Genomic DNA, 121,896 nt, shown 5'->3' with positions numbered 1-121,896 from the left:
TTTGAGCAGAGACCTGAAGAAGGCGAGGCAATGCGTCAGGTGATATCGGGGGAAGACTATTCAAACAGAGGGAACAGGGACCGGTTTACAAAGGCCTTGAGGTCAGATGTGCTTGGAGTGCCCAAGGAACAGTGCTCCTCCCAAGATGCCCATTCAGGAGGCCGGGGGTCGGATGGACATTTTAAAAACATCCTAGTGAAGGACTCACACAGCCTTCTGACGCTCATTTTGGAAACTTGGGCTTCCAGATCTGGTTTTCAGCTCAGCCTCACCCTTTATTAGCTGGGCTTCATTTTGCTCTTCTGTAAAGTTTTGGGGTGGCATAACAGCACCCTATTTGACAGACGTTTGTTCGGTTCAGTAAGGGAGCTCTCAGCATCCCTCACCCATTCCACAACAACCTTTTGCTTGTCTGCTTGCTTTTCCTTCCCCCTTTCTCGTTTTTCTTTTCTCTCTATTCCTCTTCCCCCAACCCCCTCCTCACTCCTTTGTTTTTCTCCTTCTCTCTAATTCTCTTGTTTATTTTCCCCTTTAATCAAGCGTTGTCCAGAGCTGCCTTCAACGCGAGCATCGGGGTTTCCGCGTCGGTGAATCCCCCGCGAGGTCTGGAAGGGGCTCCGCCTAAGCAAACCTAAGAGCAGTGTGCGTGCGTATTCGGAAGCACAGGTACCTTCCCGGCCGCTTGCGGAGGGGAACCGCGGGGGATCAGCGTCTGCTGGGGAGCTTGCCCTGAGGCCGGACAGGGGGATGGTTTCCAGCTTCTCCAAGGAGCCTCGTAGGATGGGCTGTCGAGTCTTTCAGCGCCTCGGAGACAGCGCCTGCCGGGTCTGCCTCCCGCAGACGAGCTCGGGAACTGCCGGGCGCGGATCGCCGGGCGCGAGGCTCGGGTTGGAGGAGCCGAGCGAGCGGAGGGCGTTTGGCCTCCCGGGGCCGCCGTAGCGAGGGGGCGGGGCCCGGAAGGGAGCAGCATGGCGGCTTTGGGTAGTGACAGCGACGAGGACTTGGTCAGCTATGGGACAGGCTTGGAGCCGCTGGAAGAAGGTGTGTGCCTTTGGAAAACGGGCCAGGGGCCTAGGGTTCGGGGCGAAACGCATAGCCCCGTGCCGGGCCTGGGCCGGCCCCGGGCCGAGACCCCTCAGCACGGGCGCTGGAAACAGCCTGAGAAAGGCGTGCGCCGAGCTTTCTTTCGGGCGCTCGCGTTCCGGAGGGACGAGGGGAGACTCTGGGGCCTGGGAAGTGGGAAGATGACGAAGCCAGCTTGTGGGAGAGCGTTGTTCGGAATGGTCAGGCAATGGCTTTACTGGGAGAGCACGTTTGAGCTCGGGCTTGAAGCAGGAAGAACCAGCCGTAGGAAGATCTGGAAAGAAGCGCATTTCGGGCAGAGAGAACAGCGAGTGCGAAGGCTCTGAAGTCGGAGCCAGGTTGGCACACGGCGGGGCAGGCAGGACTGCTGTCGGCTAAAAAGACCGGCGCAGAGAGTTTGGGTTTGTATACGAAGTGCAGGAGTCATTGCGGAGTTCACGCAAGTGAGACACGCACATTCTGAAGATCTCTCTGTAGATTTTGAGAACAGGCCTCGGGGTGGGGGTGGGCAGGAGCGAAGCAGGGCGGTCCGCGAAGAGGTCTGGTGACGAGGGGGTCTGGGACTGGAGAGTAGCGGCGGCCGTGGTCAGTGTGGCCTGGGCCGCGAGACACTTTGAAAGCAGAGCTGACGACACTTGCTCGTGGAAGGTGGGGGAGGGCAAGATGGAGCAAGGTTCTCTACCCCGTTTCTGGTGCGATCCACTTGATGATGTGATTGGTTCAGCGAAATCCGTACCGAATGCCCGGTGAGCGCCGACGGCAGTGCCGCCCGCGGGAGGGATGGGGAAGCGTGGTGGGCGGAGTTTCCTGCGGAGCCCCTGGCGGGCCCCTGCGGTTCAGGGCTTTTCCTACCCTCGCCGCGTCCCGCCAGGTTGCTTGTCCGTCTGGGACACTTCCACCTGTGACCCCTTTATTCCCTAAGAGCAGTTCTAATCATTAGAAACTTCAGCTGGACACTGGCCCTGCTCCTACTCTCTGCTTACAAAAAACAGGGTAGTGCTAGTCTCCTGAAAGCTTTTAATGTGTCTGAAGACAGCCTTTGAATTTCTTTTAACACATCTCTGTACCACTCTTAACATCTTCACTTCTCTGTTACATTCATTTTAAAGTCCTCTACCCAAATTTGTTAAAGCCTCCCTCCAAATGTGGGACCAGAACGTGGGTAGAGAGGGCTGTCACCAGTGTGTCTTCCATTCTAGACTGTATTTCTTTAATACAGCCTAAGATTACGTTATTGGCAAATACATCACCCCATGATGTCAAAGAAAATTGTTGACAAAGATCCCTTTTTCGAGGAGTCCCAAATCTATTTGAGAGCTGTCAATTTATTTAGAAATGTCCAAGCCTGTAGAGATATTTTAAAGAGTTTGAGTTTTTTTGAGCCAAACAGAAGACTTGCCTGGAAGCAGGATCTCAGCAGTCTAAGAAAAATGCCCCGCAAAAGACAGCTTGTAGGGTTTAAAAAAAAAAAATGCACTTGGAATTAAGGAGGGGGCCCAAGGAAATTAAATGAAAGTGGAAGAAAGCAAGGTGGGGATTGAATTACAGGGAAGCTAACAAATGGTGTGCTCCCTTGAGGGAGGATATACGTCTGACAGGTCTGAAAAGGATTACTTTGGTATTTCGAAGGCGCTTTAACGTAGATGCACAAGAACAATGAACAGAACTTGCTTAAGGCAAAGATAAATTATTTTCTTTTCATTAAAGATTTTATTTACTTATTTTTCTAGAGAGAAGTGAAGGAAGGAGAAATGGAGAGAAACATTGATTGGTTGCCTCACACGCCCCCAGCTGGGGACCTGGCCCACAACCCAGGCATATGCTCTGATGGGGAATCGAATTGGTGACCTTTTGGTCTGTGGAATGATGCCCAACCCACTGAACTACACCAGTCAGGGTGGCAAAGACAAATCTTTTTCTAAAAATGTTACATGCCTGGGGTGTGTCTGCCCACCATGACCCGCCTGTTAGGAATCTACGATTAGATCACCCTGTGAGGTCACTGGACTTGTCAGATTTATTGCAGAACCCCCTTTCACCCACAAAACAAAAGTACAAGGTTCACAAGTGCAAAAGTATGCGATGGTAGACGTAAATAACCTATGCAAGCTAACAGGGAAACTTGAGAAGGCAGCATGGGATCCTCTGAGAGCTGGTTAGGGCTTAGCTATGCAGGAAGAGGACAAGGGCCACACATGCAAGGTGAGTGCTTCTTACAACCACGTTAGGCAGCTGTTTACATCCATTCTATATTTCTGGCCTCACAGTTGTTCCCTCGTGAGTGACGTACGTGAGACATCATCTACTTGACCTATATTTTTCTAATTGTTCATGTTTTGATTTGCACAAAATCTGAAATGAAGCCTAATGACCTCACCTTCCTTTCAAAGTGGAAGAAAGGGGCATTTAATTTCTTGCCTAAAATCATCCTTTAACTTCTCACTATTAGAAATTTTTAAGGATTGATTCATTGTTTCCTAAGCACTTTGAAGTTTAAATGCACCCTGAGTACATTTTACATTATAACATACTAGACCAATAATCATTTTTATGTCCTGCTTTGAAGTTGTAGCGACAGGTTAGACAAACATTGTTGGAGGAAGGGCTCCACTCCTCTGAGTTACTGACCCTGACAGGACGGTTTGTTGGCTGTGCTGTCCCGGAGACCCACAGATACGTAGGCCCTCTGGCCTGGAAGGAAGGGGGCACCCGTCCTCATCTGCTCTTTCCTTAGACACTTTGACTTGGCTCTAGAATCTTCATCTCCAGCTCATTGGGTATGCAGATTAATTTTAGGACAATTTTCCTCCTCCTTGAAGCTGTGACCCTCCCACTTAAAACTGTCTGTGGCTCCCATCCCCCACAAGGCACACCACAGACCCTGCAATACCACATTCAAGGCCCTCTGCCTGCACTTCCCTTCTGGTTTCATCTTCCATGCCTTTATTTTTCTAGTCCTTTCCTGCCATCCAGTCAGACTAGACTACTTTCTCAAAATATCTGACACGACCTTTTAAACCTGCTGTGGGACTGTGTCCCCATCTGCAGCTATCAAATTCTGCCCCTGCCTAGGGCGACTGTGATGTGGTGGTCCTTACACGTTGTCAGAAGAGTTCCTGTACGTGCAGGCCTCCTCTGCGGGGCCCTGGGCACCCTGGGAGCAGGGATGGAGTTGTGCTTAGTTTTCCCTACCCAGCGTCTAGAACAGGGCTGCTTCTATGGTAAGGCCCTCAGTAAACTTTTGGCTGGGGATGGGTGGCAACCCAGGTTTGGAGACAGAGTTGAGATCTGATTTCAGCTTTGTGCTTATTAGCTGTGGCCCTCAGGGCAGTTACTTAATCAAAGCACCCTTATCAGGGTGTGATAAATGAGATAATATGTATGACAAGAAGGAATTAGTTGTTATCGGTAGCAATAATTATAATAGGGCCTGGCTGAAATGCCTCCTTGCCCCTGGAGTTTTCCATGCTGTGGTTAGAGGAGGCGCCTCCTCAGGAACCCTGTGGTTGCCCTTACTGTCTGCTGCTACGGGTTCCCAGTAGCTGTCTTCAGATCTTAGATCCTTTTCAGGTCAGAAGCACCTGGAAAACTGAGCAAGAACAGCACCTAGCATTGGCAGGACTTACCCTCTCTGACCTTAACCCGGGAGCTCCCAATCGGGGACGATTTTGCCCCCTTGGGGACATTTGGCAGTGTCTGCAGACACTTTTGGTTGTCATGCCCGGGGAGGGGGCGTTGCCACTGTCAGTTGGTGTTACAGGCCAGGGATGCTGCTACGCATCCTGCGGTGCACACGACGTTCCTCACAACAAAGAAAGACCAGCACAGACTGGCACTGCGCACTGAGGTTGAGAAGCTCTGCCGTAGCCGAGAATCATGCCAGGTGCACATGCAGTAATGGCGTGTGTGTACTGCGTTTCTAATAAATGGTGGAAATTGTGGGTCCTAAGTTGTAATTCAGTTTTTTAGACTGAAGTAAAATTGTAGCTGATACTAACTGAGCTTTGCAAAGACCAGGCACTGTGCTTAGCTCTCTGCCTGTGGTATTAAGTCCTCAGCACCACTCTACAAGGCAGGCTCCGTTATTGTCCTAATTTTGTAGTTTTGGTGCCTGAGCCTTATGGAGATCAAGTAACTTGCGCAAGTTCACAGAGCTAGTAAGTCATAGCGTAAAGGGATTTGATCCCAGATCTCCAGGTCTTCAGAGCCTGGGCTCTTCACTACTATACTGTGGATTATACTCCAGAAATGACCTAGAGACCTCATAAGCCAGAAGGAAGATATTTTTTTTTTACAAGTAATCATTTAAGACAATGAGACTGGAAGTTTCTTTACTTTTGTTCCATCTTCCAGAAGTAGTAACTGGCTTAATTATTGAAGTAACAGGTACACATGGATTTTAGGACACATCTTACCTAGTGTACATAATAATAATAATGGTAATAGCTAGTACTTAAAAAATATTTATTTATTTTTAGGGAGAGGGAAAGGGAGAGAGAAAGAGAGGGAGAGAAACATTAATGTGTGAGAGAAACATCAGTCAGTTGCCTCTCACATGCCCGCACCTGGGGCCCTGGGCCGCAACCCAGGCATGTACCCGGACCGGCAACCCTTCGGTTTGCAGGCCGGCACTCAGTCCACCAGCCAGGGTAATAGGTAGTACTTTAGAAGTATTTATTTTGTGCCCCTTTTCTTGCTAAGCACTTCACAGGCATTATTTTATTTAATTTGTGTAACAGTTCTGTGAAATCGTTATTACTATTAGTGTCGTCCCCGTTTTACAGATTAGGAAATTGAGGCACTGGGAGGTTAAGATGACTAAAGTCCTAGTTGCTAGTAAAGGTGGAGCAGGCTTTAAATCCAGAGTGCTGTGACTCTCAACCCTGTGCCTTTAACTACCGTAAAACTTGTTTTCTGTACTGAATGTTTGAAAGTAACTTGATGGTTACTTTTCATTTTAAATGGATTCAGAATTTTGAATTGGCATTTGGTAAAATTAGGTAGTAATTGGTATCATAGTACCTGAAACTTTAAACCTAAGGAATTTTTAGACGAGGCTACAATGTATTAATTTCTTTTCTGCTTGTGTGATGTAGCAACCCAGCCCCTATCAGCAAAATCAGAAAAGGAATAAGTTTAAAGAAGAGTAACTATAGAATCAGAAGATTCCCAGAAATAGGAAACTCTTGAACTTTGGGGAAAATGGGCAGTACCAAAGGGAAAATTCTGGTGCCAGGGCTGCTATGAAGTTTTAGAGAGATGTAGAAGTGTTTCTTCTGTTGCAGCTTCTGCCTGCCAGGTACTGCCCCGGCAGCTTGACTCCTTCACTTTCAGCAGGTTTCACTTCCATCTGTTTGAACTGTCCTCCTTGATCACTGTAATTCAGTTTTCATGATGGAATTTAGTGGGACAAGCAGGCCATTTTTTACTAAAACATTTCTCATATAAAAAGGGATATCTATAATTTTCTTAGAACTGTAAAGAAGCTTGGTAAAATTTATGCTTCCTAAGGTATATAAATTAGTGAAGTCTAGGAATGGCAACTTAATTAAAATTATTTTATTTGAGCCCTGGCTGGTGTGGCTCAGTGGATGGAGCCACACCAGCCTGTGAACCACAGGGTTGCTGGATCGATTCCCAGTCAGGGCACATGCCTAGGTTGTGGGCCAGGTCCTCAGTAGGGAGCACGTGAGAGGCAACTACACATTGATGTTTTTCTCTCTCTCTCTTCCTCCTTTCCCCTCTCTCTAAAAATAAATAAATAAATCTTTAAAAAATTTATTGTATTTGAAGTTACAGGAAGTGAACAATTTATTATATTTAAGAGATAACATTTTCCTTAATTTTTTTTTCTAATCCACCATTCCCTTTTCTCTTTCTCATTCAAAATATTTTTCTTTTAGGTGAAAGACCAAAGAAACCAATTCCTCTTCAGGATCAGACTGTCAGAGATGAAAAAGGAAGGTATAAACGGTTTCATGGAGCCTTCAGTGGAGGGTTCTCTGCTGGATACTTCAACACTGTTGGCTCAAAAGAAGGTATGCTTTTCCTATTTATAGCTACTATGTTGCTAACGTAAGTGATTGAAATATCACAAGATTCTCACTTCCCCACCTTTCCCTTTTTAAAAAATTTCTTGTAACATTTAAGTACTGTGCATACATTGTACAGTTTTGCGTTTCCTGAGCGTTGAGAATGTTTCCGAAGTCGGTGTGCACGCTGTTCACTGATTGCAGTCTGAAGGTCAAAGAGGTTTTGTTTCCACTTAAAAAAACAACAGCCCATAACTGAATGATTAAATGATGATGACGACTTCCATTTTACATTGCCTCTAGCCACGCACAAAATACTCTCACCCGATTCCCTCAGGTAACATCATCTCACATGGCTCAGTCACTAAGGAGGACAGGTGTCACAGCTGTTTTGTAGATGAAGCCACTGAGGATCAGAGCTGCTTTCTCCTGACGTGGGACCAAGCCTCCCTTGTCAGCACATGCTCTTGACCTGGAGAAAAATCCGTTACACTTTTCACACAGGGCAATATAGTATGTTCCGCACTGATTAAAGTAATATACTTTTTTTAGAAACTAGAAGAAAAATGGCTTAAATATCTCAGATATGAATGGAAGATGAACTTATTAACTCATGCAGGAATTATTAAAAACAAGATAGGACAGATTTTTAAATATATATTTTAAAAATAACTTGTAATGTGGTAACACTGTAATAACTGTGTATAGTGTCAGATGGGTACCAGAGTTATCTGGGGATCACTTCATAAATGTCTAGCCACTGTGCTGTCCACCTGAAACTATATAATACTGTATGTCAACTGTAATTGGAAAATAAATTAATTAAAGGTAGCATGTACACAACAATGGTAAAATAAAAATGGAAAGTAATGCAAGAAAGAGAGAAAATACTTGGGGTAAATAAGACGGTTAAAGTTCAATATCCAGAATGTATCAACATCAGTTCAGGCCCTGTGTGGTGTGGCTCAGTTTGTTGGGCGTCATCCCGCAGGAAGAGGGGTCACGGGTTCTATTTCAGGTCAGGGCACGTGCCTGGGTTGCGGATTCAGTCCCTGGTCGGATGGGTGCAGGAAGCAACCTATAGATGTTTCTCACATCTATGTTTCTCTCCCTCACTTTCTCTCTCCCTCCTTCTCTCTCTAAAAATAAATAAATAAAATTAAAAAAAAATAAAAAGTTCAGCTCAATGGCCTGGCCTGGTAGCTCAGTTGGTTAAAGCATCATCCTGTTATACCAAGGTTGCTAGTTTGATCCCCAGTCAGGGCACCTACAAGAACCAACCAATGAATGCATAAGTAAGTGGAACAACAAACCATTGTTTCTCTCACTCCCTTCCTCTCTAAAAAAAAAAAGAAAGAAAGAACCAATGAATGCATGAATCAGTGGAATGACAAATTGATGTTTCTGTCTATCTCTCTCCTCACCACCACTCCTCTTTCTCTAAAAATTCAATTAAAAAAAAAATAAGATCAGTTCAGTGGGCAAAGATAGAAATGCTATTTGGAATATTTAGCCTTATATTAACATAAGCAAATTAAGATAACTAAGGCACTATTAAAATAGCACATTCATTAAAATGTTTAAAATGACAGTAGTGTTTGTGAAGAAAGAAGCTCACTAATACATTGCTGATTATTATAATTATGGCTGTGCTGTAGGTTATAATTAAAAATTAGGACCAGCCCAAATGATTAGTCAGGTAGACTGTGCTATGTTAATATACTGGAGTGTCTCTTTACCATTAGGAGTGACAGATTCAAGGACTATGCAGGAATAGGGCAAAGGCTATAGAAATCCAAAGGGAGGGAAGGTGTTGGGCCCGAGAGAGCAGATCCTCGCTCTTCTGGGGAATCAGTCTCCCAGGTTGGCCCAGAAACCTGCTTCACCCATCTGCCAAGAGTAAATCTACCCTCACCCCGCAGCAAGACTCTTGTAGGATATCAGAAAGCGGGTACGTCACTATGAGAGAAATCTAGAGAAGTTTGTCTGCAGAGGGCTACAGATACATTTGACTGCCAGAGCATTCTCTTGCTTTAGGCATGGCACATGCTTGCTGACTGTGGATGGACAACAAGGGCGTTAGTTATAGGACTCCGGTGTTCGATGGAACTGAGGGCTGGTATGGCCACGGCCTGCCCTGAGACCAGCCAGGCTGAGTCCTTGGGCCAGGACATCCCAAATGTTGTTTGCATTGCTTCGCTAACTCTCTCGTTAGCCATCCTTTCTTGGCTGACTAATGCACCTTGACATATTCTTTCTTAAATTATGTATTTATCTAATTCTCACCACCCAAAGATTTGTTTTTATTGATTTTAGAAAGAATGGAAGGAGAGAGAGAGAAACAGTGATGTGAGAAAGAAACATTTATTGGTTGCCTCTCATACATGCCCTGACCGGGGATCAAACCCACAACCTAGGTGTGTGTCCTGACCAAGGATCGAACCCACAGTCTTTTGTTGGATGGGACGATGCTCCAACAAACTGAGCCACCCAGCTAGGGCTATTGTTTTTTTTTTTTAATTTTAAATTTTTAATTTTTTATTGAACTTATTGGGGTGACGTTGGTTAATAAAATTACGTAGGTTGCAGGTGTGCAGTTCTATAACACATCATCTGTATATTGTACTGTGTGTTCGCCAGACACACTGTTTCTTGATGTGTCAGTTTGTTAGCATCGGTTGCTGTTCTGCCGGTCTCAGAGTGGTCCTGCCTTTTCAGATGACCTCGCATCTTTCTGCTCAGATCTACTTGTCTTCCTGTCATAGATTAACTTTTGATGTGTAATCTGATTTCACTTGGTTCCAGATTTGTATGGGGAAACCTCGCTGTATCCACCAAGTTCTGGTAACAAGGGATGGATGTGGAGATTAGTAAGTTTATGTGGAATAATTAGGTCTACATGAGCAGTGGGATGGAAAGTAGCTAGGAGTTTGTAGTTATCGGGGCTTTCAAGTCCATGGGTGTTTTTTAATTATTTAGTTATAAACCAAAATGCTACCTAGGATTGTAACGTGCTAAACTCTTTTCTTTTAAGGATGGACGCCGTCTTCCTTTGTGTCTTCACGACAGAACAGAGCTGACAAGTCTGTTCTGGGCCCTGAGGATTTTATGGATGAAGAGGTGGGTATGCAGAACTTTAATTGCCAGTTAGCTTGTAGTGGTTGTTGTAGCACCTTGTCCTTCCCCAGAGAGTTCAATGTATGATTTCCTCTGTGTATGTGAGGCTTTATCTTTTAAGTATTTGGACTGTAGTACCCTGTACATCAATGGATTCTTGTTCACCGGAGTAGTGTCGTATGCTGGGGGTAATTTCTGAAGTCAAGAGTGCAGGGGAAAGTCAAGTACAGGCATATCTCGGAGATGTCACCTGTGGGTTTGGTTCCAGACCACTGCAATAAAATGAATATGGGGATAAAGCATGCCATGTGAATATTTTGGTTTCCCAGTACTTATAAAAGTTGTGATTATATTCAACTATGGTCTATTAAGTATGCAATAGCATTATTTCTTTTAAAAAAGAACATACTGTAATGTAAAAAATACTTTATTGCTAAAAAATGTTAACCATTATCCGAAGCTGTTGGAAAAATGGCACCAATAGACTGGCTCGGTGCAGGGTTGCCGCAAAGCTTCAATTTGTAAAAAAAAGAAATATATGCAAAGGACAGTAAAGCAAAGTGCAGTGAAACAAGTTATGCCTGTACAGGCAAATGTACTTGAAAAAGCCTCAATTGCCTCAAAAATGCAGTATTCATTGAGCCAAGTCCACAGCCTTTCACAACAATTCATGTGCACTGCGCTTTAAGGAACAGTGAGTGACTAGAGAACGGAGCGAAAGGAAGTCACGTGCAGGCGCCGGGGCACACTGTTAAATCAACAATGATGGAAAACTTAGGGGTGAATAGGGGCTAGTGGGAAGGTTCTAAAGTGGTCCTGCCAGCTGCAGGGTGTGCTCCATTTTGTTTTAAAATTAAACTCCTCTTAACTTACAACCTAGTTGTGGATCCATTTGTGATAAAGATGAAATAAAATAGTTATATCAGCATGCTTTAGGCTGCAGGTAAGAGGCAAGGGGAGATACCCTTCCTATATGACTAGCATAATCCATAAGGAATTATATTTCATTTAACAATCAGCCCCAAACTCTCTCCTGTCATCTTCTGCATGTCAGCTTTTCCTTACACTAGATCTCCTCATGGTTGCAAGGTGGCTTCAGTAGTCCCCTAGAGCACTCAGGATGACCTCATTATTCAGTGGAAGGAAGATTTTCTTCTTGGTGTCTTCTTTAGATTAAGGAGATGGAATTTTCCCTCCTCTCCAAGCTCCCATCTGCTTGGACATGCTCATTCTTTTTTTTTTTTTTTTTAAAGATTTAAAAATTTTAAATTTATTTTTAGAGAAGAGAAGGGAGGGGAAAAGACAGGGAGAGAAACATCAATGTGTGGTTGCCTCTCGAGCGCCCCCTACTGGAGACCAGGCCTGCAACCCAGACATGTGCCCTGACTGGGAATTGAACTGATGGCCTTTCAGTTCACAGGCTGGCACTCAGTCCACTAAGCCACACCAGCCTGGGCTACATGCTCATTCTGAAAGCAAGGGAAATGGGATCAAAATGACTGGCTTAGATAAGACATGAGCCCCCATTCCCTAATCCTCCCTGGCCCCAGCCCACGCACACCAGGGACACCACTCCTGAAGTGCATGGTGGTGCAGAGGAAGGCAGGTTCCTGGACAGTCTCAGGACTCTGTGAGGAAAGAGGAAGGGGCAATGGCTTTTGGACAGGCAGCCAACAGTAAATGCAAAAGCACTTAACTCAGGGCCTGGCACAGAGTTGCTCATGAATGGTTTTTGGCTGTGACTCTTAAGATTTGCCTGCTTCACACTGACCTTTGAAATATTGCTTGAGAAGGATGAGGTCCTTCCTGTTTTCCTAGCTTGATAGTGCCCCTTGTGGTTCCACCGAGTGGCCACTGTAATGCTCCCGTCCATGGTCTCTGGCCTTAACTTACGTGAGGGTTCCAAAGTCAGTGTATAAAGTCAGCCACTCTTCTGCTCTCAAAGTCAACATTGTAGTTTTAACTTAAAAAAAAAAAATTAAAACTGCATGATATATCATGTTTAACAACTTTCCAAATAATTAAATAATTTTGTTTGAATTTTTTTTTAAGGATCTTAGTGAATTTGGGATAGCACCTAAAGCGATTGTTACCACAGATGATTTTGCTTCCAAAACCAAAGATAGAATACGAGAAAAGGCCAGGCAGTTAGCAGCTGCTACTGCCCCTATTCCTGGAGCCACTCTGCTTGATGACCTCATAACACCAGCAAAGTGAGAAGAATTAAACTTTCACTTTCTGATCTTGAAATCACTGCTTTGCGTATGTATGACAACCTTAGGGAAAGCTCGGTTGCAAGTAGGTCAAGCCTTCTTAGCCTAGCTTGAGTGCAAAGGGGGGTTTTGCCAAAAGGGTCTTGCACTGTTATTACACGGATTGCTCTAGAGCTCCAGCCTCATTCTACGCTCTCGTTCTGCATACCTCCTTGTCCTGGTCCTGGACATGTGGCTTGATGTGGCAGGCTTGGACCATTATGGTTTCCCAGGATACATGCTTGACGAGGACCATCTAGAGTCGCCATGTGCCCATTCTAAAGGCCCAGGAGAAGAGACGTGTGATAGACTTCCCCAGGTCAGACAAGCACCCCAAGCCCAGCCACCCAGTGCACACCCAGAGGGGCTGGGCCGTGCAGTTCTCACACGGATGGGGGAGTGGGCTCAGGCATGACAAGTACATGGGCCGGGCAGGAACTCAAAGGCTGCTTACTTCCTACTCTCCTCTGGTGTTACAAAAATGAGTTCATTTTCAACGCCTTAATATCCTAGATTATCTGTTGGTTTTGAATTGCTAAGAAAAATGGGATGGAAGGAAGGACAAGGAATTGGCCCTCGAGTAAAGAGAAGACCACGCCGACAAAAACCTGGTATGTTTGTGGATTGTCATTAACCCTAACCCTAATACTTCCTAATGGCTACATGTTTCTAGAAATAAAATTGCTGGGTCATGTGCATGTATTTTAAGGCTTTTGTGTAGGATGTGGAATAACTGTTCTGGAAGAGTTGTATTAGTCTACATTCCCATCAGGAGTGTATGAAACTGTTGCCTATTTCTGCCAAAACTGTCACAATTTAACATGGTTATTTTCTATTTATTTCTTGCCGTTGGTCTGTGAACTCTTGGAAGCAGTAATAATTTTGGGGTGTTCTTCCTGGTGCTAGAGCAGTAGTAGTTACTCATTTAGCACATTGTTGCCAGAGTGTGGGTGGGGCAGGCGCTGGCGGAAAAGCATTCCTGAGTGAGCAGTCTCCCGCCTGAAAGCTGTAGCAACTTTTACAAGCACAACCGTGCACCTCTGAAGAGTGTCAACAAGTCAGTTTTTGTGCTTTTAGTTGCTCACGACTGATGCATTTGAAATCTCTTACAGACCCTGGAGTAAAAATCTATGGCTGCGCATTGCCTCCCGGGGGCTCTGAAGGATCCGAGGTACCGTGTGGGAGGACTGAGCTGCAGTGTGTGCAGCAGCTCTTGCTCCTTTATGAATGTGGAGTTTTATGATTGGAAACAGTTTGTAAAATTAATCATATCCCATTATAGTGAAATACCCATGCCCTAAAACCATCCTCATAATACCAGATACGGTATTCAGCGATATGCCAGCGCCATAGATACCCTGGCTGTTTAAATTCTTAAAATGGAGTTGTTTTTGTTAGTGTCGTTTGTTCAGGGACTTGATTTAGTGATTTGTAATAGTGGAAATGGAAGTTTGGTGATAGTTCTGCTTGGAATTAATCACTACATTTGAAAATAGTATTTTATAGGCTTCTGTGCACCAGGCAGTGACTCACCTTCATTCCCCTTTTGAAATAGGATGACGATGATGACTACCTGCCAGAAAATGTGACCTTTGCACCCAAAGATGTCATGCCCGTGGACTTCACACCTAAAGATAATGTGCATGGACTGGCTTACAAGGGCCTAGATCCCCACCAAGCGTTGTTTGGAACTTCAGAAGAACATTTTAATCTTTTCAGTGGAAGACTTGAGGGGACCAGCAATCTTCTTGGAGATACTGGAGTGAATAAAGGACGAAAATTGGGGATTTCGGGCCAGGTAGAAGTGTTTCTGCTCTATAAACACAGAACCATTGACAGATGAGAATACTTTCCTTATGTTTGCCCCATGGTAGGCACTTACATTGATCAACTACACAAAGACTTTGAAGCAGTTATGTTTTCTAAGACATGTAAAGTACACCTTCCTGATTTTAAAATGTTTACTCCTGAGGTCCTGTGACCTATGTTCTTGGTGGAGTTGGTGTGGTCCCAGGAGTGAGGACTGCTCTTTTACACCCTGTGGGGCTGAGCAGAAAAGGACACTTCCCCTTTGGTTTGGTCAGTAGTTATATTTCGGCGCTCTCCCTCCCTTGAGCACACCCACGCCTTTCTTCCTTCTGAGGTGAGCATCTCCTAAACTCTCAGGGTCCCCACGAGACTGGCAACCAGGGGAGCAATGGGCAGCAACCGCTCATCCGGGGCTGACCCCCCTGAACCCATCTGCACAGCCCCCTTTCCCTGACTTCCCAGTGAGCCAAAGCCGCTCTGCCTTGGCTCTCCTGCTGCTTCTTCTTTCGTAAGCCTTCCTTTGTTTCACTGTCCCCCTTTGTTTATTAGCTTTAATAAACGTGATTTCAAAAAAAAAGAAAAGTTGAATTTCAATCTGCCAAGTTCAGGTCCAAGTTTGACTCCCTCTAGGACTTATTTCTAGTGCTGCTAACCCTAAGTTGTTGGGAGTGCAGGTGTAAGTTTCCCTTGCCCCGTGGGAGACTCGCTTTGTGTCTCTGAGGAGGTGGAGAGCTTTTCCTGATAGCTTGTCCTTTCATTGATTCAGAGGTTCTTTCCTAAATTGCATTTAGGAAATGCCATTATTACCTTTTCTTCTAAATTATATTTAGAAAATGTCATTATTGTTTTTTAAATTCTTTTAACAAAAAGGAATACTGTTTGGAGATCATTTCCCACAAAGATTAGGAGTTCTCTTTTTTAAAGATTTTATTTATTTATTTTTAGAGAGAGGGGAAGGAGGAAGAAAGAAAGGGAGAGAGACATCAATGTGTGGCTGCCTCTCCCGTGGCCCCCACTGGGGACCTGGCCTGAAACCTAGGCATGTGCCCTGACTGGGAATTGAACCAGCGACCCTTTAGTTTGCAGCCCATGCTCAATCCAGTGAGCTACACCAGCCAGGACAAGATTAGGAGTTCTTATAGCAGCTAGCAGAGTAGTGATGGTCTTCAGACTCTGGTCACCAGCTCTGCCTCCAGGCCATTTGACCAGCAGATGAACACTCTTCCTTTCTCCTTTTGGAGGCCTCATGTCTCCTGCTGCACTGCTGCCTGTGTGTGTTCTTTATTCCTCGGCTTGCACTAGACCCCAGACCCAGAGCTGCTGCGGGGCCTTCACTTCTGGTCGTTGTGATCCGAAGGGCTAGAGGCGGGGCTGTGGTCTGGGCCTCGCATTCGTTTCTCTCCTGGTGATCTTGCAGTGCTAATGTGGCCTGTTCAATTAAATCCTTAAAGTAGCTTTATCCTTCAATGCAGACATACCCTAAAACCTATAACTGCTGTTCGAAACCTTGTTTTTGAAGGCTTTTGGTGTTGGTGCCCTGGAAGAGGAAGATGATGATATCTATGCCACAGAAACTCTCTCCAAGTATGACACCATTTTGAAGGACGAGGAGCCTGGAGATGGACTGTGTGGATGGACAGCGCCCAAGCAGTATCAAAGTCAGAAAGGTGATCCCATAGACTCGCGGCTGGTGGTAGGACCAGTGTCGGGTCATCAGGAAGAAGGGACTGCCAGATGGGTGCTGCAGCGGCAGCCTCAGTGGAGCAGGGGTATTGGTCAGACATGCAGACTGAGAAACGAAGTGGGAAGGGGAGAGGCCCAACATGGGGAGTAAGGTAGATGTGGGATTTGGAACGGGTCAAAGCCAAAGCCGGTTGTCAAGACAGGGCCAAGGAGGGGGGGAAGAAGAGGTGTGGAGTCTGGGAGGAGCAAGTGTGTGGGCACGTGCTCACGCTGCGGAGCAGAGCTGGCACTGGGTGAGAGGGAAGCACTCCCAGCTGGAGGAGCCAGGTGGTCAAAGTAGGGCAGCGCACGCCGGAGGTCCGAAGGCCCGTGTGGTGACGGGGTGGTGGGAATACTGAGAGCCTGTACCAAGATGGAGCTTGGAAGCCGCTCTATCTTCTACATGTGTCCCTGGCTCCTAGGGGGATCTTATTGGGCTAAGAGGTGGACATCTCTCAACACAAGCTGAATTTCAAGTTGGAATCTATGGTGGTTCAGATCCTAGGTAGTATTTCAATTTTTCAATCCAGGGAGAAGACTGGAATAGGTATTAGTATAGCATGTGATTTGGAATCAGTCAGACCTAGGTTTGGATTGCTGCTTTCTCCTGCCCAGCTGTGTGGCCTTGGGCAAGGCTTGTAACCTCTCTGGGCATCATTTGTAAAGTGAGCATTTGTAAAGAGTAGTCTGGCGGTTATTGTGAGGATTACATGGCGTAACAGCTGCCTCAGAGACTGAATAAATGGCACCTCTGTTCTCTGGTTACAATAACAACAACTACCTAAACAAAGTAAGGAGGAGAGAGCTGAGCTTAAAACAATCTTCAGACACATAGCTGGAGTCAGATGAAATTTGATCTAACTCTTAAAGAAAGTATCTGAAACCTACATGTTGAAATAATCTAAGCATCACTCTCCAAACTGATGCCTATATCACATTTCTAGAGAAAAGGCAGGTGTGAAACAATGTTTAAGAGGTAGTTTGCTTAATGGTTGTGAACACAAACACTGAAGAGAGAGTGCCTGGGTCTCAGTCCTGGCTCTCCTCATTTATCAGCTATGACCTTGGACAAGCTACTTAACCTCTCTGTGCCTCGGTCTCCTTGTTTGGGCAACAGGCATGACAATGGCATGACTGTCCTGTGGAGAGTTTAATGTACGTAAAGGGCGTAGAACGTGCCTGGCCCACAGCAAGCACTCGGTAAGTGTGAGCGACCTGTCATCGTCACCACAAAAGGCACCAAGGGTTTTACGCAAGATGCTGGAGGTGTGCACCCGAATGTTACTTGGTGTTACCCCTGGGGATAATAAGCCTGCTTTTACTATCTCCATTTTCCTTCCCTTTATATTTTTTGCATTACCTTTACATTTGTATTTTAAAAAATTTCTACTAAGACTGTATATCATTTTTATAACTTAAAAGAAGTTACACAAAAAGAGCAGTGGTCCCTTCCACCGAGAATGTGCTTTTTTCTGAGGAGCCGCAGTTGTGTGGATTCAGGGAGACTTTTCACACAGGGACAAGTTCTTCCAGCATTTTTACCTGCACGTTCGGAGACAGTCGGTTGCATCGGTCCTTTCAGCAGAACCTGCCTTAGGCACTTAACCTTTCGTGGCTCAGGCACCCAAAGACAAAAAAAAAAAAAAAAAAAAAAAGGCCCAAATGAAAGAACAGATCAAAGCTCCAGAAAAAATACAACTAAGCGATGAAGAGATAGCCAACCTATCAGCTGCACAGTTCAAAACACTGGTAATCAGGATGCTCACAGAATTGGTTGAGTATGCTTGCAAAATAGGGGAAAAAGTGAAGGCTATGAAAAGTGAAATGAAGGAAAATGTACAGGGAACCAACAGTGACGGGAAGGAAACTGGGTCTCAGATCAACGGTGTGGACCAGAAGGAAGAAAGAAACATTCAACCAGAAAAGAAGGAAGAAACAAGAATTCAAAAAAATGAGAAGAGGCTTAGGAACCTCCAGGACATCTTTAAACATTCCAACATCCTAATCATAGGGGTACCAGAAGGAGAAGAAGAGCAAGAAATTGAAAACTTATTTGAACAAATAATGAAGGAGAACTTCATTCATCTGGCAAAGGAAATAGACTTCCAAGAAGTCCAGGAAGCTCAGAGACTACCAAAGAAGTCGGACCCAAGGAGGAACACACCAAGGCACATCATAATTACATTAGCCAAGGAGAGAATCTTAAAAGCCACAAGAGAAAAGGGGACAGTTACCTACAAAGGAGTTCCCATAGGACTGTCAGCTGCTTTCTTAAAAGAAACTTTGCAGGCAAGAAGGGGCTGGCAAGAAGTATTCCAAGTCATGAAAGGCAAGGACCTACATCCAAGATTGCTCTATCCAGCAAAGCTTTCATTTAGAATGAAAGGAAGATAAAGTGCTTCCCAGATAAGGTCAAGTTCAAGGAGTTCATCATCACCAAGCCCTTATTATATGAAATGTTGAAGGGATTTATCTAAGAAAAAGAAGATAAAAAAATATGAACAGTAAAAATGACAGCAAACTCACAGTTATTAAGGACCACACCTAAAACAAAAACAAAAGCAAACTAAGCAAACAACTAGAACAGGAAAGAATCACAGAAATGGAGATCACATGGAGGGTTATCAATAGGGGAGTAGCGGGGGAGAGAAGGGGAAAAGGTACAGAGAAAAAGTAGCGTAAATGGCAGGTAGAAAATAGACAGGGGGAGGGTAAGAATAGTGTAGGAAATGTAGAAGCCAAAGAACTTATCTGTATGTATGACCCATGGACATGAACTAAAGGGGGGGGGTAATGTGGGTGGGAGGGGATGTGCAGGGCGGAGGGGAGTAGAGGGGGGAAAATGGGACAACTAATAGCATAATCAATAAAATATATTATTTAAAAAATCAAAAGAAGTTACATACTCATATTAATATGTTATGATATGTTAATAGAGATTATGTGAAATATGCTAATTCTAATTTTTAATATTACATCAATACATCAACACAATGCTATATTACTAATATTAACACATCAGTTGTATAATAATTGCTAATCTGTAGTAAGTTCACATACTTGAATCTGCCCTCCAAACCACATCTTTGGTTTTCCCTTTCTGTAACGCTTTAGCCCGACTGATTGACCGCCACCCCTTCTCCCCTCAGGCCTGAGCAACTGTCTGTCCCTGAGCTTCCCAGCCTCCCCTGTGCCCTCTCTGCTGTTGTCCCCTCTCCAACAACGGCCTCTTCTCTCCCACCCCTCAGGCCTCAACATCTGTAGTTTTGACCTTTTGGTCTTTCACTGAGTGAATCTATAGTTAGCTGGTCATAATGGTTGATTTTTGAATTGTTCTTTTTTTTTCTTGGTCCATAAGGCTATAATAAATGTCCTTATGGCTCTTTATGTACATTAGCTGGATATTTCTTCAGAATAAATGCATGGAAGTAAAATTGCAGGGTTTTAAAAGAATACAAAATAGCAAGAATGTGAAATTTAGTCACAAATTACCATACAGAATGTTAGGGACTCCCAGAAGCTGGTACAAAAGTTAACAGGAGTTAGGTACGAAGTGATTTGTGGGGAAGGATGGTTACCCGCTGTGCAGCAGTCTTTGAGGCGGAAAGCCTCGGTCCCACCTGCAGCGTGGGCAGCTGGGCCAGCTTGGGGACTAAACATCAGCTGTGTCCGTGCTCACTGGTGCTCATGAGGAGGTGGCTTTTGGCTACAGAAGATGCAGTTTGTGCATATGGAGTTTTGACGGAATCACCAGTGATCAAAGAGCCTTTGTCGACGGGGTCACCTCTGCAACCAGTGGACCCTGGCTTCCAGTCAGAGGGCATTGGTCATTTTGTTTCCTGAATTGGTGATCTTTATCTCCTGTTAGAATTTCGTTTGGGAAAGACAGAGTACCTTTTAATTTGTACGAGGCTTAGATTACCAGCTGACCTGGCTGTCTTGCCTTTTGTACCTTATTTGGATGGTTGCTAAGGAAATTGGGAGGTAGTCTCCCCAAGGATCTTCACCTAGTTTCACAGTAGGATTTTTACTTTTATCCATGCTTCTTCTCTGAATGTTTTTTCTTGAGATCTTTTACTCCACAGATCATATTTTTGGTGCCCCTTAGCTTAGGACCTCATGTACTTTTTCTGTCATGGGGGGCCATAGCCTTGGGTCCCGGACAGTCTAGTCAGCTGTGGGTGGTATGGGCCCGGCTGCCTGAGCCAACCAAGCTATGTCCTTCTTCGCTGCGCTCTCTGTGTGACACCACGTGTGACTCTGGTCTTTGTGTTCTTAGAGATAAAGAAGCTGCCGTCTTTTGTCTTATTCTTATCTGTGCTTCCAAAACTAATCGGTGACGTCATTTTATAGAATCAGAGAAAGATCTTCGATACGTTGGCAAAATATTGGATGGATTTTCCTTGGCTTCTAAACCTTTATCTTCTAAGAAAGTAAGAATTTTTTTTTTTTACTGGTTTAGTACTTAAAATATTTGCTGTATAATCTGCGTGATTATATTAACAACTGGAATAATAAGTAAATTCTGTTTCCAAAACACCAGCCTAGTGACTAGTGATTGTAGAGGAAAGCGTATTCTGTTATTAGAAATGTCAGTCAGTAGCCACCCTGTATTCAAGATAGCGGGTGGCTTACCTTTTAAATCCAAACTTTGAGTGGTTATTTCCATTAAAAAAAGTCACTTTAGAAACTGGTGGGAGAATGGAATTGATAAAATTCTAGGGACAATGTAACTTAAGAAAAAGTAGAAAACTTTCGAAAGGCTGTAATGACTCACAGCCCTGACGCCTCAGTGCTGGGAGGCAGATTAACCGATGCGGGCGGGCGAGGTCCCCTGGGCAAGCAGAAGGGAGAGAAGCTGAGTAAGTGCAGGCCACGTCTCAGGAGAACTCCATGCGCTTTTCAGAGCCCTGTCTTGATCATCTTCTGTTACAGCCTGGGCCAAGTGGTGCTCTTTAACACCCCTAAGAGTCACCTGTCCCTAGGTGGCCATCACAAGTTAGTTGTGGGTGTTGAAAGCTCAGGAGGGTCGCCTGGCCATTTGCCTCGTTGGCATCCCTTTTTTAGGTTGCCCCATTCTGGGTAGTGGGCTTTTTGATTTTTATTCAGTGAACACTTGTTGACACCTGTGCCTTGGCCTGAGGCTCTCCAGAACAGGGCAGCCAGGAGCAGCGCAGCCTGAGGTATCACAGTGGCTACGATTGGTTTGGTGGTGATAGTTAATGTGTTGTGCGGTGAGCAGAATATATTCAAAGCAGTGTTGGGTGCATAGTAAGTGGCTATCAGAAATGCCAACTATGTCGAAGGGGAATGTGAGTTTTTTGCACTTATGGAAGGGGAGCTTAAAAAATGGTTGAGTCCTCATTCAACTCAGGGTTCAAGGATAAAGAAGACAAAGTCCTGACCCCCATCATCTCCTATTCAGTGAGGGGGCCAGACAGGCAAACACAGTGCAGGGCCGAGTGTGTGAGTGGACAGACAGGCTCTGGGCTTCCTGAGGGGCTCCTTGCTGCAGCAGGACTTGGGGCAAGCGACTTGGAAGAGGGCTGTGTTCACCTGGTTTTTCACAGACAGGCAAGTTTTCTAAGTATGTGGCTAAACCCCCACCTCTAAAATGCTTTGAATCTAAAGGAGGATATGAAAAGGATGTTTGTGTGCATAACCCTTTTCTGCTGCGATCCTCTGGTTTTTTGTGTCTTAGCATCGTGAGGGTGTTTGCTGGCTGACTGGGGAGTCCGGTTTTCAGAGAAGGTGATCAGGCTAAGATGATAAAAATGTGATTGCCTAACAGTGGTAATACCACTCTTATGGCCTCATCGTGCTAGGTGCTGCCCTCCCAGGGAACCACCTGGGAAACTTACAGCCATCTGGGAGGCCTGGGAAACCCAACTGTTGCCAACTTTGTGGGGTGGGACGCAGGCTTCGATGCTCTTAAAAGCCTCAGGCGAGCCCAGTATGCAGCTGGGGCAGAGAACGCCTGCCCGAGCGTCCAGCGCTCCACTGGTTGCGGAGCTCAGTTTCAGGCAGCGGAACAATCTAGGCAACAGCTTAGATAGGACTGTCTGTAAACATGTTTGTTAGACCTAGTACAAGAGAGACCATTAGTGCCGTAATTAAAAACATCTAATACTCTCTTTTAACTTACTTGTTCTGCCATCATTAATGCCCACGTTTCCCAAATACCATACTTCAATTTCAGCTCAGTCAGCTTTAAAAAATACCTCAGATGAAATAATAAGGCCTGAAGTTCCAGTTTGGAACTGAAACATAACCAGAAAAAGATTGAATTTAAAAGTAACTTACTTAAAATTATTCTTTTTTCTACCCCTCGAATCACGCTTTTCTCACATTTCTGACTTGCAGTGGGCTGGTTCTGCCCGTGGGCCTGTACATCGCCCGGGTTAACTGTTCTCACCGTTGTTCTTATCAGATGACGCATGCACGTTAGCAGCTCTGTGTAGCAGTGGCAGGGGCGCATGAAAAATGTATGCCTGTTAGAACAGTGTGGTTCTGGTGACCCTCCGGGTCAGAACGGATGTTGGCGGGGCACCAGGACAGTCTGTTCCCAGTGCTGCCTGCCTACCTGCTGGATGTTAGCCTGGGAAACGCTGGGGTTAATGACGCTCAGAGGTAATGGGTTTTCTTTGTTAAATCAAACATGATCGTCTTGTGGATGTATTTTCGGAGTTCTTTTTTTTTTTTTTTTTTAAAGATTTATCCACCACCTGAATTGCCAAGGGACTATCGACCAGTGCATTATTTCAGACCTGTGGTAGCTGCAACCTCAGACAACTCCCACTTACTTCAAGTATTATCAGAATCAGCTGGAAAGGCAGTACATGACCAAGGGACACATAGTAGGCACCATCTGAATGCCTCCAAGCGGGGAGAGTTGCTAGGAGAAACACCTGTTAAAGGTATGTATCATGGAGAAAATTAAAATCATTAAATTTACAGGAATCTGAGTGAACAAAAATCAAAATGGAAAGTTGTTTTCCCATTGAAATTTTGTCCATGATTTTGTATTCCCGAACTGTGGGAATAAAATTATTTATTGTGAATGACACACATAAGTGTGTACATCCTTTACTTCTTTTTTTAAAATATATTTTATTGATTATGCTATTACTGTTGTCCCATTCCACGGCCCCCACCTTATTCGCCTCTGCCCTGTACACCTAACCCACCTTCATTCCCCCCACCTGCCTTAGTTCATGCCCATGGGTCATACAGACATATATATATATAAGTCAATTGGCTTCTCCATTTCCCATACTATTCTTAACCTCCCCCTGTCTATTTTCTACCTATTTATGCTACTTATTCCCTGTACCTTTTCCCCACTTCTCCCCTGCTCCCCACTGATAATCCTGCATGCAGTCTCCATTTCTGTGATTCTGTTCCTGTTCTTGTTCTTCGCTTAGTTTTTGTTTTGTTTTTTTAGGTTCAATTGTTGATAGCTGTGAATTTGTTGTCATTTTACTGTTCATAGTTTTGATCTTCTTCTTTTTCTTACATGAATCCCTTTAACATTTTATATAATAAGGACTTGGTGATGATGAACTCCTTTAACTTGACCTTACCTGGGAAGCACTTTATCTGTCCTTCCATTCTAAATGATAGCTTTGTTGGATAGAATAATCTTGGATGGAGGTCCTTGCCTTTCATGACTTGGAATACTTCTTTCCAGCCCTTTCTTGCCTGCAAGGTTTCTTTTTAGAAATCAGCTGATGGTCTTATGGGAACTCCTTTGTAGGTAACTGTCTCCTTTTCTCTTATTGCTTTTAAGATTCTTTTCTTATCTTTAATCTTGGGTAATGTAGTTATGATGTACCTTGGTGTGTGCTTCCTTGGGTCCAACTTCTTTGGGACTCTCTGAGCTTCCTGGACTTCTTGGAAGTCTATTTCCTTTGCCAGATTGGGGAAATTCTCCTTCATTATGTTTTCAAATAAATTTTCAGTTTCTTGCTCTTCTTCTCCTTCTGGCACCCCTATGATTCAAATGTTGGAATGTTTAAAGTTGTCCCAGAGATTCCTAAGCCTCTCCTCATTTTTTTGAATTCTTGTTTCTTCATTCTGTTCTGGTTGAATGCTTATTTCTTCCTTCTGGTCTAAACCGTTGATTTGAGTCCCTGTTTCTTTCCCTTCACTGTTGGTTCCCTGTACGTTTCTTTTATTTCACTTTTCATAGCCTTCACTTTTTCCCCTATTTTGCAAGCATACTCAACCAATTCTGTGAGCATCCTGATTACCAGTGTTTTGAACTGTGCAGCTGATAGGTTGGCTATCTTTTCCTCACTTAATTGTATTTTTTCTGGAGCTTTGATCTGTTCTTTCATTAGGGCCATATTTCTTTGTCTTGTCTCGGCTGTTATGTAGTAAGGGGCAGAGCCTTAGGTATTCACCAGAGTGGTGCAAACCAACAAATACTTTTAATGTGGCGTGGTACATGGGGGAGGGGTCTGAGTGGGAACAGTGCCACTTGCTCAGCTCTCCACCATCTTTCAGTCACTTCCCCCACTAGCCAGGAGCAAATTGGGCCCTCCCATGCTGATTCCTGGGTGGGTGGGTTTGTGTACGTTCTAGGACCCTGTGGGTCTCTCCCATAACCTTTCCTGTGAAGCTGGGAGTTTCTCCAGCCACCTCAACCCCCACAGGTTTTTTCAGTCAGAGGTTTTGAGACTTTATTTCCCCTCACTGGAACCCTGGGGTTGTGTGGTCTGTCTCGCTCCCTAGTTGTTCCTCCCACTTTATCCGCACACAATCGTGGGACTGCCAGGTCTACCAGCTGCCCCCTTGCCTACCCTGGTCCTCCTGCCGCTGCAGCCTTGCCGCAAGTCCTCTCCACCCTGGCTGCCCTTCTCCGCTCATCCTACTGGTCTGGATGAATGTTTCTTCTTTAACTCCTTTGTTGTTGGACTTCTACACAGTTCGATTTTCTGGTAGTTCTGGTTATTTTTTGTTCACAAATTTGTTGTTGTCCTTCTTTTGGTTGTGCAGAGAGGCACAGTGTGCCTACCTACGCCTCCATCTTGGCCGGAGTCTTGTTTTCTTATAAGTTACCTCAAATATTATGTCTTTAGACATACCTTCCAGGCCTCCCCTGCCTACCACATAAGCCATTTATCGCTCCCTCCACCCCCACTGCCAGCCTCTCACTGAAGTCACCCTTAGTCACATCACTCTATTTTTTTCCACAGTCCTCCTCTTATAAAAATCCTGTGGTGCTGATTTTGGCTTCTTTTTTCTTAGATTTTTTAATTTATTTACTTTTAGAGGGGGAGGGAGAAAGAAAGAGAGGGAGAGAAACATCAGTGTGTGGTTGCCTCTTGCGCGACCCCCACCGGTACCTGGCCCACAACCCAGGCATGTGCCCTGACTGGGAATTGAATTGGCGACTCCTTGCTTTACTGAATCCACTGAGCCACACCAGTCAGGGCTGATTTTTGGCTTCTTTAATGTCCTTCTCCTCATTAGTGAGAGCAGACCCTATCTGCAATGTCCTCCCAGCCCCAAGCTAGTGTCTAGGAGGGAGGGAGTGCTGAGTGGGAGTGTGAAACACGAGTGAGTGAGTGATGGTAGCTGTGCCCTGCCCTTGTGCTGGGCGGGACTGTGGACAGGGCAGCTGCCATGACCAGAGTTCAGGATGTCAGTTTCCATGTTCCGGGACCAGCACTCACTGGCCTGATAAATATCCAAGTACTAAGCTCCATTTTCACCAACTGTAAATTAGGAGTCCTATTATTTTATTACTGTCTAGGTTACAGGGATAATATGAATACAGATGATACACTAAATGTAAAATACTGCAATTACATAAACTTGTGACATTAAAAGTATATGTACAGAGAAATGTAATATATTTGTGTTATGATACTTTTCATCTCTCCTATTATCGTTTTTATTTAGGTTCAGCTACTTCAGTGTTAGAATTTCTGTCCCAAAAAGATAAAGAGAGAATCAAGGAGATGAAGCAGGCCACCGACCTTAAAGCAGCTCAACTCAAGGCCCGGAGCCTGGCCCTGAGTGCCTCAGGCAGCAGAGCCCAGCCCTCCTCTCCTGACGGCGGACACTGCTCTTGGCACCTGGCATCGAGTGGTGGGACGGCCACCATGAAAGCCAGCAACTTCAGACCTTTTGCCAAAGATCCAGAAAAACAAAAACGATACGAAAAGTTTTTAGCAAATATGAAACGGGGTCAGAAAGGTGAGTGCGAGGCCTGGGTCTCCCACATCTCAGCCACGGGCAGGGTTCTCGCTATTCTGACCCTAGTCCCAGATTTAAAGTTCAAGTACCCCGCTCTGCCAGTGTCTGCTTTGTCCTGCTCTACACAGTGCAGAGATTTCAGGCCCCAGCTCTTGACCTTAGAAAGCGAGAACAATTAGCTTGTGTTTCTGTGTATCTCAGATAGCTGTATGTCCCAAAGGTGGCTGTTCTGTTAGAGAATGTGTCGTGGTGGCGGCTAGTGCTGAATTACAGACGGTTTACTGTTTGCGAATGCTTGACTTCTGAAAGTGATACATTTCACACCAAGAGAACAAGGTCATCTCCCACTTTATCTTAAGGTCCTAACCATCCAGCCCTAAGTCATAGTTTAAAATTTGACTTACAGAGAGAGTTGGCTCTTGAACCATTACATGGGGGAAAATCGCTCTGTAATCTCCGAAGTAAATAAAGACGGCAAGCTGGGGGAGAGGGCTGGCTGTTACACGCAGTGGTCCTCGTGAGAGGTAGCAGATTGGAGCGGTTGGTTTCCCAAAGCAGAACTTTGTGTACTTGGACTCCCTACTAAGATCCCAGCTGCCTGCTGTTTATTTGTTAAATTCAAAAGGTTAGAGAAAGGAGTGTTTTTTGCCAAAACTTAGGAATGTAGTTGGGATGAACTTATTGTCTGGGAGTGGTAACAATTTCCTCATTTGAAAAATTTAATCAAGCATTTGTTCCCAAATGTTTTTCTCTGATACATCCAGCGGAATTCAAAAGAAGCATCACTGTGAGGGAGCGAGCACTATTGCCTGCCAAGTACCTCCCCGTCATGCTCTTAAAAACCAGGATGAGGATTTGGCTACTCTAGTGAAATCGGTAGAGACACAGTGGTACCGCCAGATGCCCAGTGCTTTATCTCAGAGTGAAGCGGTTTCTTGTTCTGTGCACCGCAGATGCTCTGGAACATTGTCTGGATCCCGGTATGACAGAGTGGGAGCGAGGCCGCGAACGGGACGAGTTTGCTCGGGCAGCCCTGCTGTATGCATCCTCCCATTCGACCTTGTCCTCCAGGTTCACTCATGCAAAGGAGGAAGACGACTCAGACCAAGTGGAAGTTCCTCGGGACCAAGAGGTCTGTAGCCATCATGTCCCTATGGGGTGCATTTTAAAATTAAAGCACTGTATAGCCAAATATTTTAAATCCCTCAGTGAGAAGATCAAAATAGACATGGTATTATAGAGTTAGAAGTTATTTTTATGCTTTCAGCTTTCAGTGTTCTTTAGCAAAAATGTGGCATAAGTGGGTTTTGTAATTTTGAAAGATTGTTTGAAAACTTTTCAATGGAAGAGCAGTCAGGTCCGATGTGTGACCACGTGGTGAAACAGAGTGGACGTCTTTTCCCAGAATGATGTCAGTGACAAGCAGTCGGCCGTGAAGATGAAGATGTTTGGGAAGCTCACCCGAGATACATTTGAATGGCACCCTGACAAGCTTCTGTGTAAGAGGTTTAATGTCCCTGACCCTTATCCAGAGTAAGTTGAATAAACCTGCACTTCCATCAGTACCTATCCCCTATGTTAAAGCTAATTTTCTTCTTACATACTCACACAAATTCCCTTTTTCTATATGAACTTACTTATAAATCAGTTGCAAATTGTGCAGATTTAACTCCTATTAATTTGCTACTAAAAACTAAACCAATGTCCAGATAGCAAACATTCCATACTGAAGATATGAAATTTAGATATGTATGTCAAGCTATAAAAACTTAATGCTAAAAAAAAAACAAAACAAAAAAAACTTCAAACTTAATGCTTGTCTAATTTTCCACCTTTTCAATGATCTACACAGTTTACATTCAAAATGTTACTTATGTTTTCTAATTCTTTATAAAAGTTTAGTACCTTCTTATTTGATAATAAACACTACAGGAAAGCATAAACAGTTTAATCAGAGACTTTGTCAGAAGATTAGGTGTGCAGTTGACCCTGAAAAATGCGACAGTTAGGGGTTCTGACCCCCTGTGCAGGCAAAAGTCCATGTATAACTTTTTTTTAATCCTCACCCAAGGACGTTTTCTTTTTATGACCTTTAGAGAGAAAGGAAGGGAGAGAAAGAAAGAAAAAGAGAGAGAGAAACATTGATTGGTGGCCTTATTGTACGTGCCCCAACCAGGGATTAAACCGGCAACTGGGGTACGTGCCCTGACCGGGGATCGAACCTGCCACCACTTGGTTTATGGGACAATGCTCCAACCAACTGAGCCACATTGCCCAGGGCCATGTATAACTTTTGACTCTCTCCAAACTTAACTACTGTTGGCCAGAAGCCTTACTGATAACATAAACAGTCAACACATTATTTTGTATGATACATGTATTATGTACTGTATACTTACAATAAAGTAAGCTAGATAAAATAACATGACAAGGAAATCAGCCCTGTCTGGTGTGACTCAGTGGATTGAGCACTGGCCTGAGAACCAAAGGGTCCCCAGTTCGATTCCCAGTCAGTCAGGGCACATGCCTGGGTTGCTGGCCAGGACCCCAGTAGGGGGCACATCAGAGGCAACCACACATTGATGTTTCTCTCCCTCTCTTTCTCCCTCCCTTCCCCTCTGTCTAAAAATAAATAAGTAAAATCTTAATAAAATGTTAAAGAAATCATAAGGAAAATACACTTATGGTATTTATTGACAAAAGTCTGCATATAAATGGACCTGTGCAGTTCAAACCCATGCTGTTTGGGGTCAACTGTATTTTTAGCAGTGGAACTTCTCCTTAATGGAAACCCATCTTCAAATTAAATTCTAGCTTAATCAGGAAAAACTAACGGGTACTAAAGTCACCATATTATATATTCCTAAACTGCTTTGACAAGTGAAAACATCTTAGGGGATCTTTTTACCCAAGTAGAAGAGCTACTGATGAAAAACATGGGATGGAAAGCTTTGTAGGAATTAGATTTTATTCTTACAGTTTTTAAAATTATATTCATATTTTTTTTCAACCCCCAGTTCAACTTTAGTTGGCTTACCAAGAGTGAAACGTGACAAATACTCAGTCTTCAACTTTCTGACACTCCCAGAGACAGCTTCCTTGCCTACAACTCAAGCATCAAGTGAAAAAGTACCGCAGCACCCAGGTCCCGACAGTGAGTAGGGCTTCCTCAGGTCCATGTGCCGAGCATGGTCCCAACGCCTCATCTGCTGGGAGACAGAAATAAAGGGTCATCTAATCCTAAGGATGCACATAGTGCAGACTCTCCCTCCATTAAGGGATTGCTCATGTGGTTACCTTGGCTCATGTTGTAGTGGTTCAGATGAGGGTTGGTACTCTGCCCCAGCATCCGCCACATCCCCAGCACTTAGCACAGTGCCTGGCCTATAGTAGGTTCACTGATGTTCCTGAATGAATTAAAGAGCTGTAGTAAAGAACTTGTTTTTTGCTTGCTAATTCTAATGTTTTGTCTATGTCCTATTTTTCAGAATCCAGAAAACCATCCAGATGGGATACATCCAAACAAGAAAAGAAGGAAGATTCCCTTAGTGAATTCTTAAGTTTGGCTAGATCAAAAGTTGGTCCACTTAAACAAGAGTCCAGTCCGTTAGTGAACACAGAGGAAGAACATGTGAAGGAATCACTCTCAGATAAGGTACTTGGGGCTTCCTGCTTCTCTTTGCCAGGCTAGCTGTGGCCTTTACCTTTCTCTGTGGTAAGAATGGGTCAGCACACTCTTTCTGTGAAGGGCCAGATATTAAATATTAAAGGCTTTGTGGGCCATAGTCTCTATCACAGCTCTTGAACCCTGCTGTTGAATGTGAAAGGAACCACAGGCAATATGAAAACAACTGGGTACATCTAGGTTCCAGTAAAACTTATTTACAAAAACAGGCAGCAAGTTGGATTTGGCCCCTGGGCTGTGGTTTGCCAACACCTGCTCTACAGTCCAAAAATTTGAATCTTAGCTTAAATCATTTGAGGAGAGGTTATAAGTTCTCTGTGTTTGTATTGGAAAATATAATTTTCCAAATAACAAATATTCTCTTTTGTGGAGTATATAGAGAAAACATTATTTGTTTTTTTTAATCACTGCTTTTAAGAGTTATAAGTTGAACTTAATAAAAGTTGGTTTTATTTCTAATAGCTTTATTAAAATTTTTTAATTTTACTTTTAAAATTAACCTGCATTAAAATTGACTTTTTAAAGGTACAGTTCAGTGGTTTTTACACTTATACGGATTTGTGTAATCACTACCACGATCAGGATACACAGTGGTGGTACGTCATCACCAAAAACTTCCTCATGCTGTTTCTTTGTAGTCATACCCTCTCTTCACCTCAGACCCCCGTCAACTCTATAGTTTTGCTCTTTCCAGAATGTTGTATAAATGGAACGGATAACATGCATATATGCCTTTCGAGACTGGCTTCTTTCACTTGGCGTGATACCTTTGAGACTTACTAGTGTTGTGCACGTGGCAGTAGTTCAGTCTTGTTACTGCGGAGTACTGTTCTGTCTGTGGCTGTGCTGCGGTTTGTTGGTTTGTTAACAACCAACTACAGTAAAGCAATACAAGAGTAGCAACCAAGGGTACCGTACAATGTACGCTTTAAGGACATTTGGTTGTTTGCAGCTTTTTATGTGGACAAAAATAATAATTAAGTAATGTTATTTCTCTAGGGTAAATACCTAGTAATGGGAATGCTGGGTAATACGTACTTATAAATTTAACTTTAGAAGAAGCTGTCAGACTGTAGGCCAAAGTGGTTTTTGCTTCAGGTGTTTTGAAACTCTCTTGTTTATTACATACTCATTTAGGATTATTATATCTTTGGTGAATTGACTCTTTTATCATTATGTAACATCACTCTTTATCCCTGATCATTTGCATAGTACCATTTTAACCTATCTAATTTATTATCTTCAAAGCAGGTTTTTTTAAAAAAGATTTGACTTATTTATTTTTAGAGAGAGGGAAGGGAGGGAAAAAGAGAGGGAGAAACATCGATGTAAGAGAGAAACATCAGTTGGTCACCTCTTGCACACACCCCAACTGGGAACTGAACCTGCAACCCAGGCATGGGCCCTGACCGGGAATCGAATCGGCACCCTTTCACCTTGTAGAACAACGCCCTACCCACTGAGCCACATAGTCACGGCACTTAATTATTTAAAAGTATTCAGGAGCTTTGAAATACAAATACCCTGTTTCTCATCAAACTATTTCTTTTCTTGTATTTTATTCAAAGGGATAAATTTGGTACTATCATTATTTATTTTAATGCTCAAACTGTACTAGTTTGGCTAGTTGGAGCCCCTTTAGCTCAGCGTTTGTATACTTCTGAAATATCCCTCTTACTCTCTGAGCATGGCCTGGCTTCCTGGCACAGTAAGATTTTCTGGGCTTCTCTTTTTATTTCTCAGTTCCAGCCCTAGAATTAGTCCTTTCTCCAATGTGCCCTGGTTATTTTTAGTGGGGAATAGTATACTTTTCCTCTTTAATTTTTTCTGTGAAAGGAGTTTACTTTAAAACCGCAAATGCCACTGTCTTGTGCCAGTTTTCCTCACGTGGGTCTTTGTGATCTTGCTCCATGGAGGTGGTGTGGCGCGGGGGAGTGGCCGCCGCCTGAGTGAGGACAGCTGGGTAGTGGAGTCCAGCTCCACTTCTTGGGCCTCTCGTCTCTGACCCGGGCTGTCCAGTGGTAAAACGAAAGGGCTGACGGGGATGTGACCTGGGCCAGTCCTGGGGCTCTCTCGGATTGCTCAGCACATTTGATTGCCTAGTGTCCTCCTGGTGATGAGCGGGTGGGAGCCTAGCATTCTTCATTCCTTTGCTTTTTGCTTATTGAATTGAGTGTGTACAAAGTTACTGGCTCTTTATTTGGTTAATATGAATGTTCACATCCAGCTTCTTTTAGGAAGAATGGTATGTAGTTGCAAAAAAAAGTCCTGAGGCCATTTTATCGACGTGTTCCTGTCTACCTCCCCATTGTATGGAGGGCCCAGTTTTCTCTTCAGCATTCGGATGAGTAGACTGTCTTCAGCACCTTTCATACCAGACCTCTGAAGGCTCAGATAGGCTCTTGAGAATAGGACAGAGACACTGTGCTACTTCCTGCTGCATTTTTTCTCTGCAGTTCTGATTGATGACCTGTCTCTATGAGAGATTTCAGCTGCTTCTTCCATTTAACACATTCTGCCACTGGTGAATCAGAAACACTAAAAAAATAAATGCTGTGTGTGATAATTTAGTTAGGCACTGTGTAGGTGTGGAGACCCATGTACATGAATGTAAACATCAACATGTATGTGTGTGTTCTAGAACATTCGGCTCCTTGGACCCTTTCCTCTTCATTCTTGACTTCTGTTTCACTGTTACTACAGCTGGGAAACAAAGGAGTGGATTCACAGACTGAAGGAGAGGATAGCCGCCCATCCATGGACTTATTCAAGGCCATCTTTGCCAGCTCTTCCGAAGAAACGTCCTCGTCCTCTGAGGATGAGCAGGGTGACAGTGAGGATGATGAGGAACGTACCAGGGAGGCCGACTTCAAAAGTTCCCAGGAGGCTGACGTGGCGGAAACATCGCCTGTGGCACGTGGTACGTCAGTATTTCAGACTTTGGGATCTCAAGGAGAAAACACTGATGTCTCTAGAGCAGCTACTGCTTTGTTTAGTGTGTGATTTGAAACCTGGATAATTAGCATTCAGATGGTATTTTAATCTTTTACATTTTTATTGGGGTAGACCAGAGTTCTGTTTTATCTGTCTAGTATAAATCTCTGGATATCTCGGTTTTTTTAGGATAGCTGTGTTTGATAATACTGATTTTCCTACTTATCCTAGTTGAGAGGAATTTAAAAATATTAAAAATTTTGTTCAAAAATAGCTTTCCCCCTGCTAAACCTGGTTGATAATGAGGTGCCAGGGTTACCGGAAGTGTTTGGTCACGAGTACGGGGCTCCTCCAGCTTCCTCCCCGCAGGGCGCCGGCGCCTTGTGTGCTGTGGACCTACCGGCCTGCGGTAGCCCGGGCCTGTCCTCCTTACTGTGAGTCTGGCACTTGGATGGCAGCTTGTCCCGTGTGTTCTGTTGACCCCGGCATGGGTTTTGCCACAGGGAAGGAGGCTGTCTGGAGCTTGCAAGGGTGGAAGACTTTTCAGATGCTTGAGTAGGTGGGCACAACTTCCCATCTCAGTCTTAGAGTGTCCTGCCTGCCCCATCAATCTGGGGTGGACTTGGGTGTAATTTTTGAGGACCTCTAACCAAAAAGTTGTATAGTGGTATAAAATATTGTTTGCTCTTGGGTGATTGCAAATGTCAGCCTCTTTCTTATGTTTTATATTTATATGTAGTACAACTTATATTTTATTAAAGTCATATATACTTGAATTTTAAAGGTATAAAAATATAGAAAGCTTAAGTCCCTTGGAATCCTATTTCCCAGAGATAACCATTATAAATTCTTTTGATGCTTACTTTTCCAAACTTTTTCTATTTTTATCTCTTCTATCTGAAAACATAATCATCTGTTTTTAAAAAAATGAGATTATTAATGTGAACATGACAATTTGTTTATGTTCAGGTTTTCTCTTCATTGATAATTCATTTTGAGTGAAATTAGGATTTCCGAGCTGGAAGATAGCCTTATGTCCCTGTTTGTAAATTTTGTTTTTCTCAGATGGCCCTTCTTCGAGGACATTTTTCAACCCTTCAGGTGGCAGTAGGTGATCAGGAGTGTGTGCCGTACACCCCTCACGTTACAGACAGTGGTGCATTTGATTGCAGGTGCCCTGTGTGACTGACTTCCCAGCTCTAATGCCCATGAGGTCGGAGGGCAGGCCCATGGGTTCACAGCACTCGTGTGCTCAGCACCTGGTGTGAGCCGAGCTGATTGAGCAGAGTGGCGAAGGGAAGCACACGTTATCTGGTGGTGACAGATATTCGTTGAAGACTCAAACACATAAATATTTGGCAAATATATGAAAATAATTAATACCCTGTTTGTTTTCAGCTAGTGAGCCTGCCCCCCAGGAGCCCGCGCCTTCCTTTGTGATACAGAAGATGCAGATTGATGAGAGAGAAGAGTTCGGCCCGCGGCTGCCTCCTGTCTTCTGCCCCAGTGAGTCCAGAGCTCCTTGGTTCACCGGTTTGCACTGGCACCAGAGTGTCCCCAAGACATGATAGCTCTGTGCTGTATCCCCCCATCTAACCCAGCGTGCAGCCCCCCAAGCAGATATGTTTGTTTCTGGGTTATCTGTTCTCAGCCGCGTGTTCAAACCCCTTACTCCACCTAGTGCCTTAACGATAGTTGTTGCTTTACAGCCTCGGAAACCTTTAGGTTTTTTTTTTTCTTTTTCTGTTTTTAACTTTCTTTTTAGAGGGGGAGGGTAAGGGGGGAAGAAAGAGAGGGAGAGAAACACTGATGTGAGAGAGAAACACTGATTGGTTGCTGCTTGTACACACCCCGACCGAGACCGAAGCTGAGACCCAAGCTTGTGCCCTGACCGGGAGTAGAACTGGCGACCTTTCATCTTCAGGGACGACACCCAACCAACTGAGCTACACCGGTCAGGGCTTTTTTTTCTTTTTAACTTTCAGATAGTTACAGTAGAGGCCTAAGTATCTCAAATGTTGTCAAATAAAAAAATAAAAATCTAGGACACAAAGATGGGAAGGGAATTGCAGGGAGTAGGGTATTCTAAGACTTTTTACACTTGGACTAATGTAGCAAATAAAATAAATTTTTTCAGAAGTAAATATAGCCCATCTTCTTCTTCCAGTGGCTATTAATGCCATCTTTTTATAAATTATTTAAAAAACATTTAATTTCCTTTTTTTTGTCATATTTTTTTCCATTATCATTTATCCCCCTTATACCCTCTTCCCCCTCTCCGCCTCCCCCACCCGCACAGCCACCACACCGTTGGCCACGCCCACGAGTCAGTCCTCCTTAAATTGACTTGTCACGTTCCAACGCTGAGACTGGTGTTTCATCTCTTTGCAGGCTTGGTTAACGTGGCTCAGGTACATGAATAACAAATAATTGTTACCTGCTTTACAGTTTCCTGTCGTGCTCACATATATAAACATTGTTTCAGTTAATTAATGCAGCCTTCAAAGAGATGATAAGAAGCAGAGAGGAGTAAATGTGTGAAGTTTTGAAAAATTGCAGTGCATGTATTTATTGGTTTTAGTTGTTCAAATCTTTAGCTTAAAATAAGTGTGTTAGCCCTTGAAAGTTAAATTATTTATGCCCATTTTCCAGACCGCCCTTGATATCCTTGGAACAGTTAATAACTTGATTTTGTCTATGGATTATTGAGGGAAAATGGTTTTCCAAAAACTAGTGTTAAAAAGAAAGTTTGAGGAGGTCAGTTTTTGAAATATCTGCCCAACTATAGGAATAGAAGATTGCAGACCCCCGTTAGCTGGGTTTGGACAATATCCACACTTCCAGAACACCTGGGAACTTTTCTTTCGGTGGGAAAAGGTGATTAAATGATTTACAACACTGCTTCTACGGTTGTGAATTTCTGCTGGCTTGGGTACTAGGAAATTAATGACCTACGAAAACATTTTGGTCAGAATTTGGAGCTAGAGAGTTTAGGTGCCTGCAACTTGTCATTTTAATGATTACATACATCATATTGCTCTGATGTTATTTTTTTTAATATTTCTACTTACAAGACAAATTCGTACTGAATGTGCTTTTGTAAAGGGAGAATGGTGCGAGAGGAGCTGACACTTACATGCCAGATCCAGGCTGTGGCCTGCATGTTCACGGTTCCATCCAACCCTCTCCACGTCCCTAAGAACACAGGGTTCCTCTTATCCCTGTTGGATGAAAGGGGAAACTGGGGCTTAAAGAGGTTGAGCAAGGTGCCAAAGACCACAGAGCTGGCACCAGAGCTGAGGTTCAGACTTTGAGCTTACTGGAGGATGTTAAATTACCAAAGCCTTTTGGGCATTGTAGTCTGACTTTACCTTCATCTGGCAAAATACTTGGTTGATGATTCTGGCAGTTTCTAAATCCAGAGCTAACACATGATGGGCTAATCTATTTGTATGTCAGTGGGGCAGGGCAGAAGTTCTGCATTAGTGTTACACATTCCAACTGAGGCGGACTCCCAAGTCAATAATTTAACCTTTATTTCCCACTGTAATTCATGCGTTGATTGCATCTGTGTTTCAGATGCTCGTCAGAAACTCGAGGCTCCTCTAAAAGAGAAACATAAAAAGAACAAAGAAAAACACAAGACCAAGAAAGAGCACAGATGGAAGAAGGAGAAGGTGAGTGATGTCTGGGTGTCCTGGGACCAGTGTGTAGGGTCTGTCGCTCCTGCTTCTGTCACCCCGACAAGCCCCCAGGTGTCACGCATAGGCCCATTGAAGAGAGTACCTCGTGGCCACAATGGGGGCACATGGGTTTCTGACACCTTGGCAGAAGTGTGGACCAGACATTCAAATCTAAACCCTCAATTTTCAGGAACTTTATTTTTCTTTCTGACAGAATATTTTCATTTGTTCAGTTGTACTTAATTGTTTTTAAATTTGTAAGCATTAAAAAGTAGGAAAAAGGACATTTAAGTATCTTAGAGTAATGGTTGAGGATTAAATAATAAGACAGTTTTATTTGATTACTCATTCAATATTAAATGAAGGTAGTATTTTGAACATCTCTCAACTACTGGTCATCGTTACATAGAGATGTCGGTCTATAGCATAGCATTTGAAGTAAAGAAAACCTGAGTGAGTGGTGTGTGTGTTGGCTGTCGACATCCCTCATCTCATCGTCCGTGTCTTCTTTTCAGTTGGCACAGGCTTTTAATTCCGTTAGTATTAGTGTTGGGTACCGAGAGTGGTCTGGGCAGTAGTAGAACTGATTGGAAACAGCTCCGTTACTGGCTGTCAGAAGAAAGGATTCCTGAGCATAGAAGGTGAGGAAAGGTCTCTTGCAGTTAAAGGAAAAAAGTTGGTGCCGACATGTTCAAACACCAGATTCATTTGTTTCTTACTAGTGTATCTGCTATTCTCTGATTTTCTACCAGTTTCTTCTTTGCTCATTTCCAGGGTGTTTGCCATCCTGATGTGTAGTTTATCACATATGCCTAATAAAATGGACCAGTCAGGTCTGACCAAGGCAGAGGTCACCTTGGATAAGATGGGGGCTAAGTGCCAAGGCAGTATCCTGCCTACACCAGCTTGGCCCTGCTGTGCGTGTTTGCAGAGGATCCGCTCTGTGGTGGGTGCACGGTGGAGAGAGTGCACGGCTGTGTGTCCCTGGTCTGTCCCATACTAGGCGAAAGCTCTCTCCACAGGAAGTTCGTTCTTGTTTTTGAGTGACTCCAGCAGTCAGCTGCCTCATTAGGCTGTCCTTGTACTGAATTGGGTGGGGAACACCTTTGTGAGTGCCTGCTGTGTGTGTGCCAGCGACTTTCTTTCTTTTCTTTCTTAAGAAAAAGAAACACCGGAAGCACAAACACAAAGGCAAGCAAAAGAATAAAAAATCAGAGAAAAGTAGTACTTTGGAGAGTACCGACAGCAGTGACAGCCAGAGTGAAGAAGGTGCCACAGACACGTCCCCCCAGGAGCTGCTGCGAAGGTAGGCGGTGGGGACAGCGGCTTTCAGGAGCCTTTCAAAGGCTCATTAAAATCTTGATGTGTTTGCTTGAGGCAAATATTACAAATGATAAACTTGCATATTAAATAGGATTTTTAAAAAGTTAATTTTTAATTACCTAATAGGCCAATATATTCATTGTGAAAATTCATACCTTATAGGTAAAACTTAAAGTGGGCCTTGACCAAGTCCCAAAACTTCTATTTCCACAGTAACCTCTGCCGTCAGCTTCATATGCAACTTTCAAGGATTTTTTGCACAACCACATATACGTAACATACGCACACATTTTGTTACACGTTTTTAATATAAATCATAATTTTCTGTAGCATAAATAGAGTATGAACACTTAGAGTGAATACTGCCCAATTGTTTCTAAAAGCGGCTGTTATCCGTTTAAATGTTGAAAGTACCTTGTGATTATATCAAATATAAATGGTACAAAAATGGTTGCCAGTGTGATGAGTGAAGAAGGGCCCCTGGTTTTAATTTGCATTTCCTGGATTGTTAATGAAGTTGAGTGCCACGTGTCCCAGCCTTGGCCGTGTGCTCTTTTGTGGACAGCTTGCTCACACCCCTTGCAGTGTTCTGGTCTCTGTTGGATTGTTTTACTGGTATTAGGTATGTTTGACTGATTCTTAGGAATTAAAACACAGTAACTCTGGGTGTTGACCCTTTGTGTGTTAGTGTGGTACCTATCGTATGATTTTAACTGTCTCTGTTGTACAGAAGCTTTAACTTTTGGTGCACTTACATTTACCAATTTTCTTTGTTGGTATGTTTTACAAACTTTTGTCCTTTAAAGGCCTTCCTTCCCTAAGCCAAGATTGTATATATGTATATAAACTATTCTCATGCTTTGTAGTTTTGGGTTTGTTTCTTTTCAAACAGAGTAGGGCAAGCATCTAACTCATCTTTCTGCAAACAGACAGCCAGGCACAGAAGTCAGGGTGAGGAAGCTAGCGGTGATGAAAAAGACCCTACAGCCCAGTGCGTAGCCCAGAGGAGCGTTAATAAAACTGAGCTGTCGGGTTCTCCAGTGCACATCTAACTTTTCTTCTTTCTTTTACTTCCTTTTCCAGGCTAAAGCGTTTTCCACTAAGGAGGCAGTAATAGAATCCCACCCTGGCCTGTCCCCAAACCAGACCTCCTCCACGGCGGACGCCCACTGACTGCTCGGTCAGTGCATTGTACAGACCGTGTTCCGTGTAAATTCATGCTGTAAAATAACTTTTAAGCCTTGATACTTCAGAGATGACCTTAGAAGGTGGCAGAAATTGGTTTCTATTTTTAACTTCAGTATTGTAAAGGAAAAAATTTAGACTGTACATTGTAATTAAAATGGAATTTTTCTATTTCCTTCTTGATTTTTTATTTCCTGAAACTTAAAAAAAGAAATGAAAAGTGAAAACTTGCCCTGGCTGGTGTGGCTCAGTGGACTGAGTGCCGGCCTGCAAACCAAAAGGTTGCCAGTTCAATTCCCAGTCAGGGAACATGTCTGGGTTGCAGGCCAGGTCCCTAGTTGGGGGCATACTAAAGGCAACCACACATTGATGTTTCTCTCCCTCTCTTTCTCCCTCCCTTCCTTTCTCTCTAAAAATAAATAAATATTTAAAGAAAAAAAAAGAAAGGTGAAGACTTTTCTCTGGTTTTGTTATGAAGAAAGCCAAGTCCAGATAAGGACAGTGGATTTTTCTAAGAACTTGTACAAAAGAGAGGCTGTCCTTTCCTTTCCACTCCTGCAGTTTTTCCTCCCTCTGGCATCTGAGGTGGCAGCCAGGAGCCCAGGGGGCTGCACAGTGCCTCCTGACAGGTACTCAGCCTCTCGGGGTAGCTGTCACCCATGTATCTAAGGTGCCAAAGCGGGAGAGTACGCACCCACCCCCGGCTCTCTGCTCTGAGGCTGCCTCATCTGCACTGATGAGACTTTTGACAAAAGTAAATCAGTGGTTTTTTACACTATCAAATAACATCACAGAAAGATTAGAACGATTTTAAAAAGAGAAAGAAGAAAAGCACTCCCACCGCCCCTCTGCCCCCAGCCTTTTTCTGGTGATGGGACTGCTACCTGAGAAGCCCTGACATTTTGCATTTTGTTCTGTTATTTTCATTGGCGTTGTTGCCATAAAGTGGGTTGGCCCGGGGAGCCCCTACAGGGGCAGAGGACAAAGAGGTTGTCCTGGGAGAGGGAGCTAGGAAACCGCAAGGCAAGACTGTGAGGACGGGGTCACCAGTTTCACACGCATGGTGTCGTTCCTTTTGTGCTCAGAACTGGACGCCCATTTTTCTGGGGGTAACTATCTGCAATGAGAGGAGGCAGGAAGATTGCCGGGCTCTGGGGCGGGGAGGGGGCGTGTCGGATCCAAGGGCTGGGCGCGGGGGCGTGGCGCGAGGTGCCGCCGTTTGCAACCAGGCCCGGGTGGTGTCCAGTGGCAGATGAGGCTCCGAGATGGCCTCCCAGCCACCGTGCGCTCCCAGCTCCCCAAAATACCCGGAAGAGGGTGGGAAGACAGAGCCCCAGGAATGCGGCGTGCAGCCGCCCTTGGTCCCAGCCCCTGATGGCGCACACCACCCCAGTAAGCTTCCTTGGGCGGCCCTGGTCAGGGCCTTTGGCCACTTCAGGGTGTCGATGTTGGAGACGCAGCAGGACCAGATGCTGGCCCCCCTCGACCCCCTGGCCGTGGACCAAGAACTGCCCAAGAAACTCTCGATGCCCGAAAAGAAGTTCTGGGGCGACCAGGAGCCCCTCTCCAAGGTCAGAACTGCCCTGTGGGAGGGAGCAGTGGCTTGTTTCCTACATGTGGGGAGGGCAAGAGCCAGCAAGAGCAACCCTGGCAAACCCACCTGGCTTCTCCAGGAGCTTCTGCGAAGTCCTGGGGCCAGTCTCCTGCCTGAGGCACACCTAGTGGGCAAAGGCTCAGAAGTGGCTGCTGGGGAGGGAAAGGAGGGAGGGGGTGCTTCCCACTGTCACATATGGGGAATCAGGGCTGCCCTGGCTGGGGAAGGGGGACGGTAAGCGCAGTGTTCCAAAGTGGTTACCCCGACCTACCCCGGACCTGAGGTCTCTGCCTGAGCCTCTTACATGTCACTATGGTGATACTGGCAGGTGCGTACCCCAGGGTCAGGGCTGAGCTGCTGCTGCTGCTGCTTTTTTAAATAAGATTTTGTTTACCTACTGTTAGAGAGAGGAGAAGGGAGGGAGAAAGAGAGCAAGGTTAACATCAATGGGTTGCCTCTTGTGTGCACTCCAACCAGGGAGGAACCCGCAAAGCAGGCGTGTGCCCTGACCTGGAATCAACCAAACTGGTGACCTTTCCCTTTCCCGGATGTCGCCCAACCAGCTGAGCCACACTGGTCGGGGAAGGGCTGAGCTTCTTAAACGTCCTCATGGTGGGACTCCCCAAGTGCAATATATACCCCAGGCTCCGTGAAAGAGCCCTCCCTGTCAGTTAAACAGAGCACCAGAAGCAACAGAAAACTCAGAATAGCAATAATAAATTAAAAACATAAAAACCTAACAACACTACTTTGTATTCTCAGTGGTATTTGAGAGACATCGCATTGATAAAACAAAGACTGGCAGCTGGAGAGAGGAAATGGTCTGTGAATGGAGAAAATTCTCGGTGATGAAAAAGGATTTCCTAACCAAAATCCTCCATGAAGGCTTTAACATCGGAGGGGAGAACTGAAACAGAAAATCAGAAAAACAGCTCATGGGATTCTCTGAGAAGTCAGAGGGAAAAATATAAAGGAACAGTAATGAGAGAAAAGATGAGGGGCATGCAGGAGAGATCCAGAAGAGCCAATATATGGATGGGGGTGTGGGAGAGGGAAAGGGAGAGGAGGAGGAAGAAACACAGAAGGAAACAAAATCTTCCTGGGCTGAAGAAAGAGTGGAGTGCTCTCATGGAAAGAGATGATCAAGTTCAATGAAAGAGTGGAAAGAAGTATAAGCTACACCTGGTGAACCGCTGCGTTCATTGCAAGGACAGGAGCAGGGCCGTGCTGCACACATAGAAAAGCGTGGGGTCAGACTTTGACCTGCCCAGCCTCCCCCCTCCCCCGCCCCTGCACTGGGCTCTCCGTGGAGAAGTCTGTTTGAAGAGAAGGCAAAACATGTACTGGTGCTTTGCAGTGCTTTCGGTTGTGCCATTTGTTCTGATTTTTAAAGTAAAACTAAAGGAGAGCACAGGGGCTATATTTTATTTGTATTCTCAACAGAACATCTCTCCAAGATTCAGATTCAATACATGTAGGGTTTTTTTTTTTAAACAATTAAAAGTCTCCTTAGCACCCTTGCCCTCCAACTACCCCTTTTCCCTCTAGAGAGGCAACAAATGTTTCTAGTTTCTTCTGTATCCTTACAGAGACTTTTTGAAAACTAAAAACATTTAAATTATTTATTTTTTATTGTATTGTATTTTTCCGTTACCATTTATACTCCCTTACAGAGATGTTTTATGCATTTACCAGCACATACATGTATACCCCCCATTTTTGCAGCGTAAATTTTTTAAAATTAGTATATTTTAGAGGCCTTTTCACATTAGTGAGGAAATAGCTTCCTTGTTCTTCTTTTTACAGATAGTATCTCATTGGCTAGCCGTCTCCTGATTGATTTCACCAGTCTCTATTGGATGTACATTCAGGTGGCTTACGAATTTTTTGGCCATTAGAGCAACAGAAGTTGAGAAGTTCTATAAAACTCTGAGAGGGAAGTTGTGATCTAAGATTCCTCTGCCTGGGCAGACTGCTGATTTCCACTAAAGGCAACAGGAAGACATTTTCTTCAGAGCTGCCGACATTAGACAGGATGCCTCTCTCTAAGGAAGAAGTTACTCAAGGGAACAACACTCTGGCACACAGCAAAAAATCAGAATTTAAAAACCCAAGTAAGAGCCCTGGCTGTTGTGGCTCAGTGGACTGGGTTTCGGGCCAGGTCTGCGAGAGGCAACCGACGGATGTTTCTCTCCCTTCTATTCTCTCTAAAAATAAATAAAATCTTTAAAAAATAATAAAAGTAAATAAATAAAATTTAAAAAGCAACTCAAGTAAGCGAAAGAAAGCAATTAGAGTAAACAGGGAGCAGCGACTGAAAACAGTCCTTAGGAGTTCAATGTGACTGTGTAGCCCAATAATCTCACGGTCACAACTAAACAGTAATAATTGGCTCCTCCCCGCCCCTCCTCCCCTTCCAGACCAGTTCGAATCTAGCGAATCCTCCCGTTGTCTTTCGCTCTGACTTGCTGACTTTCAGGCAGGTCGTCTGATGTCCTCGACGCCCCCCGCCCACGCATCTGCAGCGCCCGCTCCTTAGCCTTTTCTCCACAGCTCTGGGACCTGGCACCGCACCCTCCCTATCCCGCCCAGGCCATCCCCGCACCCCCCCCCCCCCCCCCCCCCGCCCCTGCTTCCCGGGTCTTCGCTTCCCAGTTCGGCTGCATCAAGACCTGACCAGCCGAGGCGCTAAGACCTGCTGAGCAGATGAAGGAACACCACACATATAAAAGAACTAACATTTTTGGGGAGGGGAATTAAATAGCAGAAATGTATTTCCTCACAGTTCTAGAGGTTGGAAGTCCTGGATCAGGGTGTCAGCAGGTTGGTTCCTCCCAAGGCCCTGCTCCTCGGCTGGCAGACTGCCGCGGTCTCCGAGTTCTGGCTGGTCTTTTTCTCCGTGCAAGCCCATCCTGGGGTCCTCCCTTGCTTCGTTCTTACAAAAATTGGACAGTTGTTGTTAGTGCCTCTGAAAATATATCCATATACTTGGAACTTACCTCTGCAGCTCCTAGGGCCCCGTTCCCTAATGGACCCCTAAAGTACTACGTGCAGAAGAATAATCGGAAAGGAGGTCTCCAGAAAGGCCCCGATGGGGTTAGAGGAATTTTCCTCCCTTGCGGCTCCGTTTTCCAGCATAAAGTTTTGTAACGAGGGCAGTCACGAAGACCAGAGAGTTTTGCCTAGAGGCGAGGCAGCTGCGGAGCGGACAGCTGCACGAAGCCGCTGGGTTCACTGGGGGCTGCTCGCTCAGGGCCCCAAACCTCCTCCGCCCTGCTCTGCGGCATGTGCCCCATCCCCAGGGGCGCCACCCCACCGCCGCCGGAGTGTGCCATGGCAGCAGAACCCCCCAAACACCCACCCTTCTGTGTGCCACGTTCCCTCGTCTCCTTTCACAGTCTACAACCCCGGACACCCCCACACTCCACCCGGGAATAAGAAGCCATGGGGGAGAAATGGGGGAGTGGAACTTTTCAGGCTTGTCCTTCCTACCCTTTTTAAAAACACTGCTTTAATTGATGTACAATTCACCTATTTAAAGTGCGCAGTTCAATCCTTTTCAGTGTATTCAGTGTTGTACAGCCAGAACCAAAACCATTTTAGAACATTTCATCATCCCGCGAAGAAACCCCAGACCCATTAAGCACTCTTTCCCCATTTCCTCTCAAGCCATCTCCAGCGCTAGGCAACTGCTGATTGACTTTCTATAAATGGCCTCTTTTGGACCTTTCACAGAAACAGCATGAAGTCTTTTGTGACTGGCTTCTCTTCCTTAGTGTAATGTTTTCAAGGTGCATCGTGTTATATAGATGCATCGGTCCTCATTCCTTTAAACAGTACACGTGTACACATATATACGTAGATGACTTATTCATTTATTTATTTGTACAGAGAAGGAAGGGAGGGAGAAACATCAGTGATCAGTCGCCTCTTGCCAGCGCCCCAACTGGTCCGTGACCCGACTTGGAATCAACCTGGCGACGTTTTGCTTTGTGGGAGGGATGAAGCTCAACCAACTAGCCACACCGGTCAGGGCTACTTATATGGTTTTCAGTAGACTTCATTTTTTAGAGTACCTTTAGGTCAACAGCAAAGTTGAGCAGGAGATATAAAGATTGTCTATAGACCCTTCACGTGCATGGCTTTCCCATTATCAACATGCCCACTGAATGAACTGTTTGGGACAATCCATGAGCCTGCAATGCCACCCCAAGTCCATAGCTTACATTACAGTGCACTCTGGGTGGTGTACATTCTGTGGGTTTGGACAGAAGTGTAAAGACATGTATTGGGTTGGCCAAAAAGTCCATCTAGTTTTTTCTGTAATATGAAAGACACGTTTTTCATTTTCACCAATAACTTTATTGATTTGGATATTTTGAGTATGTCAGCTATTTCCTGCATGGTGTAACATTGATTGTTCTCAATTAATGTCTTGATTTGATCACTATCAACTTCAACTTGTCTACCTTACTGTGGAGCATTGTCCAGTGAGAAATCTCCAGCACTAAACTTTGCAAACCTCTTTTTAAAAAAATATAGTTATTGATTATGCTATTACAGTTATCCCATTTCCCCCCCTTCACTCCACTCCATCCTTCCCACCCCTTCCTTCCCACATTCCGCCCTATGGGTCCATGACCCATGGGTCATGTCCATGGGTCATACGTATAAGTTCTTTGGCTTCTACATTTCCTATACTATTCTTAACCTCCCCCTGTCTATTCTCTACCTACCATTTATGCTACTTATTCTCTGTACCTTTCCCCCTTCTCTCCCCCTCCCACTCCCCTGTTGAAAACCCTCCATGTGATCTCCATTTCTGTGGTTCTGTTCCTGTTCTAGTTGTGCAAACCTCTTTTGACAGGTTGGATCAGTCACAGCACCTTCTCCACACACTGCACAAATCTTTTTTTTCCATTTCAGTTGCATTTTTATCTTTCTTGAAATAATAAAGCATAATATGCCAAAAAGTCTTGCATATTTTCTTCCATCTTCAATATTAAAATGGCTACACAAAAATTCACCAATTTTTAAAAGGTTTTTTGAAATGCACGCTGATATGACAGCTGTCACAATACAATCTAACAAAAGTGTTTTGAATGAAGTTGAAGACAACTAAGCACTGCTAGAGCCATCTTACAGAAAAACCAAATGAATTTTTTGGCCCATCGTTAAGATATCATAGAGAGTAGCCTAAAATTTCCCTGTTTTCCACCTGGACATCCCTCCAACTTTCCCAGTCTCTGGCAACCACTGATCATTTTACTGTCTGCATAGTTTTTCCTTTTCCAGAAGGTCTTATATTTAGGGGTTTTGTTTTGTTTTGCTTTGTTTGAGATTTTGTTTATTTATTTTTAGAGAGAGGGAGAGGGAGGGAGAAAGATGGAGATAAACATTGATGTGCGAGAAATGTGTCAATGGGTTGCCTCTTGCAGCCCCAACTGGGGACCTGGCCCACAACCCAGGCATGTACCCTGACTGGGAATTGAACAAGCGACCTTTTGGTTCACAGGCAGGCACTCAGTCCACTGAGCCACACCAGCCGGGACCAGAATGTCACATATTTGGACACATACAGTATGTGGTCTTTTCAGACTGGTTTCTTTCACTTAGTAGTGTGCATTTAAGTTTCCTGCATGTCTTTTCATGGCTTGATAGTTTATTTCTTTTTAGTACTAAATAATATTCTAATGTCTGGATGTACCACAGTTTATTTATCCATTCACCTAGTGAAGGACATCTTTAGGTTCTTCAAGATTGTTTTGAAGTTTTGGCAATTATGAATAAAGCTGCTATAAACACTCATGTGCAGTTCTTGTGTGGACATAAAATTTAAACTTCTTTGGATAAATGCCAAGGCATGTGATTGTTGAATTGTATGTTAAGAATATGTTTATAACTATGACCGAGCTTCTGGTCAAGATGGTGACATAGGCAGACATGACTTGTCTCTTCACACAACCACATCAAAATTACAACTAAAATATAGAACAACCATCACTCAGGAACATCAGAAATCGAGATGAATGGAAGTCTGACAACCACGGAACTGAAGAAACCATATCCATCCAGATTAGTAGGAGGGGCATGGGTGTGGAACAGGCTGGCTCCACACCCATGCGTGGTGGGTAAAATTCAGGAGGGCTATCTCAGGAGCAAGGAGTCCCAGACCCACACCAGGCCCCCTAGCCCAGGGTTCCAGTGCCAGTAAGATAAGTCCCCACATCTTCTGGCTTTGAAAACCAGTGAGGTTTGAGTCAGTGTAGGAGGCTGCTGGAGTCCTAAGCAGTTCCTCTTGGGGAACCCACACACAGACTCACCCACTCAGACTTGCACCCTCTGAGCTCTAGGACCAGGGTGGCAGCTTGAAGGGCACCAGTGGTATACAGAGACTGAAGGGTCTGGCATCAGGGCTATCAGAGGCCATTGTTCCTCTGCTGAGCCATCCCCACAAAAAGCCAGCAGGCTGGTGCCATATCTGAGACTCCATCAACCTGGCTAACACTGTGTGATCCACCCTGGAGATCCGCAGAGGCTCTACCCCACCCAATTTATGGGCCCACCCAAGCTGCTTTTCCATAGGAATGGCTGGACTTGGCTCCTAACATCCTATCAAACAAGCAACAGCTGGTTTCAGTGATCCCTAGCAGCAGCCAGATTAGAGTCACAGCTTGGCTTCACCTGGGAATCTCCAAACCCAGCACAAGTAGCAGCCATCTTACATTGCTTTACAGCTCACGCAGGGGTCCCGGACAAAATGCAAATGGGGGCTGACCTTGGCCTGCACCACCAGGGAAATCCCAGAGCCAACACACCCAATGGACATCTCCCTGCCCCTGCACAGCTGATCCTCCATGGAGGGTGGAGGTTGGTGGTCAGTGGTCATAGCCAGTCCTTGCAGCTGACTGGCCTGGGTAAATCCCTCCTATTGATCTGTCAACAGCAACCAAGTCTCCACTACAAGAGGAGGGTGTATTCAGCCCACACAAAGGGCGAACCTCAAGTACCCAACTTGGGTGATGGGGGGAGACTGTGCCACTGGACCCTACAGGACATGTACTACACTAGGCCACGCTACCAAGACATGGAGTCAAAGTAGCTCTACCGAATACATAGAAACAAACAGGGGGGCTGCCAAAACAAGGAGACAAAGAAATATGGTCCAAATGAAAGAACAGGTCAAAACTCTAGCATCAGAGTTCAAAACACTGTTTATAAGGATGTCCAAGGAACTTAGTGAGGACCTCAGCAGGATAAAAAATACCCAGTCAGAAACAAAGTATACACTAATTGAAATAAAGAACAATTTACAGGGCAACAACAGTAGAATGGACAAAGCCGAGGATCAAATCAGCGATTTGGAACATAAGGAAGCAAAAAACAACCACATGGAACAACAAGAAGAAAAAAGAATCTGAAAAAATGAGGACAGTACAAACAGCCTCTGGGACAACTTTAAGACGTCCAACAACTTCAAGAGTGTCAGAAGGGGAAGAGAAAGAGCAAGAAATCGCAAATCTATCTGAAAAAAACAGTGAAAGAAAACTTCCCTAATTTGGTGAAAGGAATAGACATGCAAGTCCAGGAAGCACAGAGAGTCTTAATTATGATTGATGAAAAGAGGCCCACTCCAAGACACATCATAATTAAAAGGCCAAAGATTAAAGAGAAAGAGAAACTCTTAAAAGCAAGAGAAAAAAGTTAGTTACCAGAAGGTTGCCAGATGGGAGGGGTGAGAGTGAGAACGGGTGAAGAGTGAGGGGATTAAGAAGTATAAATAGGCAGTTACAGAATAGCCATGAGGGTGTAAAGTACAGTATAAGAAATGGAGAAGCCAAAGAACTTATACACATGGCCCATGGACGTGAACAATAAGGGGAGATTGCCTGACAGAGTATGGGGCGCTGGGTGGAGGGGGTAAAGAAGGAAAATCAGGACAACTGTAATAGCATAATCAATAAAATACAATTAAAAGAAAAAAAGAAAAAAGTATAACCATAAAAAAAAAAAAAAGAATATGTTTAGTCTTCCAAGGTATCGGTACCATTTTGCATTTCTACCAGCAATGAATGAGGATTTCTGTTGTTTCACATCCTCGTCAGCATTTGGTGTTGTCAGTGTTCTGGATTTTGGCCATTCAGGTATTACTATTGTTGTTTCAATTATCAAATTTTTGATGACATGATATGTGAAATATCTTCTCACATGCTTATCTGCTATCTGTATATCTTTTTTTGGTAAACTGTCTATTAAGGTCATAGGCTCATTTTTAAAATCATGTTGGTTATTTTCTTACTGTTGAGCTTTGGGAATTCTTTGTATACAGTTGTCCCTTGGTATCCTTTGGGGATTGGTTTCAGGACCCACCCCAGCTCCCAAATACCAAAATTTATGAACGCTAAAGTCATTATGTTGGCCAAAAAGTTTGTTTGTTTTTTCCATTAGATGGGTCTAGTAGTACTTAGTTGTCTTCACTTCTTTCAAAACAATTTTATTAGATTGTGACAGCTGTCATAACAGCATGCATTTAAAAAATTATCAGAAATAAAAAAATAAAAATAAATTATCAAAGTTGGTGAATTTTTGTGTAGCCATTTTAACATTGAAGATGGAAGAAAATATGCAAGATTTTGGGCATATTGTGCTTTATTATTTCAAGAAAGATAAAAATGCAACTGAAAAGCAAAAAAAAAAAAAAGATTTGTGCAGTGTGTGGAGAAGGTCCTGTGACTGATCCAACCTGTCAAAGAGGTTTGCAAAGTTTAGTGCTGGAGATTTCTCACTGGATGATGCTCCATGGTCAGGTAGACAAGTTGAAGTTGATACTGATCAAATAGAGAGATTAATTGAGAGTGATCAACATTATACTACTTGGGAAATAGCCAACATACTCAAAATATCCAAATCAATAAAGTTATTGGTGAAAATGAAAAATGCATCTTATTTTACAGAAAAAACGAAATGGACCTTTTGGTGTAGGATTAGGTTATATGCCAATCCTACAACACTTTATTGGTGCAATCCTCTCATATACTTTAAATCATTTCTAGATTATTTATAATACCTAATACAATGTAAATGCCATGCAAATAGTTATACTGTATTGTTTAAGGAATAATGACAAGAAAAAAATCTGTATGTGCTTTGTACAGACTCAAACAATGGAGGCCTAACTACATAGTTCACGTCAACAACGATGTAACTTCTTTTCTTCTTCTTTCTCCTTCTTCCTTCTCCTCCTTCTTCTTCATCATCATCTTCTTCTTCTTTTTGATATTTTGAATCCTGTTTGTTGAATCAGTAGATGAGAAACCCGAGGATATAAAAGACCAACTCTATTTTGGATAACAGTAATTTATCAGAGGTGTGTTTTGCAAATATCTCAGTCTGTGGCTTGTCTTCCCACTCTCTTGACATGGCCTTTTATTTTTAAACAATTTTGAGGGTATGTTTATTAAAGCTTGGGATAATGAAACGAGGGAGAGCTTAGGATAGAAGAAGCAACAGAAAACTCTGGCTGAGTATCTCAGTTGGTTAGAGCATCATTCCCATAGGCCATGGTTGTGGGTTTGATCCTAGTTAGGGCACAACATTAATTCCTGGAGTTAACCAATGAATGCAGAATTAGGAATTAACCAATGAATGCATAAATAGGTGGAACAGCATATCAATGTTTCTCTCTCCCTTCTGTTCTCTCTCTCTCTCTCTCAAATCAGCTTCAAATATATATATATTTGTATATATATATATATATATATATATATATATATATATATATATATATATATAAGAGAGAGAGAAAAGAAGAATAAGAAGAAGTAACAGGGGTGAGCACTTAGAGTAGGAGATGGTGGGGTCCCTTAGAGTTTAGGAGATGCATCCCTTTGAGGAGAGGAAGAGGGGGAAGGGAAAGGTGTGGGCATGCTCCTGGGAGGGGAAGCACACTTACATGGTCTTTCACAGAGCAGAAGTTTTAAATTTTTATTAAGTTTGGCTTATCAAGTATTTTTTAAAAATAATTTTGTCTCTGGTGTTATATCTAAAAAGTCATTGCAGCTTGAACAGTGTGGCCGCTAGGCTGACCGGTTTGATTCCCAGCGAGAGCACATGCCTGGGTTGCAGGTCCGGTCCCTGGTCTGGGCATGTATGAGAGGCAACTGGTCAATGTTTCTCTGTAGAATCAATTTTTCTTCCCCTTTCGTTCTCCTTCCCTTCCCCTCTCTCTAAAATTAAATAAATACAATCTTTTTTAAAAAAGTCATTTCCATACCCAGTCAAGATTGTCCAGATTTTCTCCTATATTATTCTTTAAGAATTTTATAAATTTACATGTAAGTGTGTGATACATTCTGAGTAATTTTTGTGAAGGGTTTAAGGTCTGTGTCTAGATTTATTTTTTTGTACGTGGATGCCCAAGTTGCTCCATCCAGAACCATTTGTTGAAAGACTATCATTTCTCAATTGTATTGACTTGTCTTTGTCAAGGAACAGTTTAGTTTATCTCTGTGGGTCTATTTCTGGGTTCTCTATTTTGCCTATTGATCTATTTATCTATTCTTCCACCAATATCACACCGTCTTTACTTCTGTTGCTTTACAGTATGTCTTGAAGTTGGGTAGTGTCAGTACTTCAACTTTGTTCTCCTTCAATAGCCAGTTTGCCTCTCTAAATTTTAGAATCAGTTTGTTAACGTACACAAAATAACTTGATGAAATTTTGATTGGGATTGCATTGAATCCACAGATCAAGTGGGAAAAACTGACATCTTGACAACATTGAGTTTTCTTATCCATGAACATAGAATATCCCTCTATCGTATTTAGCTCTTTATTTTATTCATTAGAATTTTGTAATTTTTTAATATAGATCTTCTACATATTTTGTTAGGTATTTAATTTTTTGGTGCTACTGTAAATGATAACTGTGTTTTAAACCTAAAATTCTACTTGTTCATTGTTAGTATACAAGAAAGTGATTAATCTTCTGTATATTAGCCTGGCATCCTGCAACCTTACTATAATCACTATTAGTTCCAGTAGTGTTTTGTTGATTCTTTTGGATTTTGTACATAGGTGATAATGTCATCTGTGAACTAAGACGATTTTATTTCTTCTTTCCCCATCTTTTAAAAAAAAAATCCTCACTCGTGTTGCAGAGCTTTATCTCTGAGCCCTGCGTCCCACCACGGATGAGAATAAGTCTACCAAGACTTGATCTGCTTGGGGAGGAGAGGTGGCCGATCTCTCAAAGAAGAAGGGCCAAGAGCCTTTTCCTCCATGGGCTTTTATTAGGTTCATTTTGCACCTAATAATGCAGATAAAGCTCATCAATCATTGTGAGGCAGTAAGGGTCAAACAATACATAACTGAGTTAGGGTCAGTTAGGTAAAGAGCTATAAAACTTTGGGCGCCAGACTCATTTCAGGCCTGGACCCTTATCATTTAAGCTGAGGGTATAAATAAAGCAGGTTTCACAGGATTGTATGCATTCTTTCTTAGGCCTGATCACCCCAGGGAATCTGCCCCTCCCAGCACAGGACTGCACTGCCCTCTGTTATTGTTTCAGGCTTAAATCAGTCAGGGGAAGTAAGACAGCCCAGAGATTAGGAGACTTCTTGCAGACAGAATGAGGACTCAGGCTATTTCAAAGCCGAGGGGCGAGGGTCCATCACCCCCTTTTTCCACAGCCCCCCCCGAGTCCTTCCCTGTGGGCCTTTCCCGTGACTATGCCTGTCTTAAGTTGTTCCTCCCTTGAGGAATCTTACCCGTCATTGGCTAACTGGTCAAGCTCAGGGCCAAGCAGGGTGAAGTAAAGTGGGCAGAGATGGCACCCCTGCCAGGGAGATAGATAAGCTTTGTCTCCTTAATGGCTTATGGTCCCAAGGTCTCTGACTCAGCCTTAACCATGGGGGTTTACAGCTTCTGAACCAGGCAGGGCAGTTCCCAACACACTCAAGGTTATGTTTATTGATTGTAGAGAAGGAGGAAGAAGAGGGGGAGAGAGAGAGAGAGGATGGATTGGTTGCTTCCCATACGTGCCCTGACTGGGGATTGAACCTGAAACCTAAGTATGTGCCCTGACAGAGGATCAAACCTGCAACCTTTCAGTGAATGGGACAATGCTCCAACCAACTAAGCCATTCTGCCAGGGCTTCCCCCCTCCTCCACCAATCTTATACATTTTATTTCCTTTTCTTGTCTTATTGCATGATCTAGAACCTCTGATACAATGTTGAAAAGGAATGGAAAGAAGGAACACCTTGCCTTGTACCTGGTCTTAGTAGGAAAGCTTTGAATTTCTTAACATTAAGTATTATGTTAGCTGAAGAGGTTCTTTTTAATTGTATTTTTTTCCATTACTATTTATGCCCCTTATACCCTCCTTCCCCTGAAATTACGTTTGCCCATGTTCATGAGTCTTTTTCCTTTTTTGCTTAATAAAGGGTTTTTTTTGTAGCTATTTATTTGTCAAGTTGAGAAGTTCCCCTCTATTCCTAACTTGCTGAGCATTTTGTTTTTTTTTAATAATGAATGGGTGTTGGGTTTTGTCAAGTGCTTTTTTTGCACCTATTACTATGATCACATGATTTTCTTTTTGAGCCTGTTGACATGACAGATTACATTAATTTATTTTTAAGTATTGAGCCAGTCTTGCATACCTGAGAAAATCCCACTTGGTCATGATGTATAATTCTTTCTATACATTGTTGAATTTGTTTGCTAATATTTGATGAGGAATTTTGCATTTATATTCATGAGGGATTCTGGTCTATAGTTTTCTTTTTTTGTAATGTCATTGTCTGTTTTTGGTATTTGGGTGATGCTAGATAGCCTCACAGAATGAATTGGGAAGTATTCCCTCTGCTTCTATCCTCTGAAAAAGATTATAGGAAATCTGGCATAATTTCTTCCTTAAATATTTGGTAGGATTTACCAGTGAACCTGTCTGGTCCTGGTGCTTTCTATTTTGAGAGATTATTAATTAGTGATTCAATTTCTTTAATAGATAAAAAGCTTATTCAAATGATCTATTTCTTCTTGTGTGAGTTTTGGCAAGTTGTAGCTTTCAAGGAATTAGTCTATTTCATTTTCAAATTTGAATTTAGTAAATTGCATTTCAGGCTATCAAATTTGTGGGAATAGAGTTGTTTATAGTATTCCTTGATTACCTTTTTAATGTCCATCGGATCTATAGTGATGTCTCTTTTATTTCTATTAGTAATTTCTGTCCTCTCTCTTTTTCTCTTAGTTATCCTGCCTAGAGGCTCATCAATTTTGTTGATCTTTTAAAAGACTAGCTTTTGGGTTATTGATTTCCTGTTTTCAATTTTATTGATTTATGTTCTAAACCTTATTACTTTTCTTCTTCTTACTTATATATACTCTTTAATATACTTTTCTTTTTTCTATTTTCTAAGGTGGAAATTTAGATATTAATGTTAGATCTCTTTTGTTATTTAGTATACGTATTCAATGATATAAATTTCCCTCTAAGCACTCTTTACTGCATTGCACAAATTTTGATAAGTTGTGTTATTTTGTTTAGTTTAAAATATTTAAAATTTTTTCCTGAGATTTCTTTTTTGAACCATGTGTTATTTATAAATGTATTTAGTCTCTATGTATTTTGGCATTCCAACCATCTTTCTGTAATTCCATCGTGTTCTGAGAACAGACAGTATATGATTTATGTCCTTTTACATTTGTTAAGGTGTGTTTTATGGCCTAGAATATGGTCTACCTTGAAAAGAGTATGTATTCTGCTATTGATGGATGAAATAGTCTACAGATGCCCATTATATCCAATTGACTGATGGTATTGTTGAGTTCCACTACATCCTTCGTATGTCCTGCCGGATCTGTTCATTTCTCACGGAGGGGCACTGGAGTCTCTAACTGTGCGAGTGGCCTCATCTATTTCTCCTTGCAATTTTCTTAGTTTTTGCTTCATGCAGTTCAGTGCTCTGGTGTTAGGCATGTACCCATTAAGGATTATTATATCTTCTTGGAGAATTGCCCCTTTGTCATTATGTAATACCCCTTCTCATTCCTGATAGCTTTTCTTGCTGTGAAGTCTGCTTAGTCTAAGACTAATATAACACCTTTTGCTTTTGTTTTTTTACCCTCACCTGAGGACATTCTTATTGATTTTAGAGTGTGGGGAAAGGAGGGAGATGTAGAAAGAAGGAGAGAAACACTGATGCAAGAAACATTGACCACCTCTCAGATGTGCCCTGACCAGGACCAAACCCACAACCTAGAAATGTGCCCTGATGGGGAATCAAACCTGTGACATTTTGGTTTACGGACAACACTCCAACCAATTGAGCTGCACTGGCTAGGGCTACTCTTGTTTTATTTTGATTAGTGTTAGTATGATACATTAATCTCCATGTTTACTTTTAATCTGTATGTGTGTTTGTATCTAAAGTGGGTTTCTTGTAGAAGATATATTGTTAGCTTTTGCTTTTTAATCCATTCTGACAATCTCTATCTTTTTAATTCGTGGATTTAAATTATTCAAACTGATTTTTTATATAGTTGCATTAATATCTACTGTACTTGTTACTGTTTTCTATTTATTGCCCTTGTTTTTTGTTTTAGTCTGTCTTTTACAGTTTTAATAGAACATTCTATGTGATTCCATTTTCTGTCCTTTGTTAGCATAACAGGTATAGTGGGTTTTTTTTTTTTTTTTACTTTTTTATAGTGGTTGCCCATAAGTTTGCAATATATTTACAGTTAATCCAAATCCACTTTCAAATAACACTATACCACTTCCTGGGTAGTGTGAGTACTTTATTGTCGAGTTTTAAGAGCTCTTTATATAGTCTGCATACAAGTTCCTTATCTGATGTATGATTTGCAAACATTTTTTCCACTCGGTGAATTTCCTCACTTTCTTGATGTTGTGTTTGGGAGCACAAGAATTTTTACTTTCGGTAATGTTTATCACCGTTGTTGTCACTACTGCTGTGTGTGCTTTAGTGTCATATCTAAGAGACCATTGCCTAATCCCAGTTCATGAAGATTTATACCTGTGTTTTCTTCTAAGAGTCTTGTGCTTTTAGCTTTCATAGTTAGGTCTTTGATACATTTTGAGTTAATTTTGTATATGGTGTGAGGTAAGAGTCCAACATTATTCTTTTGTATGTGGATATCCACTTTTCCCAGCATTATTTGTTGAAAAGACTATTCTCTTTCCATCTTTAATTATCTAGGCACCCTTGTCAAAAATCAACTGTCCAAAAATATGAGGGCCTATTTTTGAATTCTCAGTTCTATTCCATTGGTCTTTATGTCTATGCCAGTCCTACAGTGTCTCGATCATTGTAACTTTTTATGCACTGAGTTTTGAAATTGGGACTTGTGAGTCCTCCAGCTTTGCTTTTTTTCAAGATTGTTTAAGCTATTTTGCTTCTTTTGAGTTTCCATATAAATTTTAGGATCAGCTTGTCAATTTCAGCTGGAATTTTGATGGGATAGTGTTAACTTGAATCCGTAGATCATTTTGGAGATTATTTTCTTTTAAAAAATAATTTAAAAAATCCTCACCAGAGGATATATTTATTTTTTATTTTATCTTTTAAACATCTTGTTTATTTATTTTTAGAGAGAGGAGGAGGGAGGAAAGGAGAAGGAGAGGGAGGAAATATTGATATGTGGGGAAACATCGATCAGTTGCCTCTCGCACACGCCCCAATCAGGGACTGGGCCCACCACTCAGGCTCTGACCAGAATCAAACCTGTGACCTTTTACTCTGCAGTACAATGCTCAACCAGCTGAGCCACACTGGCCAGGCTTGGGGATTAGTTTCATCTTAATGATAGTTAATCTGATAATCCATGACCATAGGATGGTTTCCCATTTATTTAGGTCTTCTTAAATTTTTTTGTACAATGTTTTGCAATTTTCAGAGTATAAGTTTTACATTTTTTGGTTAAAGTTATTCCTATTTTGATGCTTTTATACATGATTTTTCCTTAGTTTTGTCTGGATTGTCCATTGCAAATATATAGAAATACAATGGATTTTTAAAAATATTGATTTTGACATGTATAAAGGACACATTGACAACACCAAAGGGGGGTAGGATCAAGGGTGGGAGGGGGGAATGGCTGGGGTGGTGGGGAGTGGTGGGGGGAAGTGGAGACAACCGTACTTGGACAACAATAAAAAATATGAAAAAATTAAAATATCTGAAATATTTCTTTTAAAAAAGAAAAAAGTAAAAAGAAATCCATCCGGATGAGCTCTTTGAGTTGTTCACATTACACTGCTGAGCCTTGTAAGTGACTCTCTTCTGGGTATAAGGCCAGTACTTGCATCTTGACTCGTTTTTATAGCTACTTTTCTGCACTGTTCTGACCCAGGATCCGGCATCCTGGTATAAAAGCAATAAAGCTGAATCTTGTAAAAAAAAATATTGATCTTGTATTCATCACCCTCCTGCTGGATTCATTCGGTTTATCTTTTTTCAGGTCCCGTTTCAAATTCTGACTGGACACCAGCACATTGTGAGTTCTTGTCACTTCTGTGTGGATGACACAAAACTCCTCAGCGGCTCCTATGACTGCACGGTGAAGCTGTGGGTAGGTGGCCTCATGTTAGTGGAACCAAAGCACCCCGTGGAGAGTCCCCAGTACTGAGTTTCTAGGCTCGCAAGGATCACAAATAGTTGGAGGGGCTTTTCCGAGCAAAGTGCAAGGAGAAGCAAAGTGAGGGCTCACACTAGTGTCAAGCCATTGGAGAAAGATGAAGTTAGTGTAGCTGCTGTTAGACTGTTGATTTGGAAACAATGGGAGCAGGGGGTGAAGGCCACTGGACTGGGAGTTCCTCACCTTTTCTTGGAGGGTCCCGGTAGTGCCTAGGGCCCAGCTGGAGTGTCTGGGTTATGCCATTCCTTTGGGTCTCCTTCTCACTTGGAAACTTGAGTTCTACCCACAGACCTGGTATGACCAGGCCTGGCTGGTCACAGAGGATAGAAATGTAGCCAGGCCTGGGACCTGTTGATGAGGGCAGGTTGGTAGAGGCAGGCCTGAGGTCAGTGTCCCAAAATGCAGGAAGCAGGGGCAAAGGGAACAAGGTTGCAGAGAGGTGGTCCCCAAGGGCTCTTCTGAAGCCTTCTGGGCATAGCCGGCGGACCCTGGCAGGCCTGTTGGGGCCATTGCTGATCAGTCAGGAGCAGGGCTGGTGGATGGCAATGTTCCTCAGGGGCTAGGCCACAGATGACCGTGTGGGTGCAGCTGGCTCAAGACAATCAATTCTGAGTTTTGTTTTGTCCTCTGGCTTCAGGGGCAGGAGAGGGACAGGGTGGAATGAGTCAAGGCTGGTTCCTGGGTTCCAGTTCAGGTGACTGGGTGGAGGATAGCTTCTCACTCTCCAGATGACCTTGGAGGAACATTTTCTGTGTCATTGGTGGGTGCCAAGGCCAGGCAGACTAAGCAGGAGGGTTTGGGAACTAAGTGGTTTAGACCCCACATTTGGGACCCACTAGCTGTGTGGCCCTGGGTGATGTCCCTTCACCTTTTTGAGCTGGCCAGGAGTCACAGGACCACGTGGTCCTCACACTTTGCCGTGGCAGACAAGCTCAGGGCAGACGTGGAGCTCAGCTCACAACTTCAGTCAGCGCCTCAGTGACCTCTCGCTCTCTGTCCCTCTCCCCTGTTGATTTGAGGATGCTGTGGATGGATCTATTGTTCGGGATTTTGAGCACGGGCCCAAAGCTCCTGTTTTAGAGTGCAGTGTCACGGCTGACAGCAGAAGGTGACCTTTCCTTCCCTTGCACTGGTCAGGAAAAGTGGGAGTGAAGAGGCAGGCCAGCGTACAGCACACCGGGGACAGTTGAGTAAAAATAATATGGGAATTTCACTGTCATGGAAATTTATCTTACGTAGGGGACAAAGATTGCCATGGAAACTTGCAATATAACAAGACAAAGGTACGTTTATTATTTTACGAAATGTACAATAAAACATTTCAGAGTGAAATAGGCTGTCTATTAAATTATTTTTCCGCTAAGTGATTGATCCTTGTGAGACATACATATCATTTTAGAAGTTGGTCAGCTGTGGAACAGATGGGATGATACCTTTAATGCCTGAACATGAAAGAAAGGATTTGGACGGCTGGGGGAGGAAGGAAGAAAATGGTGCTGGAGTGACGATTCTGCATTAAGTTCTCTCTGTTTTCAGCGAAAACCCACTGCTCTTAGGGGGGTGGGAGAGTCATGGGGCATCTTTACAGAAATTCCTCTAATATTTGCAATCTTGGTCCTAAATTATCAAATTTTTCTGTGAGGAAACCATATGCATAATGTCTCTGTCATAAAGACCCTATGCTCATCATTTTATTTCCAGAATTGTCGCAGCAGCCTACGATAAGACAGTGAGGACTTGGGACCTTGAGACAGGCACGCTGCTGGTAAGTTCGCCCTGCCCTGGCGGAGACACGGCGGCACAGGGTCTTGGCCTTGGGCTGGGTGTTGGGTGGGGCGAGAAACCAGACTTCCAGGAAAAAAGAATTTTCTCCAGGACCCAAGATGGTAGAGGGCGGGCTTTGGGGAAGGAAAGCTTCCTGGAGCAGGCAAAAGGGGGCTCTGCTTGAAGGACAGATACCGGGGAGGATGGGGGTGGGGTGGGGTAAGAGGTCATGGCTTTTCAGTCTGAGGGAAAGCGACCCTCCCCTGTGAGGTGTCTGGATTTGATGAGGCCACAGGAAAAGGCCACCTGGCCAGAGCAAAAGGTTCTGGGCCCTTCCCAATCTGCTCTCCATCTTGGAGGGAGCATCACCCATCCTTCCAAACCACTCTGAGATCCCCTCTGTCTGCTACCTGGTGCCCAGGCAGCCCCTGCCCTGCGCAGGCATCTCTTCAGGGTCTCCGGTCCAGTCCCTTCCCCCAGCAGCCCCTCGTCGCCTCGCCTCTCCCCTCCTCCTCTTTTTTCTCCTTAAAAATACAATCTTTCTCTCAGTGCAAAGATCAATTCATAGTCATCGTAAAATTTGTTTAGAAAGACAGGATAAGCCTATATTATAAATATAAAACCTTAAAACCCCCAGAGATTTTGCTCTCTTTTCCTATGTTTATACATGCTTACATATGAACACAGACTAGTATGTTCTGTTAACAACGTAGTATCATTTAAGTACACATCAGCGTCATCTTTTAAAATGTGTGCGTGGGTTCCATGGAACAGATAGGTCTGCCGTATTTCACCTCTCCCTGTGATAGGACATTGAAGCTCTTTTCACTTTATCATAAACAATGACACAATGAGGAAAGTTTGCATATAATTTTTATACATGTGCACCAATGTTTTTTGGATGTATAGCTGGATTTTATTGCTGATTTGGTACAGAAACACGGTGCTTTTTAAATCACCCTCTGGAAATCTGTGTCTACTCATACCCTAGGGGCACTGGAGGAGAGCCCACTATCTCCCACCCTCACACGCCAGGTATCATAATTTTAAAAAATTAACTGATTTTGTAGGTGAAAAATTAGACTAGCTTTGATCTTTAAGCATTCCCCCAAGTGTTAATTTCTTCTCTTACAAATTTCCTGTTCTTGTTGCCAGCTTTTCTATTTGGGATGCTTTCTTTTCTTTAAATGTTTTTTTTAGTACTTTGATTTACTTTTGTTCCACAAGCCATCCGTGCCACTCGCCACCTATGGGGCCGAGTTCATTATCACTGCTGCTTGGTAAGTTCCTTCAAAACTTAGCAGCTTCAAACAACATGCATTTATTTCTCACACAGTTTCTGACAGTCAGAAATCTAGCAGCAGCTTAGCTGGGTGGTTGTGAGGTCACAGTGAAGATGTCACCCAGGACTACAGTCATCTGAAGGCTCAACTGGGGCTGAGGACCCACTTCCAGGAGCTGTCATGCTGGCTTTTGATAGGAGGCCTCAGTTCCTCTCCACGTGGTCTGTCCATGGGGTGCTTGAGTGTCCTCAGGACATGGCAGTTGACTCCCACAGAGCAAATGACTCAAGAGAGAGCAGCGAGGCAGCCATGGTTTCTTTCAGGAGCATCACTTCTACCATATTCTGTTTATTAGAAGTGAGTTGCCAAGTCCAACTCACACTCAAGACGCAGGGAATTAGGTTCCACCTTTGGGAGGGAGGACTGTCAAATAATTGGTGGGCATATTTTAAAACTGTTGCCATGGTGATACTAGAAATTGTAACAGGTACACAGATCCTCCTTTCCTAGAATGTTGGGCAGCTCATTGGCCCCTTACTGTGGTCTGGTGCCAGCCTTCCCCAGGGGACTAAGCTGCTCGAGGGACTGGGGCTGCAGTGTCTGGTCTATGGTGCCAGGTGACACCACTTGCTTACCAGAATGAACAGGAATGAAGTCGCCATCAGTAGAACCTTGCTGCCAGTTCTGTGGGGTGCTCCTCTAATCCTTGTTCATCTATCCTGGATGCATATTAATTAATTACATTTATTAACTGAATAGATGAATTAAAACCAAATAAATGTAAAAAGTCAATTTCTTATTTGCAGTAGCCCACTACAAGCACTCAAGGGCCACGTGTGGCCAGAGGCTAGGATACTGGACAGTTTTCATCATCACAGAACTCTACTGAACAGCTGGGCTAGAGAGAAAACAACCTTTTGATTGTTGCCCTATTTCAGTGGAAGATCAGTCATGAAAGCATCATATCCTCCTGTAAGTTTTCTCCGGATGGTAAATATGTGGCCTCAGGCTTGGATGTGGATCACGGAATCTGTATAACAGACGTGAAAAATGCCACAACTGTGTCACACATCAGGGGTGAGTTTGCATGGCCGGGAGCTGTGAGGTATCTCGACCCCTCTCATGGCCCCTGGCATGCTGTGGGGTGTTACCCATTCAAGGGTGAATCCCCATCAGACTGGGAGCTCTGCTGGGACAAGGAGTGGGTCTGCCGTGTTCCTTGTTCAAAGCCTGACATGCGTGGGAGGCACTCAGGAATATGTGAGTGAATAGATCCCAGAGAAAACTGGAAGTGTGTTTCTGGAATATTGTCACTGTCTGGGGAGTAGTATGAGCCTCTGGGCCGTGTGAAGCATGTGACTTGGAGTGAGGAATGAGCATGACAAGACCCTTTCCCTGTGCCTCAGATCATCACAAAAAACCAGTCACTGCTTGCTGCTTTGACCCTGATAGCCAGAAGGTGGCTTCCGTCTCGTTGGACAGGAGCATCAAGATCTGGGACGTTACATCCCAGGCCACACTGCTCACCATCACCCAGTGAGGAGGGGCCCCAGGAGGCTGAGCAGAGAGGTGGGAGGGGGTCCCCATCCATGCTGGATTTGGCCTGCACACTTTCAGCCTGTGGGGCCGAGTCCATGCTGGGCATCTCCAGCTTGGCTGTGGGTGCTACAAGGAGGCCGGAGAGGGAGAAAGGGAAGAAGGAGGACGGGCTGGGGAGACCGCCAACTGTGTGCATTTGTTGCAGTGTGAGCCAGTGTAATCTCAACTGACATTGGGGCTTGCAAGGAGTAAACATAAATACTTTGTTATATTTATAAAAATAAATTTAGAAAACGCAAGATGAAAAGGAAAGTTGACTGCAGTTACCCATACTTTTACCTACTACTCTCTGTCTTCCTCCTGATGGTTGAAGTTTCCTTCTTTTACTGCTCTTTTTCTGTTCAGAAAAACTTCCCTTAGCCATTCTTTCAGGGTAGGTGTGAGGGCTATAAAGTCTCTTAGTTTTCCTTCATCTGAAAATGTCTTGATTTCCCCCCATTCTTAAGGATAATTTTACTGGATATAGAAATCTGGGTTGACAGGGTTTTTCTCTCAGCATTTGAAACTGCCACGTTGCTCTCTCTGGCCTCCAAGGTTTCTGATGAGAAATCCACTGCCATTCAAATTGTTTTTCCCTTATGGGTGAGGCGTCATTTCTCTCCTGCTGCTTTCAAGACTTCTTTGTTTTCTGTTTTCAGCAGCTTAATTATGATGTGTCTGGGTATAGCTTTCTTTGAGCTTTCCTATTTGGAATTATATAGGTTTGTGTCTTTTGCCAAATTTGGTAAAATTTCAGGTGTCATTTGTTTGATTACTTTTCAGCCCCACTGTCTCCTTCCCTTCTGGAGCTCTGATGAAACGCATGCTCAGATATTTTGTTATGATCCCACAGGTTTCTGAGGCTCTGGGTTTTTTTCAGTTGACTTTTTGGATAAGCTCATTTATATTGTCTGACTTCATAGTCACTAATGCTTTCTTCTATCCTCCCCACTGAGTTTTTTTTATTTTGGTTATTGTATCTTTCAGTTCTGAAATTTCCACCTGATCATTCTTTATATCTTCTACTTTTTTTTTTTTTACTGAGGATTTCTATCTTCTTGTTTGTTTCAAGCATGATTATGACTGTTCATTAGAGCATTTTTATGATGGCCACTTCAAAGTCCTTGTTGGATAATTCTCAGATCTGGGTCATCTCAGTGTAGGCATCTGTTGGTTCTCTTCCTCATTTACGTTGAGATTTTCTTGGCTCTTAGTATGACGACTGATTTTTAGTTGAACCCTGGACATTTTGGGTGTTACATCATGGGAGTCTGTCTTGCTTAAACCTTCCATTTCAGCAGGCCACCTCATTGCAGCCTGGCGAGGGCGAAGGTCTAAGCTCCTTCTTGGCTTTTGCTGTCAGGGCTGGGGATGGAACCGCAGTCTTCTCCAATCTGTTTGGCTACAATAAGGTGGATATTGTCTAAAGGTGCTCTGTTTTGTTAGGCTCTCCCTTTGACTAGGGAGAACGAGTTTACTTGGTGGTCTGTTTCTGTGTTCCTCATAGTGGTGTTTTTTAAAAGAGAAAATTGATTATAAGCTTCTAGTACCCAGTCCAGGATACATGAAGCACAAAGAAAACCGTATGGACCCACAGCATGCCATCCTTGGGTCCCGAGAGCCCTACCTGGTGTGCCTTCTTTTCTCCAACTTTCATAGTCTTCTGCTTGCTTTATGAATGCCCGTGTTGTGAGCTGTACTTGGCAGGAGGAATGGAGCGAAGTGCATTGACTCTGTCTTGTCCAGAAGTACATGTGCAACACAAGCACTTCCCCAGTGTTTGTACTAAGAAAAATGGTCTTTATAAGAAGAAGTGGATTGATTTGAAATGAGAACCCCTCCTGGAAAATAGACACAGCCCTGGTTTCCACACCAATGACTGTCCGGCTGCTGGCATGGTTCTCAGCCACTCTACCAGGCACAGGGATTTGGACACCCCTGGGAAGTTGACTTTTCTGCCTTTGATCTTGCTCAGTTTGTGCATTTCAGAGAACTGAAACAGTGTCCAAAACTCTGACCTGAGCTCTCAGTTTTGTCCAAACTTTTCCTCAGGTAAAATGATTGATTTTGTGAATCAGACTACTCAGAGATGCTCATTTACGTTGATAGGTTTGCTTGAAAACTCTGTTTATAACTGGAGATGAGAATCATGGGAAAAATACTTTGAAGATCACAAACAAACAAAAAAGCAGTAAAATGGTGACGGATTTTTTTCTTTTCCAAAACATATTACCATGTACAAAAGAGCCCCCTACCTCAAAGCGTTACTGAGTACAAACTGTCAGTATCGCCATGACTGAGAAATCCTGGAATAGTGTGGCGCAGTCAGAGAGCAATTACTCACTGGACCGTGGTAGGCAGTGACTGAAGGAGCTCCGAAGCTCTCTCCCGTCACCGCCCCCCCCCCGCCCCCCCCCAATAGGTGTGTCCTCAGATTTTCCAGGAGCGCAGAGCTAGCATGTGGCCCTTCCACCTCTGTTTCAGGGCACACGCCAACGCAATCTCAAACTGCTGTTTCACCTTCAGCGGCCATTTCCTGTGTACAAGCTCTTGGGATAAAACCTTAAAAATATGGAATGTCCATACAGGGGAGTTTCGAAACCGTGGAGCCTGTGTGACTCTGATGCAGGGCCATGAAGGTTCTGTGAGTTCCTGCCACTTTGCCAGAGACAGTGAGTAATGAACATATAGAAAGATTCTGCACCTGTAGGAGCGCTGGGGCAGAGCTCCTTATGTTTCATTCACATGGGCTTTTCTTAGCACGGAGAGATGATTTTCAGTATTGCTGGCAAGGAGGGTGGACTTATCTTCTACAAGAACAAAAAGCCAGGAGGAAAAGTCTAAGGCACAAGTTTGTCAGTGACAGAAACTCAACGCAATGTGGTTTAAGAAAAAAAAGAACAAAAGAAATTCATTAACTCCTGTGATGGGAAAGGCCAGGAACAGGTCTCACTTCAGGTTTGGTTGGGTCCAGACACTCAGACAATGCTCTTGGGGAGCCAACTCTTCTACTCTGCCCCTCAGACCAGCTTCTTTCTTATACTGGCATTTCTCTCCAAGTAGGCAAAATAGCCTCAGGTGCAAAATAGTTCAGGACAACGGAGGTTCTGGCTGCTGACTATCCTGGGGAAAGAAGCTCCTTCTGATGATGCCAGCACAAGTCCCATGGAAGACTCCCATTGACTCAGCTTGGGCCACATGCCCATCTCTGAACTAATCACTTTAGCACGTGATGAAGTGTACTGATTGGCCAGGTGTGACTGACTTGCCCACCCCAGAGTTATAGGTTAGAGTCAGTACACTCTGAACCAGAGAGGCTGATACTGGGCGAGGGAAATTGGTAGGCTAATTCCAGATGAAGGGGCATGGATGTGGGCAGAGTCAATGACAGGAAGCTGCCATGGTAGCAACCCCAGTGGGGGAAGTGGCCGCTCCCGATACCCAGGAGCCAAAGCTTACACTCCTCCATCCTCATGGAGTGTGTGTGGGGGGCACCAATCCAGCACACACAGACAATCAGGGTCTGACTTGAGGAATGCAAGGGTTTTCCTGAATAACCTTCGCTCTTCAGAAGCAGCCTCTGTGTAAGTCAGACCCCACTGTGAGGCACCCCACCAGTTTCTGTCCTTGGCTTTATTGGGTTCAGAATTGCACGCAGTTGTTGCTATTTGTGGACTCCATATTTGTAAATTTGCCTACTAGCTAAAATTTATTTGCAACCCTAAAGTCAATAATCACGGAACTTTTGTGGTCACTCGTGGATATGTGAAATGCAGCAAAAAGTTTGAGTTAGCCTGTGCACACATTTCCAGCTCAAGTTGAACAAGGTGACTCGCTACCTTCTTGTTTCATCTCTTATAATAAAGTGTACTTTCTGTGGTCTATTTAGTGCCACGTTTGGCAGTCTGAACTTTTAGCTGGTGATTTTGCTGTTTAAAACGGAGCTCTAGCATCATGTCAAAGCACTGTCCGGCATCCCTAAGTGCAAGCAGGGTGTGATGTGCATTACGGGGAAAACACATGTTAAAGAAGCTCTGTTCAGGCATGAGTTATAGCGCTGATGGACATGAAGTCCACTTTTAATGAATAAACAATATACATCAGGTAAGGTGTTTTTAAACAGAAACAGACATAAAACGAAGTTATGTATTGATTGGTTAAGGAAATGTTGTGACCAGAGGCTCACAGGAACCTAACCCTATATTTTCCTAAGGAGCAGTGGTTCAGTATTTGCTAATTCAGCATCTGCGATGAGTTGACAGACTATAACTACCATTAATAATGAGAATTGACTGTACTGGGGGTGGGTGAACCACCAGGAAGGAGAGTGTCTCCAGAGGGAGCCACGAGGCACTTCACTAATGCAGCCTCAGTCTGCTTTTTCCTCACCACAGGAGGAAGCAGTTGGCTGGGGAAGATGACCCCTCAAGACTTTCATTTTGTATTGCAGCATCTTTTCTTGTGTCTGGAGGTTTTGACAAGACTGTGGCTATTTGGGACGTAGGAGAAGGCTACCGGAAGCTCTCCTTGAAGGTACCAGTGTCAGCATCAGATCATCTGAGCTTCATTCCATAGTCATTCCATGCTGGGTGCTGGGTGCTGGGTGCTGGGGAGACAGCAGACTTAGAAGTCACCCATGGAGCTGACACCTCTGTGGGGAAGGACAAACAAGTCACCAACAGTGACGAGTGAAATGGAGAAACCACAATAGGGACTGCAGAGACTAATCCACAGTCAGTGGGAAGGGAGGGCCTCATGGAGAAGGTGGCCTCTGAGCTGAGAAACGGATGACAAGGAAGGACTGGATGAGTGAGCATCTCGGGGGAGGGCTTTCAGGCAGATGGAACAGAAAATGCAAAAACTCAGAGATGGGAAAGTGTCTAGGAACAGCAGAAATTACTGTGCAGGAGGCTGAATGCCATAATAGGGCATGCACAGAAAGCTGTGGGGCTCCACAATGGAGGGTGTCAATTCAGCACTTTTGGCCGCAAGTTAGAGAAGACTCCACTCAAAGTAGCGCTATAATAAGGGGATGGATTAGCCAACACAGCCAGAACCCAGTGGCCAGGCAGTCCCAGGACTGGCTCCTTCAGTGCTTCTGTTCAGGATTTCTGAGGACTCCCTGATCCCAGGATTTCCTGGCCACCTTTGGCTGGGAGTGCCTGCATCCATGAGTCTTGGGCTCTCGGCTCCCTGTGACCCAGATGTAGATGATGCCCCTTGCTCGCCATAACATTCAGGCTCGGAGGGCCGGTCTGTCTGAGCTCTCTTCTTTGAGAGTTTGCAGAGGCACACATAGCAAATAAATAGTTTAAAACTGAATGTTTAACCTCCCTGTGCTTTACATTAAGTCCCTTTGTCCCCCTATTAGTTTGTTTTACTCACTTTTCTTCTCCTCTCCCCCATCTCTCTATTCTTCCACCCTCAAATTTCTGTCCTTTTGTTCAAAGTTTAACCTTCTCTCTGGTTCCCTGTTCTCCTACCAAACCATGTTGCCTCACTGTCCACCTCTTTCCATGAGGGAAAGGCCAAAGAACTATAAGGATTCTGTAATAAGTGTCTGACCCAGCAATGAACGTTATCTGTCTCCTCTGAGCTCCTTTGTATCTGAGAACAATCCTCCATTTGCTTAAGGAGCAGTGGGTAGGTTTGCAGTCACGTGAAGGCCAGAGCTCCCTCCCCAAATGGACCTCTGAGCAGTATTTCCTAGAACAAAGAAAGCAAGCAAAAACCTGCAAGAGGTGCTCTGGTACCAGCTGGGAATGCAGCAATTCTTTCCCGCCCTGCTGTTTAAGATCACACACAGACATACATGTGTATCACAAGCCTTTACACTTTACATTCCACCAAAATGTCCTCGGTGAAACGAGAGGCACAATTAGTTACTCTTAAATGTAACCAACATTGGGTTCTTCACCTTTCTGTTGTTTTTGTTTTCATTTTTCTTACAAAAGCTTTTCCTAGAGGTCCTTGTTAAAATTCTATTTTGCATCAGGGCCATAATGACTGGGTGATGGATGTTGCCGTTAGCAACAACAAGAAATGGATCCTGTCTGCTTCAAAGGTAAAAGTGGCCAACCTTGGAGTAACGTAAACTCTCTATTGCCTTTGTGAGAATTGGTGATAACAGGAGTGCTATTGTCAGGTAAAATTCTTGGGCAGACTCAGTCTGAGGGCCACACCTGGCCAGGCCTTCCCCATCCAGGGAGCTGCCTGTACATGGAAGGCAGGTGTCTCCGTCTGCTCATGTGGGCAGTTGCCAGGTATTTCTGTGTCTGAACCACGGACATTTGAGTTTTGCTGGAGCAAGGGCCTGGCCAGACTGGTGAGTGATAAAGCCAACAAGGGGCCTTGGCGGGGAAGGCATCAGCTTGCAGACAAGCATCAGAGACCATCCTGAGGTCCCAGATGGGTCTTCCCTCCCTAGCTCACTACATTCGGGGATTCCTGTTCCAACAGCACATAACAGCTAGCCCAGGACATCCCGAGGGCTGTCCTCCAGGTGTGAGCACCAGAGAAGTGGGGAGTCACCTGGCCCCCCACCTTTATTAGAGCCATGTCATTCTGCAGCCTGGGAGTTTCTAGATCTATGAGACTGTGGGCAAGACTCTGCCTTCCATGACCAACTTGTTAGGGAGCCAATCCAGGATACCCCCGCACCTGACAGAAAAACCAGAGTAAATAATACATAATAAAAATTATATGTGTATATAATTTTTAATAAATTAAGTTCTTATTTTAATATAAAAATGCGGAAAATGATTATGTCAGTTATGTCTCAGTAAAGCTGGAAGAGAAAGAAGTAAAAACACAAAACAAAATACAAAAATTGAGAGTTCATTTGAAATTATATTTTGTTCTGTTTTTTTTTTACTTTTTTGTTACATAAATGCTATTATTTAAACAAAACAATAGGACTATTTAACAGCAGCAATTAGTAGTAATTTAATAGGAGGACTAACTAAACATATGTTTAAGAAAATATAAAAATATTTTATAATGTTTCTTTCTGTTCTCTGATACAACAATTTATTTAGACTTTAAAATAGTCTTTACTGTATATTTAAAAATTTTAGGCTGTATCATTGTATATTCTTAACATACATATATGTAAGACTATAAAAAAGAATATAAATACAATAGGATTGGTTAATTAGATATTAGTTGCATTTATTTATATATTTATTTATTCTAGCTTTATTGAGACATAATTGGCACCTAATATTATATAAGTTTAAGGTATACAAACTGTTGATTTGATACACTAATATATTGCTAAATGATTACCACCACAGCATTCTCTCATACCTCCGTCATGTCACAGAATTCCCATTTCTTTTTTGTTGTGAGGAAATTTATAATCTATATTCTTACCAAGTTTCGTTCACATAATACAACATTATTAACTAAAATCAACATGCTGTCCATTAGATCACCCAAAATTACTCATTTTGTAACAGGAGGTTGGCACCCTTTGACCAGCATCTCCCCATTTCTCCCATCCCCACCGCTGGTAAACCCTACTCTGTTTCCATGAATTTGGTGTTTAAAGATTTCAGTCTAAGTGAGATGACTCCGTGTTTGCCTTTCGCGGTTTGACTTATTTCACTTACCATTATGCCTTCAAGGTCTGTTCATGTTGCTGCAAACGGCAGCATTTCCTTCTTTCTCGTGGCTGAATAATACTCCATGGTGTGTACACGCCGTATCTTCTTTGTCCACTCACCCACTGACAAACACTGCAGCTGTTTCCACATCCCGACTACTGCGTGTCTTGAATAGTGCAGTGAATGTGGGAGGGCAGATATCACTTTGGGGTCTTGTTTTCATTTCCTTTGGATATATATATATCCAGAAGAGGGATTGCTGGGTCATACGGTAATTCTATTTTTAATTTTGTGAGGAATCTCCACACTGTTTTCCATAGTGGCTGTATCAATTTACACTTCCACCAATAGTACACAAAGGTTCCCTTTTCTCCACATCCTCACCAACACTTATGTCTTGTTATTTTGGTGATAGCCTTTCTAACAGGTGTGAGGTGGTGATACCTCATTGTGGTTTTTATTTGCATTTCCCTGATTATTAGTAATATTGAGCACCTTTTTCATGTACCTGTTGGCCATTTGTACATCTTCTTTGGAAAAATGTCTATTCAGTTCCTCCGCCCATTTTTCAATATTGGGTCTTATGTTTTTTGAGTAAATTTTTGTAAGTGGTATGAGATAGGGGTCCCATTTCCTTTTTCTGCATGAGGTTATCCAGTTTTCCCAACACCATTTAAAGAATGAAGAAACTAACCTTTCCCCCATTAAATATTCTTGGCTCACTTGTCAAATATTAGTTGACTGGGTATGTGATGGTGTATTTCTGGGTTCTCTATTTTTATGCCAGTACCTCACTATTTTGATTACTATAGCTTTGCAGTATGGTTTGAAATCAGGAAGTATGGTGTCTCCAGCTTTGTTCTTCTTTCTCAGGATTGTTTTGGTTATTCAGGGTCTTTTGTGGTTCTACAAAAATTGTAGAATTGTTTTTCTAATTTTATAAAAAATGCTGTTGAAATTTTGACAGAGATTTCATTAAATCCATGGATGGCTCTGTTAATTCTTTTGATCTAGAAACATGGAATATCTTTTCATTTCTTTGTGTCTTCTTGAACTTCTTTCATCAAAATCTTACAGTTTTCAGTATATAGATCTTGCACTTCTCTGATTAAAATTATTCTTAAGTACTTTATTGTTTGGATGCGATTGTGAATGGGATTGTTTTCTTTATCCTTTTTTCATTATTAGTATATAAAAACACAACTGATTACAAAAAACAAAATGTATTTATTGGGATGGATGACACTCATCTTGATTTAGGGTGCTTTTAGTGATGCTCCCTGCTGAGGGAGCATCCTTTGTAACCCTTGCTTTTCCTCCTGAAGGCCGACAGAGGACAGTGGAGCAGCCAACACACAAAACTACCCTTTGTGCGGGCTAAAAATGGTGGTGATCTCATAGCATTTCACACCTGTGAAGCAGGAATTGCGGCTCTGCACCAGGCACTTCTAGTGTTTTCTCTCCCCTTCTGGAGAGGGATGAAAGAGATCCTTAGCGAGAGGCATGTTGTTGTGGGAAGCTTGTCACTGCTGGGAAGTCCACAACTGTACGTTGATTTTGTATCCTGCAACTTTACTGACTTTGCTGATTATTTCTAACAGGTTTTTGGGGTGTGTTTAGGATTTCCTAAATATAAGATTATATCATCTGTAAGCAAAGACAATTTTATTTCTTTCCTTTCACTTTGATTGCCTTTTATTTCTTTTTCTTGTCTGATTGCTCTGACTAGAACTTTTGGCACAATGTTAAATAGGAGGGCTTGCTTAAGGTAAAGATAAACCTTTAATTAAGAAAGTTATAGGCCTGGGGAATGATGACTACCCACCATGACCTTCCCAGTTAGGAATCTGTGATCAGATTACCCTGTAAAGTTACTTTTGGTCACTTGAGCTTGTCAGATTTATTACACAGTCCTTTTTTGTTCACAGACTAAAAACTTATATTATTAAAGACCCAACATCACAGTTAAGCAAATCACACTCCTTTTTAGGAGTGTTGTGTGCATGTTATACAGGGCATTTAACAGGTAAGATCTTTTCATTTACTTTGGTAAGAAGTTAATAGACTGAATAGAATTTGCCAAAGTTTACATTTGCATTGTCTGCTGAATATGTAAACGTCTAGTTTGTGTTTGGAGAAGATGTCAACGTGCTTTTGTTTTATGTTCTCTGCAGTTGCGTTAAAATTTTCACAGAAATCAAGAAGATGATTGGAAACTCCAACTTTTATTTATTTATTTTTAAGAGTTCATTTATTTATTCTTGGAGAGAGGGAAGGAAGGGAGAAAGAGGGGGAGAGAAACATCGACCAGTTGCCTCTTGCACACCCGCAACTGGGGACCTGGTCTGCAACCCAGGCATGTGCCCTGACCAGGAATCAAACCAGTGACCTTTGGGTTTATAGGCCAGCACTCAGTCCACTGAGCCACACCAGACAGGGCAGAAACTCCAACTTTCAAATCAAAGTATCTAAGAGCTAGGAGGAACATTTTTTGTTGTTGTTGTTGCCATAATTGGACAAAACACATTTTTTTGGTTGTTGCCATGATTGGACAAATCACTTGATATACTGTAGAAAGTATGGTATTGGTAAAATCTGACAGCTCTACACTGCAGTGGGCCAGCACGTACTCGTACGTAATGTGACTTTCCCCTTTTGTTCTCCCACAGGACATTTAGATGCAGCTGCTGAATCAGGAAATGTAACGTTGCTTAATGTACTGGATTTTATTGCTGCTATAATAAATCACCACAGACTTTACCACTCAAACAATGGAAATCTAATATCTTAGATTATTAGGTCTCAGTGGATTGAAATCAAAGTGTCGACAGGACTGTAGACCCTTCTGAAGGCTCTAGGGGATAATCCATTTTCTTGCCCTTTCCAGCTTCTAGAAACCACCCACGTGTCTTGGCACGGGGCTCCCTCTTCCATCTTCAAAGCCAGCAGCGTTGCATCTCTCTGTGCCTTTCTTCCATAGCCACGTAGTCCTCTGGCTGAATGCTCTACTTGTATGGATCATCGTGGTTATGTTGGACGCACCTGGTTAATTCAGAATAACATCCCCATTCTAAAATAGCTAATTAGCGAACTTAATTAACTTGCAGCCTCGATTCTCCTTTGTCATGGAACCTAACATATCCACAGGTTCTGTGGATTAGGATGTGGTCTCCTCTGGGGAAAGTGCATTGTGCTGTCGAACACTCAGTTTCATAAGACTGATTCGATGGATGTTCATTTGATAGTATTTCCAAATCAATTCAGCAATCACTAGATCTGTTTTCTAAGGAGCACTGGTGTCTTTCTTTTTAAAGATAGATTTATTTTTTTAGTAACAAACTATAGAAATGATCCCTGAAAGTATAGTCTTTAGATTTTATTTTTTCAAAGAAGCTTTAGATTTACAGAAAAATTGAGCAGATAGTAGAGAGTTCCCATATACGCCTCCTCCTGACTATTTCCATTATTATTAATATCTTGCATTAAGTGTGGTATATTTGTTATAATTGAACCAATATTGATACATTATTAACTGAAGTCTTTATGTTATATGGGTTTTGCCAAATGCGTGTCATGTGTCCACCATTACAATATAACATAGGATGGTTTCACTGTCCTAAAAACTCCCTGTGCTCTACCTATTCATCTCTCTGCTGCTTACTCGAACCCCTGGCCACCACTGATCATATTACTGTCTCTACAGTTTTACCTTTTCCACAAGGTCTTATAATTGGACCCATACAGTATGTAGCCTTTTCAGACTGGCTTGTTTCCCTTAGCAACACACGTTTAAATTTCCTCCATGTCTTTCCGTGTCTTCACAGCTCATTTTGTTTTAGTACTAAATAATATTCCACTGCCGAAGGACAGCTTGGTTGCTTCCAAGTTTTGGCAACTATGAATAAAGCTTCTGGTAACATCCATGTGCAGGTTTTTGTGTGGATGTAAGTATTCAACTCCTTTGGGTAAAGACCAAGAAGTATGATTAATGAATTATATGGTAAGAGTATATTTGGTTTTGTAAGAAGCTGCCAAACTGTCTTCCAAGTTGGCTGTGACCGTGTTGTGTCCCCACCAGCAATGGCCGAGAGTTCCTGTGGCTCCACATCCTTACCAGCACTAGTTGCTGCCGTCAGTGTTCTGGGTTTTGATATTCTAATAGGTGTGTAGTGGTGTCTTGTCTTAATTTGCAAATCATTGATGACATATGATGTGGAATGTATTTTCATATACTTATTTGCCATTTGTATGTTTTCTTTGTTGATGTGTCTGTTAAGATCTTTGGCCCTTTTTAAAAACAAAACACTGGGTTGTTTGTTTTCTTATTGTTGAATTTTAAGAGTTCTTTGTATATTTTGGATAACAGTCCTTTATCAGATGTCTCTTTTGCAAATATTATCTCCAGCCTGTGGCTCCTCTTTTTATTCTCTTGTGTTTTTCACAGAGCAGAACAATTTAGTTTTAATGGGGTCTAGCTTTCATGTGTGGTGCCTTTGGTGTTGTATCTAAAAAGTCATCACGAAATACAAGGTCATCTAGATTTTTTCCTATGTTAATTCTAGGAGTTTTCTAGTTTTGTATTTTGTATTTAGGTCTGTGATACATTTTGAGTTAATTTTTGTAGTGGATATAAGGTCTGTATCTAGATTCAGTTTCTTTTTTAATTTTGCATGTGGATGTCTAATTGCTGTAGAAGCATTTGTTGAAAGGACTATCATTTTTCCATTGTATATTCTTTGTTCCTTTTTCAGGGATTAGCTGGCTATATTGAAGTGAATCTATTTCTGGGCTCTCTTTTCTGTTCCACCGACCTGTCTATTCTCCTGCCAATATCACACTGTCTTGATTACTGTAGCTTTACGGCAAGTCTTGAAGTTAGGTAATATCAGTCCTCCAACGTTGTTCCTCTCCTTTATTATTGTGTTGGCTATTCTGGACTTTTTGCTTCTCTGTATAAACTTTAAAATTAGTTTGTCAATATCTACAAAAATAACTTGGAATTTTGATTGGGATTGCACTAAATCTATAGATCAAATTGGGAAGAACTGATATCTTGAAAATACTTAGATTTTCTATCTATAAATGTTTCCATTTATGCTCTTAGTTCCTTGATTTTATTCATCAGAGTTTTCCTTATATATATTTTGTACATATTTTGTTAGATTTATTCCTAAGTATTTCATTTTTGGGGGTGCTAATGTGAATTTTATTGTGTTTTCAATTTAAAATTCTACTTGTTTATTGCTGGTATGTAGGGAAATGATTAAGTTTTGTATATTAACCTTCTATCCTGCAACCCCACTATGATCACTTGCTAAACCCAAGAGCTTTTTCCACCACTTATGACATTTGTACTGGCCTATACAGTTTATAAGGGTCCCTGTTGCATTATACATCCCACTGAGTAAAAATCATTGAGCCATCTACATTCACTCTCATTGGGTAATATTTTTTCTCAAATTATAATTTAATTCCCATTTGATTTTAATGCTGACAAAAGGGAACAATAACAATTCCTTAAACTAGGCTGTAATTGGAAAAACATGTTTTTTTAATATTAAAATTCTAAGATGTTGAAAAGACTTAAAGACTGAGTGACGGTCTTCTTAAGCATTTATCTGTTCGGAAAATAATCTTTGGTTCATTTTTATTTTCCTTCTCTGGGCAAAAGGAAACCTGTTAATGCAGGCTTCAAAAGTTATTATTTCCTGGCACTTGTAAACAAATACCCTTACCAAGAGAAGCCATTTGACTTTTTAACCCAAGAGTCTTTTTTAACTGATTCTTTCAGATTTTCTGCATAGACCATGATGTCATCTTTGAACAGTTTTATATCTTCATTTCCTATCTTACATGCTTTCTTTTCTTGTCTTATTGCATCCCCTACGATGACTAATCTACTTTTGTTTCTATAAATTTGCTTATTCTGGACTTCACATAAATGTAATCATACCACATATGGTTTTTGTGACTGGCTTATTTCACTTAGTATGTTTTTTTCAAAGTTTATTCATGTTGTAACATGTATCAGTACTTCATTTCTTTTTGCTGCTGAATAATATTTCATTGTGCATGTGCCAGATTCTAATTATCTATTCTTCAGTAGATGGAAATGGGATTATTTCCACCATTTTGGCTATTATGAATATTACTGTTATGAAGATTCATAAACAAGTTCAAACTCTTTGTTTGAACACCTGTGTTTTTATTCTCTTGGGCATATACCCAGCAGTGGAAATGCTGGGTCACATAGTAACTGCATTCATTTACTCTACTTGAGAACTGCCAGAATGTTCCTCTAAGTGTTGACCACTTACTTTCTTACCAGCAGCATAGGAAAGTTACAATTTCTCCACATTCTCAACAATTTTATTCTTTTTGATTGTAGTAATCCTAATAGTTACGAAGTGGTATTTTATAATTTTGATTTGCTTTTCCCTGATGACCACTAATGTTGAACATCTTTTCATGTGCTTATTGGCCACTTATAAATCTTCACTTTCCTGATGCGTGTCCTTTGAGGCATGAAAGTTTTAAATTTTGATGAAGTCCAGTTTATCTATTTTGTGTTTTGTTGCTTGTGTTTTGGCGTCAGATTTAAGAAACCACTGCCTAGTCCAGTGTTAAAAAGATTTACCCTTATGTTAACATCTAAGTTTTCTAGTTCTTCTAGTTTTACAATTTTAGGCCTTGGTACCCTGGTCAAAAACAATTGACCATAAATGTGAGGGTTTATTTCTGGACTCTCAATTCTATTCCATGGGCCTATGTTTCTATCCTTGTGCCGAATCACCCTGTGCTGATAACTGTAGCCTGTAGTAAGTTTTGACACATGGAAGTTTGAGTCCTCCAAAGTGTTCTTCTTGTTCAAATTGTTTTGGCTGTTCTAGGTCCCTTGAATGTCCATATGGATGTTAGGATCAGTTAGTGAATTTCTGCAAAGGAGTCAGCTGGGATTTTCATAGGGACTGTGTTGAATCTGTAGATCATTTTGGGGGGTATTGGTACCTTAGCAATATTAAATTTTCTGATTCATTGAACATGAGAAGTCTTTCAATTTATTTATATCTTCTTTAGTTTCATTGATATTTTTTTAGGTTCTAGTCTGTGAGTTTTGCACTTCTTTTGTTAAATCTATTCCTAAGCATTTTATTACTTTTGGTGCTAAATGGAATTGTTTATTTAATTGCGTTTTCAGATTGTCCATTGCAAGTATATAAAAATACAATTGATTTTTGTGTATTGATTTTTATATCCAGCAGTCCTACTGAGCTATTAGTTCTAATAGTTTTTTAGTGGATTCCTTAGGATTTTCTATGTACAAGGTCATGTAATCTTCAAATAGATTCTCAAATAGAGTAAATAAATACCGTTACCAACTGATGAATAGATAACTAGAATCCGGCACATGCACAACGAAATATTATTCAGCAGCGAAAAGAAATGAAGTACTGATACATGTTACAACATGAATAAACTGAAAAAACATACTAAGTGAAATAAGCCAGTCACAAAAACCATATGTGATATGATTACATCTTTTTACTTCTTTTACAATCTGGATGCCTTATATTTATTTATTTTTTCTACATTGGTGTCTTTGTGGAAGATGAAAAACTTCTGAATAATTTAGAGCTTGCATGTCTCGTCCCAGACTCACTTACCCGGTGTGCTTTTCATATCCCCTTCTCTGCCAAACCTAATCCCTAATTATTTTCTGCAGGATGTTGTGCAGGATGCTTTTGTTCTGGTTATTTATCTCCCAGTCTAGTTTTCGTGTCTGTTTATCTGTCATTAAACATAGGTGCATAGCCTCCTTTTCCGGTAACGTCTGGGTCGTGCCGGCATTGCTCTTGTACTTGCTCTCATTTTCATTACCCTACTCCTACAAAACATCATTGTGACATTCATGATGTTAAAAATTCTACCAGCATTATCTTGAAAGAAAGCACAGCAATTAATCCATAGGTAGAATCAAAGGCAAACTGTTAAAACTCAGAATTACAATGCAGTTAGGTTGGATAATTAAGTTGTAGCACTGGGAGTGAATCACAATACTGTAATGCCAGGGAGTCAAACTCATTTTCACTGGGGGCCGCATTAGCCTTGAAGTTGCCTTCAAAGGGCTGAATGTAATTTTAGGACTGTATAAATGTAACTTCTCCTTAACAGTTAAGCGAGAGCTCAGTGCTGCCGCCGGGTAGAAACAAGGTGCCGGGCCGGATAAAACAAGGTGGAGGGGCAGATTCGGCCCACGGGCCTTCTGTTTGCCACCTGTGCTGTAATGGATAATCTATGATTGTGAACTGCAAATTGTGGAAAACAGTGATTGACCTATGGAAGGTGAATCATCTATGTGTATCCATTTGGCATTAAAAATATTTTGCTTTCAGCTCCTGTTTTTGAGGCCGTGGCTGAAAAATAGAGCTTTATGCACCTTGAAAGGGGTTTACTGGTCCATGGGACTTGCAGAGCAAAAGCTGGAAAGGCGCTGGAGAAATTGAGACAGTTGTTTGCCCTAACTCTGCTCCTCTACAGGTCAAGGTTCTCCACACAGAGCCTGATGCGATGCAGCTCCCTGGGTTTCTCCAGCCTAACGAGCTCACTTTGTGACTGCTGGTTTGCTATTTAACTTGTTCTAGGATAAGACGATGAGACTATGGAATATTGAAGAAATTGATAACATCCCTTTGGTAGTGGAGCACAAAAAGGCCCTGGGCTTAAAGGTGAAACAGGTTGGTAGTGGGTAAAATTAAGCACTATGAAGGCTTTCATTAGTTACTACTACAAATTAATTTATTCTCTGAAGAAACATTTATTGAGCAACTGGGGGTAAAACCATGAACGAACAGATTGAAATCCTTGTCCTGACAGAGCTTAAATTTTAAAAGGGGAGAAAAACGAATAAATAAGAAAAATATGTAGTAAGTCACATGGTGATAAGTAATTTGGAGAAAAATAACATAGGGAAGGGGAATGAGAGTGCTGGAGGATGCTTTGTTTCAAAGGGTAGACAGGATAGGTTTATTAAGGTGACAATTGTTCAAAGACTTGAAGGTGGTGAGGGAGTGAGATGTGCAGATGTTTAGGGGAAGAACTTCCCAGCAGAGGGAACAGCCACTGTGGAGACCCTGAGGCAGGAGTGATCCTGATGTATTTGAGGACTGGAGTGAGTGCACAGGACTGGGAAATGAGGCCTGAGGGAGCACTAGGCACATAGCTAGGCACTGCGTGAGCCTCCTACATCCTGGTCCTCTGGCCAGGACCCCAGTGCCCCATTTCCCACGGAGGGGGCTGAGGTGCCTGTTTCTCTAGTGAAAGATCGTGGTGGTAGAGTGGACGTATCTTCTGCTTCCCCAGGAATGGCCAGGGCTGGCCACAGAGGTTCTCCCTGGGCAGTGGAGGCCTATCCCTGATAGGACCACAGAGCAGACACCTAGCTGTCACCTTAAGTGGCTGAGGAGTCTATGCTGGGCCCTCTTGAGTCTTCTTCCCTTAGAATCCCACAGCCACCTAAGCTTGTCTCCGCTCAGGTCTGGCTGGGAGCCACTGCTTCTGGGAATGACTAATTTTAGTTTCCATAGCACTGTGGGGCAGGGAAGTGAGGGGTGGGACCCACATGGACCTCATCTTTGTGGCCAGCTGGTTCTCATGGCCTTTGTGGTCATGTTGGCCCTCAGGCTTGGAAGCTGACTGGCTACAGAGCAGTGCTCGCCCCTGTCATTCTGGGGTTGGGGCATGAGAAATTATACTGTAGAATAAAGACGGTTTAATTAAAAAAGAAAGAAAGAGTGGGTTTTCTCAGAGGCTGGATTTCTCAGAGGGCCTGCTCCATGCAGGGTTTGCCCCATCTCTCCTCTAGTCCTCAGGGTCCTGAAATAGGCAAGGGTGGCAAAGGACAGGGGCTTGGGGTGCCAGAGCAGGGGCATGCCACCTTGCAGGCTTGTCTTGGGGGACTATGTTGTGGTGAGAACTCCTGAGAGACCTCTGCCCATGGCCTGAGAGCCCAGGCCATGGGGTTGCTCACTTGTTTGTGCGAAGCAGATGCAGTGAGTGAGCTGTGCTGTGGCATCCACTGTTCTTTGTGTGCTTTGGCCAGAAACAGGTTCCAAGATGGAGGATGTTCAGCATATTCATCATCTAGTAAAAATTCCTGCTTTTTCAGAAATCTTATTTGCTTCTCATGGTTTTATAAAAGTGAGGTGTCCCCAGGATGTCAAGGAATTAGGATATCTCCTTGGCCCCGTAGCTCTGCTCTGCACAGAGCAGAGGATGGGATTGGACCCCTCCTCCTGGTCCTCCCTACTGCCAAATGGCTTGTCACTCCAGACCCCAGGACCCTCATGGCAGGAGACACAAGCTGGAAGTATCTGCATAACTTCTGGGAGGAAGAGAGGAAGAAGCCTGTGCTCACACTCTCTCAGTGGCCTATAATTTCCACCCTTGTTTGGGGAGAGACCCCAGAGAGGAGAGGCAACTCTCACCCTGACCTAACCCAAGGTGGTTGGATCAGGTGGGAGAATTCTAACTGCATGCCTTGATCCCCTCTGACTAGCACCTCCTTTCTGCTTTTTACATATTTCATGTCAGTGTGAAGAATGTGACAGGCCTTTCTCCAACTATGAAAGTGACATCTTTTCTGAAATAGTCACCAAATGTGTGTTCTGCCGGATGGATGCAAAACACGTGTCAGCGGAGACCTCATCATCACTAGAAAAGGACTCATCAGCAAGCGGGTACAGCCTGGGCAAAGATGACTGATGGCCACCTGGTCCTTTGAGTGACTTGAGTACAGGCCACCTGTCATGTAGGTGTCAGGGCTCTGCAGAGATCTTTCTCTGGGGCCCTTCCCTGGCAGAGTGAGGCAGGGGCCAAGCCCTCAGTGGGCTCCCACCACCATGCCACCACCTCAGCTCCACTCCACCTTTTTTTTTTTTTTCCTTTTTCCACAGCACCCTTATTGAATGGGATTGGAAGCTTTGTTTTTAGTTTTTAGGCAGAATAAACTTAGATCCTTTTGGAAAACTAGTGTGCCTGTGAATTCCAAAAGCATTTTTGTTATCTATAAGCTTATGTCTTATTCATCCAGACATGTCTGGATTCCCATTCTAGTCTCTGGAGTTGTCCTGTAAGGCAGCCCTCTGGGGCTGGCACTAGCAGCCCCTGAGGAAGGGCTTGTGGAATGAAGAGGAAAGTGTGTGGGGTCCCATCTGTGAAGGAGACTGTAGATGCCTCCCTGTCTAATGCTCCCAGATGGCCACCTGCCCAGAGCAGAGGAAGGTCTGATTAGACAGGCATGTGGTGGGCATTTTCATTGCAGAATGTTTCATGTTCTCCACTCCAGACTTTTCAATTTCCAGCATGCTGCTTCCTGCTTCCACAGCATATCTACAACATAATTACTTCAGAAGTGAAGGTTTCAGCTGACAAATAAAGGGCTTCCTTTTGCATTTGGTATTACATGATTTCTGTCAAATATCATTCACATGCCCCTTGGTCCATTTTAAAAGCTTAACTGCAGGACTGCTTTATTTAGTGTCAGTTGACTGGCATCCAATAATTCTGCCCAGGAGCACATTAACCTTGTAGTCATTCTTTGGGCAAGTCCTATGCTTTATGATGCCCTCCTCAGTCACAACCCTAGTGACTGCTCAGACTTGAGCTGGCTGGTCAATAGTTATCCATTCACGGAATGATGTATGAACATGTCAAAATTCTAACTCGTGCTCTCTCCGACATTCAGCTCTCCTTAGAAGAGAAGTCCTATTGCTAGTGGTCTCCGTTTTCCAACACACAGATGTATACTTCCCTTTTCTGCGGAGGATGGGTGGACTACTACACCAACACTGCCCTCACTGATGGGCACTTAGGTTGTTTCTTGTTTGTTTGCTATTACAAATAATACCGGAGTGAATCTTCTTGTGCATATATATTTTTTCAGAAATTTACATTTCTGTGGAAGACACTCTCCTAGCCCAGTGATTGCTGGGTGAATGGATTAGCAGGGTATGGTTTTGTTGTTGCTCAAAGGCTCTATAAAGTGTTGGGACAACGTCGCTGATATGTCTGAGTGAGGAGACCCAGACTGGGCAAGTGAAAAGCCTGGATGGGTAGGGCCTTGCCTGGCAGCAGAATCCTCCCCATGACTGGTTTTCCAAAGCCAGTAGCCCAGGTGCCTTGAAGCTCTTGATTCCCGTGTCCCCGGACTCTTCCCCTTTCAAACATGGGTCTGGTCTCGACAGGCGGGCCGATGAGCCTCCAGGATAACAGGGCTTTGATACCAATCGTCAGAGTGCGGCTGAGGTGGTCCGCCGAGGAGAGCGCCAGTACGATGGGTACGATGAGCGGTCACCGAGGGACCACCTCGGGGTGTGTGCCTCGACCCACACACCTAGGGTAGCGGGCAGCCGGGCCGCACTAGCGGGGCGGGCATCTCCGGAGCGGGAGGGGCTTCGGCCTCGCGGCATAGCCTGGTGGAGTTCCCTGAGTCAGTTTTGGAGGACGGAAGGCCCGGACCTTAACCAAACTTCCTCCAAAGAAAGAAGCCATCCTGGCGGCAAGGCCCAGCACGGACTTTAAAGAGACCCGGAAGAGAACCCTGTTCCGGTCCAGCTCACCACGCGCCGGGGGAGCTTCAGAGCTCGGTGTCCCACAGCGGCCTGAGTAAAGGCCTACATCACGCATGCGCTGGCCGCCGGCAAAACTTCTGCGCATGCGTTGGGCTGGTGGAGTAAATAGTAATGAGATACAGATTCTCGCGGTACCTGTGCGGGCGGCGCCGTGGCTTAGTTGGTTAAAGCGCCTGTCTAGTAAACAGGAGATCCTGGGTTCGAATCCCAGCGGTGCCTCAACCGAGCGTCTCGGCTCACCTTTTTGTCCATTTCCAACTTCATTCGGCGCCTCTACCCTTCTCCTTCCCGTTTTCGGGGTGTGAAGGTGGTTCTGAGGAGTCATTTTAGCCGACCCCATGCCGGCGGGATGGGCTCTAACTCTCCCTGGGGTCTGCCCCTCAGGTCTCGGAATGCTGCAGCACGTCTTCCACTTCGGCAACTGACCAGAGTGGACACCCGCATGGGAACCCCCGGTTGCAGAGGCTAGCGAGGAACCGACTAAACGCGCCGGTTGTGGCGCTACAGCCTGGGGCGGGGCGGGGCGGGGCGGGGCGGGGCGCGAGGGCGGAGCCGACACTCCCCACGGCTGTGGTGCGGAGGTGGGTCCCGGATTTTCTCCGCAGATTTCTCCCGGCTGCGGCACCCTGGACGCCGCACCTTGAGCCTCTCTCAAGTCCACTAACTTTCTCCTCTCTTAGCCTTGCAGTCGTTGCCACCATTTCACAGATGGAGGACTGGGGCTTAGGAAGGTCAAGTGAGGCCCAAAGTTAGGGGCGCCTGCGACAGCGGGGGATTGAATCTGGTCAGCATGCCCCCGAGGCTGATCAAAGTATGAAAACTCTTAGGAGGGAACGGATCTAGCAATACTCTGAGTTTGGATTCAGCTTCTCCAGGGGGCCAGTGTGAGGCTGCGCGCTAAGATCCGGGCTGGGTAAAAACACAAGGTCCGGGCGCAGGTGCCTGAGCCAGAGCCATTACCTCGAAGTCTCAGGGGCGCCGTGTGGCATTGGAATTTTTTTAAAAAAGTTACCCAGAAATTTTCGTGTGAGACTCAAAATTCCTGTCAGTCGCAATAGGACAGTTTCAGTGAGCTGCAGAAATTGCAGTTATGGCATCAGCCTGTGTTCCCAACAGTCAAATTCACGTGCCCCAGAAGCAGCTCATCTTTTTGTTTCTCCCATGGGTGTGGCTTTATTATCTGTTTTTTAAATTTTGTTTGGGGGTCGGTTTCTTAACTTTTACAGCTTGGTTGTTTTTATTGACATTGCAAAGAACAACTTGTTGCAGATCTAACAGGAACATCACAGATGAGTTTATTGGTAACAGGGCTTGCGTCATTGTGGGGCACGTCTGTACTGCTAACCTGAGGTATTGGGTTGGCCAAAAAGTTGGGTTTTTTTTCCCTGTGTGATTGCTCTAGTATCACTTAGTTGTTTAACTTCATTTGAGACAATTTTGTTAGATTGTATTGTGACAGCTGTGATACCAACGTGCATTAAAAAACATCAAAATTGGTGAACTTTTGTGTACCCATTTTAATATTGAAGATGGGAGAAAATATGCAACATTTTTGGCATTTTTTGCTTTATTATTTCAAGAAAGATAAAGAGCAACTGAAACTCAAAAAAAAAAAAAAAGTGCGGTGTATGGAGAAGGTGCTGTGACTGATCCAATGGGTCAAAGTGGTTTTGTGAGTTTTGTGCTGGAGATTTCTTGCTGGACAATCCACACAGTTGGGTAGACCAGTTGAAGGTGATAGCAATCAAATGGAGACGGTAACTGAGAACAAACAGCTTCTACCACGCGGGAGGTAGCTGACGTACTCAAAATATCCAAATCAATACAGTTATTGGTGAAAATTTAAAATGTGTCTTTTATTTTACAGAAAAAAACCTAAATGGACTTTTTGAGCATTTGCTTATTGGGTGGCCAAGGGGAGAGGTTTAATTTCATTCAAAAAAAAATTTTTTTTTTTTTAGTTTTCAGAGTATGTTTTGCACATTTTTTGTTAAATTTATCCCTCAGTATTTTCTTCTATTTGATATTATTGTACATGGAATTGCTTTCTTAGTTAGATTTTCAGATTGTTTATTGCAAATGTATAGAAATACAGTTGATTTTGTATTTTAATCTTAAATCCTGCAACCTTGCTGGACTTGTTTATTAGTTCTAATAGGTTTTTAGTGAATTCCTTAGAGATCTTCTATTTCCTTGGACTTTCTATATACAAATTCTGTGTTTTGTGAATAGTTTTACTTTTCTTTTTTCATTCTGAGTGTCTCTTATATCATTTTCATGCCTAATTGCTTTGTCTAGAACCTCCAGTACAATATTAAATAGAAGTGGTGAGAGCACACATATTTGGTTTTTTCTTGATCTTAGGGGCATTCAGTCTTTCACACTTCATACTTTATGAAATAATGATGTTAGCTCAGGATTTTTCATAGATGCCTTTTATCAGGTTGAAGAAGTTTGATTAGGAAGTCCCTTTGATTCCTAATTTGTTGACTGTGTTGAATTTTGTCAAATGCTTTTTTTGCTTGTTAAAGTAATTATGTGGTTTTTATTTTCTCCTACTGATACGGTGTATTACATTAATTCATTTTCAGATGTTAAGCCAGCCTTGTATTACTGGGATAATGATCATGTGCATGTGTTTTTAACATAAATGATCAACATGTTATTCTTGAAAGTCTTTCCAGATGGTGCCCTTGGTTTCATTATATTCTCATTTACCACTTCCCAGGTATCCTGGCTTGGTCGTGTATCTGTTACATGAATCAGAAGACCCCTCTCTTATTGGTGGATATTGGGGTGGTGTGGGGCTTTTTTTGTTTGTTTGTTTGTTTTTGTTTTTTATGAATGTTACCACAATAGACAAAGCTGGGATGGCACTTCCTCACACACAGGTTTTTTGTGCTGGAGGGTTTTTTTGTTTTTCTCTTTAAATTGATTTTAGAGAAGAGGAGGGAGAGAGAAAGAGAAAGAAACATTGACTTGTTGTTTGACTTATTTATGCATTTGTTGGTTGATTCTTGTATGTGCCTTGATCTGATATCAAACCCACAACCTTGGTATATTGGGACGACACTAACCAACTGAGCTACTAGGCCAGGGCCTTATGTACATGTGAGTTTTTCAAAGACAAAGTTGAAAGAGGATTTCTGAGTATAGTAGTATGTACAAGCCACACTGATTTCCCCCTCCTTGAGCTTTTCTGGAATACCCATTCCTTCATACCCTGCCAGAACTGGAGCCTGCCAATATCAGGGAGAGTTTTATAAAATGCTATCTTATTGTTATTTTAATCCATATTTTCCTTGTTTACAAAGTGGAGTTGTGGATCCTTCCAGATGCTTGTTGGACATTTGTATGTCTTCTGTGAATTGCCTGTTCATGTCCTTTGCTCAGTATTTCAGTTGTGTTGTTTGTTTTTCTTACAGATTTGTAGGTATAACCTATATTAGATAAGAATCCTTTGCCTTTTATAGATGTAGTCAATATTATCCCTCAGTCTTTCATTTGCCTTTTGACTCGGTGGGAGTCTTTCATCTTTTCATTTAGTTGTATTGTCTTTCAAGTCCTTTGATCAGTATACAGCGTTCTTAATCTAGGTCTTGCATGTTTCTTGCAAGGTACGGTGAATGGGACAATTTTCCTATTAATTTTTAAAAAATATATTTTATTGATTATGATATTACTGTTGTCCTACTTTTTTCTCCCCTTTATTCCCCTCCAACCTCTACCACCCCTCCCACCATCATTCCCCCACCTTAGTTTGTGTCCATGGGTCATACACATAAGTTCCTTGGCTTCTCTATTTCCCATACTATTCTTAACCTCTTTCTGTCTATTTTGTACCTACCATTTATGCTTCTTATTCCCTGTACCTTTTCCCCAATTCCACCCCCCATCCCCCCCGCTGATAATGCTCCATGTAATTTCTATTTGTGTGATTCTGTTCCTGTTTTAGTTGTTTGCTTAGTTTGTTTTTGTTTTTTTAGGTTCGGTTGTTGATAGTTGTGAGTTTGTTGTCATTTTACTGTTCATAGTTTTGATCTTCTTTTTCTTATATAAGTCCCTTTAACATTTCATATAATAAGGGCTTGGTGATAATGAACTCCTTTAACTTGACCTTATCTGGGAAACACTTTATCTGACCTTCCATTCTAAATGATAACTTTGTTGGAGAGAGTAATCTTGGATGGAGGTCCTTGGCTTTCATGACTTGGAATACTTCTTTCCAGCCCCTTCTTGCCTGCAAGGTTTCTTTTGAGAAATCAGCTGAGAGTCTTATGGGAACTCCTTTGTAGGTAACTGTCTCCTTTTCTCTTACTGCTTTTAAGATTCCCTCCTTATCTTTCATCTTGGGTAATGTAGTTATGATGTGCCTTGGTGTGTCCTTCCTTGGGTCCAACTTCTTTGGGACTCTCTGAGCTTCCTGGACTTCCTGTAAGTCTAATTCCTTTGCCAGATTGGGGAAGTTCTCCTTCATTATGTTTTTGAATACGTTTTCAGTTTCTTGCTCTTCCTCTACTCTTCTGGCACCCCTATGATTCAAATGTTGGAATGTTTAAAGTTGTCCTGGAGTTCCTCAAATCAGCCTCATTGTTTTGAATTCTTGTTTTTTCATTCTGTTCTGGTTGAATGCTTCTTTCTTCCTTCTGGTCCAAACCATTGATTTGAGTCCCAGTTTCCTTCCTTTTACTGTTGGTTCCCTGTATATTTTTCTTTATTTCACTTTGTATTGCCTTCACTTCTTCCTTTATTTGACATCCGTACTCAATCATTTTTGTGAGCACCCTGATTTCCAGTGTTTTGAAGTCTGCATCTGATAGGTTGGCTATCTCCCTGTTGCTTAGTTCTTTTTCTGGAGTTTTGATCTGTTCTTTCATTTGGGCCATATTTCTTTGTCTTGGTACACCTGTTACATTGTAAGGGACAGAGGCTTAGGTATTTGCCAGGGCAGGGCAACCCACATGGCTGTGTTGTGGCACTGTATGTGGGGGAGGGGTCAGAGAGGGAACAATGCTGCTTGCTCAGCTCTTGGCCAGCTTTCAGTCACTTTCCCAGCTACCCACAAGTAAATTGAGTCCTTCTAGTGTTGATTCCCATGTGGGTGGCTTCGTGTATGTTCTTGGACCCTGTGGGTCCCTCCAATGGACTCTCCTGTGAGACTTGGAGTTTATCCTGCTGCCACAACCCCCACAGGTTTTTACAGCCAGATGTTTTGAGGCTTTATTTCCCTACACTGGGATCCTGGGTTGCATGGTCTGTCTCACTCCCCAGTTGTTCCTTCCAGTTTATCCACATTGAATGTGGGACCACCTGGTCTACCAGCCATGGTCTCACCCACCTCGTCTGGAAGCTACCACCTTGCTGTGTGTCCACCCTGCTCCGGCTACTCATCTCTGTCCTTCCTACCAGTCCAGATGAATGTTTCTTCTTCAACTCGTTGGTTGTTGGACTTCTATACAGTTTGATTTTCTGGCAGTTCTGGTTGTTTTTGTTTTTAAATTGGTTGTTATCTTTCTTTTGGTTGTGTGAGGAGGCACAGTGTGTCTACTTATGCCTCCATCTTGGCTGAAGTGCAGGAATGGATTTCAGATGCTTATACCAATGTAGATAAAAGTGTACATTGTGCAGTACAGAGGTTATGATTCCATTTTTATGACTGTTGAGAAAATGCCAGTTTATCTATAGAGAGCAGGTCAATAGTTGCCTATGTGGTTGAGGGACTGACTGAGAAGGGTCAGAAAAGAACTTTTGGGGGTGATGGAAATGCTCTTTATCTTGGTAAGGGTGTGAGTATGTGTTTTTTAAACTAATTTAATTGTACACTTAAGATCTGGTCACTTCACTAAATGAAAGTTAATCTCATTTAAAATGTTACAACAATCAAAGTCATGTTGACAGCAGTCTGGATCTTTACCCCAGTCTGCCCGCCCTCAGTTCCATGCAGTTTTAACTGTTCTTGCTCATTGCCCGTGTCCTCATTGCAGGGCCAGGATTCGATTTGGGGGCTGCTTCATCACCCCCTATTTCTACCTCCTGTTCAATTCCAGCCTAAGGGATTCCATATAAAAGGTCATCTGAGCTAGTTGAGTAGAGATGTGCACACTCTATTAGCTTCTTCCTGGGAAGTCCAAAGATGGCATTGGCTTCTGGGTGGGGTGGCTCCAGGGTCTCTGGCAATGCCTTAATGACCCACTCATTCTCTGTCTCTTGGCTCTGCTTCCTTTGGGGCTACTTCCATTTCAGGCAGGAGAGGAGTTGGCTGCCAGTGGCCCCAGACTGACATCCCACTGCCTCACCCACTCAGAGTAGAGTTTCCCATTGCTCTGAAATCTTGGGCTGAATTTGTAAGCCAGAGTTGGGTCGCAGGCTTTTCCTGGATGTGATCTCTGAGAGCAGGGGAAGGAATATAAAATGTACAATGATTGGCTCAGGTCTGGGTCACAGGCGGGTCCCTGAGCCTGCAGGGTAGGGGTATGGTTGCCAATCAGCTCCACTCACCACCTGGGCTGAGCAGAGGGCCCAAAGACAAGCAGAAGCAAGGGAAGGAAGGCTGGGTTGGCAAAGCCCACAGTGTCCCCTTGTGGTCCTGGTGACACATCAGCATGTGCTCCTTGAACGACTTGAAAGACCCTCTAGGGGACCCTTGAAAAATCCCTTCATTGCTGAGCAGAAAAACAAAACAAAGCAAAAAATGTAGGAAGAAAGATACATGCAATGGGATAGTGTTAAATGCTTTAAAAAAAAACCCTCCAAGACTGCTCTGACCGGTGTGGCTCAGTTGGTTAGTTGTTGTTCCACAAAGCAAGGGGTCACTGGTTCAACATCTGATGTTTCTCTTCCTCTCTTTTTCCCTCCTTTCCCCCTCTCTCTCAAAAAGCAAAACAAAACAAAAAACCCAAGACCAAAGTTGAATGGTGTATTTTCTTTTCTTTTTTTTTTTTTAAGATTTTATTTACTTGTAGAGAGGGAAAGGGAGGGAGAGACGGAGAACCTGGCCTGCAACCCAGGCATGTGCCCTGACTGGGAATTGAACCAGTGACCCTTCAGTTTGCAGACCGATGCTCAATCCACTGAGCCATCCCAGCTAGGGCTGAATGGTGTATTTTCTGTGGGTACACACATAGGCATGTTAAGCACATTTTCTTTAGGGTCAGAAAGGCACATATTAAATTTATTTTAGTGTTTACCTCTGGAAAGGTGGGGAGGAGACTGGAATGAGGTGTCAAGAGGGCTTTGGCTTTATATATATTGGACTAAATCCTAAAATTTAATTAAAAGTAATTTACATATAATAAAACACTGTTTTTTATGTATAGTTTTTAGTTTTGACAAACGCATAAAGTCACATCACTACTGCAAATATCATGATAAAGAACAGTTTCATCACCCCTAAAATATCCCTTGTGATTTACTCCTTAGTAGTGAACCACTCCACAGATCTCAGCCTCTAGTCTACTGGCTTGCCCTAACGTTTTGCCAGTTAGAGAGTCATATAAATGCAACCATACAGTATGGAGTCTTGTAAGTCTGGTTCCTTTCATCCATGTTGAGATTCATCCACATTGTTGTATGTATCAGTAGTTGTTCCTTGTTTTCTGCTGAGTAGTATTCCATTGTTTGGATGTACCAGGTTTATCTTGTTGAAGGACAGTTGGGTTATTTCTAGTGTGGACCCTGAAAAAAGAAAAAGACACCTACTAAGAATGACTCCTTGTGGGCTCAAATAAAAAAGCAGAGCCTGGCAGCCATTTCAGCAGTGTCCTGTCACACAGGCTGCGCTTCCTGGAGAGGCCTCTGTCCTAAACTGTCTGCCTGTGCTGTGTTGCTGTCATCTGAGCCAGCCCATATAAAAGTTTCCCAGAATCCTATTTCAACCAATAGGACTGAGGCTTTCCCCATCCAATCAGAGCTGCATAGCTCCAGTCAATTGGAGTGGCTCTATTCTGACCAATCAAGGCAGTACATTTTGGACCAGTCAAGCTGTGAGGATTTGGTGGTCTCATTTGGATGAGGATGGACTAATCAAGAGCCAGGGGTGGAGACTTCTGTCCATAAAAGCCAGCTCCCCTTTGGCTTGGAGGAGCCCACTTTCCCTTTCCATGTAAGACTGAAGACTTGTCTCCCTGGCTGAGTACAAAGCAGACTGGCACAGAGCAGAACAGACCATGGAGGAGTAGAGCTATCTAGCCAGAGAGGGGCCTGGCCCCAGGGTTGTTCTGCAGCCTTTCTGTATCACAATTGAGCTGCTTTGCCCTGAATAAAATTTTCTTCTTCACCACACCCCAAACTGGGGATTCTTGTTGGTGTTGAATTGGTGCCAATGGCCATTCATTGACACTAGTTTTTGGCATTATGAATAAAATTGCTATAAAGATTCAAATACAGATTTGTGTGAACATAAGTTTTCATTTCCCTAGGGCAGTGATTTTCAAACGGTGTGCCACAAGATATTTAAAAACATGCACTACTTGACTATTTAGTCAGGGGCACTGACTTCTCTTCCCTTTGATTGTCAAATAAAAACATGAAAAGAGCCAGTACAATAATAACCATCTTGTGTGAATGAATCAAAAGTATACCTATTTTTTTGTCATGTCAGCAAAAAAAATATTTTTTGGTGTGCCACAGAAGTTTAGTAATTAGTTTACGTGTGCCATGAGGTTGAAAAATCACTGCTGTAGGGAAAATACCTATGAGTGGGATTGTTGGATCATCAGAGAAATGTATGTTGACCTTTATAAGAAACTACACACTGGTTTCCACAATGCCTATGCCATTTTTTAAAAATGTATTTCTATTTTTTAAAGGTATTATTTACTTATTTTTAGAGATAGGGGAAGGAAGGGTAAAAGAGGGGGAGAGAAACATTGATGTTCTTGAGAAACATCGATCAGATATCTCTCACACACCCCCAACTGGGGACCTGGCCCACAATCCAGGCATGTGCCCTGACTGGGAATCCCACTGGGCCATGCTGCTCAGGGCACCTGCACCTATACCATTTTGCATTCCAACCAGCAACGTGTGAGAATTCAAGTTGCTCTGCTACTTCACCAGCCCTTGGTACCTTCAGTGTTGTTATTTTAGCCATTCCAGTAAGTGTGTAGTGGTTTCTATTTATGGTTTAAATATTATTTTTTAATTTTGAACTAATTTCAGACTTACTGCAAAAATAGCACTGAGCGTTCCTATGTACTTTTTACTCAGCACCCCTAATATCGACATATGTAATCATGGTATGTTTATTGAAAGAAATTAACATTGGTGCCATACTATTAACTAAACTACAGACTTCTTTCAGATTTTCCTACTTGTTCGCTAGCGTTAATTTTTGATTCCAGGATGCAGCCTGGGATCCCGTGTTGCAGGTAGTCTTCATATCTCCTAGTCTCCTCAGTAGGTGACACTTCCTCAGTCTTCATGACTTTGCCTTTTATGACTCTGACACTTTTGAAGAGTACTTGTCAGGTATTTTGTGGTATGTACTTCAATGTAGATTTTTCTGATGTTTTCTCATAATTAATTAGACTGTGATTATGGATTTTGGGGGAGAATACCATACAGGTTTTTTAAAAGAACTTTATTCTTTTAAAGTTCTTAAAAGAACTTTAGGTTTTTCTGACTCTTGCCAGATCATCTGTGTATTGCACAGATCTCAGCCCTAGAATCACTCTTCCCTAAGGGTCCTGGTTCCTTATATTAGAGAGCGGTATTTAGAAATCAAGTTCTGGGTATTGGGTTTGCTTATTGCTACTGGGGTGTCACTGCTTCTAGGCTCTCTCAGCAGAGTTGGGGAATTTTAGGTATGTAGTCTAAACATGTATATGCACATATCTATATTTCTGTGTGTCCATGTACATGCTTAAAAAAAGTGAGATCATACTGATATTTCTGACTCCAGTCCAGCACCATAGTATTTGTTCTAGCAAACTTCCTTGCTTTTTCTTTCTCAGTCAATGAAAAACCCCTCTCTCTCATTATTTCTAATAATGAGAAATGTTCTGATAAAGTTGAACATTTATTTATTTGTTCAACTCTGCATGTGAAATCGTTTCAGAATTCATAGCCTGTATCTGTTTGAGGAACATATTTGTCAACCAGAGTGTTTCTCTACAGCTCTTTTTTCTTTAGTCTTACAGGATCTGTCAAAATAATGTCTTAGCTCCTTTCTTATTCATTAATTTCAGTGTGGGTGATCCACCCATTTGTAAGCATTCGTTTGGCACATAGTGCATTCCATCTCAATTCCATAACATTGTGGGCAATTTCTAAAAATGTTCATACAGTAAAATTTACTCTTTGTGATGTACAGATTTATAATTTTTTTGACAAATTACACAAACTGATTTTGTAATGTTGAACTAGCCTTGCTTTCCTGGGATAAGCTCCATTTAGTTGTGATTTATTATCATTTTAATATATTGCTGGGTCAATTCTGCTAATTATTTGTTGAGGAATTTCATATCAATGTTCATGTGGTATATTGGTCTGTAGTTTTCTTTTCTTGTAAAGCCTTTCTCTGGTTTTGGTATCAGGATAAATCTGTCCTCATATACTGAATTGGGAAGTAGCTCTCCTGTTTTATTTTCCTAAAAAGGTTGTCTAGAATTGATAAGATTTCTTCCTTTACTGTTTGGTAGAATTCGCCAGTGAAACCAGAAAGTTTCTGGGCATGAAACTTTCTTTGTTGGAAGGCTTTCATTACATATTCCATCTCTGATCCATCTAGCACTACTCACTTTTTCTATTTCTTCTTGAGTGAGCTTTGGTAGCTTGCTACAGAGCTAAACATGTATTTATCATACAACTCAACAATCCATCTCCTAGATATTTACCCAAGTGAATTGAAAACTTATGTTCATACCAAAAGCTTTTAATTCAGAAGTTCATGGAAAGTTGTAGGACACACTATAGGAATATCTGAGAATGGCAACCACTTGGTGTCAATTCTCAGGACTTCAGACCAGAAATCCTAGCCTTTGGCCACTACTGGACACCTGACCCAGGATGGCCTACACAGAAGAGTACCTGGCTCACCTGGGCCAATCAGAGACCTTTTATAGAATCTGGAACCTGGGTGGCTTTCCTATAATGGGAAGACTCAGGTGTTGTGAGTGGTGGTGGTGGGGAGCCATGTTTTCTGCTATGTGGTTGCAGGAAACAGAAGGACCTGGGGGATATAATAGATTACACACAGGGAAAGAAACTGGGAGAGAGATCTGAACCACAAGATTTGTTCCCAAATTTCCGTATGCATTCCTGTCCTGAGCTCTAGGACACATCCCAGGCCAGACTTTCTTAGGAAAAGTTGAGTCAGATTTCTATTACCTGAAGCAGAGAGTATTCTAATGCTCAAGTGTGTTTCCTTGACAGTTTGTTTTCTTCTAGAGAGGAGAGTTTTCCCATATCACTGTCGCTTTCTCTGAACTGGCTTCTTCCTCCTTAGTGTAAGTGGTGAGCCACTGTGGTGAAACCATGCCACACAGCTCCTCACTTTTATCCTTCATAAAGTGAGGTAAATCCACCCTGACTTACTGCAGGGAGGATCTTGCCTGGAGAGGGTACTCAAAGGACCACCTGGACTAGGATGTTGTAAGGGGGGACACTTAGCCCAAAGGTCATCTGACTTTTGGGCTAAGATACATCAAAGAGTGATAATGACAACTGGGATAAAGATTTGGGATTTTTGTCTCCCAAGGAGCAAAAACACAAACTGGTTCCTTTGGAGGTGTTAAAATGTTATTGAGAGCTATTATTATTATTATTTTAATCTTTATTGATTTATTTTACTTTTTTGTTTCTCTTTTTTAAAATTATATTTTATTGATTATGCTATTACTGTTGTCTCAAATTTTACCGCTTTGTCCCCCTTCACCCAGTGACCCCTACTTCCTCAGGCTACCCCCACACCATTGTTCATGTCCATGGGTCATGCATGTAAGTTCTTTGGCTAGTCCATTCCCTACATTGTACTTTACATCCCCTTGGCTATTCTGTAACTACCTATTTATACTTCTTAATCCCCTCACCTCTTCACTCATTCCCCTATACCTCCTTCCCATCTGGCAACCATCAAAATGCTCTCCATATCCATGATTCTGTCTCTGTTCTTGTTTGCTTGGTTTGTTTTTAGATTCAATTGTTGATAGATGTGTATTTATTGCTATTTTATTGTTCATAGTTTTGATCTTTTTTGAAAAAATAAGTCCCTTTGACATTTTATATAATAGTGGTTTGGTGATGATGAACTCCTTTAGTTTTTTCTTGTCTGGGAAGCCCTTTATCTACCCTTTGATTCTAAATGATAGCTTTGCTGGATGGAGCAATCTTGATTCTAGGTCCCTGCTTTTCATAACTTTGAATATTTCTTGCCAGCCCCTTCTAGCCTACAAAGTTTCTTTTGAGAAGTCAGCTGACAGTGTTATGGGAACTCCCCTGTTATAGGAAACTAACTGTTTTTCTCTTGCCGCTTTAAAGATTCTCTCTTTATCAATAACCTTTGGCATTTTAATTATGATGTATCTTGGTGTGGACCTCTTTTCACTCATCTTGTTTGGACTGTCTGTGTTTCCTGGATTTCCCTATTTCCTTCATCAAATTAGTGGAGTTTTCTTTCATTATTTTTTCATATAGATTTCCAGTTTCTTGCTCTTTCCCTTCTTCTTCTGGCACTCCTATGATGTGAAAGCTGGAACGCTTTCAGTTGTCTCAGAGGCTGCTTACACTATCTTCGTTTATTTGTGTTCTTTTTTTCTTCTTGTTGTTCTGATCGGTTGACTTTTGTTTCCTTATGTTCCAAATCATTGATTTGATTATCAGCCTCTTCCACTCTACTGTTGTTTCCCTGTAAATTATTCTTTATTTCATTTAGTGTATCCTTTGTTTCTGATCGGATATTTGTTATGGTTTTGAGGTCCTCACTAAGTTCCTTGAGTATCCTTATAACCAGCGTTTTGAACTCTGTGTCTAATAGATTGCTTATTTCCATTTTGTTTTGTTCTTTTCCTGGAGTCTTGATTTGTTCTTTCATTTGGGCCATTTTTCTTTGTCTCCTTGTTTTGGCAGTCTCTCTGTGTTTGTTTCTATGTATTAGGTAGAGCTGCTTTGACTCTGTGTCTTGGTAGTGTGGCCTAGTGTAGTAGATGTCCTGTAGGGTCCAGTGGCATAACCTCTTCTATCACCCAAGCTGGGTACTTGAGGTGCACTCTTCGTGTGGGCTTGAGATGCACCCTCCTCTTGTAGTTAAGCCTTGATTGATGTTGGCAGGTAAATGGGAGTAATTTACCCAGGCCAGTCAGCTGCACATGATGGGGGACTTGAAAGTTGGAAAAATTTTAGTTTAAGTAATAGCTAGTAAGCTTAGTAATCAATGAATGTAAAAGCTATTGTTCCAGGAACTGAAGATATGACCCACCTTGATTCCAGGAGGCCACAAGCAGTTCTACCTTTGTGTCTCAGGAGGACTGCAAGCAATTCAAAATGGTATTTGAACCATTGTGCTCCAGGGTGAGATGACCACTTCCCAGGACACAGCTAAAGACCACCACCCAGGGTGAGAATGCTGCAGTTTTTTTAATCCACTTAACTTTTCCCTGAATTCCAAACCCCTTACCTACACTTTGTTCTCCTTATAAAATGGGCCGTTTAAAAATGGAATTCAAGATGGTCTGTTAGGGTACATATCCGCTGTTTTCTCAGATCTTGGACCATCTGAATAAAGCGGCCATAAAAATTCAATTCCTGTCTCCACTTATTGGGTCTGGTAGGTGACAAACAGCACAAACATCGGCTTTTCTGGTTTTGAAGCAGGGTGCAGCCAAGAGGAGGGCCCCAAGAAGGGATTTGTAATGGGGTGCAGGACTCGGGGTGTCCAGGAAATATTACAAAAATGTATGTAGGATGTCTTCACCCCCACAGGCCTGAGCCAAGGGGGATGGGACACATGGAACAGGGACATTCAGAGCTGTTTTGGGTAGCAAGAGCTTTGCAGCTAACCCCAGGCACGGTCATTTAACATATCTATAACCTTTAACTGGCTTCATAGATATGTTAAATAGCTGTGGCCCTGCTTTGAGCCAGGGAGATCGGAATGACTTCCACCCAAGATGGGTCTGGGAGGCAACTCCCCCCTGGTTACAGGGCCTGCGTGAGAGCTTGGAGATGATTGGCTCCAAGCCATGGGGCCACACCTGCCCAGATTTACTATGGCAGCCCAGTAAAGCTGGAAGAATACGGGGATGCTGGCAGATGTAGCTGACTGTAGGAGGAGTCAGAAATGGGGCTGCAAAGGAAGATGGGAACTGGGATTTAAACCTAGGCCCGGCAGCCATAGAGAGAAGAGACCATGCGGCTCTGAAGGAGGAGAGACCATGCGGCTTCAAAGAGTAGGGAGGACCACAAGGTTTTGGGGGAGAAGAAGAGACCACGCGGCTCCAAAGTAGTAGGGAGGACCAAAAGGTTTTGGGGAAGGAAAGAGGAGACCACACGGCTCCAAAGTAAATGGGGGAACCACGAGGTTCTGAAGCAAGTAAATAGGGAGTAGACCATGCGGCTCTGAAGGAAGGAGTAAACCACGAGGCTCTGAAGCAAGTAGATAGATAGAGGTCCATGTGGCTCTGAAGTAGGGAAAAGGACCACGCGGTTCTGAAGTAGAGAGGACCACGAGGTTTTGGAGTGCTTCTTCTTGCCACGCGGCTTAGGCAGCAGGAGAGACTTTGCAGCCATAGAAAAGGGGAGAAAGGACTCTTGCTGCTGGGCCATGAGAAGGTGCCACATGGCTTTGGATTAACTGGATATCGCAGCAGCCACACAGCTGATGGTGCCGGGAGCCTGAATCACGGACTTCTACTTCCTTTCCTGAGACACGGTACCCCGGACTGGGCACAGGGAGAGGGAAGGACTGTGCATCTGTGGGTGTTCTAGAGGACTTTAGTATCTTATTGAAGACATTAGGTCATTATTCTAAGTTTGTGTAACTTTTAAATAAACAATTCCTTTCCTTTTCACCAGTCTCTGGCATTGAGAGACGTCTTTCCTCTGGCGGCGGGCATTGCGAACCTAGCAGGTGGGCGTGGGGGAAGGAACCTCCAGAGACAGAAAGGCGGAATCCTTTCTGTAATAAGTTATCGTGAACAACCCCCCCCCCTCTGCTCTGTAACAGTTTCACAAAGACTGGCTGTGACCACTGGCCACCATCCTCCATATTCCACCCTCTGTGGAGGATCAGCTGGGAGGAGCAGGGTGGAGTTACTCTGATGTGGTCTGTAGCTGTCAATTGGTTGTACAGGGTCTGGGGTTTTCTGGATGGTACAGGCCAAGGTCAGCCCCAACCTGTGTTTTGCCTGGGGCCACCCTGCATGAGCTATAAAACAATCTGAGGTGGCTGCTACTTGTGCTGGGCTTGGAGATTCCCAGGTAAAGCTAAGCTGTGATTCTAGGCTGGCTGCTGCTAGTGCTGTGTCTGGGGCCACTTAGCAAGAGGTGTGAAGGCTAGGGGCTCACTGAGGCCGGCTGCTGCTTGTCAGAGAGGATTTAGGAAGTTGTGAAGCAGGAGCCAAGACCAGCCATTCATATGGAAAATTCACAGTTAACATTTGGGTGGGCCCATAAATTGGGTGGGATGGAGTCTCAGGGGATCTCCAGGGCAGGGCAAACAGTGTTAGCCTTGTCGATGGAGTATCAGATACGGCACCCACCTACCAGCTCTGTGGCTTTGGGCTCAGAAGAAGGACAGTGGCTTCTGCCTACCTTTCTGTCTGGGAGAAAGCTGTTCCCCAGCTCTTGCCTTGATGCCAGACACTTCAGTTCCTCCCTGTATGCCACTGGTGCCTTTCAGGCTGCTACACCTGTGCCTGAGTTCAGAGGGAGTGAGTCTGAGTAAATCTTTGAGTAGGTTCTTTAAGGGGAACTGCTTGGGACTCCAGAAGTTTCTTCCACTGACTCAATCCCTGCAGGTTTTGTAGCCAGAAGTTATAGGGACTTATCTTCTTGGCACTGGAACCTTGGATTTGGGGGCCTGATGTTGGACTGAGACTCCTTGCTCCCAAGATATCCCTCCTGAATTTTTATCCACCTCACGTGGATGTGGGACCAACCCATTCCACATCTCTGCCCCTCCTACCCATCTGGATGGATGTGGTTTCTTTAATTCCACAGTTGGCAGACTTCTATTCAACTCAATTTCTGATGGTTCTGAGTTATGGTTGTTCTATATGTTAACTGTGATTTTGATGTGGTTGTACCACATCAAAAGGAGGTGTACCGTGTTTACCTATGCTGCCATCTTGACCGGAAGTCAAGAGCTCTTATTATTATTGTCATCATCATTATTGTTATAACTAGATTTAACTATGGACCCACTTTAGGTGGAATCAATTTAGACTTTGACTCTTGCTGAAAAAATTAAGGAAACTAGAGTTATTTTTACCTCTTCATTAATAGAATTTTTTAAAACTAAAGAGAAATGATTATTTCTTGGTTTTTAAGTAGCATAGAATGTTATATAAATAAATAGTTGAATGTACTTTTGGGATGAACATATCTGTTCCTCTCTCTCTAGGGGGAAAATCATGTCCTTGTTTTCTGTACAATTTCCTTCACTGACAATAGGGATTCAAGTGTAAGAAAGCCTGCCCAAAGGCTCTTGGTGACCTTCTGTCTGCACGCAATTCACTAGGTGCCAGAAATGGTGTTAAGTTGAACTTGGCCTCGGTTACCTGAGAAAATGTAGATTTATATTTCCAATGCTAGATAACTTCTTTTTTGTTGTTGTTGTCGTCTGAGATTTAGGAGCTGGAAGGAAACCTATAAGCTTTTGGTGCTGATTGTTTCAGCTGTTGTGATGCTAATGATGCACATACTTTTTAAAAATCCTAGAAACCTGCTAAAGGAGCAATTTCAAAGCACATTCTTTTTCTTGACAAATGTGCCCTCTGAGAGGCTCAGTGAGGCATGATTTTATATGGTGTTTTTCCTGAGGGTAGTGCATATTCCTCTTTGTTTCTGAATACTTTTTTCCTTAAAGAAATTGCAGAAGCTAAGAATAGGCAATTCACAAAGGAAGAAAAGCAAACAGCCAATAAACATGAAAAGATGTTCAATCGAACAAATGCAAACTGAAGCAATGAGATATTTTTCCTCCAGGCATGTAAGAACATATTCTATAAAGGCTGGTGATAAGCCCCAGAGTTGCAGAGAAACCAAGCACTTTTTATGTCCCATCTTCTAGGTACAGTCTGGCAATGAGCTTCAGTGTTTAAACTGCTCCCTATGGCTCAGAAACCAGACCTCCAGGCACTCATCTTAAAGACCTGGCTGATCCTTTGTGAGGATGAAGACTGAGGCCATTTACTGAAGCTTGCTCAGGACAGAGACGAGAAATGACCTAACGCCCACCAGCAGGGACGCATTAAACAGATGACACGCCTGGCTGTCCCTGGAGTGGGGGGGGGCAGGTGCTCAGAAGGTGGGGGCAGAACTTCCTATGCGGATGTGGGCATGTTGTGATGTACTGCCAAATAAAACAATTACAAACCTTGCTTAGTATGATTGTGTTTTGGTAGAAAATCTGTATGAGTGTTTAAAAAAGTAGTCTGGCCAGTCACAAAAGGACAAATACCGCATTTTTCCACTTATATGAGGTGCCTGGAGTAGTCAAGTCCACAGAAACAGCAAGTGGAATGGTGGTGCCAGAGGCTGGGAGAGGGGAGAACGGAGAGTTAGTGCTCAATGGGAACAGAGTTTCCATTTGGGAAGATGAGAAAGTTCTGGAGATGGATGGATGGCGGTAATAGCTGCACAACAGTGTGAATGTACTTAATGCCACGGAAAATAGTTAAAATGATAAATTTTATGTTATGCATATTTTACCACAATAATTTTTTTGAAGCAGCCAGAAGGATATTTGCAAAATAAAGTGTTATTCTCTGTGTGGTCAGTCTTTGTTTGTTTGTTTTTTTTACAATGAGCATTCATTACTTTTATATTCCGTGAGCCCATCTTGGCCAACCAGTGAGCTGTGGGTTCATTGAGTACCTGTGTTTCCATTTAAAATGTAAAAATGTTATTATGTAGACCTGGAACCTGCCCCTACACTTTCCCTCAGGTTTGCTGTTTGAAATTTTTTCATTAAGAAGTTATGTGTAATTCTTGCTACCCTCCCTTACCCCTTTCATCCCTACCCTATACTTACCCACAAAAATGGCTGAGGAGCCAGACTCTGGGCATGAGTCCTGCCACATTGCCTGGTAGAACATCAGTTTTGGCCCATGCAGCCAGCTTTTAACCACAGTGGGCACCACCGCCTTTGCTAACTACCAGGGGACTTTGTGGGACAGGGAGAAGACATTTTGGAGGCAGTCCATGGGCACCAGCTTGGCACTGACAGTCCCAAGGACCAGTCTCCAGACTCCTGACCCCCATTTCTTGTCCCCTCTACTCACCCCTGCCCTCCCTGCTCTGGAATCAGGGCTTCAGAGAGGTGGTGATTGGCTGATCTTGGTCACATGCCTGTCCGTGCTTGCAGGGAACAGAACAGAGTGTCAATTAATAGACCTCTGGACTTCTCATAATGGCAAGGGGCAAAGCATCCGCAAGAGGAAACCGAGGCATGGGGTCTTTTTTACAACCTGTTCCCTCTGCCTCCAAACCTTTGCCTGATTAGCTCCTTGTTATTTACTTCTCAGCTTGAAGGCCACCTGTGCAGGCTTTGGCCACCCTGTTGCATCCCTCTGCCGGGCCACCTGAGATCCCTCCATCCTGATCCCGTGGTTTATTTTCTGTACTGCACTGATCTTCACTTCAGGGTGTTGTACTCCCTTATTTACCTGCATGTTTAGAACTGCCTCTCCCTCAGTCCTGGTATTAGTCAGATACAGCTGCCATAACAGAATACCGCAGACAGGGCCTAAACAATGGAATGCCTTCCCTCACAGTCTTGGATCCTGGAAGTCCTAGATCAGGGGTCAGCAGGTTTGATTTCTTGCCACCTCTCTCCTTGGATTGCAGATGGCTGCCTTCTCCTTATGTTCTCATGTGGCCATTTTTCTCTATGTGCTCATGCATCTCTGTCCAAATTTCCTCTTCCTATAAAGGCACTGGTCAGATGGGATTAGGGCCCATCCTAATGGCCTCAGTGTAACCTAATTACCTCTTTAAAGACTCTATCTTCAGCTCTGGCTGGTGTGGTTCAGTGGATTTTAAAAACCAATATGTATTATCTCAGTGTGTATTATCTTTATCCTTTCTGTGGGTCAGGACTTTTGCTTAACTGGGTGCCTTGATGCAAAGTGACTCATGAGGTTGCAGTCGAGGGGCTACAGTCCCGTCTGAAGGTCCACTGTGCAACAGACCTCTTCCAAGTTCGTGCAGTGACCTCCATAGGGGTGGCCAGGGGCCTCTCTAAGTCATTGCCACGTGGGTCTGTTCACCTAACAGCTCACAGCATGTCTTCCTGAGGAAATAAGTGTGGGAGTGAGGGCAGTCCAAGGTGGGAGCCATGATTTTTTGTAAAATAATCTTGGAAGTGACATCCATTGCTTTTGCTATTCATAGAAGAATGCCACTAGGTCCAGGTCACACTCAAGGGGAGGAGAGTGCACAGGAGTCTGGGGTCCTTGGGGACCATTGAGGGCCACAGCACCCTGATGCCAGGCTAAGGGGAAAAGCCCAGCTGTGCATCCCCCATCACGCAGAAACCATCACATGCGTCAGCGTCACTGGCAACAGCGAGACACTAAGATCATCTGATGCCGCTCAGCATGGAATGCATACATAAGGGTGGCATTCTGTATACACTGGAATAATAAGAAAAAGTTCATAGAAATTGTGTTAGTTTGTGTCCTTGGAAAGGTAGACACTAAGATGGGATTAGATCTGCAAGATATTTACTGGGGAAAATGCCTGAACAGTAAAAGGAGGAAGCCTGAGGAAGCAAGCCAGCCTGCAGGCCTGGTGCCTACAGGATCCCTTGAACGAGGAGTAGGTAGGAAGAAGTTCACAGGGCAATGCAATTTTACCAAAGATCTGGCTAGGCTGCCAGGGAGTCCTTGAGTCAACGTTTCTTATTAAAAGAGGCCCGCATCTCACAGCAGTGGACTGGCCTTCGTACTGGGGCCACACTCAGCCGCTGGCAGGGAGCCGCACACTGGAAGCGTGACCTGGGCACCATGCATTTTCAAGCTGGCAGGTGACTAAACTAGATCTCCACATATCCATGTGAGTAAATCTTGAAGACATGATGTTGGGTGTGAAAAGCAGGTTGTCAGAGAATAGAAGCAATATGATACCACTTAAGTAAAAGTTTAAAAAACACAAAACAATATGATACGTTGGTCATGGGCACACAGTATATAGTAAAAAAAGGAATAAAAATGAAGGAGGGAGCATGCGCACCAGACCCAGACCAGGACACAGGGAAGGAGACCCTGCTGGTGATGCCTGATTCTAAGGGATGCCGGGAGGCACTCCTGTCCTACAGGCTGTGATTTATGCAGTGAGGTTGGAGACACGGTGAAACGGCGGTGTCTCTGTAGGCAGCCTGAGCCGTGCTGTTTGTTGTCTGCTTCAACTCCAGTCGGTAAACGCCTGCTGACCACCCGCTATATAGGTGTGGGTGGAGCTGCCCCAGATGCTGGGAATGGAAAAGGCATGTTAGCACCTCAGGGAAGGAGCTGACAGCCTGCGGATTCAGACAGCCTTGAAAATGAGCCTACGACTTACATACAAGAGGATGATGTGTGCAGCTCCAGAAGCCTGTTCAAGGTACAGAAGGAGCAGTGAGGAGAGGAAGTTTTATCTCCCTCTGGGAGGGCAGAGAGATGATAGGAAGACTGGGTTCTGAAGACTGAATAGGAGTTTTCTTGGAGGGGCAGTTGGATAATAGCTGGTGTTTACTTAGTGCTTACCCTGTGCCAGGGACCATAAGCTCCTTACAGGTATCAATGCTTTCTGTTCTTATCATGACCTAGTGAAGGACGTACTGTTGTACCCCAGTTTACAGATGAGGAAGCCAAGGCTCATAAAAGGGAAGAAAGCTGGGTTGAATCCTTGGCAGGTCTACTCCAGAGGCTCTGTGTATATCACACGGGTCTTCCTGCCTGTGGGCTGGTTGGGGTGACTTCCAGTAGGACCCGGATGATCTGGATCAGGGCTGACAAGAAATTCCACTGAACTGCATCACAGAGACATTATTCTCTCTTCAGTTCTCCTCCACTGCTTCTCATGCAATTGAGGAGAAAGTCTCTGTTTGGACGCCAGTGTGCCTTGGATGCTCTAGACTATTCCTTAACTCTTCCTGGTGGTGATTAACAGAGAGAGAGGAGAGAGAGAGAAACAGGAATGTAGGCAACAAAACCTACATGCTTTGTTTTGGTTATGTTTATATACAGGGTCCAGCACCAATAATGCCCCTTTTAATTACATAAGAATCTTTTATTACAAAATCATAAGCATATAATTCTGCACCATAACAATATCACACTCAAGCACACCATGTGACATTTTAGGTGAAATGTTCAAATTGCTGTCCCTCTTGTGCGAGACATTCACGTGCCCCACCAACCACACTCAATGGTGTTACTTCTGCCAGACCCTGTATTTATAATTACTTATTGATGGCTAGAGATCGGGATTTACATTCAAGGTAATGATATAAAATTTCCTTTTGAGCCCTGGCTTGTGTGGCTCAGTGGATTGAGTGCCGGCCTGCGAACCAAAATGTCACAGGTTTGATTTCCATTCAGGAAACATGCCAGGGTTGCCGGCCAAGTCCCTGGTAGGGGGCGCACAAGAGGCAACCACACATTGGTGTTTCCCTCTCTTTCTCCTTCCCTTCCCCCCTCTAAAAATAAATAAATAAAACCTTTAAAATAGCCTTTTGAAGTAGGACAACTTAAATAAAGCAGAAATGAGTTGATTTAAATACAATCATTTAGTGCCTAATACAGAGGTTTGCTGTCCACCATGGTGGAGGAGGGGCCCCGGTGAGTGGGTAGCTCTGAGCTACTCTGCACTGCTGCCCCCTCACCCCTTATCCCCCCAGGAGTCCTAGGAGCTCTAACAGGGCCAGGCAGCCTCACTGCGAGCCACCTCAGCAGCTGCTTTCATATCCCACACATGCTTCTTGGGATGTGAGGGATTGTCCCAATGGCTTCCCTAACCATAGGCTCTAGCTTGGGGTTTCCCAGATCTGCATGAGTGTCTCTGGACTCAGGCTAATCTCACTGTAACTTTTATTCCTCTGGCAGCAACAAGGTTAAGGAACAAACCTTACCTGTTAACCTACCTCGGGCTTCTGGTGTGCTTTACTCCATTAATAATTTAGTGAGGTGGACTGATTTGGATTGATTTTTCCTCCAAATCAGTACATAAATGACTATTGTTTCACTTCTGAGTGTCTAGCAAGGCTGAGGGGAGCTTTTTAAATTTTTCAAAAATTTTATTTATATTTTTTTAGAGAGAGGGGAAGGGAGGGAAAAAGAGAGGGAGAGAAACATCAATTAGTTTCCTCTTGCACTCCCCCAAACAGGAACCTGGCCTGAAACCCAGGCATGTGCCCTGACAGGGAATCGAACCAGCAACCTTTCAGTTTGTAGGATGACGCCCAACACACTGAGCCACTCCAGCCAGTGCCCAAAGGGAGCTTTTTGATTGAAAATGGGAACTGCACTCATCATCCAAGATTACTGTGGAGAGGGTTATGTAAACCAAGGGGGTGACCTGGTGCTAACATTTTTATTGCAATAAAAGCCTTTTTCTTTTTTTGAATGGTGCTTTTACGACATACTTACTATCACTGTTCCAGGCCTATAATTTTAAAATTACTGCTCGATACTGAAGGTGAAATGATTTTACTGCCACTGGTCTATTAACACTGTACGAACCAGCGGTGGCTTGGAGAGCATCTGTGTCTGGATGTGCACGGCCACACGGAGCCCGTCCCCGAAGACGTGCCTGCAGATATGGCAGGGCTGGATCAGAGGGGGTGGTGGGAGGCGGGGTGGAAGGTGGGGGTGGTGCCTGGGCCTCTCACAGGATGGAGCAGGTGCTGGGCAGCAAGCCTTGTCCTCCATCCCCGTAGAACAGGGCTCTGAAAGGGGAGGCGCTAGGAAGCTACTTAAACCCACCGCAGCAACCCAGACTGGCTGCCTCATCAGCTCAGAGCTCTGGTGGAAACGTGGTGACAAACCTGAATTTACCAGGGTATTTACAGTGTATTTTTATTGTGGTAAAATACACAAAACACAAAATTTACCATCTTAGCCATTTGTAAGTGTGCGAATCAGTGGTATTAATACATTCACATTGTTGTGCAACCATCCCCACCGTCTGACTGCAGAACTCTGTTTTTCCCCAGCTGAAACTCTGTGCCATCAAACACTGACTCCCCAGTCGTTCCTTTCTCCAGCCCCTGGCAGCCGCCCTTTTCATTTCTGTCTCCATGAATTTGACTATTTTTCTAGGTACTGCATGTAAGTGGAATCATACAGCAGTTGTCCTCTTGTGGCTGGCTTACTTCACTTAGAATGGTGTCCTCAAAGTTCATCCATGTTATAGCACGTATCAGAATGTCCTTCCTTTTTAAGACTGAATAATATTCCATCGTATGGATATACCACCTTTTGTTTATCCCTTGATCTGTCGATGCACTTGGGCTGCTTCTGCCTTTTGGTTATTGTGAATAATGCTGCTGTGAACGTGCCAGTACAAGTATTTCCTGAAGTTCCTGCTTTCAGTCCTTTTGGGCGTATGTCCACCTGGAAGTGGAACTGTCGAGTCATAGGGTAGTTCTACGTTTAGCTTTTTGAGAGCCTGCTGAACGTTTGCCATGGCAGCCGCACATTCTACACTCCCGTCAGCAGTGTGCAAGCACCCTGACTTTTCCACGTTCTGGCTGACACTTCTTTTTCTTCTTTCTCTCTTTCTAATAGCCATCCTAATGGACGTAAAGTGATATCTCATTGTGGTTTTGATATTTTTAGTATTTTAATTCAAATAAACCTTAATTCCCTTTCTCTAAAGCTATTTTTCTCTTCTTACCTCCTTTCCTGTCCTTCCCCCATCTTATTTCCTAGTTGTACAACATTAGCTGCCATTCAGAAATGCCATAGTCACAGGTTTTCATGTTTGTTTCTACCCAAATGGCTGATGTTTTAAAACATCATTTGAGAACATGAATTTTAATGTACATGAGAGAAGAATAGCCTTTCAGAAGACATTGTCTTGCAAGGCTCATCTGCTGAGGCCCAGAATAAATCTTACAAAGCACGCAAAGGACGGGATCTGCACAGGGAGAAACTGGCTCCCGGATGCAGATGGAGCTAGCCTCTCACCGCTGGCTTGGCTGAGTAGCTGGCCTCGGGTGCTTGAGCCATGGGGGTCAGTCAGTGCACCCACATGCTGGAGGGGCCGCTCACAGGGCTGCTCATAGCTCCCCAAATGCACTCTGGCTCTGCCTCTTGACTGTTATCCTGGCAGAACAGAGGAAGGGTAGAAATTAGCTCTGGGAAGAGTGGAAACATCCCGAGGAGAGAAGGAGCTGGGTGGAGACGGGGGCTTGGTAAGCAGGGCTAGTCCCATGGGATCAGGAAGCTCGGGATAAAAACTTTGAAGTCTCTTCTGGAGCATTTTTCTGATTCACTTTGCATGTGAAACATATGAGCTGTTGATTGGGAGGCAGGTGACCATGTAGGAGGCTTCTGCAGAGGTCCAAGAGGGAGAAGATGGTGGCTGGGACCAGGGAGGTGGCTGTGGTGATGGAGGGGAGTAGGCAGTTTGAGATACATCTGGGGACTTACTATCAGGACTTAGTGATAGACAGTGTGGGGGGCTTGGAGTGGGGGCTATTGACTCAGTAGGTGATATGTCCACGAACTGAACTGGGCACAGCAGGGCAGGTGCAGGCTGCGGGAGGTGCCTGGTCTGGAGTTCAGGTGGGACAAAGAAGGGTTGGCCTTCCTGGGAGGTGCCTGCACTAAACCTGGACAGGGTGGTCGTAGGACCTTGATTCAGTTTTACTTGCCAAAGCCACTCTTTGGCCTTTGACCCTCATATAAATTCTAACTATTTGAAATCAAGAAAGACAATTACCATCCAACTCAGCATCCTTACGTAGTGTCCAGCAACCAGCTGGATAAGAGAGGGCTTAAGTTTATATCTGCATGCGGGCGAGTGATGGAGGGGGTGGGGACCTCTCCAGTGGCAGTGGCTTCCTCTGCATCCAAAGCAGCCTCAGGGCATGCAGCTGGTGAGTGGGCAATGGCAGCAACCCCATTATTCTGTACAGGGATTTATGTGGGACACCTCTGTGCCCCTTACTTCTCCCTTCTACTTGCCCTCAACTCCTCATTCCTGAAAGAGGTTGCAGAAGGAAGGCCTCAATGGCCCACAGTCCACCTCTCATGGGATACACATGAGTGACAGTGTCTTTGCTTCTTCCTAACTAGGAAGGCCAGTTTCCCACCAGCAGGACCCTGATCCCCACCTGGGCCCCTCTGCCCTGCTTCTCCCTCATCTGTCCCAACCAGTCCATACTTGCTTAGGGTCTATTCATTGCATCACTCTCTTTCACTATGAATTCTCCGGTAGTTGGAAGAGTATGGGTTGGGTGGGACAGAATCCACTTTGATATAGTTCATGCTGACACAGGATGTTTATTAAAAAGGTGCAGGAGCAGAGCAAGCAGGCTGGGTGACTGCAGCCAGGCCTGCAGCAGAGGTGGGGCTGCCAGGAGCTGTTCCAGAAGTGGTGAAGTGGGTTGGGGGAGAAGACTGGCTCAGGGCTAACCTGGGGACTCCTAGCAAAACCCCTGCTTGTCGCAGCAGCCTCTAGTGGGCACTAGAACACCATGGGACTAAACCAGAAATGGGGTATCGGTTCAAGTCTCCCTATGAGCAGGGTTTAAATTTGTGCAGAACCAGCCAGGCAGGAGGACCAACAGACCCATGGAAACGCTACCAGCGGCAAAATTAATTATATTAAAAGAAATCAAAATAAATGCAAAAAATCCGTGATGAACAAATGATCAGATATTTAAATAAAGATACGTGGTTGTTTTGTTTTATGACCTTACACTGTTGTGTGATGGGAACAGTCATTTGCAATGAGCCCGAGGTTCTCAGGTAGGTTGGTGGCCCCCTGCTGTGCATCTTTGTGAGGGGTGACATGAGGTGTGAACAGATTGGGCGACTTAGAGCTTTAATATAGTCATGTTTTAGGATTGTAGAGCCTTGATTAAGCTTTTCCATTTGGTTCAAAACATGGGAAGATATTTTGATGAGTGAATATAGGGGCTCACATTTTTCATTTTGCCTCAGGCTCTTAATAGGTCTCCCCTGGCATCGGTCTCAAACCTGGACCCCCTACATAACCCACTAAGTACACCCAAACGGAAACAGTGCCCCTGCCTCAGTCGGACGTTTCGCCATGCTTAATTGCCCATCGCTTGGGCAGCGAGCAGTCTGAGGAAATTCTGAAACCAGGTTACTGAAGGCTAGTGCTCTTTACCGTAATGAATTGTTTATCTTGTTATTTGATTCTTAAATCCTTTAATTCATCTCCCAAGAAGAAGTCTGCTTTGGAAAAAATCATGGAAGGAATTACAGGAGAGAGAACAAGAAAAACCAGAAAAACTAAAAGGTGTCCCCTCCCCCCAATTTTTAAATTAAAATCCAGTTGGCCTACACAGTGAAAGTGAGTTAGTTACTCTGTCTACAACTTTTACTAACGCAACACCTACCTTCTCTCTTAACAGGCTGTGATCAAAGGTGGGGCAGAGGGGTGTAGAGGGGTCCTGAGCCTCAGCTGGGGGTGGGACAGGCCGTACCAAGGCCCTGCGCCAGGGAACCTTTGGGGACCTGTGATTTCACATCAGTCTCAAGGAAGGAGGGCTGACTCTGCTTGACCTTAAACGGCCTCCTCAACCCTTCTTTATGTCTCTCCGTGCTTCTGCCTCTTGGGAGCCCAGCCCTTCTGTTGACCGCTTTCTCAGATAGTGGCCCTAATCCTGAAAAGCAGGCCTCCTCTTCAGTTCCCGGGGCCAGCCGGTATGACAGGGCGGGCTGAGGCGATACTGGGGACAGGCCTCGCTGTGCACAGAGAGGTCATGTCAGGGATATGACACGGCTCCTATAACGGGCTGTGGCAAACCGGAGGACCGGGTCGGCGGGGCAGGTCCCCCAGCAGCCCTGTGTAGCTCCTTTCTCCGGCTGCCACCTTCTACCAACCCTCCTTCCCCCGCGCTGCTCTGCACAGCCGGGGCCCGGGGAGGAGGAGGCAAGGAGAGCACTGACCCAGGCCCTGGGCGCAAGGGCCAGAGGGCGCGGGCTGGACTGAGCGGCGGGCGCGGAGCTGTCCAGCAGCCGAGGCGCCTCCTCCCGCCCAGCCAGCGCCACTGCGGCTCCGCGGGCGCGTCACGTGGCTGGCGCGGCGCGGCCTCCGAGCTCCGGGCGGGCGGGCAAGGGGCCGGGCGGGAGGACCCACAGACCCACGAACTCACCACCGGCGGCACCAGCCGGGCAGGCTGGGCACAGCGCAGGGCGGCCCGGGGGCACGGCGCGGGGCATGGGCGCCCCGAGGGCCCCCGGGCACAGGCCGGCAGCGGCTGGGCGCCCGGGGCGCGGGGGCAGCGGCGGGCGCGGGTCCACCCTGGCGGCCGCCGCTGAGCCCCCTCGGGGCCCGTGACGCCGTGGCCGATGTGGCCCCGCGCGCTGCGGGCCTGCACCGCTGCCTCACAAAGACGCCGCCCGAGCCGCCACCCGCACTCGGCCGGCCGCCGCTGCGGGAGTCGGAGCCGGAGCCCGAGCCGGAGCCGTAGCGGGACCCCGGGGACGGGAAGAGGCGCCCGCGGCCGGCCGGCCCCGGAATGGAGCAGCGGGCGGCCGCGGGGCCGGAGGGGGCGCCGGGCGCCCGGGCGCAGCTGGCCGTCGTCTGCTTGGGTGAGTGGGCCGCGCAGGCCTGGCCGAGTCCGGGCCCCCGCCTCGCAGACCCCCGCCGAGCCCTGACGGGACCCGGCCCGCCCTCCTGTCTGCGGCCAGGGCCTCCGGAGATGGCACTGCGGGAGCTCCGGTCTGTTGGGGTCGTAGGCCTCGGGGAGGGGGGGCGGCGACTCCGGCCGCGGAACCCCGGCTCCCTCCTGGCTCGGAATAGCGGATCCCGCGCGGGCGAACCTTGCGCAGGGCGGCCCGAGCGTGCGGGCGGCGGCTTTCCTACGACCCGGTTGCGCTTAGCTCGGCAACGGGGAGATAGGGGCCTCCGAAGCTGCGGACAAAGGCGAGGCCGGCTGCCTCGAGAAGAAGTCTCCGTTTTCCGCCTGAAGTCTGGGTGGGGGCGGGTGCTGGCTGGAGCTGGGACTCAGGATACCAGGCAGGAGGCAACTTCCGAGAATGCTCTCTGTCTTCCTTTTGCGTGTTCTCACACCTAGGGGCTAGCCTGTTCAGCCCAGAGTGGTGTGTGTGGGAAGGGCCAGGCACCTTGGCAGGAGGGCTCCTACCTCATCTAGGAGTTTTTCTGTTCACCTTGCTGGGGCCCTGTGTGGGGGAAAGAAGGAAAGAGTTAAATCTCAATGCACAGGGCTCCTGTATTTACCGTGAAAAAGGAGGGAGGCTGGGCCTGGGTTGGTACAGGACACTCTGGCTTTATTGAGGAAGGCACTGTAACCCCATAGGTTTGCTGAAGCTACTGAAATAACAAAGTAAAAGAGAAGAAACCTGAAGGTTTTAAGCTCTATGGTCCCCTGTCCCCCCAGGAATCAGGGAGCTTGAAGTCTTGGGGGAAGGCACCTGCCTCTGTTTGTGAGCTGGTCTCAGTAAGGGCTGGAACCCTCAAAGTACTCACTCCCCAATCTGTTGGTGGCCATATGCTCTGTACTCTGAGATGCTGGGTGGGCTTCCTGGTGAGCTGGACAGAGGGGGACAGGCCCTTTGGCTTCCCAAGGCCCTCCTTGCCCAGATGTGGCCCAGAGCCTGGGTGTTCTATGAGGCTGCAGTTGTCCCCGTTTTCTCACTGGTGGCGGCTGACCCCTCCAGTGATGCCCTGTGCCTTCCTTGGCTCACTTGATGTTGTGGGGCACCCTGAACCCCCAGAAAGTTCAGTTTGCCCGCATCCTCCTCCTAGTTCCCCTGCAGGAAGGCAGTGCATGAAAGCAAAGAACAAGCCCCAGGAGGTGGGTATTTGAGGGAGTGGGTGGCAGCAGAGTTCTTTGCCTGCCTTCTCAAGTTTAGCATGGCACAGTGAGAATGCCCCTGAACTCTGCAAGCTGTGCACCCCTGTAACATGGGGCAGTCGGAGCTGCTTCCCTGCCTCCCTGCTGCCAGTGAGTGAGGGGGCTGGCAAGGCCCCCCAGAGGAGGCAGCCCTCCATGGTGGCAGGAACCGGTTTGGCAGGGCCTCCACCCAGGCCTCTCTCTGCTGGGTGGTGCAGGCCTGAGCTTCTCAAGCCGGACAGGAAACAGAAACACATCCCCTCCCAAGTGAGTTAGAATTCCCAGGCGTGGGGAGTGGCAGCAGTGGTCTGGCACAGCCTGGCTTGCACACTGCTCTCTTCGGCTCTATGTGAGTAGGTGGGTTCTGAGACCCTTGGGGGTCCCAGCAGGCCCAGGCTGGGGGCAGGGGCCTTGGGGGCAGTGCCCTGGGCTTTGCCCTGTGAGAGGAAGAGAACCAGCCTGGCGTTTGGGCCATGCTGCCTTGTGCCCCTGAAAGGGCTGCTGCCGGCCAAGGTCAGGTGCGTGGGTCCCAAAAGTGCCCCCGCCCCCCGGACCCTCTTTGTGTTTCCCACAGTGAACATCGTTCTCACCGGCCGGCTCAGCAGTGCAGTTCCTGCTTTAGGTGAGTAATACGCTCCTCTCCTTCCTCCCCTCTTCCCTGCCTTCCGGCGTCTTGGCCTCTGAGGACAAGCCTTCGAGTCCTGCTTCCGCCCCTGAGGTGCATCTTCTCTGCAGCCCAGAGGAGCCATTTGGCCTTGGGCAAGCTTCAACTTCCCTGAATCTCGGTTCCCTTTTCTGTAAAACGGGTGCAATGAGAAGACCTACTTCAAAGCCTGTTAGTACGGTTGAATGAATGAATGAGGGAAGATGCTCAGCATGGTGTTGACACATGGTGGCTTAATACCACTGGCAAACTGCCAACGTGCGGGAGCACTGACACGTTGTACTTCCTGTAGGCCGTGGGGTTCCCCGAGGGCCTGGAGCTGCTCTGAGATGCCCACCTGTTTTTAAATTATCCCTGGGATTTCATATGGAAAGGTGCGACTGAGTGATGACATGGAGGGGCCAGTGCCATTGACAAAGTTGTTACTTGTGGGTCTTGAGGGGAAGGGGCACAGGCCACACCATGCAGGGCCAAGGTTCTATCAGGTTTGATGCAGGGAAGGCCTGGGCCAGAGCAGCAGTTGGAGTTGCTGTGGGAAAGTCAAGGCAGGACAAGAGAAACAGTTTAGAACAGGCGAGGCTGAATAATCCTGGTCCTAGGAGAGCCCAGGCAGGGGAAATATTGGCCTCGCGTGTGAGTTAGATAAGAAGGTGGGTCGGGGGCTCAGCCTTGGATCAGCTAGACTGGAAAGAGGCAGCTTCTAGACAAATTGGTGTGCAGGAGAGAGGTAAACATGCTGACCAGTAGTTTGGCCCTGTGATTGGGGGATGCCAAACTTTCAAACAGAATCTGAGAAAACACAATTGGGGCTCTGCCCCTGCCTTTTGCCCATCCAACTGGGTCTGTCCATCCACGTGCTATCTAGTGCAGCAAAGACTGTCACGAGCGGGAAGGGTGGCCCAGGCCATTGGGGCATTTGCTCTTTGCTGAGGGGGCTGCCAGGGGGTGGCAAATGCATAAGTCCAGGCCCTCATGGCCCTTGGTGCCACCAGGAGACATCTAAGAATGGTCTCAAGAAGCTGGGAGAATGCGCGGTCCCCAGTTGAGGAGGTGCCGCTGATTTGTTTGCTGTTTGCTGTGCTGCGTGGAGGGGCAAGAAGTGCCTGGGACTCCCGGTTCTGCTCAGGGCTTAGTGTGTAGCAGAAACTCACTGAGGTTGGCTCAAAGAGTGGCATGTCTGCTAACCAAGGTCACTGGAATGGGGAGGCCCAGTATCCACAGAAGCCACTTTCACGGCCTGTCTCTCAGACACGGCCTCTCAGTCTCCCTCCTGATTCTCCTTGCACACCAGCTCCGGCTCCCGGCAGCCTGGCCTCCTCTGCTGACTCTGCCGGCCTAGGGACCTGCCTTGCTCAGCACTAAGGCAGCCCCAGCCCTGCCTGGCGTCCTGGCCCCCACAGCTAACTGCCAACCTCCTGGCACAAGTTCCCAGAGAAGACTGGCTGTGAAGGAGTGGAAGGGGGTGGCAGGTCTTACAGATGTGACCCCCAGGCCAGCCCTCCTGCTGGTGTCCTGGGTGGACATGTCTGCCACATGCATGTGCCCTAGGTTTGGAAGAGTGATGCTTCCAGGATGAGGTCTGCCCACAGAGCCAGGGAGAGAAAGACAGCCATCCAGGGCCACACGCTTGGTTTTTCTTTGTTATAAAGACCTCAGGCCCCAGCAAGGTCCACGTTGCCCAACTCCAGGGCCCACTGTTCACATCACAGTGCCTGTGCATGGTGTCCCCCATGTCTTGAGCTATGCACAGTCCATGTGGTCGCAGGTGGTGGTCTGGGCCCTAGCTCTTCTGGGGTCCAGCCCTGACCCCTCTAGCATTGCTAAGAGACAGCTTCTGGCTGCCTGAGGCACCCGCTCGACCCCCACCCAAGGCTCCATGACTCCACACTGTCAGGGTTTTGCCTTTGACTCCCACTGTGAGGGTCCCAGGTCACAGCCGTTCGCCTGTCCCTTCCTTCCCAGCCCGCACTGGGCTTCCACACTCCCGAGGGCCTGGCTGGGCGGCCCGGGTTCCCAGCCCCTGTGCTGCCCAGGCTGTCAGGCCCTGACTAATGCCTCCAGCACTTTGGACTCTGGACTCCGCTGTGACCTGGGGTGGCTTGGGTAGGGTCTTGGGGCTGTTCTCCACTTACCTGGCAGCTTCCCCAGTTCCTGGGGTGGGGCGCCCAGCTCCCTGTCACCTGTGCCACCAGGCAGGTTGTCTGGAGTATCGATTGCCTCTAGCAACCGGATCTGCACATTGTGCTTCATCAGGCTCCGGCTGCCTCAGGAGTATTTGATGACTCTTTGGACCAGGAAAGAAAGATGCTCGCGGGACTAAAACTGCGCGGCCATCCCTTGCCCGCTTGAGCAGGCCACTTCGCCACGAGGGCCGAGGGCATTTTCTGCCCAAGTGAACACAGGCCACCTCCAGTTAAAGCCAGAGAGACCTTTCTGAGCGCCTCCGGAACCCCCTGAGGCGCTCTATTCTGCGACAGCATGTCCTCAAACACAGTCCTTCCAGCTCCGCGCACCGACAGCCCATCATCACGCGCCCTGTCCCAACCCTCACCTCCCGTGGGGTGTAGCCCCCACTCACCCCATCCCGTGAATGTTGGCCTAGAGAATGCCACTCTCCTCTGAATTCTGAGCCACCCTCAAAGAAGACGCACCGCTGACCCATTTTACCGATGGACCAGCAGAGGCCCCGGGACTGGATTCACAAGCCTCCATCTCCTGCCTGTGCTGGGATCCTTGGCCGTGTGTTGGGTGGGGGAGGCCCACAATCACAGAGAGGCCTGGGGCTGGGTGTCTGAGCTGGTGGTGACCTCCAAGCCCATTGCCAAGAGGTGTCTGGCCGAGAGGCCCTGACCAGAGCTCCCAGCTCTCTGCGCCTCCCAGCCTCCCTCCCACTTCGCACTCACTCTGTGTGGGCCGGGCTGACAGCTGCGGACACTGCAGTCTCTGCGGCCCCTTTGGAGTGGAGCGGACAATAGCAGGGACCTTGCTGCCCTGGCTGTGGGGATTTCGAGGGCAGCTCTGGGCAGCCCCAGGAGTGAGACTGTTCAGGGTGTGTGTTGTCAGGAGCTTTGCCGAGAGGCACAGCTGGGCTGGCAGCTGTCCAGTCCTCTGCTCCTGACATGGCTGGTGGTCTGAGAGACAGGCCTCCTGACCCCTGGAAGAGGGCCAGACATAAATCCTGGAGGGAGAGATGTTCTGGCCAGAGAGAGAAGGGCGTGCGGGCCTGGCGGTCCCAGCCAGCGTGGATGACAAACCCGGCCTCCGTGAGTGTTCCGACTCTAGGAGAGGCTTCCAGGCCAGAGCAGGTAGTGACTGCGCCCTGCTTTGCCCCAGGGCCTGTCCCGGGGGCTCCCAGCCTGGCTTCTTGGAGCCTTTCGCCCAAGAGGGCAGGTGCTTGAGTTTAACTTGCTTCTGAGACTCCACGTTGGGGGAGACGCGCTCCGCAGCCTGGGTCCTCCCTGCCTTTGAGCCTCCCCTCTCCAGCCCTGCCCCTGCCCCTGGCACCTTCCAGAGAAGTTCTCTTCTGGTTTGCATAACTCCTCACCTCCCTGGGCATCCCCAGGCCAGCGGCCAGAGTCCCTGCGTGGTCCGCAAAGCTGGTGGCCTCACCTGTCAGAGGGAACAGCCAGGCTACTCCGTTTGTTCAGTCCTTCCTCTTGTGGCCTTCGACCAGAGCACATCGCTCTTAGGCCCAGGGTGGGTGGCAGTGGGGAGGCCTGGCTGGTGCCTCTGTGACCTGGGACTCTTGGGGCCCTGATGGTGAACCGAGCGTGGTCAGCTTTGGTTTAGGGTTGGGGGCGGTGTTTCTCTTCCAGTCCTTTGAATTTCTCCTGAGCTGTTGAATGGGGGTTTTGACTCCCCAGCAGTCACAGTATTGGATCACTGGACCCCCACAGTCCTGGCAGGTCCCAGCAGAAGGGGTTTCATGCCTCTAAATGCTAAGCAGGTACTTGGACTGACCAATTCACTCACTCACCCATATTTATTGCGACCTAATGTGAGTCAGGCCCTGTGTGGGATTCAGGGGACACCATGACAAGCCAGAGCCAGCACAGCTCAAGGGGAAATTGCTGCTAGGGTGAGTGCTGGGGGGACAGAGAAGTGGGGGGAGCATTGGAGCCCCAGTGGGTATAGCACGGGAAGGGCGCCCTGGGGAAGGGGCCCCTGGGCCGGAGTCCGTAGGAGTGGGTGGGCTAATGGGTGGGAGAGCATCCTGCCAGGGGCTGCAAGACAAAGCCTCCCTCCTGTGGGAGGCTCCACAGGAGGTGTGAGCAGAAGGATGTGTTATAGGGGAGACAGGGCAGAAGAGGGGAGGGGCTGGTGCCACTGTGATGAGTTTTGTCCTTGTCCTAAGAGCATGAGAGGTGGCTGGAGGGCTTCGCTCCCCTTGGTGCGGCCGTGTTGCGTGGGACCCTGAAAGGAGTCTTCCTGAGAGGCAGCAGAGAGACCCCGGCCTCCAGGGCGACAGCGGAAGGTGCTGGGCGGTGGGAAAGTGAGGAGGCGATGTCACTGGACTCAGGTCATCAGTGTCCCCCTGGGCCTCGGGTTTTCTGTCTGTAGAGTGGGCTCTGCTTTCACCACAGGCTGCTGGGAGGAGTCCATGAAGCAGTGTGGTGAAGGGTTGAAGGGGCGGTGAGGCGTGGGGGCAGCCAAGTGCAGGTGCTTGTGTGGCCCTGGGGAGGCTGGGGCACACCCGGGCAGGCTTCGGAGCTGGGGAGCAGAGGGCATGGATAATGAGGTGGGTCCAGTGAGCCTCTGGGCATGGCAGCCCCTCACTCACACTGGCCGGTGTGACGCTCTGCGCTGCTGCTACCTAACACAGTGTACAGGTGACGTTCCATAGCTGAGTTGGCGCAGGCCGGGCAGTGAAAGCTGAGCCCACCAGAGGGTGGATTCTGGCTGCCACGTACTGGCTCCGTAGTCATGGGCTGGTCATTTATCCTCTCTGAGCCTCAGTCTGCTCATCTGGGTACGGGATGCCTCTGGCGGCTTCCCACTCAAGGTCGGGATAAAACCCAGATTCTCGACAAAGTGTTATCAGACCCAGCCTGTGTCTCCAGCCCCACCTTGACCTTGGCCCCTCCCTTCAGTCCTGTGTTATTATCTTCTCTCCCCTCAGCGGGTCTGCATGAAGTGGACCTGGTCGCAACGTCCCCACTCTTGCCCGACGCCTGCGAGCTCCACAGAGCAGGGTGTTTGCCTGTCTTACTCAGCATGGCTAGCACTGTGTTTGGCACATAGTAGGCACTCAGATCTGTGTGAGCAAAGCACTTCCCCTCTCTGGCTGAGGCCTGTATTTGTCAGGCCCTGGACAGAGCAGGAAGGCCTATGGTGCAGAATTCTTTACTGAACCGAGGTCACAAGGCCAAGAGGCAGGCAGACTCGCCCCCAGCCCTGCCGGGGCCCCAGGTTCTGGCGCACAGGATGAGGTGTGTGGGTGCTCCTTGCTCTGCTTCCGTGAAGTCTCGAGTAGTGGCCTTGTCCTTGGCCATGCCCACCCTCGGCTAGCCTTATCCCACCTTGGAGAGGCCTGTGCTCGAGCCATGAGAGGCTCGAATGTCCCCTTGCTGCCCCACCACTTCCTCCTCAAAGGTGAGGCCAGCACTTCTCTGCTGCCTCTCCTGACAGCTGCCTGCAGTGGGAAGCTGGAGCAGCACACGGAACGGCGTGGCGTCATCTATAGTCCGGCCTGGCCCCTCAACTACCCGCCGGGCACCAACTGCAGCTGGTACATCCAGGGTGACCGTGGGGACATGATCACCATCAGGTACGGGGGTCCCAGGGTGTGTCCCAGGGAATCTCTACGGGTCTGCACGCGCTGAGTGTGCGTGTGTGTGTGATGGTGCAAGTGCCTGAGTGCACACGAGGGCAGGCATGGAGCGTATGTGTGAATGCGCGTGTGTGTCTCTGTGCTTGTGTCTGTGAGCCCACATCTGAGCAGGTATACAAAACACGTGTGAATGTGTGTGAGCACGTGTGTGTACGAGCACGTCTGAGCAAGTCCAGAGGGCACGCACGTGAGCAGGTGTGGGTGCACGAGTGCACGTGTGAGCGTTCAGGTGGGAGCCTGTGTGAGCATGTGGGTGTGCCCGCCCCCCAGGTCTCTGTGGGCCTCTGTGCCTGGCTGTGGGAGCAGTCAGTCACCTCAGGCCTGCCGGGGTGGGGGAGCCCTGGGTGCTGGTGGGCGTGGTCTGGTTCTCTCTGAGGTGGCAGTGGTATCTTTGTGTCCTACAGGGGTGGCTTGAGGCTAGGCTGGCACGGATCCCAGAGCAGGGTTTCCCCAGGGCCTTTGGGGCAGTCTCAGCAGGAGAGGGGACCAGGCAGGAGCCCAGGTCCTCCAGTTGCAGGGACATACCGAGGGGACGGAGTGAGGTGACCAGATGGTGAAACTGAGGCTGGAACCCCTGGCCTGGGTGGCCATGGGGTATTTGGCTGGGGAGTCACTCCCCTAAATGCCAATGCCCAGATGGCCGCAGTTACTACTCCATAGCTCCAAAGCTTGGGTGTGACGGGCACGCCAGGGTCTGAGTGTCTGTGCCTTCTTTCCTGGGGTCATGGGGCTGTGGCTCTCGGGTGCCCTCTCTTCAAAGACTTCACCCTCCACCAAAGACTCAAAGCCCCGTGACCTGCTCCTCCCACAACCTGGGCCAGGGAGTCCCAGGCTAGTACATTTCTCCCTAGGTGACCAGTGGTCACCCAGCCCCGGGCTAGGCCAGCCCCATGGGCGTGCTCCTCTCCCACAGTGCACAGGCCTGTGAGTTTGTGCAGGGTCTGTCCCAGCAGACTCAGTGTGGGCGGGATCTTGACCCTTGGATCTCCCCACTTGGGAGAGTGCTGGGGGAGGGAATTGCCCATGGGGGGGCTCCTGGTGGACCTCCGCTTTGGCTGTGGGGTGGGGATGCTGTGTGTGTGCCGGAAAGGCCCTCCCAGGACTGCAGGGCTGATGTCCGGATTTGTCCTGATCCTTCTCGGAGCTGCCCTCAGACCCCGGCAAGTCTGGACGCAGAGGAGAGGCGGGTGGGGTGGGCTAGGGGGGACATCCTTGTCCTGAGTTCAGGCCTGATTGTTCCTTGCTGGTCATTGGCCGCATGGACCCTGCCTGACACACGCCGGCGGTCCTCTCTACCCCTGCAGCTTCCGGAACTTCGATGTGGAGGAGTCCCACCAGTGCTCCCTGGACTGGCTCATGCTGGGCCCGGCAGCCCCGCCTCGCCAGGAGGCCTTCCGGCTCTGCGGCTCTGCCATCCCACCGGCCTTCATCTCCACCCGTGACCATGTCTGGATCTTCTTCCACTCTGACACCTCCAGCTCCGGCCAGGCCCAGGGCTTCCGTCTCTCATACATCCGAGGTGACACTCGTAGCAGGGCATCGCAGGGCACCACACAGCACCCAGTGCGCTGCTTGGGCATCCGGGGCCAGAGCAGCCCTCTCCACCTGCCTGCTCCCTGCAGGGTCTCCCCCAAGAACACCGTCAGTCTGAGCACAGTGGTGGGACCAGGCTGGACATGTTGCTGCCTCAGGGTACCTTGCAGCCCCTCGAAGTCACTGACCCCATGTCACAGACTTGGCTGGAGTGGGGGCTTACCCTTTATCCTCATGTCAGAGACTTAGCTCGCCCTGACATTCCAGGGGTCTTTGTCCCTTGAATGGCTGTGGAGAGGCCAGGACTCTTCACGTCTCCTGCCTCTTCCTAGGCTCTGCAGAGGCCCCGCTGGGAAGAGGGAGCCACCCTGCCCCCTCCTGGCCTCAGGCCCCATCGCTGGAGCCAGGCGCAGCCCTCCCCTGACTGTCCCCCCTGCGCTCTTTATCCCACAGGGAAGCTGGGCCAGGCATCCTGCCAGGTGGACGAGTTCCGCTGTGACAACGGCAAGTGCCTGCCGGGCCCATGGCAGTGCAACACGGTGGATGAGTGTGGCGACGGCTCTGATGAGGGCAACTGCTCAGCGCCTGCCTCTGAGCCACCCGGCAGCCTGTGCCCCGGGGGCACCTTCCCCTGCAGCGGGGTGCGCTCCACGCGCTGCCTTCCGGTAGAGCGGCGCTGTGACGGCACACAGGACTGTGGTGATGGCTCCGATGAGGCTGGCTGCCCTGACCTGGCGTGTGGCCGGCGGCTGGGCAGCTTCTATGGCTCCTTTGCCTCCCCAGACCTGTTTGGTGCAGCCCGAGGGCCCTCAGACCTTCACTGCACATGGCTGGTGGACACACAAGACCAACGGCGTGTGCTGCTGCAGCTGGAGCTGCGGCTGGGCTACGACGACTACGTGCAGGTGTACGAGGGCCTGGGCGAGCGTGGGGACCGCCTGCTGCAGACACTGTCCTACCGCAGCAACCACCGGCCGGTGAGCCTTGAGGCTGCCCAGGGCCGCCTCACGGTGGCCTACCACGCTCGCGCCCGCAGCGCTGGCCACGGCTTCAACGCCACCTACCAGGTGAAGGGCTACTGCCTCCCATGGGAGCAGCCATGTGGGAGCAGCACTGAGGGTGTTGTGGATGACACGGGCGAGCAGGGCTGCTTCTTGGAGTCACAGCGCTGTGACGGCTGGTGGCACTGTGCCAGCGGCCGAGACGAGCAGGGCTGCCCTGCCTGCCCGCCCGACCAGTACCCCTGCGAGGGGGGCAGCGGCCTGTGCTACACACCTGCCGACCGCTGCAACAACCAGAAAAGCTGCCCAGATGGTGCCGATGAGAAGAACTGTTTCTCCTGCCAACCTGGCACCTTCCACTGTGGCACCAACCTGTGCATCTTTGAGACGTGGCGCTGCGACGGCCAGGAGGACTGCCAGGACGGCAGCGATGAGCACGGCTGCCTGGCGGCCGTGCCCCGGAAGGTCATCACTGCTGCCCTCATTGGCAGCCTGGTCTGCGGCCTGCTGCTCGTCATTGCCTTGGGCTGTGCCTTCAAGCTCTACTCCCTGCGCACGCAGGAGTACAGGTGGGTGGGCAGTGCCTCCCTGCTGCTCGCGGTGCCTGGAGTCACAGGCCAGGAGTTTCTTCATTTCTCTGGAGAGAGGCTCTGGGCGCACTGTTCCTGTAGCTGTGAGTGTGTAAATTGGGGCCCAGGCTATCCCCACGGGACTTATCTCGTGCATCCAGGGCCCAGGCATCTCAGGATCTCCAGAGGGAGTGGCAGGGCCCCACATGCTGCTGTAAGCCCTTGCACAGGGCCCCATGGGAGGTGGAAGTGTGGGATCCTGGCCAGTCCTGCTATGCTCCCCTTCTGCCCATTGCTTTCAGGGCCTTTGAGACCCAGATGACACGCCTGGAGGCTGAGTTTGTGCGGCGGGAGGCACCCCCATCCTATGGGCAGCTCATTGCACAGGGCCTCATTCCACCCGTGGAGGACTTTCCCGTCTACAGTGCATCCCAGGTGAGCTCCAGAGAGCACGAGACCCTATGGGTGTCTGGCTTCCTGCTGGACCTTAGAGCGTGCTCAGACAGGAAGCCTGAGGGGAAGGCTGGACCAGGCAGCTCCAGGGGTAGAGGGAGGTGGGAGGTGAGGCCTGGGGAGAGTGACACAGGGTCTATGCCAGGTGGGGGGACAAGTTGGTCGTTTGGGTGTCTTGGGGGTTGTGCTGACCTCTGCCCCTCAGCTGTCACTCCTCCCGCCAGGCCTCCATGCTACAGAACCTTCGCACGGCCATGCGGAGACAGATGCGCCGGCATGCCTCCCGCCGAGGACCCTCCCGCCGCCGACTGGGTCGCCTGTGGAATCGGCTCTTTCACCGGCCCCGGGCCCCTCGGGGACAGATCCCGCTGCTGACTGCTGCACGCACCTCACAGACGGTGCTGGGTGACGGGCTCCTTCAGCCTGCACCAGGGGCCGCCCTGGACCCCCCGGCGCCCCTTACGGACACAGGCAGCCCTGGGGCGGCTGGAGACGAGTCCCC

General features: G+C 45.5%; 3 protein-coding genes, 1 non-coding gene and 1 pseudogene across 4 annotated transcripts in view; 4 read left to right on the top strand and 1 right to left on the bottom strand.

Annotated features, from left to right (window-relative positions):
* Positions 1-950: 950 nt before the first annotated feature.
* Positions 951-39,203, top strand: GPATCH1 (G-patch domain containing 1). The gene is made up of 20 exons (XM_024577562.3): positions 951-1,041; positions 6,987-7,121; positions 10,150-10,235; positions 12,285-12,445; positions 12,998-13,095; positions 13,597-13,655; positions 14,040-14,282; positions 15,813-15,960; positions 20,369-20,448; positions 22,728-22,932; positions 25,925-26,221; positions 27,175-27,353; positions 27,627-27,754; positions 29,239-29,375; positions 29,710-29,876; positions 32,610-32,826; positions 34,239-34,346; positions 36,420-36,517; positions 37,684-37,829; positions 38,930-39,203. Exons 1-20 carry the CDS (start codon positions 969-971, stop codon positions 38,958-38,960), a joined length of 2,796 nt encoding a protein of 931 aa, XP_024433330.2. The 5' UTR covers positions 951-968; the 3' UTR covers positions 38,961-39,203.
* A 1,081-nt stretch (positions 39,204-40,284) lies between these two features.
* On the top strand, positions 40,285-80,279 carry WDR88 (WD repeat domain 88). The gene is made up of 11 exons (XM_024577426.3): positions 40,285-40,602; positions 57,110-57,220; positions 58,306-58,394; positions 58,988-59,051; positions 61,272-61,410; positions 61,740-61,869; positions 64,396-64,583; positions 66,362-66,444; positions 67,907-67,975; positions 78,161-78,253; positions 80,109-80,279. The coding sequence occupies exons 1-11, from the start codon at positions 40,297-40,299 to the stop codon at positions 80,277-80,279; spliced, it is 1,443 nt and encodes a 480-aa protein (XP_024433194.1). The 5' UTR covers positions 40,285-40,296.
* Positions 72,774-72,888, bottom strand: LOC112320283 (small nucleolar RNA U3; annotated as a pseudogene).
* A 2,013-nt stretch (positions 80,280-82,292) lies between the features above and the next one.
* On the top strand, positions 82,293-82,366 carry TRNAT-AGU (transfer RNA threonine (anticodon AGU)). The gene has a single exon. It is a non-coding gene; the product is annotated as a tRNA-Thr (tRNA).
* A 27,219-nt stretch (positions 82,367-109,585) lies between these two features.
* The window catches only part of LRP3 (LDL receptor related protein 3), a 12,682-nt gene continuing 371 nt past the window's right edge, over positions 109,586-121,896 (top strand). Inside the window, exons 1-7 of the mRNA XM_053915632.2 lie at positions 109,586-110,079; positions 111,919-111,966; positions 117,637-117,775; positions 119,143-119,357; positions 119,825-120,941; positions 121,244-121,376; positions 121,619-121,896. The exon at positions 121,619-121,896 is cut by the window's right edge and continues 371 nt beyond it. Of these exons, the coding sequence (XP_053771607.1) occupies positions 110,007-110,079; positions 111,919-111,966; positions 117,637-117,775; positions 119,143-119,357; positions 119,825-120,941; positions 121,244-121,376; positions 121,619-121,896 (2,003 nt within the window). The 5' untranslated portion in view covers positions 109,586-110,006. The remainder of the gene's footprint in view (positions 110,080-111,918; positions 111,967-117,636; positions 117,776-119,142; positions 119,358-119,824; positions 120,942-121,243; positions 121,377-121,618) is intronic.

This window comes from Desmodus rotundus, chromosome 12 (genome assembly GCF_022682495.2).
Source record: "Desmodus rotundus isolate HL8 chromosome 12, HLdesRot8A.1, whole genome shotgun sequence".
NCBI lineage: Eukaryota > Metazoa > Chordata > Mammalia > Chiroptera > Phyllostomidae > Desmodus > Desmodus rotundus.
This window is presented reverse-complemented; position numbering and strand designations above follow the sequence as displayed.

What these genes read in the sequence shown, in the direction of transcription:
- WDR88 (XM_024577426.3), top strand. Translation starts at nt 40,297, where the DNA reads ATGGCCTCCCAGCCACCGTGCGCTCCCAGCTCCCCAAAATACCCGGAA. An exon ending in CTGCCACTTTGCCAGAGACA is followed by an intron (nt 64,584 to 66,361) that starts GTGAGTAATGAA and finishes TTTGTATTGCAG; the next exon opens with CATCTTTTCTTGTGTCTGGA. An exon ending in ACCGGAAGCTCTCCTTGAAG is followed by an intron (nt 66,445 to 67,906) that starts GTACCAGTGTCA and finishes ATTTTGCATCAG; the next exon opens with GGCCATAATGACTGGGTGAT.
- GPATCH1 (XM_024577562.3), top strand. Translation starts at nt 969, where the DNA reads ATGGCGGCTTTGGGTAGTGACAGCGACGAGGACTTGGTCAGCTATGGG. An exon ending in AGGAATCACTCTCAGATAAG is followed by an intron (nt 29,877 to 32,609) that starts GTACTTGGGGCT and finishes CTGTTACTACAG; the next exon opens with CTGGGAAACAAAGGAGTGGA. An exon ending in AACATCGCCTGTGGCACGTG is followed by an intron (nt 32,827 to 34,238) that starts GTACGTCAGTAT and finishes GTTTGTTTTCAG; the next exon opens with CTAGTGAGCCTGCCCCCCAG.